Source organism: Ammospiza caudacuta, chromosome 7 (genome assembly GCF_027887145.1).
Source record: "Ammospiza caudacuta isolate bAmmCau1 chromosome 7, bAmmCau1.pri, whole genome shotgun sequence".
NCBI lineage: Eukaryota > Metazoa > Chordata > Aves > Passeriformes > Passerellidae > Ammospiza > Ammospiza caudacuta.
The window spans coordinates 34722143-34866321 of record NC_080599.1 but is presented as its reverse complement, the minus strand read 5'-3'; the positions used below and the strand labels follow the sequence as shown (position 1 = coordinate 34866321).

At 37.9% G+C, this 144179-nt stretch overlaps 1 protein-coding gene and 1 long non-coding RNA gene across 2 annotated transcripts; one reads left to right on the top strand and one right to left on the bottom strand.

Moving 5' to 3' along the window:
- Window positions 1–68365: 68365 nt before the first annotated feature.
- Window positions 68366–132846, bottom strand: TTLL7 (tubulin tyrosine ligase like 7). Its single transcript, XM_058808281.1, has 23 exons — window positions 132727–132846; window positions 131849–131972; window positions 113634–113809; window positions 113346–113480; window positions 112321–112442; window positions 111550–111617; window positions 107414–107572; window positions 105678–105894; window positions 103107–103271; window positions 102134–102292; window positions 97317–97411; window positions 96511–96658; window positions 96353–96426; window positions 93312–93447; window positions 92418–92504; window positions 87895–88090; window positions 86902–87182; window positions 83845–83979; window positions 82053–82133; window positions 78164–78324; window positions 73869–74042; window positions 73461–73500; window positions 68366–70644 (listed from the first exon to the last, which is right to left on the bottom strand). Exons 3-23 carry the CDS (start codon window positions 113656–113658, stop codon window positions 70588–70590), a joined length of 2715 nt encoding a protein of 904 aa, XP_058664264.1. The 5' UTR covers window positions 113659–113809; window positions 131849–131972; window positions 132727–132846; the 3' UTR covers window positions 68366–70587.
- Window positions 132847–133648: 802 nt separating this feature from the next.
- Window positions 133649–143781, top strand: LOC131560314 (uncharacterized). The gene is made up of 4 exons (XR_009274950.1): window positions 133649–133724; window positions 139765–139906; window positions 141971–142204; window positions 142884–143781. It is a non-coding gene; the product is annotated as an uncharacterized LOC131560314 (long non-coding RNA).
- Window positions 143782–144179: the final 398 nt, after the last annotated feature.

The window sequence follows — 144179 nt, the reverse complement described above, 5'->3', positions numbered from 1 at the left end:
ATATATGACTGGAAATAACCCTGCCCAAAGAGACACCAGGAGCCAAGCAGACTCTGATACTGCCCACGACTGACATAACTTTAACTGCAGCAGCTTTCTGGAACAATGCTCGAATTTATGCTGCTACAGATATACATCTGTATATCTGAAAATATATATACTTTCTGCTATCAGAAAATATTATGCAAAAAGTTCAAGAGTTTTTTTAAAATATATTGTTTTACATGTTAGATAACATCTGAGAAGCTGTGTTTTGTGCAGCCATTAAAGAAAGTAATTTGACTGGTGTACAAATACACAAGACTTGATTAGCAACCTCTACACAAAATCCCCTTCTTATTCCTTGAGCTGTAATTGCTTTTTTTCAAAAACACATCATTTTCTCAGAGTAACATCCTATTCTCCTCCTGTATTTTCTATTTACAAGTATTCACCATGTTGAGCTTCAAGTCATAAGGCAAAAAAGTTTAGTTTGCTTCTCACTCTATTCTTACAAAACTCATAGCACATTTTTCCAATTATGCACAACATTTTATTGAAATTCAAAAGAATTCATTTGGACCCACAATTCTGTATCTACAACATACAGGGGTTCAAAAATCAAACCAAAAAAATCCACAAGAAACACGCAGGAATTTTTGAGCCAATCTGAATAATTAATCTGTTTGAGGAAAGGTAAATATATATGTATCAGAAACCCCATCCTGATAACTTAAAATGAAAATTATTCTCTTATTTGGCTTTCTTCAAACCAGTGTAAAACTGCTCAGACACTTTAGGCTCCAGTTCTCTGGCAAAAATACCTATTTTGCCCACATGTACCATGCTAGCATTAGTCACCAAAACTCCCAAGTTGTGCAGTCTCTGGTGGAAAGGCTTGTGAGCAGCACACCATAACTGACAGTAAGCTCATGTCCTGATTCACAAAAGTCACTGTGCAAGGGCAGAAACTTTTTGACCAGCTTCCTTCATTAATTTGAGCACAGCTTTACACTGCGCCTCACGTTCGGGCCACAGTTATACCCTTAGCCAAATGACAGATGCAGACTCTAGCTTCCCTGACAGAATTTGCTTTCAAAAAGACTGACTGACAAGTCCCTATTTGTTCTTTTTCTGGGGAAAAAAAATAGTATTTTCATATATATACCTGAGGGTCATGCTCTTGGTATTTTCAGAGCTCTAAAAGCTCCAGAGACACACGGAAGAGAGAGCTGATGTCTTACTGTTGATCACAAACTCCATCACAAGGAGAAAGAAGATTGAGACCTTGATGTAGGCTGTCAAGATTTATACCAAGGGGGGCTGTCTTCAAAAGAAGGATAAATAAAAGCCAAATAACAGGCTCTTCAGACAGAGCTTTAAAATCAGGGTGCATGGGCTGACGAGCCCCATCAATAGTATTTCTGCAACACAACCTGCCAAGAAAACTAGGGAGGCTCTGAAAAATGAGTGAGCAGGGAATGGGAGAGTTTATTTATCCATATGGTAACAACATCCAGACAGCTCCCAGTAACATGCAAGATTCAGTAATGTACTTGAGAGGAAATAATTTTAGAATATATTGTCTCCAAATTCTTATGATTCATACTAGCTTATACAATCCTCCAGGCCAAATACCACAGTCCCTCCTCAGCTCTTATTCAAGGAAAATCTGCTCAAAATCAATAGGAGTTTGCTTATATAAGGAAAAAAAGTGAAAACTAAGGATAAAATAAGGCTATGATTCATGGTACACATGAAAATTATTTTGGTTGTTCAAACATGCAGAGTATAAATCATAATAAAAAGATGCTGTACCACTGATGACCTAGTCTTCAAAATCTATACACAGTTAGTAATAGAACTGAACACAAACTTCAGCACACAAGAAAAGCCAAAGTCTATCACCTGGCTGACAGTTTTCACTTCTGAATGTCGTGGTCTGTTCAGAAAATGTCAGCCCCCTACATTGCACCAGCTTTCTTGTTCACACAATTATGTATGAGTATTTTGAGAAAAGACTACATGCTATTGGGATGGGAAACATTCTACTTTACTTATGGTGCCTCTATGTAAAAATAACAGTCTTATAATTTCTTTTATTTTACCTTCTAATAATACAATCTGGGATTTATTTGGGAAGATTTGAGTGCTTTAGAATAACTTATCTCTCACAAAAACCATTACCATGACAAATATTTAGCTATTATGTAGGTCATGTTTAATTCATTTTACTAGAGTAAAAATGTTATTAGTAGAGACGCTTATGAAAATAAGTAGGTTTTATTATTTAAAATTATATAGTGAAATTTTACGAACAAACATGAAATGGACAAAGACATTTTGCAAGATATGTGAATCAAAAGGGAAATTATTATTTATTCCTTTTTTTTTTTTTAAGGAGGCAGCAAGCTCCCTTCATTATTAAAGATGTTGATGCAACCTTTAGGGTTTGCCATTTATTCATCTTTGTTGTGAAGAGCGAGCCAATGGTCCCAAAGATTTCAGCCAGTCCTACACTCATCTTATTAAATTTTCTGATTTTTTATTCAACTTATGACCCTTACTGTTACCAAGTTCCTCTTTTAGACTATGAAATGCATGCATACATGCATTATACAACAAAGCAAAGCTGCCTAAATTTTAGTATTATGTGTACAATTTCTTTTCCTCCTCAGTTATACCCTTTTATTTTGTATTCTTGTTCTTCACTCCATCATCATTTTCTGCTCAGACACACCATGGCAAACCCCTCCCGACCCAACCACTTTCATGCTTTTAATTTGCTTATGCTCTCAGTTTCTCCTACCAGGTCTTTCTTTCAATCTGTTTCATGATACTTAAGGCTCTCCTTCCCCCTCTCTTCTCCCATCTTATTTCCTCTCTGCTTTTTTATTCCTAATAGTCTTTACATCTCCATCACTTGCATTCAACATGACACATTTAGGAATTTACCTCTTCTCTCCTCCTTATCTTTCTGTCAAAGTACCTGTTCTCTCCCCTGCTGTAAAAAGTCTCCAGGATGTTTTGTGAAGCCAAAGCATGATTTCCCATCAGCTTCTTTGCTGACACATTAGCACATTGCTCCCTGTGCTGTGCAGCACAACAGGCGGTGTGTGCATGGTGGGTGTGTATTGCACAGATTGCAAGGATGGGGAGTGTTATCAATGTGTGTGTGTCTATGTGCATGCTCATATATGTGGGCTCATGTGTAAGTGCCAGCTGCCAGCTATACTCCTAGACCCTATGAATGACAGCAACCAGAACTTGACCATTATTAAATTCCACTTCCAAGTCATGCTTTAAAAACATTTTGCCTTAAGCAAATTAAAACAGATGCAGAAGCCTAGTATGAAATAGGAAATGCTTCCACCTCATTACCTTTGAATCTTTTAGAGAGTCTGAACCAAACTAGAACACGTGGACAGCACAAGTGACAGCACGATTACATTTTTAAGTGTAAAAAACAAAAATAGAATTGCTGATTCTCACAATATGATATCCAAAGGAGCAAGGGAGCTGCTGTTGGACTGCCAAGGGTAGACAGAGAAGTAGCTCTCTGCAGATATGGGGCAGGCAAGAGCACAGGGAACAGGAATCCATGGGAATGATGCAGACTCTGGATAAGAAGAGAAAATGGAAAAAGAGGTCCAGCTGAGGCAAGGACAAGCATGTGAACATTGAAATCACCTGAACCTGAGTAAATGCCTAAACTGAAGAGCCCTATGGGTAGATGTTCTCTTCAGATAAACAAAATGTGTTTTACTTATTTAACTCTTTCCTGGAACCAGAAACTGAGATATGAGCACACATGTAGAATTTAACTGGATATTTCTAATACACACACTTGACAAAATGCTTGTTTCCTGAAGTTAACCGTAATGAAATGGGAATCTTGCATGTCATTTTATAGATTCCTGAAGCTCCTTTAGAAATTTCAAGCAACACTCAAAGTACCTCATTTCTACAAAATTACTGACATACCTTTTAAGGCAATCTTTCTATGTAATTTCTTCACAGTGAAGCACCAGGACTGAGGACACTGCTGCTAACCTCTGTCCTCCAAATTTTGCTGTTGCCTCTATTTCCTTGTACACCTGCTGTTTTTCAGCACAGACTGGTAACCCAAAGGTCATGCTAATCTGCATTTATCCAGCCAGCTGCATTGCATCTGACTGACCAATAAGGGAGGAACCTGATACTCCATCTCTTAAGGAAGTACCTGGATGGTTCTCTGCATGTATAAGAGGCAGCACTTCCCATTCATTAAAACCAAAAGCATGCAGAAAAATCCTTAAAAAGAAAATCATATCTAAACCCAGTAGTACACTGTTAAATACCTGCCATGTCTCATGCTGAATTGTCATCCCTTTGCTCTCCAAGAAGTTGACAAGGCAAGTTCATCTCCTAAACCAACTTGATTTGAAAAGAAATAAAACATTCACCTTTTGAGCCCTCCAATATTTAGAGGCCAAAGGTCTATAGCAGGCAAACAGATTAAAAGAACAAGAACAGTTTTACAATTAAGATACACTCAAGTGTGCTGATTTTAATCTAATGCCCCAAATACAGAAAAATTGTTTTAACTCTCACCTCTTCTTTAGAAACACACTTCTCTCTTTTCTGTCTCCTCTCTCTCAAGGAACAAAAAGAAGTAATGACACTCCCTGATGACACTTTTCAAGATGGGTAAGTGTGATAACAAGAATTAAATACACGACATTGGCAGAATAGTGCCAGCAACAGGAATAATTTCACAATCATCTCACATTTGTCTACCCATCGGTTCTACAATTTGGAACTTCAAGCTAAGCTTTCTATATTGAAATAGCAGGTCTTTGTTTCAAAAAGAAAAAAGTACATACATATAAAAGCAAATCAAACCTCTCTTTCACAAGATATATATACATATAATGGCAGGTTTTTCATTACTATAGCTATGTGCTGATTATATTCAATTTAGTCCTGTCACCCTCCTTCAGTTTGAGAGTCATATAATTGTTATTACATTTTCATCAATACCTCATTTACTTTGAAAATAATACAGTCTCTGTCCACCTCTAGATAGGAAATTATTTTTTGTTTCTTATCCACCTTTGCTGCAATAATGAAGTACCTCCAGAATTATTGTTAGATATGTTTCTTTTTTGAAATGCCATCCTTACAAAGAGCACCCTGACAACAAGAGACAAAAAAAAAGAATAACTTTCCAGAAGTCACATTTCTCAGTCAGCAGAAGCTTATAATTTGAACAGTTCCATCAGTCAGATGGACATAGAAGTGATTGTGTATTTCATAAGGTTTTAGAACTACTGTCAGCCAGCAGTTATGTGTCACATCCATGCAAGAAAACTACTGGAAATATAAATTTTCCTTCTGTCTTCTGTAATATATTTACTAACTCTGTTGAGCAGCATATGATGAAGAGACTTGTGACTAAGAGAATACTAACACATTCAGTATGTGGAAAATCAGGCAGAAAATCGTACTTTTGTCATTTTCAGAAGTAAGGGGACATCTAACTTCACCTGCCAATTTTGCCTGTTTTGTCAGAGGTGAACAGAACGGTTCAGGACACTCAAATGGGCTTCCTTGCTTCTTCAAGCCATCAGCAACATGTCACAGTTCAAGCAAAGGACGTGGTGCAAGGAGCGCACACCGCAGGAGCTGCAATCACGCAGTCATGTCCCTGCCATGGCCACGAGAAACTCTGGTGGCTCAAGGCCAGACAGCTGTTCGCTCTAAAAGATGAAAACATCACATCAACTACTCCCACGTACTGTGTGAAATGAGTCTTGTCATCTTGATGCATTTGTCCACTGTGTGCATTTTGCAAGCTACTGCTACCAAGAGATGAGTGGCTATAAACACTCTACAAAATGCAGGAGTCAATATAAATAGTGGTAATGGTTAGCTCGAGATGAGAGTTGTTACTATTTTGGTGGAGATCTTGGCCCTTTTTGAAAATTCTCTTGCACACTCTGTGCCTCTGCAAGGGTTTGCTCTTCTAAGCACTAAGTAAACAGCAGAATTTCTGGAGACAGCAATAGAAATCTCTGCTTTACATGATCAAATGTCTACATCATTTCTACCTGGCCAGGACTTTGACCATAGTGCATTAACCCATGACTGGTCTCTAGGATGACCAGTGTCTTCCCCCTTCACACACATTACTTATTTAGACTACACTGAGTAAATTGCAGGATGTACACTGTAATATACAATCACATCAAAATTAATATTTTAAAAGACCTATTTTTTTCTAGAAATAATTAATGGAACTAGTACAACAGAAGAACTTTGCCTATAAAATACTTCAAGTGGTGAAGATCCCTTGTGATTTGCTTATCAGAGGATTGATAGCTGAATGGTGAAACTTCCTTTATTTCATACTTAGGAAGTATCAAAAAATTTATTTTCCCCTGAAATCAATGTCTGGATTTCCTGCAGGAAAAAAAATATTGTGTGTGCCCAATGCAGTTATTTATAGTTGCCTGCAGAGAACTAAATGTTGACTTTTTTATTAATGGAAGTGAAGGAAGGGTTTTTTCTTCATCTTGTTCTTACCTAAATTATTGCCATTAACCTTGCAGATAACAAGGCTTCCATCTTCTTCTCAAATGACAGAAATGAAATAAACTCAAGCCACTTCAGCACTGCTTTGAAACTCCTCCTTCTGATGTGTCATCAAAGCTGTCCTGAACAGGCTTTAAAATGAGATGGTTAACTGAGCTGCAGTTCTGCCACACTCCCTTCTCCCACCTGTTGGATCCCATGACCTAGAAGTGAAGAAGCCACCTGCATCCCTCCTGCCACTCAAACTGCTCCATGTGATTACTGCAGCTGTATTCAGGATGATACAGAGGGATGCAGAAACACAAAATGTATTACTGAGACAAGAGCAATACTAAGTAAAATCGCAAAAAGAGAGCCCTGTAAGTGGGGGGAAGCCAAGTGCCACCTGGACAGCCAGAACTACCTTCCCCTATGCACTCTACTGTAACTGACCTGGCACAGCTACAGTCTTGACCCGGTAGTGTTTCATTTTATTGAACTATCACTGTTCCTAAATTCAGCCAGAATGATCCCAGATCTGTAATTTTTCTTCCACTCAAAAGCATACTGCTGTTTTGGAAAACATCCCAGTCTCCAAGAAGATTATGAGTAATATCATTCCATTAATACTGTTCCTAAGGAGTAATTTCATCACTATGTAAGTCTATAAAAGGGTTCTTACAAGGAGGGCAATAGAGTTGAACTAAAGCTGTGCAAAATGTACAAAGAGCCACATGAAACTATATAAAACTCACCAGGTCTAAGGAGTGCACTAATAATTTGAACCAGCAGGGCTTTGCTCTAAATTTTATTGAGCCAGAAAACCTTTCATTAAAATCAGAAATGTAATTTTGGTCACTATCTGGAATTGTACACATTTCTGGAAGCTAATTATTTCTCTTTCCTCCCCTTCTCCCCCTTGCAGGATGAATGCTGTGACTGTTACACAAAGCCACAGGTATAAGTTTCACGGCTAGACTTCTGGAAGGCTAATTGGCTCCATGTGACCAACATGAAACCTGCTACAGCTAAGCAGAGAGCCTCTCTGTGCCTGACTTACACAATTCTGAATTCCAAAAAGTAAGAATTCTGAAAGAAACTCTTTAGAACACTAGCTGGCTGAGTTGCTGCCTCCTGCTGCGACTGGCCCGAAGAGGAGCTCCCCACTGCCGCTCCTGGTGAGCGCATGACTCCTGTGGCCCCTGCTTCCGAGGGAAAGCTCTCGGCTTTGGTCCCTCTGGCAAAGACATTGTGGTGTTACAAATCTCTGCTAGCTTCCACATAAAGTTTCACTACCTATTTGTGTACCCAGGGAGAAGGAAGTGAATTCGTGTTAACTCCTTACCTGGGCTTTCTTAAAAACAAGCTAGTAGACTAGAGATTGAAATTTGAAACATAAAGTAATCCATAGATGGCTGAGCCACTGCTGCATTCATGTCTCAAGTCTACAGTAAATCCAAGGCAGTGAGTTAGGAAATGCTGGTTTGTTTGTTAAGTCTTTTGCTAATAATTCTATCTAAAAGTGTTTAAGTATAACATATACTCTCCACTTTCTTGATCACTCATGCAGTAGGAGCAGCTTAACACCCAAAAACATTTACAGGTATGCAAGTTCCAGATCCACACATTCTGATGGAAAAAAAAATTGGATACAAAAGGTATTTGGGGGGAACTAGAGCTTCATTAATCTTTAATTACTGAGCTTCATCAGTCTTTAATATATATAAATCTGTTTTCTATAGCACTTACATGACCAGAGGTAGAAAATAACAGCAGTAGCAAAAGCAACTTCTTCTATATAAAAAAAATTAATGAAAGTGGAAATTTCTCCTTAGGAAGGGAAGAATTTACACAGAAGCAGTAACCCAACCAGATAAAGTGTGAAAGTCAGGGGGTGAGCTTGGCATATTCTCAACACTGTAATTCTTATTTAAATTGTCACAGCTGAAATTGCAAGACTTGTTCTGTTATGTATGTTGAACTAAATATTTTTATAATAATTGAGTTTTTTAGACAAAACAGGATCAAAGATTTGAAAATACTAGAATTTATTTTAGTGATTAAAAAATAAGATATCATTGAATTTGATTAGGGCAATCAGAGCAAAAATATGCAAGACCTGAAAGAAAAGACACATTAAAATTTAGTAAGAACTGGACAACCTTAATAACTCAAGTAGCAAGAGAGAGGTGAAATTGGATAGTAAGATGTTATTGAACTAAAAGCAGGGAAAATAATAATTAAAAATGACCATAACCAAGAGATGACCCTTGGTTAAATTAAACAAGCCTGCTGTGCTGCAAAGCTGTGGTGTGATGTACTTTCAAAATTCATGTATCAGAGTAAGGTTTGCTTAAAAAAATTAGGAAGTTTGTTGGCAAATACAAATAATGACCTTTATCGATCACAGCCTAACAGTAGATACATAGCATTCTGTCTTGCCTCCTGAATATTTGGAAGTAGCTGACATCAGAATTTACTTTGTTTATCTTAAGGGTAGAACAGTCAGCATCTCTTTAAAAGCACAAAACTGTACTAGTAAACAGTTTGTGATCAAAAAACCCCCAACCATACTGTACTGTGAAAATGACCCTGAGATCCACCAATGAGGAATACATAATTATGGAGAGTAATTAAATTCTCATTTTTGTTAGCATTTGGAAGTGACTTTTTCCCCACAGATATCAAAAACACTGAACTAACTTAATTTTTGGTCATTGTCAGTGTTTCTTTTTTTTTCTTTTTTAATGAAGTCTTCCTTTAACCTGAACAACTGCTCATGGTCACCTTTTGAAATTGGGTGTTGTTCCTTTGTTTACCAAACACCCCCTGAGACATCAAAAAAGCAATGTTGAGAACCAGGCCCAAACAGCCTATGGGCTAATCATCATTATTTCTACCCCTTCACCATCCAGAAGCAGATTTTTGCTGTAAATCACTGAAAACTAAACTCCACAATGTCTTCTTTTCTTCTACCCACATTTTCATTTCAAGCATCAGCTCACAAAAACATTTTGCAGGGGGGAAAAAAAAACAACTTTTCCCAGAGCTTTTTTTTTCCAGTTGATTGCTACTTCTTGGCACCAATTATAAGCAACTGCTTCACAGCTGAACCAAAGCAGCACAGTCAGCAAAATCACAGCCTCTCCATTCACAAGCAATCAGAGAGACTCGATGCAAAGGAGCAAAGGTGAGACAGACACCAGCCTAATAGGCCAAGGAGGAATATGGCCCTTGCTCTGCTCAGTCCAGGCAGCCTGGCTGGTCAGAATGTAAATCTCTGGTAAACAATTTCACTGCCTGTCTGATAAAGAACTGCAAACTCAGGAGGAAGCACAAAACTGCTGGGACAATGGGGAATACAGATCCTGCCACTAAAGCCAGTGTTAAAAATAAAAGCATATAATGAACCCACTGCCCAGCTGGAGTGAGGCATCTCTGGTCATTGGTCAATAGTGACAGAGGTAACAGAAAACAAAGACCATATTCAGTGCTTCTTCTTAATGACAGGAGACATCAAAGAGCTGTCTGTACAAGCAACCTTGTGGGAATTCACAGTCTGCCTCAGTATCATGCTTCACACCTTGATTCCTGGCTCTAGTTCTTGATCCTGCTTCCCACATGCTGAACCATGGTTCTTTATGCTGCCCTCCCTGTGCTACAGCTTGTCCCTGGCTGGCCTGCTTGGCCAAATCCAGCTCTGCCCACTGGCACTGCCTTGCTGCCTGGAGTCTTTGGCAGTCTGTCTCAGACCGAAACTAATCTTTCAACCCTGAAATGGCCCATTATTTAATTACTGTGGGTGCTCAGTCATGACTCCACAATTGATTTTTGAGTCTGTCATCAGCCTGGTCTATCTCAGAAGCACAGCCATCTCATCCAGATGAGGCAGGGTGTGGTTCTTCAGAATTTCTTTGAACTCCACTAGAAGTCAGTACAACAGCACAGGGGTCTCTGCATCTCTACTCTTAGCCAGTTTTAGCAGAGAAGTCAGCTTGATTAGATTTAACTCGGTCTTCTGGAGAGCGCTCGGTCATGTGTGATCATGTTTTACTAATAAGTACCACAGAAGGTGAACAAAGAAGCATGATAAAAACAGACATGCATAACCCTGAAAGCAGCTCTGATCACTTTGGTACCACATCCTCCAAGCTGTTGGCAAGTGCTGTGGCTTTAGCAGTAATTTTGGATACAATTGGGTGACTTTTTGCATTGATCACTACAGAATACCTGGTTTTACCATTAATTTCCCCGGCTGATCTAGCAATAGTATCAGTGGATACTGAAGTAGATTCCATTAACCTAGCTCTCTGTATTCATAATGAAGTCCCATATGATCTGTCTTAGCAGAGAGAGAAAAACAGTAATCAACACACCAAGACAGAGCACAAGCATGAAAAATCTGCCTAGAGCAGCAGGCTAGTACAGGGAACAGTCAGAAGCTCAAGTGAGAAACCTTCATTGCTCCCACAGAAGCACAGGTCTCCTCCAAGATGGCTCTGCAACAGTGGGGCACAGGCTTGCTGAAAATAGGCTATGACTCTTTGAGGAAGGGATGGTTATCAGCCCTCAGCCCCAATGCTGCCCCACAGAGCTGCTAGGCTAAAGGGGAGAAGGAGCTGACAGAGCAGAATAAAAAAACATGGCCAGATCTGGGGTGTATACTGACTTCTGGGGAAGGATCTGCACACCATACAACCAAGAAACTTTGAAACCATTTGTAGAAAAACAATAATCAGGGAACAGAATGGGTTTTATCAACAAGAAATCACTTCACTGTTGGCCAATTCAAACTACAGTACCACTAGCCTGTCTTTGCGTGACCCAGGACCACAAGATCCTTTCTGGCATTAGGGCCAGCCTGCTCTGCAATCCTTCATCTCTTGGTTAATAATGTTACTTTGTGGGTGCATATACAGGTCAGAAGTCCAATAGCAGATACAAGTTTTTGTGTTACTCACTTTCTGCTTACACACTGACCCTGCTGAATTTCCTTGCTTGCTCTGCTACATCCAGTACTAGCTGTGAACTGCTGCAAACTGTAGAACTCCTCCAATACACACACACAAGAAACCCCTTCTTCATTTCCCCATTTTACACTCGAGCAGATATAAAAGCCACTTGCACTGCTCCCCAGCTTGTATGTACATAATTTTCTTACACTCCTGCCCCAAAGTTAAGCAGGAAACTTACCTAAAGCCTATCAAAGGTTTTGTCCGCAGACCAGATCCATAAACAGAAGTTAAGGGATGATGAGTAGAGAAAAGCAGAACTGAAGCACTATCACAGTAGAGACTGAGAATACTCTGAGAATCACACTTGCTTGCAAGGGCAGCCATTGTAGAGGACACATTGCCTTCAACCCTCTGAAAGGCAGCTGCATTCAATTATTGTAATATTTTTTGTCCTACAGCTCATTGTAAGAATTGGATTTGGAAATCTTTTTAACATTAATATCATTTGACAAAGAAAATTCCCATTAATGCAGAAGTCATAAGCCCTACTGAAAGTGATGCTCTCTTTTACGGGTCCTCTTTTTCCAAAAACATGCAAAACTACATAAGAACCAAACTAACAAACAGTATTTCATCTCTTTTCTTTCACTTTCAATAATTCATAGCCTTAATATTTACTCTATTACCTGTGCAGTGTAAATATTAATGACATGCCACTACAAACTTTAAGTACTTTCTGACTAGATCAACAACAGAGAACTCTTGCCCTTGGCCTAAAGAAAAAAAGACGGTCACTGTGATTAATAACAAAAGTGACAAAACCTTGTAACTGCAGTCAAGAAACATATTATTCCAGAGAAACAATTCATTACTTCCTAAATGCATTTCAAAAAGGTTTGAGATGTGCTTTAAAAAACATCAGAAAACCCACCCTGAAATTACTGTATTGCATGGAAGCTTTTGCAATCTTTTGTCTGCATTGCAATGTTCCATAAGCTCTGTGTCTCATATTTAACAGGTTTTCCATTTTGCGTGTTTAATGTTACAATGCTCTAGTAAAAGTGAAGGTTAAGTCCCAGTTTCCCTGAATGATTAATTTCAACATACTGTTAGAGGAAAGAAAATTTAATTCTTACTTAAGGAGGTAGAATGGAATGCACTGTGCCACCAGATTACTCACCTATACAAAAATAAATTAAGCAGGGTTCTTTCCCCCAGTCTTCCCTGAATGCAAAGCAACACTCATTTATGATTTCATAGAATTAATCTACTCAAAACTTAGAAACTTCTGATTACACAAATCTGTTAACACATTGAAAAGGTTCTTGCCTTTTCCTAATGTTACTATTACTAATAAAGCTTTTTCTGAACCTGCTTTAATGCACAAAAGTTATTCAGTGCTGTTCAGCCACTTGATGAGCCAAGGTTGACATTCCCACTGTGCTGACACAAAAATAGATAATGAAAGTAGGAATCTGCAACTCAGTGTTCTTTAGAGTCATAAGAATCTGGTGAGAGAATGCCACTGTGTATAGGCAAAGACAATCTGGACTCCTGGATTCTAAACTAATACTTATTCTACTGAGTACAGAGAGAGCTCCTCCCCTCTCCCCCCATACCCACCACACAATTTTCTCAGGTTACTTCAGGAACAAAATGGGCACTTACCTTTTTTTCAGCCCATTCCCTTGGGAAGCTATAAATCTGGAACTGCATTTTGGACATCTCGACAACTATTGACACTATTAACTGAGGGCTGCCTGAGATGGGCAGAATCCTATCATCTCTCTAAATTACAGCCACCAGGAAGAACTCAAAAACCAAATCAGATATTTAGTTGCAGATGAGTGACGTGTAGTGTTTTGGCAACCTTCACCAGCCTTTGTTCTTCAATTCTGTTCAGCTTTTCTCTCCTATGTTTGGCATGCTGACAAAGTCCAAAATGTGAGGGCTACAATAAGCCTAGTTTAGCATGCAAATACAAAGATCAAAAGCAGCCCTCCTTTTTATGAGCGCACACGCACTATCTTAGTCAACAACCATATACATCCCACTTCTGGTTTTGCCCCTGGGAATATGAGATCTGAATTAGATTCAGAGGACACGAGAGAGAAAATTTGTGCTATGTCATTTCCACCCATTCCAGCAGAGTTATCCACAAGTGGTGGCATAAGCAGTAAATTATACACCAAGAAATTTTGAAGAACCACAGTCAATCAACATGAGATTCCAGTGTTTGCTTGTTTCTTTACTTTGGCCTTTATTTAAATACTACTCTGGGTATAAAACAATTTTCGTGGATTGCTCAGTCATATGCAGGCAGGAATATCTGGACCCACATCAGGTAGAGAAAGACTTGCTCTCCAAACATAGACAGGGGAGCTCACTTTGAGCAGAGAGAAGGAGCTAATCAGTACCATCCTCTAATGTCATTTAGCACACAGATTTAAAACCTAGCAATTCAGATGTGAACAAGAGGAACTACTGTACCACAAGGACAAGACTTTTCTCTTTACTTCCCTATAATTTATAAACCATCCATAACTATGGCCCCCTTCTGGTTCAGAGAACCCATCAGTAGCTCTCCCCTGACATCCATCAAATCTACCCAGAGTTATGTTCAGGATCAGTGTTTGACAGCTTTTCTAATAACATCAGCTCAACTTTGATCCTTTTTTTTCACAAGGACTTCTTTCCTTGCTTTATGCAAACATTGTCTCTGTATTGCTAATGTGACTGATTTTCCTCTCTTTAACAAAGAGGAAATAGAATAGAATATTTCCACTTAAAGAGACCTACAGTGATAATCTCATCCCAGTGCCTGATCAATTCAAGGCTAACCAAAAATTAAAGTATGGTAGTAAGGGCATTGTTCAATTGTCTCTTAAGCACTGACAGGCTTAGGCCATCCATCACCTCTCTAGGAAGCCTGTTCCAGAGTTTGTCTACTCTCTTAGTAAAGCAAAGCTTCCCAATGTCCCATCTAAATCTTTCCTTGTGCAGCTCTGAACCTTTCCCACACATCCTATCACTGGACAGCAGGGACAAGAGATCCACTATGAGGAGAAGATCATCCATTGGAACAAATGAAGAAAAACATTAAAAAATGCAAGATATACAGTAATCAACCATGGAGAATAACATGATGTTTAGGTGTTTGGGTCACATTTCTGTCCTCCTTCCCTGCCAAATGAAATTGAGGGAATAGAGCAGAGCTCCCCAGCTGAACATCTTCACAGGTCCTGAGTCAGAGCTCATATTTAAAGAGGATGATACACAAAATAATTTCTACAGAAAAGCTGGAGACTTAGTGACTTATCAACCTTAATCTTATCATAAAGCAGGATGGATTGTTCAGTATCTTCTACAACCAGACCCAAGAAAAAGAGGCCCTAGCCTAGTTTACCATTTAGTGAATATCTGAATGAGTAAATAAGAAGATCAGATCATTAGGGGAGGAAGAAGGACAGTTTCTATTGAACCACCCAAGGCTATTTAATTATTTATAATCTCCTTGATTACTAGTGAGAGGGGTCAAATCACTTTTGTAACACATGATTTTTTTATACCATTTTTCAGCTGGCAAGGTAAATGATTATGGCTTTTTCCCTCTAGCTCCAGATGGGCTATAGTTGTTAATGTCTGCTATGTTAATAGAGTATGCAATATTAAGGAATATAAGATATTTATAACAAGTTATAACAGAGCTATGACCCAAACAAATCAGATATAAAATTTTAATGAATTGGTCCCTCAGTCTATTAATTTAGTTGTAGGGTAGAAAGCTAGCAAACATATTTTCTCTCTCAGGAACTACAATTGGAGAAAAACATTAGCCAGGGTCAAACTCTGTTGCACACTACTAAAAGAGAAGAGTATGTCTGAAAGTGAAATAGAGTTTAATTTCAGGAAGATTTCTTAGTAACATCACTAATTAGAAACAAAAAGTAGAACTACTTTTTCCACAAGTTATTTCTTTATGTCACACAATGTTGACAAATCTATAAAAACCAAGAATTTAAAAATCTAGAAAAGATCCTTGATGAATTTGCTATGATTTTAATGGAGTAATATATGCACAACGTCAGCGTTTTCAGTTTCTTCTGGAAACCAAAGAATATCCTTTTGCACATGTGTATACATGCATATATACACACTTACTGGGTTACTGGTCCCAAGGAATATTGGGATACATTCTTCATTAATACCTCCAGACTTGAAAAACTGCTTAGAAATTATACCATATTTTTTCTAGAAAAAATGCATTCACTTCTGTAGAATTTTTCTACAGCATTTTTATAAAGGCCTTCTAGAAAACACCTAAAGAAATTAATACATTAAAAATGCATTAAAAATACATTATATGAATCATATTGTAAACCCTAGCTTATTTTCAGAATCAATCATTTAAGGGAATTTTCTTTGAGGATTTTTTTAAGAGCTGACTTGCTATCTTATGTCCAGGAATATGTAATAGTTACACAAAAATTCAGTTACCTAACAAATATCAGTCCAACTGTGTGGCTTGCAGTTATGTAAATCTCCAATCCAGATGCTTCATGTTGCTCCTTTCTCTCCATCTCCTTCACTTTAATATTCAAATTTCTCATTTCATCTTTACCTGACTCAATTACCCTTCAGGATAATCTGCCCATACTTATCTATATACCCACTTAATTAATAGCACTGCCATTGCATTATGACTCTCAGAAATGTTACATTGGAAAGTGTTGGAGGTTATTTAATTACACAGCATTAACCATTCATTCCCATGATAATTATATTCCTGTGCACCCCCATGTCCACATAAATAAACATAGAAAATTTAATTCTCTCTTTTCACTGGCCCTTGATCCCAAACATCAGCTGCAGAGCTGAAATCAAACTGACCCTGATCCCTCCAGTTCAGTTCAGCCACTGCACAGTGTAAGGACGGCATCAGCCCAGGTCTGAGAGGCTCACCTGCAGCACCCTGCTGCTCCTGCCACCACAAAGGCCCCAGGAACAGCTCCCATGGCTGCTGGGGCACAGTGTGGCCAGCACCCACCTCTGAGGCCTCACACAGCCTCTGCAGCTGTACAAAGTAAAATCTGTGTGAGCAAAAGCTTACCCAGACAGTTGTGCCTCAGTTTGCTTTATAGTTCTCAGTGCTTTTTCACAGAAACTATGTGGCAGAATGTCACATCCAGACCAAAATGGCTTTCACCTTTTCTTCATGATATTCTAGAAACACACCACATTATACTTTATAGCCTAATATATTTGTTGCCCTTTGTGATTCTTGGCCATCTACAGGATTTTAATTTTTTTTATGTTTCAATTGCCAAATAAACCATTAAAAGCTCCAATAAAAATGAATATTAATGTACTAATAATGCATACTCCTCTACACTACAGAATAACTTACTTTCACTATAGGGTGCAATAAAAACAACATCTTGGCATTTTATAGTCACATTCTTTCAATTATTTTAATACCATTAATTAAGTTTTAAGTTTACAAGTTAAGTGTTGTTTACTTTGCTGCTTGCCAACATGCAAATACAATATCAAATCTGAGAGTCAAGCTAGGTCATCTTCTGCCTCATGAACAGCCAACAGAAGCTGAATCGCTCAGCTCTTTGCTAAATGTGATCTCTGGAAATTCACAGAGCATTTCCCACTTGGGAACACTATGCTAGAGATTTCTGTTTGGAGAACACTAAAAAGGCAGGGGGAAACTCCTAACATCTACTTTTTTACTTGGTCAAAAATGTATTAAATAGATGCCACACTTTACAAGATTTGGAGGTCTCATGACTGCTTTCTGTGAAATAATTGCTTATTGACATCTCTGTGCTCTGTCTCCCATTTACCTTCAAGTAGTTCCCCAAGAACACAAAGGATCAATCCCCAGTGTAATCAAGTTAAAATTTTCTGAGAAATTCTTGGAAGCAATCTCTCAGTCACTCAACATGGAGAATGATTTTTGGGGTGGAGGGTAGATCTATCCTAATTTTACCTTGTAATGACAATTTATTAATTTTTTCCACCTTAACATTTGGAAAAATATGAGAACAAGGGAGATTTCCAGCAAACTGTCAGTCAAGCTTATTGTCTGCACCACCTGTAGCCACTACCTTGGTGATGGTTTAATTCAGGATGCCAGGATCCAGACCACTGTGAAGAGATTAAAAGGGAAGAGAGAACCAGAAACTAAGGAACATGGCAGGGGTCTGGCTCATGTTTCAAAAACTGCTACATAATAAAAAGGCCTCTTTGAGGAGCTTCTGGCAGCAGCCACAACGCAGAAGCACAGCATGACCAGCAAGGAGAACACAGGACTAGGCTCAGAGCACCACACTTAACTCAGCTGCTTCCACACAAAGAGGGAGCAGAAAGCCAAAAGTCACCCTTAAAATACTCAGGAGGAGTGATGAAAATATGTTCCTCATGACAAAACCAGAGCACCTTGGCTCACACTGGGGCTAAATTGATAACATTACACACTCCCTGTTACATGTAGGAAATCTTAAAGTATCTTGTAAAATCAATTTCTCTCTAAAAAATACCATAGAATTCAAAACACTGCCTATATTTCACAAACAGTTTACTGCAAACACAAATGTTTTTTATCAGATTACACAGTTTACATTCTTTACCACTCTGAGGCAAGACATTTAGCAAGGAAAAAATTAATTTTGTGAACAATGAAACAAAAACAGCAACCAGTTGCGTTAAAAATCTCATTAAAAATTTTATACTGTGATGAAGTAGTAGAAAGGGAAAACATCTGGATGACAATTAAATTTATCCACTGCTTTCTATCCATTAATCTCAGGGCCTTTGAAATCTACTATAAAATTCACCCCTGGACATTAAGTATTATAACAGCCATTTTACTGAGAGGTAAACTGGAATACAGAGATATTTTTTCTGTCTCAAGTCTCTTCTCTTTTAGGAAAAAAAAAAAAAAAAGGAAAAAATGATGTCAAGAAAAAAAAAGCAGAATGAAATCAACAGTTTCTATTCTCTTAGGTATCCCACCACACTCTCCATCAGGTCTCCCTCAGCTTTATCTGAATGAAACAAAAAGGTATTTGAAGTTGTCCTCCCCAGCTACAAAATGATACATGCAGAGTTACTCCTGCCATCCCTCGTTCTCTTCCCAGTCACACAAGTACTAGAGCTGCCACCACTAAGTATAAAGGCTGCATGATCTGTACTGGTTCCAACAACCAGAAAATCTTCCCACTGAGAAGATCCTTAAAAATTACAATGATCTTTTGTCTTTTCTCTTTTTGTAAGTACTACCAAAGACAGCCAGTGTACCTTCAGATCTGCAGCCACCTCTGTGTGACAGCATACACAAATACTGCTCATATGTAAAAGCAGCTACCCAGCACAAAGCTAAGCCACAATATAAGCTCTACATAAAAAAAGAAATAATTTTTTGTTGTTTTTGTTATGTTAGTAAAAGACTGAAGAATTTCAGGACTGTTCCTAATGCCTGAAGACTTAGTTATCAGGGAACACAAACAACAAAGGGCAAGGAATTCTGTTTATACAAAATTTTCAACGTAGGCACACAAAGATTTCAAACCTCTTTTTGATAACATGCATTACATAGCTAACAACTAAATGAAAACTAATAAAACGCTCCCACGTTAGGCATGAAAACCTAGAAAAGCACATCTTCACTCTTACAACCATTTAATAGACCAAACACTAGTCACTGCTTCAGCAAGTGGAAAAAAAGAAATCAATGCACATGTACTAATCAGAAGCTGGGAGCCACAGTGGCTGCCCAGGAATGCCAAATGCCACAGCTGACACTGCCTTTCCTCCACCATCCCAACCCTGGGATAACCCTGATCACTCAGTAAACTTCCCCTCTCTGGGACTGCTGGGGGATGGAATACAGAGATAGAAATAAAATACTCTTTTCTCTTTTTCCCCACTCAGCACTGCCACTCACATCATCATTACCTGCTAGACTTAGGTTTAATCCTAATTGTGAGCAAACAAAGAGTCATAATCGGAAAAAGCAATTTTAGCATATTAATGCCTATTAGCTCAACAGAGTCCATTCTCTTTTCTCAAAAAAAAAAAAAAAGTAACAAAAAACCCAAAAACAACCAACAAACAAGCCTAAAGACTATGGGATTTCTTAACAGCCCTTTTTTTCACACTTTACAGGAAAGGAGTACAATGCTACAGAATATTTCATTTTTAAAAGTTATTTTGTGGAAAAATGGTAAAGAAATTCTACATTTAATCAGCAGGAGAAAGGATTTAGAAGCTGTATGGCACCTGTTGCAAATAACCATCATTTGCAGAAATTCAACAGATTTTTTTATTTTACTTTGATAAAGTAATGCAAACCTTTCTGATCAGTACACTGTTGAATTTTGGATTAAAGCATTACAGCAAGAACTTTTAGTTCCGACACAGAGAAGATGGTGAGGCTCATTTTTAATTTTCCATGTATCAGAAAGCACAGTAAATGCTGCTGGATAGAAATTCAGGCTGGAAGCAAGTCACAGAAGCACGGCCTTGCTTTAGTACAGCCCAGTACAGTGCATGTATACAGTGTGGCTCTGTATTTTGAGATCATCATTAAGTTTTATGAGCATGACAAGTCGGCTAAAAAGCTGATTTTTTTTTTCTTTAAGAGCAGACACACATTTTCCTCCTGAGCAGGTTGCTTTGCTCATTTTTCATACAGCATTTCAGCCCATCATGAGGGTACTGTATGATTAAATACAAAGTGATAGATCTCATTTCTCTTGTTTACAGTGACGATGCCACTTTTTAAAAAACAGTTGACTTGCACTTTACATCACTCTTTCATTAGCTCATCTTGCTCCTCCACGTTACCCTAGCCATTCATCACCCGGAATTGCATGCAGAAATAGTCCTAAAGTCATCTGATTTTCTATCTTCTCATACATTCCCAGCTTCCATCACAAAACACTTGAGGTTCTTCTTTTAACTATTAAGGGAGCAGAAGGGAACAGAAGACATGGGCTCAATTCTGGTTCTAACTAAATCTTTCCCTCTTCTTACCATGTAAGGGAATCCTCAAATATTTTAAGGTACTTGTAAACAAGTGGCTTGTATATGTATATTAGAAAATTAACCAGAAGTTAAAAATTATCTGAAGCGATAGATACTGTACTTCCATCTGAAACCCATTTCTGTGGCCTGTGTTAGCCCTGAAAAGGGTGAGCTCCATGCTCTGACCCTTGCTGGCCTCTGGAGCCTTCCAAAGCTCTCAGAGGGGCAGCTGCCAGCAGAGTCAGACTGGAGAGCCCAGCTTCACCTCTCAGGCAGCCACAGCCAGGCCATCACCTTCCCCATCAAACACAACGAACCCTCCTGAAGGCCCTACCCATCTTCATAAACATTGCTGAATGAAAGCTGCTTCCAACCAGCTGAGCTCTCTCAAAGCAGGTCAGCAAATGATCCAAGTGCCCACTGATGCCTCACTCCTCCCTTGCAGATGAGCTACTTGGCCCCTACCCTGTCAACCCACGTGATTTCATGTTTCTACAGAGCTGGTTTTAGTTTTGAGATGCCCAGCCTCTTCCTCTTAAAGTCTGTCTTTACTAAAGGGGGTTTTTAATGTATTTTTTGCTAGGTGTTATAAAGGTAAAGTATTTCAGGCAGCACCATGACTAACATTAAGAAAACAGTGAGCATATACACCATGGATTCCAGTCTGGCTAGCTTGCAAGAGACAGAACATGTTTCCAAAAATCTGCAATGTCTAACAGAAATAAAAATATCTTTTCAACCAGTGTTAATAAATTATGCTTATTTCCTCTGTCAGCAAGTTGCATTTTCTCCTTTTAAACTTTTATAATATTCAAAAGGATATCTAAAATATCTCTATTATCTCTATTATAATATCTCATTTATTCTAACTCAAGTTAGAATAAATGATGGGCCAAGGAAAATAATGACTATAGGCAATATGGTGACTTGAAGTTCATCACAATGATGACTGCCTAAATGCAATATTTTCAAATTCAAGTGTTCTGCAACTGTTGCATATTTTTCACACTTTCAACAGCATACATTTTTAATGTGTTTAGCTGTTCTGTAGGAATCAGAAAAATATAATTGAAGGTTATGGGATAAGTTAATTTGCATCACAGCAACTACAGATTTCAATAGATTTTGCATTGTCAGGCTTTTTCCAACAACACTACTTTAAATTTTTGATAACATTAATAAAAATAAAACCACACACGTAGGAGGGAATAAAGGATGAACCAGACTATCTCTTGCTGAGCTCATATAGCCTCTACAGATGCACTTACCAATGACACAATGATCTTAATGATGCCTACATTTGCTGAATTCTATTTCTCTTCCAAACATATAAACATTGAGATAAAAATTTATTAAATGTGTGTCTTGATTTTTCAGAGAGAAACAACAGTTACATTAATATTGACCATATTTAGAGGAAAAAACCCACCACAAAGTTATTTTTATTTGTTGCTCTTAAGGAAACTTGGAGCCAAGATCAAAGGGCACTTTGATTTGTTTGAAAGTTGTAAATGATCCATTTCCAGATTTTATAAAGTTAGTGTGCAATCTGTGAGTACTTGTGCCATAATGGAGAAGGAAGGCACTTCAGCTTCACATGTCAATGCTGTAAACATGTAAATCTGGAAAATATTTTCCAAGCAGGCAGCCATGTGTAAAATTTGCAGAACCTGTCATGAAAGAACTGCAGCTGCAGAAGTGCAAACTTCTCACTGCATCTTGAAGAATCCAGATGGGGGGATGTGAGAGATTTTTTGTTCCACCATGGAGGGTTCCAGCTGGATTGAGTTGTTGGTGCCATCAATTTTTAGAGCAACACTTCACCAAATAATGAAACACTGATTATCCAATCACAAACAACAGAACAGAGGAATCTCTTTAAAAATAAAATAGAAAAAAAATCTGAAGCTAATTACACCAGTATGTGAAAAACTGTGGGCTAATTTATGACCGTTTTGCAACATATCCAGATGTCACTGTGCTGAGACCACCAAAGTTATATTACACGAAACCAAAACCAAAAAAAAAAGTAAGGAAAAATACCAGTTCAGAATTAAACAGCAATCCAGACATGCTATTGAAAAGCAAAAGGTACAAACCTGAGATTTAAACTATATGGATATACTACATATTCATATTGTGTATGAGGACACATACAAACATGTGTGTATGAGGTTATATACAATATATACACCACATCCCACTCAGCCACAAAATGACATTCACTTTACAGTCCTTCTGTGGCATCTTAGGTGAAATAAAACTTTGAGCACCTTTTCACCCAAGTGCTTTCACCACTGCAGAGAAATGGGAGAGTAACGCCATGCTCCTCCCTTCCCAACAACGAAGCCTCCGCCACCCCCAGCATGTTTGACAGGACAACACCACCAGCTGCTGTAATTAGACACAAAGGACAATTCTAGGAAGAGTGGAGAGGAGTGGTAAGCACACCCCACCCATTTTACTGCACACTAACTGCTTGTCTTTTCCAGCTCATCTTCTTTGAAGATGCCAGGAAATAGAGACCGATAGGCAGCAAAAGTCATTGTTGTTGTTTATATGCTTATCATTGTACCACACTACTCAGCAAAGCCCAGTGCACTAGGAAAAGTTATGAATTAAGAGTTAATTTTCAGCTGAGAAAAGCTATCACAGCCACAATGTTGTTTTACATAAGAGAGAACGTTGTTGAAAATACACCAAGGAGTCTTAAATAAAAATCACTATTAAACCACACAGCTAAAAAGATACAATTGTCAAAGCTAAATCCATGACCTCCCTACAATGATTCAGAAAAGGTTTGGTCTTTTGATTTAAGTGCATCCCTTGACGCTGAAGCCAATTGTGGGAGATCATCTGTGCCAACCATCTTTTAAAATCTCCAAAGAACTCTGTGGTATTTGCTTTCTATTTATAGATATATTAAAAACTTCTTAGGATATATTTTAAAATTACATGTATAAACTACCAGATGGTACAGAAAACAATGACAATTTGATGAATATAGAAATCAATGCAACTATTTCTAACACCAGCAGTATGTAATATTTGTGATATGCAATATTCTGGTATAATAACATACACTATTTCAAAATGAAATCTGCACTTAAATGCCAATATCCTCTCCTTCTGGCTTCTCACTTTATGACACTAACATAGGATCTCATTCACCAAGCCAATTGAAATTTTAATAAAAGAAAGCTGGAGTTTCTAATAAACTCCCGCAGCGAGCAGATAATACTAAACATCTTTAGCAGCATGCTGGTTTTTATTATTATTTTAGCTGTATATTAATATGCTAGTATTTGTAAACTCTCTAGTGTCACCAGATTTATTTCAAAAGGCTTCTCCACATTATTCTTTTGTGAGAAGTGTGCGTGACAATGAAATAATTTCAGTGGGTCTTTACCATACAGATGTATAAACCGAAGAAGAAAATACATCTTACCTTAAAAAGGACACTTCCAATATTACTTATTTGCCATTTGGGAAGATGGTACATGGAATTTTCTTGTTAAGGGTAAAAATTTTAACAGGAAGCCTGTCAGAGCTCACTGTGTGAAGATTTATTACCAATTTTGATACAGATAAATACACATGCTTTGTCCTGCCTCAGTGCTGCATGCACAGCCAGGTGAAATGTGCACAGGATGCGGAGTCCAAGCACAGCCAGGACCCACAACTGGCTGCCCGGGGCACAGCCAGGACCCACAATTGCTCCCAGCCAGCAGCAGGCCAGCTAGTTTAAAGAACAATTGATTTAAGCATTTTTTCAGACCTCATCAGCTTTACTTGCAGCCCTACAAAAACTTGCACCAGAGAAGCAGTGGAAGGCATCACAGCCAAGACCCGGGTTTTTGCTTTCTATCCTGGCAACAAAGAGCCTTTTCCTATGGGATCCAGGCTACTGGTGTGCTCAGGCTCCTTTCCTGTCCCCCAGGCTTCCAGGAGTTTAGTGCCACTGGCATTAGTGGTTGCAAGAGACCCACTAAAGCCTTTGAAATAGATCCCAAAATGGCTCTTTGTGCTCAGAAAACATAGGGTTAGACATCTAAGAATCAAATTCTCTCCTCTTTTGAGCACAAAAGTCTGTCTACAGTGCCTAATTCAAGCAGGTTGCCTCAAGTATTTGTGTGGCAAATCAATTAGCAGCATGTTTAACAACATATATATAAAACCTTGTACTAATTTTCATAGATATTAAATTTAGCTTTCAGATGCTGAAAACACGCATATGCAACTTTCTTATCTCATTTCAGGATAATAGCTGTAATTTTCAATGACAAAAAAAAATTAGTTATTTGATTCCTAAACAGCCTGTACACTACCATTAATTCATTATCTCTTTCATTTTATTAGTTATGTTATCAAACTCTACAGTGCACAAACACTAATTTGAACAGTAACCTACCTTTAAAATGCCAAAGTTTGTATTAATTTTGGCAACTTTAAAAAAAATGCATTCATTGGCTTGCAAATGAAATGTATTCATATGAAAAAATTCCTCCCATACGCTGAAGCAGCTCATCATTAACATTCAAGGAACGTGAACACAGGCTTCATAGAAAACCATTAAAATATAAGGCAGCTTTCAGCCTATTTTAAGAATTTCAGAGAAATTTTGCATTCTCTTTCCCATGATGCCATGGTGATGTCAGGCTGCATTTCAAATAAAATGACAATGAAATCATTTCATTTCCATGCAATGTGCAAAAAAAAAAAAAGTCAATTTTTCTCTTGGCAAACTGAAGTCTGAAGTAATTAAGCACTGCTGTGTGGGTGGCAGCTTCTTCTCTGAAGTCAGCCTGAGATAATTACCATGTTAAAGTCAAAACATCATGTGCTGTGCTGATAGATAGATGGATGGAGAGATTGGGCATTTATTAAATGATCCATTTTGTTATGCTCCCTGGGAAATGTGCCATTGATGCCAATTAAAAATATATATTCCAAGTATTTCTAAGTAATGAAACTTATATTCAGTAAATTAAATTTCTTATTTACTGATCATGAAGTACTTAAAGACATAAAAAAATCTGGACAGATAAAATCTAGGACGAGAATTACATACTTTATGAAGTTTACAAGCTCCTTATTGCCCGATTGCCAGTCACAAAATGTGTTCTATAACACCACTTTTAACTAAGATACTAAGCTATTTCCCTTTCAACATAAAATCCCTAAATAAGGTGGTAATACAACAGATAAGAATCATCAAGACTTCTAAATTCACATATATTCTATTGTATAAAAAAGGTCTCTTCCAATGTTAATAACAAACTTTCTCAGCATAAATTTATAATTAAATGTCTTCAAGTCACCATTTTTGGTGTCAGAAAAGTAAATGGACCAAAACTGAGGCATACCAGCAATGATTAATAGGTGCTATTTGTTGAGAAGCCTCACAGTGAGGCTTAGCACGATAAAATCACCAAAAGAATTCCATATGTAGTAAGTTTTACACACGTATTACCAACACTGTCTTTAGTGCCTACTCCCATCACTCCAGCAGTGAAATGTTTCCACTATCAGGATGTGAAGGAAATGCTTCCTCTAGCTTGTAAAGGGAGCAGTTTTATGCAATGGGTTTGGATTTCATTTGCAGTGACTCCAGAGCACATCCACCTGCACCAGTACCAGGTTAGGTGCTACTAGAAGACATTTGGGTCATGCTTTAATAACCAAGGGCCAAAGGCAAGGGTTTGCTATCAGAAGCATTACAAAAAGAGATGACTTTCCATTCTACCTACTCTGCAGGTTATGTTTGATCTCATTTAAATGCCTTGAATAAGATTTACTCTTCACTGTTGCTATGATAAAGGTCACAAAACTGAGACTGTATCTTTTCAAAATTAAGGATAGGAATTTCTGAGACTCTGAAGAAGGTTTTTTTTTATATTCACCAAACATAAATGAATGTAATAAGAAAAAACATGTGCACTGATAATAAAATGCTAATTAGTTTTCTCAGCAAGAAATAAAAACAGTCAATATTTTATCTCTAATATTAGATTTAGGTCTTGCTCTGAAGCACCTTGCTCAAGGTACTCAGATTCCAGAGAGGCCAGCATTTGAGTAAGCCCAGTATTTGTGTTACTGTTGACAGAAAACTCTGACAGACAATCTTAAGACCTTTCTGTTTAACAGATTTAAGCTAAAATCCCAGGCTGAGTGAAGCTTTAAAATTATCCTGAGAAAAGTTTAAGAATCTGTAAGGGCTCAGCCTCACAGCACCTATAATCCAAATATATGATTTGCAACAGCAGAATTTATTCAGAGTTTGCATAGTATTTTCAACAGACAATTTTCAATACCAGCATAATTCAATTTTTAATATGTTTATAAAACATGTAGCTTCCATCATACTAACATGCACATATCTTTCCTAGCTCTTAGGAGATATTAAGCACAATGGCACAGAGCTATGAGAATTAAAAGTTAAAAAAAGGAGGAAAACGGTTCTGCAAAACAGTATAAGGGGGGAACACACCCAGCCTCAGACTTATCAAAGTTCCTCTCATTCTCCATAAACACAGCAGTCTTGACAACAGGCCTCTGGAAAATAATCCTGTAGCATGCTATAAATGCAAGCACAGACACTATCCAGTTCTTTTCAAAGGAAAAGATGCTACCTCATCTCCAATAAAGCTTGAGCCCTGGTTTCACAACCCCCCTACCTGCCTCCCAGCTGGGGCTATGCAGGGATGGGAGACCAGGGAGTGCTCAGACACCTCCACAGCTCAGGAGTGCAGAACGGCCCAAGGAGAAGCCAGGTTTGCAAAGCCCTCCGGGAGCAGTGTATGGTGAAGACAGAGATCTGGACAGTTCTAAATCAGAGAACTGCTTGCTCTCTTGAACGGGCTCATTTTCTTTTTCTTTATTTTTTTCAATAAGCACAGCTATTCATCAGTTACTTGAAGTGCTATATTCTTATATGATTTTAGAACAAATGTGATATGTATTTGCTAAATCATCACCATAACTGATATGAGGACTTTATAGTGCCTGCACAAGTATTCATTCCTACAGCATTCTGCCACTGAAACATCTTTTTTTAAATGCAGAAATATTTTCAATTTGTAGAGAAGGACACCAAGGCTCAAAGAAATAGGATAATTTGTCAACTGTCGCAGAAGAAAAGTCAGTACATGAAGCAGGCAGGCAGCAGAAGTGTCCTAAATACCAACATCCATGACCTCTTCCAACCTCAGGTCAGGGTTCCTTCCCTCATTTATCCACCTGACACCCCTCAACAGTCACACCAGATAAGTGAGCATCTCAGCAGATCCACGGATCTCTTTGTGAGCGTTGCAGAGCACACAGACATGTAACTTCCTCAGCTGCCACAGACACAATTTTACTTTACTCTGTCTTACAGCGCACCACCTCTTTGTAAAGGACTACTTCACAAAGCAGAGAATTCTCCAAAAACCCAGGGATTGATTTCAACCATGAGTGCAAATTCAGGACAAGCAACAGGTTACCAGGTACTAACTTGCCTCTAGCACATAATTAACCATTTCAATGTTGAACAAGAGATGAGAAAAGTGAGACAACAGATGTTGCATGTTTGGGCTGAAGACTGATGAAATTTTCCCGCAACCTAAAGCGGAAGACCAAGAGCACAGCACGCATGGCAAGAAAAATCGAGAGCTTCAAGTGAATGTACTTTTACAATAACCAGCATTGTACATTAGTAGTTCTATTTATAATAACAACACTACAGGTGCTCAGGAGAGTGTTACTTTGTTATGTTACTTGCAATTATGTTTTGTTGGAACCCATAAATCTGTCAAAACAAAGCAAGCAATTAGGAATTTCCACATGAACAGGCAAGGCTGCTCCTTCCCACACAAATGGTGCAAGTAAACACCTTAACCCATGTGCCTGGTGGGGATTAGGCACCAAAACCTCCTCCTGCCTACTGCTGCCAAGTTTTGTGCCGCTCCATGTGTAACACTTTTATGCCAATTATCAAATGAATGGATTTGCAGTTACAAATAATCTGCATATTAACTAGGAACTTCAGTACAGACTAAGCGATAAAAGTACCAAAAAATTAAAAAAAAAAATGAGGGAGGAACATATGCTTATTACATAAAATCTAAGGGCAAGAGGTAGCTGGGAGGAAAATGTCTCGAGGGGAATCTGAGGTACAGTCAGAGGTCTGTCACCATCACCATCCCTCTCATGAACCAAGTCCCTGTTTGTCCTCTGTGCCAGGTTCTGCTCCCCTTGCAACTTTGAGGGCAGCAGCAAGAGGAGGAGCTGCAAGAAGTGGCCATATGGCTCCCAGCACATCAAGCATCAGTGAGCTCCTCACGGCAAGCTGCAGGGATGGCAAAGAGGCCAGCTCATGGGTTCTCTGCCACAGAGACAAATTGCAATTTTCTGGCAGTCCAGCTGCGGGAACAGAAAACTGATTATTTTGCTATTGGTAAAAAATAATACATACAAAAATGTGTGCAAATTTTAAAAACCTGGCAGTCTGGAAGCAGGGAAGGTAAGGGGTTTGAAAGCAGTAAGAGGCCAGTTACAGAGACATAAACAGAAAAATGTTGGTTTACATCCATTTTCCAGGTATTTTTGAAAATTTCAGTTATCAGATAGAAATACACAGCCAGGTAGAATGGGTAGTTTCATTCAGTTTTAGAAAGGTCCATATCAGTTCAAACAGTCAAATTTTCATTTTAAAACATTTTAATAGTTAAAAAACTGGACTCTATACAATTGTATTTCTTACAATTAGCAGTTATAAATCTCAATTAAAAAAGCATTTCATTTTGATGACTATAATTTAGCTTTTCCCTTGCCATAAATAAGGAAAGTGCTCAGAAATGTTTAGAAGTACTGTGTCTTTTGTATAGTACAAGGCACAATATTTGTATTCTTGAAGACAGAGTGACATCTAAAGGGATTCTGAAATACTCGAATCCTGCACACAGAATCCAAACTGACAAAGTCAAGGGCATGTCATATTTTTAAAAACTGATGAGTTTTCAGGTTTGCTGTGGTTGATTGTCCCAAGTAACCATGAAAAGAGGATCAAATTCCAATTTTAATGACATGCCTCAGGGTGCCCTCAGGACAACTGCCATTTTTATCTTAGATTCTGCAGGTCCTCAGTGAACAAAAGAGGGAAATCAGCTTTGAATGGATTCCTTGCTCTGTTGTCAAAAGTAATCCAACTGTTCTAAATATCTACATCCTAAAATACTTTCTTACAGCAGTTCTTACTAACCTGAAGTATTAAGAAAGCAGAATATGTAGATGGCATTTTTAGCTGCAAATTCTCCAAGCAGATTCCATGCTCCCTAACCAATAGTTATTATAACTAGAGTCTTTCATAACTGGAACCTCTGTCCAATAAACTCACAAAGAAAAATCAAAATACAGAATGTATGTCTAGTTTTGGGAGCCAGGGTGGTATTTTCATGCATACAAATACTTCTACCATATGTTAGAAATATTTCTTAAATTATATCTTTCTGTATGTATTCCTGAACATAAAAACCAATTTAGGATTTAAAAAATCAACATCAGTTTATAATATCAAAGACAAAAGTGCAGCAGAAATGTACAGCCTGCATGTGGAAATGATGAGTTAGGTACCTTTACAATGGGCCTTTATTTCATTCTCCCACTAAGCATCTTCCTGAACTCAATAACAGGGGAAAAAAAAAATCCTACATTAAAAACATATTTTCTCCTCTTGAGCTGAAATCATAGTAAACTCTTGTGAATTTCTTTCTAGGAACTTGCCCCAATGAACTACTTAAATATGGCTCAGCAGCAAAGCACTAGCAAGCTGACTTAACTCTTTCTAGCTAAAAAGAATTTACCTCAGTTTTGAAGACATGCACTTACTAAAGGAAAAAAAAAACCATGAGTATTTCATCAGCAAAAACAAAGTGGTCATAGCAAACTTACATTTAGATAACAACACAGAAAACAGCTGTGAAAACCTATTCAGAAGAATTTATGTATCAATTGTAGGCAAGTGGGTTCTTCTGCCTTAATCATACAATCACATAATTGATTTAGTTTTCTGGTTTGTTGTTTGATTTTTTTAAAATAAACTCAGTTATGCTAAACTTTACCACAACTACAGTATTCCCTTTTCAAGTCAGAAGTAGCTGGCAAGGCTAATGTAAAACAAAAAGTGGGACCTGAGGCTCTCCGACAATAAATGATGACAGATCCTTTCACCAAGTCTTAATCAAGGAGATTAAAGCAACATGTAACTCTAGATGCATGTTAATAAAACAAGTGGTGAAAAATAATAAATTGAACATACACAAAGATACATATCTCTGTGCTTCAATTAGTCTTTGTGAACACTGTCTTTTTTCCTTCCTCCCCCAGCACTTCCAAACATATTGTAACTGACTTAGTTTTTTGATGATTTTCAAAAGAAGACTTCACATAAAGAGGCACATAGGAGTTTTTCTTTAAAATAATTATTCAACCCAGTACCATTTTTTTGGTAATATATTTAAAATGGCCTGTGGTTTGTGCTGGTTTTGGGCCCCATTCAGATCCTGACCAACTTTACAAGGTGATGCAGGTTTTCAGCCACCTGCTACAGTACTGGTAAGAATTCCCAGACAGACAGACATGGCTGTAAAGCCTTGAAGAGAGAACAGAATTAGAATGGTCTTTATCAGACCGTGGATCAGTGTCTATAGCTGCAAAGAAATTCATTTGCACTATATCTACAATGCAGTTTGAACTTTTCCTTCGTTTGGCAAAGAACATCAAGTCTGATTTAACAATTCTCTTTGTGGCTTAGCTTTTCTGTCTACAGCTTCGTATATTTACAAAGGATAGATACATGAAAAATTCTGATAAAGTATTAAAAAACCTGTCCCTATACATGCTTGTAGAGAATTGAAGAAAACTGCATTAATAGAAAGAATAAGTTATAAAAATCTTTCTGCACATTAAAGTCATGACAATGTCAGCTGCTAGCATTTTATAAGTCATGGTCATTTATTTCAATAAGGAAAAATACAAATCTCATTCTGCATTAAGAAAGCAGCGTTTAGCTTTCTAAGTGATATTGTGAAAGTCAGAGTTGGTATCCACAAAGTTGAATGAGAAATGTTATGAACTGCTTACAAGTAGCACACACTGCACAATTCACCTGCTGTCAATACTGACATGACATTTCGTTCCTGACGTATTCCAAGTTAATAATATTCACAAGCAAAGCAAATGTTCTGTTTGTGTGGCAGCAGCAAACTGGAGTCTTGACAGAGAACTGGACTGCACTGGAGAGGTCCTCTCCAGACCACCTCCTCTGAACACCGCAGTGGGGAACAAGAAGCAAGCAAGGAACAGAAAGCAGAGCAACCCAGATCTGCTCCAGCTCAGTGGCAGGGAAGGGGGTTCCTGGCTCCCCTGTAGGTCACACAGCCTCTTCTTGAGCCCACAAAAAGTAACACAGGACTCATCTGATGGAGGAAAAGAAGCAGCCGTGTGGGCAATGCAAAATGCACTGACATTGCATTGCATATACACATTGAGAATATTTTTTTCCAACATTAGTTTGGAAGATTTATATGTTAACCTTTTTTTTCTTTGATTGTTCTTTCTCTATTAACATTTAAAGGAAATAAATTGCTATGGAGTAGATCAACTGGTGTTCCTGTTTTGATTTTTATGAGGATGTCTGCAGAAAAGTATCCACCCCTAATTCCTTGAAATTACTGAATTTTGAAATGTAAAAAAAAGTAGCTGCAGGGTTTTGTTTTTAATCAAACATTCTTTAACCAGATGTGGGGTTTGTTCATTTGATATATTATATATGCATATATTTAGCAATTCTTTGGTAAAGGGTAAAGAGTCTAAAAAAATAATGTATTCAGTTCACAGTAGAATGAGTCCCAGACACAAAATCTCCAATATTCAGCTATTTCTGCTACAGCTTATGCACATATCAGTTTCAGAAGAAGAAAAAGAATGAGTTCAAATAACAAAACAATTGATCAGGGAACAAAGGAACATAGAAAACAAGACAACAGCAAAAATTAAGTAAATATACCTGAGAACATCTCTTGTGTGCATGAAAGCAGAAACAAACTTCATTTTTTTGTGAATGTCCGGTTTTCTCCTCTGAGCACTCTGCTGCCACAATATCCCCCCTTCCCCAATTTTTCTACATAAATATTCACATTATAAATTACCTAGAGCCAGGAAGAACTACTCAGTTCCTCCCAGCTACACATCTCTGAGTCTGGAGAGAGAGTGGGCAACAAGGACAGGCATGCAAAATCATTATACTTAGAAATATTTGAGGAAATAGACAGAAATAGACACTCTTGCTCAATCTCCCTCTACTTCTGCTCGGTATGTGCTGTGTTCCTGGAGCATAAAGAGAGAACAGCAGAGACAGAGGGTACCCACACATTCAACCCATGCTCCAAACAGCCACAGCATTTATTGCCTCAGCACACTCCTGCCCTGTCCTTCTGGAGGGCCACCCTTTCACTCAGAGCCCGGAGCAAGACACAGGTAAGGACAATGTCCAGCTACTGTCAGAGCCACAGACCCTCTTCCTAAATATCCAAGATATTTTTACCTATCTTGGTGCATAATTAAATAAACAGATCTATCAGGAAGGGCTGTGAGAAAGCCATAACAGACCACCATACCACAAATGATAAATGACGGTTATCTTGGAAGGTCTCCAAGCCAGAGACATCCCAGTTAGACAGAGAACCTATCTAACATAGAGGAGGAAGGTGCCACACTTCCCCCAGTTCTGTGTGAAGCTCATTTCAGTTCAGATCCCACATCAAACACAAGAAATAATGTAAATTTAAAATCAAGCTACATTCCAAAAATTAATTTAACAATAATGGGTTAAAATGGTATATTAGAAAAATCCAAATTTACCACAATCACTTGCTTAGAGCTATCTTAAATTTGAAGTACAAGATAGATGTTTCTAACTTCTCAACTAAATAAAAAAAGTAGTGATTAAGTAATGACAGTAATTTACATAGGGCTATTTTTTTCCAGAATTTCATGCAGCTCTTTTTATAGTAGGCTCAGTAACTCTGATGTTTACAGATCAAGAGAAAAGTTAACCAAAAACAGCTATTCAAATATTCCTAACCCTAAAGCTTGTTTTAAATTACACATATATTTCAAATCACATGCTCATTCATTGAAAACTGAGATCTCAACATGTTACTCTGACATTTCAGGCAATCCAAGAAAAAGAAATGAACACAGCTCTTTAGGAACACCTTGAGTATAGGAAATACACTAGAAAGGACCTCCTAGATTATTTAGTGATTGCTCTAACACCTTACAGATACATGCACATACCAACGATGGCACATGATGGGAAGGACCTTTTCCTTTCCAGTTTAATTGAAGGCTGCTCTGAGCTTTGTGGTTTTGGGAACCCCAACCTTAATCCCAGGCAGTAAAAGCAGCCTTGGGCTAAGGCTGGTGGAAAGGAGAAAGCTGTGGAGGCAGCCACATTGTGGCAGTTCTGTGTTCCCCTCAGCATGCCTTTCACAGCTGCAGTGTGCTTGGGGCTCTGGGCTTTGTGGTTTTCAGAACCCTAACCCCAGGCTCCCTCCTCACCTTTCTTCTTGGCACCTGCCTCATCCCCATGCACCTTTTCCTGTCTCAACTAGGGCTAGGGTTTTGCTTAGGGTTAGGATTACAGCATTTTCTAATTCAGAATTTTATAATATTTTATGTAGGCAATAAAGCATTGTTCTCTCCAGTTCATGAACATGGAAACTGAAAAATATAAGTCAGCTTACTCAGTTTCACACAAGCAGATGTAAAGACGGAAGAAGCAGGCCCCAGTTCTCTTGATCACAAAATCTCCCATTTTCATTTAATGATCTTGACTCCCAGATGCAGAGAGATATTCTACTGCTTTAGGCCAAATCCAGAATTTCATAACTAAGCAGAATGTGGATCAAAATGTATAAGAAATTGCTTCCTCAGTAAAAATCTTATTTAAAATATAAAATGCAAAAACATTATTTTAAACGTCACACAGTTTGGAAAAATCCTTTGTTTAGCAAAGGAGAGGGGTTTTCCTTCCTGCCTCACCCTCTACAATCTCAGTATATACATTCAAGATGAGGTACTAATTTGGGTACTTGAAATTTTATAAATTATGGAAGATGCAAGAAGCCGGCAGCATGGGAAATCTGGGGGCGTGAAGCAGAAATCAATGGGCACTTCCAACATTTGTGCAACTAGAAACATCTTCAAGAATGGCACAGTGGGCTGGGCAGGTGAGCCCTAACATGGAAATACATGGGAGGAAAAAAGCTGCAGGACAGTTTCCAAGGCACATTTCATGGGAAACCCTGTACTTGCAGAAGGTGTCAGTACTGTTACATTCAAGAGACATTAAGGCAAGAGTGAGCACCAAGGAGAGCAGAAGGCAGAACATGATGCACAGCACAGCACTTGTTCAGCGCTGCCACCAGCAGACCTGCAAGGACTGGAGACATACTGCTGTGATTTCATTTGGCCCACTTAAAGATTTGGAGCAAACAAATACAGCTTTATTTAATGTTCTAAACTGCTCTCTGTGTATGAGGAGATTGGACAGCCATGCCAGTTAGTGTTCAATCTGCAGACTATGTTTATGTGAGCTTACATCTTTTTAATGCAGCACAGTCATACTAACAGCAGTTTGCAGCTTCCCCAGGAAACCATTGGAAATGGGACCTGTGCCCAACTGTTTTTATCCCAGTTAAGTAAATAAATGAAATATGCTAATTAGCACCCTATTAGTTCACAGCAGGGAGTAATCCAGGGTACCTTTATTGGAAATTATTCTGTCATTCAGGAGGCTGCTCTCTAAGAGAATGCAAACTGGCCCAATTTCCTCTTTTTAAAAATGGTGGATGTCATCCAAATAATGGAAACGCCACTATGCACAATATGTAGGACACAGTGGTGTTGCATGAAACCTGCTTGGAGTCTCCCAAGAGTCTGGCCTGGAGATATGCTGGCAAATCCCCCACTAGAGATGCTGTCTGCATTTAGATTGAGGGGTTGTTTTGTCAAGCACACTTTTAAGCACATAGCTTATTTTCCTCCCTACAACTGGCGTTTCATTGCTCCAGAATACATTCTGAACTTATTACAAATCCATATTAATGTTGACTGTTTTTTGGTCTTATTTGCCAGAAATACTGAGGCTGGGACGCACCAGAAGTACATTTCCACAGAACAGGAAAATCTGACATTTAAAAAGTCATAAATTCCAAAATCAGTATTTTCATACTGCAAGAAAAAAAATGTTGGTTTTCATAATTTAGATAAAATATATTGTTTAAGTGGACGTAACTATAGATATATTACCTCTTTGCTAACAAAGTAGAGTTACCAGCCTGGTTAGTGCAGATCTTTAAATCAGCCTGGCAACAAGATGACATTGAAAGTAATGCAGGTACTGATAAAAAAAAGCTTAATAAAAAAGTAGCATGTTTTCCAATCCAGTCTTTCAGAAATACCCATTTTCAAAGAGCTTTGGGGCTTTTGGGGATTAGACACTGTGACACATCTGTCAGGCTGCCAGTAAGCATGTCAAAATCTCCATCATGGTTTGAGTTATGCAATGAAGCTTACTTATGTTATAGAGATACCAGTAGCACACCTTTCTTTTGTTATCAAATTTATATAAAAAGTTACAGGGATTACCTTGGATTTTCTGCCTGCCATTTAAACCAGAGAGGAACTTCAGTTTTTTTTCTGCTGAGCAGAAAGGCAGTTTTGAATGAGTTCCCTGTAAAACTTGTAGGTCATCCTTCTGAAAAGGGCTACATTCAAGCATTATTATATTGCTTAGATTTAAGGCTCAAAATAAATATTTTTGTATTAAAAAGGTCACAATTTATGGCAAGCAATTTTGGTTTTATTTAAGCAGTTGGATCTTTCAATTGGCATAGGATCCAGTTTTGTTTTGTATGAATTATAGTCTTAATTCATTAATAAAGTTGTGTTGCTCATGTTCACTATAGATCCTGCCACAGTTATTTAATCCTGATATCCATTTCCAGCATAACTGCAGCATTTATATACATCAGTGCTAGCCACTGGAACCAGTATTTCAAATTTCAAAGGGTCCATTTTAAAGTTGGGAAATTCAGATTAAGAAAAGGAAAGCAACAAGACCTTGAGCAGCACACCACAGTCCTCTAGCATTTCAAATCTATGCTAAATACTCCTTCAAAAGGGAATTTTTCTAGCATAAAAAGAGGACCATAGTACCATACAAGTGGCTAAGATAATAAGGGTCTCCTGCCTTCAGTTTAGCAGTGCCAGTTGGGTCACCCAGGTCTTGCTGATGCTGCCAAGAAGGACAGTTTTACTCTGCATGCTTGGGATCCCTGACAGAATGTGGCTCCAATTCTCAGGGATCCTCTTCTTTAATATCTAATAATATTGTGTGTTGTGTATCTAGGACTGTTCACAAACATGCCCAGTCGGTGTGGTCAAAATAAATTTATTTTATTTTTCCTTTACAACTGAGATGCTAAGGCCTTCACTGAAAACTAAAGAGGTAACATCAGTGGCTCGCAGCATGATGTGACTGGACTTAAAGGACTATTTACAGATCTGTAGAGAATTTATAAGACATAGATCTTTCTTTTGGGAACAACCCTTTTTATCATTAGAATACATGCCTTCCCTCATGCAGAATAAGACCCTGTGATTTCTCAATACAGAACAAAAGCTCAGAGCCCCTGCAACATGACACAGAAGAGGGTGGTATTTAGGCAAAAGGAGCAGTAAAGATAACTGCTGCCCTGACACAGAACCTGGTGATGCAAAACCCACCTGTGGAGTACCCTGTAAATACCCTCACTCCACATCTGAACTCTGAGCAGATCCCAGCCCATCTGTTCCTTCACTACTGGCAAATGTTCACCAAGGAAGGACTAAAAGGCTACATGTGTCTCACCAGTAGTTGGTATCATTGACTCAGCATCAGAGAATACCAGAACATCCCCAAAGCCAGGAGGACTGAAACACTGCACGGCTGGCAAGGAGACACCACGGTCAGTTTAGCATTTATCTGCTCCAGTAACTGTGGAACAGGTAGTTGAGTACATCTGTGACATACATTTATTTAACCTGGTGAAAAGTCATGTGGAGACGAGAATGAGCTCTGAATGCTTTTACACATTTACAGTTGCTGGGAAAAACATTTGCCTTTAAATCCATATGTTCAATATATCCATCTCACTTTGAGTCCAGCCTTCTGAAAGGAAAATTCACAGTCTGGCATTGGGGATGAAAAAAAACTGAGAGAAAAATCCCTATTGACACATTAAATCAGACATGTTTGCAGGGCCGCCAGAGACAGCAATTACTCTGCTGCAGCTTCTGTGGACAGATTACAGCAGAAAACACTGACTGCTACCAGGTAATTCTACCTGTTAATTACTTGGGAAGACTCAGGTACTAAACTGACCTGAATGTTTTCACGGGTCCTGGGACCCATTAAAGGAAAGAACTTTCAAAAGCCACATAGTAATGCTGACAGGAACTCTGGAGCTGTTGAAATTCCATCAAAAATATTCTTACAGAATAATGATTAGAGTTTCAGTCAGCCCCAATCTGTGCAGACATTCACATTTCTCAGCAGTTATAACAAAAAGAAGTGCATTAATGGGGTGGTGATTTTTTTTCCCCATATATTTTTTTTAAATTATTCCTTTTTTTTTTTCTTCCAATTCTGACTAAAAAGTGCCCGCAGCCCCTGATGTGTGTGCAACACACAGAGCCCCAAGCACAAACCAACCCAGCACAGAGGTGGCTTTGCTCCTGCATGATGGCCTGGCTTGCCTGGCACTGGCAGGACGGGTGGGCCCTGTGAGGGGGTGTCCCCAGTGGCACAGTGAGCTCTGGCACCACTCTGAGCCTCCAGGACGTGGGCAGCACACAGGGCAGGAGCTGGAGCTCCAGCACTGCTCAAAAGGGAATGCTGGGGGGAATAAAACAGATTGTCACATCCCTACAGTTAACTCCCCACAGAGGTGATGACTTGCAATTTTTTCTGCCATGCTGAAACACTACCTACAAAGGTCAGAACTGGGAACCCAAGTTGCAAACAGCTTTCTCCTGTAGCAATAACCTCCCTAACCCTCCTACCAAGAATGCTCTGGTCAGAACATCATCTTTCTTTGACAACTATTCGCCAAAAGAACTGTTAACCATTGAATGTCCAAAAAGAACCCCAGACCAAGGTGCAAGCATCTTTCTATCTTAGGAAAGGTCCTGCATGCAATTACCAAGGCAGAAAAACACACACAGAAAGCATAAAGAAGCTTTGTGTAAATAAATCTGCATCTACCACCACTTTGCAGCAAGCACATGCACCCCATGGAGGTCTGGGTTGTCCAGTGTCAGGCAATAAATCAGGCTGAGGTATCCTCAGGCCAGGCGCACACAGCAAATATTAGAGACACACTGTTAAGTTCACATTTCTAAGCAGCATTTCTTTCAGTGCCTACTACCATACAAAGGTAAGTGGAAAATTTTGTCAGAGCTCCAATACACAGGCAAAGCCCAGATAATCCAGGACCCAGAAAATCGGCATTTCACATCTAAAAATTCAAATCTTCTATGACAAAGACAACCTGCCATTTGCCATTCTGTAAGAATTTGGGTATAATTAAATACTGCTAGAGATGCAAGGAAAGATGTGTTATTTCCTGTGAGGAAAAAAGGGTGACTTAAGAGGTTTTTAATATTATAGTTATTGCTTTTCAGAAAGTCTCCTCAGGAAACATCAGAAAATCCCTTCTCTCCAAATAGACAAGCCTAAAATTACAGATTCATTAAATCAGTGTGTGGGTAAGAAGTTTCTTCATATAGTATCACTATGTTTAAAACAGAAAAAACACAACCTCCTTTCATCTGGTGAGGCTGAGCAATCTGTAACAAAAAGAGAATATATAAACAAAGCACACTGCTCCCTGGCACAGTCTTTGCTGTCAAAACTTGCTCCTGCCCAGGGTCCATTTCCCAGTCCTACCTGCATTTAAACTACCACCATCCCAAACTGTTATTTTGGGGTTGCATTAAACACATCAGGATGTACCTATTTAGTCAGCAGTGATGCCACCAGCATTTTAGGTTGACACCAAAAACATCTGATGAAGGCTCTGCTACAGAATTTAATCCACTAAGCAGCTGCCTAACGTGAAAATATTTTCTATACAGTGTGTCTTACTATTCACTTTACTATATCCAACAAAGAGTCCATTAATCTTTTTTTGAGATTATAGCATACATGAAATTATTAAGAATGGTGCAGCAAGAACATTAAATAAACAAGTTGAGAACTCTGAGATATATATATATATATATATATGGGTGTGTGTGTCTGTGTGTGTGTATATATATATAGTTTAAGCCAAGCTGGTTGTCATATAGTGAGTGTAACAAAACAGAATATGTACGGAGTAAACACTTCCATAAATACTTTGAACTGCACTAATCTGCCTATTCCATCAGACTAATCTAATTTATCTGAGCCAGTAAACCAACAAAAAATGTGAGCTGCTCACATTTTCCCACAAATAATATCCCTTCCCATTGTCTGTGACCATCAAAACTCTAGGCTGCATTTAACTAGATTTTGGTAAACATCACCATTAGGAATGATTTTTTTCTCCCCCAGACTTTGCTTCTCTTCTGTAAAATGAGCAGCAATTATCAACATGTGAGTTCTCCAGGTAGAAAGGGAACCAGGTGTCCAAACCAGGGCTCAGTGGAAGCTGATAATTATGTATGCTAGAGATTCTCTGGTTTAGTGGATCTCGCTACCTCCAGAGCCAACACACAACTCCTGAAAACAAGGCACAGAGGCAGCAGCTGCCCTCTGGCTCTGTACTTCTGTGGAGATGCAAACCACTTGATGACAGCTTTGCTAAAGCTGGATTTTTAGATTCTTGCTTATGACTATACCTTGCTTCAACAAGGTGCTCAGATCTGATGCTGTTTTCAACAGGACAACAGTCTCACCAGAAACAAAGATCACAGGGCCTTGAAGTTAAAGCTGCGCTCGAGGCCTTGCTCGGTGGCTGCTTCTCCTTCCCGACAGTGCTCTGCATGCCAGAGCAGCTCCTGCAGGGGGGCAGAGGGAGCTGCACAGGGGCTCCTGCAGGGGGGCACAGGAGGAGCTGCACAGGGGCTCCTGCAGGGGGGCAGAGGGAGCTGCACAGGGGCTCCTGCAGGGGGGCAGAGGGAGCTGCACAGGGGCTCCTGCAGGGGGGCACAGGAGGAGCTGCACAGGGGCTCCTGCAGGGGGGCACAGGAGGAGCTGCACATGCAGTGAGTTGCACACTGCAGATACGCTGAGGAAACAGAAGGATTCTCCTGATGCATCTGTGAGTACAGGACAGGCAGATTTGTTTCCTTAAAAGTTGTGCCAAGTTTCAGCAGTGATCTGTAAGAAAATAATTTTGTTTCTACACTCTGTTGGTGATATATAATCAGCAGATAATACTTGCACAACATTTCACCAACTCATGGAATATTGCAAACATTAATATCCATAGAGCACAATGAGCAGGGGACTGAGAAGACTTACTAATGCTACTTCAAGACCACCCCCAGTGGCTCATTAGCAGTTGACTTTACAGTTATACATGCAATCTTCCACACGGGCCACCTCCTAGGGAAAACAGATGGTGAGAAAGAGCCTACTTTCCCCTTACCACCATCCCTGCAAAGGAGTAACTTCTCTATTTTGACAGGTAGTTTCCCACAATTAACATTTAACTTCACAAAAAGAAAAAAGTATTGGCGTGTCTTGGACAAATAAACAGCTACACCCAGGAGAAACGAACACATTCAAAACAAAAGGGATTTTCTCTATTTGAAAAATTATATATCTATTTTTGGCCTTTTTTTTTTTTTGGTCCTTTCAGGAAGTTTGCAATCATTAGCAGCATATTTGGTCAGCGCTTCAGTTGGATGGTAACATGTTTCTGTAGAAAAACAAATGAAATGATGACAAATCAAATTATCTTTTAACTCTCTCGTTGGTTTATGTATTTCTTGGCATTACCAATTTTGTTCTCACAGATGTCCAGGAATGCAAAAGAAGTAAAATGCGTAGCTAGTTCCAGCAGCACAATTCTGCCTCTGACACAGCTCAAATAAAACTGTGTCATATATAAATATTTTACTGAGTCCATGGATAACTTCTGTTCCACATCATGGCACTGGTCCTAATGTCAGGGAGGACAAGTAAGGCTCGTGGTCCTCCTTTCACTATGCAATAATATTTATCTGTGAGGTAAAAACCACATCTGAATCACTGAGCCTTACTTTCACCTGACACATAAATTTAGATAAAGGCACAAAGACAAAGCTTCCTTCTTCAACCCTGACACAAAATATCCCAAAAAGACATTAAAAGGACAGATCATCTTTTTCAGAAAGACAGAAATGTTTTACACAAGTCTAACATGTCTCATAATTGTTTCTGTGCTTGCGCCGTAACTTATTTAAAGGTATTTTTTAAAAGACAAAGATTTGGATATTTTATTTACAAAAGCTATTTCAGCTTTCAGCAATTAACTGCTGATGCTTTGAATGGAAGGATGCAAGAGGACCATCACAGGTCTGACTCTCTAGAAACCCTCTGCCTCTAGCAGCAAAAGCACATACACTAATGAACTGGAGAGCTCTTCAATAACAGCTGATTTATATAAACTACAACGGTTTCTACTGAGCTAAATGTATTTATAACACATTGCAAGATATAAATATGCAGCAGGAGGGGACCCCATGCTTTGCATGTCTTTTGATCAGACACTGTGTTTATTGTCACTCATTTTAAAATCAGATGCCAAAGTAGAAGGGACTTCAATCACAGTAACCCTATCTCATGGTGGTTTCAGAGAGCACCCTCCAGCAAAATGCCTAATTAGCAGCATTTTCTGAAGATTTGGGGCACCCAACTTGAGACAATCTGTGTCTGATTTCCAGAGATGCTGAACATTCATAGCTCATGTTGGATCAGAAACAGCACAAGGTAGCTTGCCTGAAGGGCAGAGATGCTTCACAAGACCAGACATTACAAGACACAGGATGGGTGGTCACTTCAGTCTGAGCACACACCCAGAAGCAACAGCAAACATCACATGTTGCCTGATTCCATCAGCATAAAATTAAGCTTCTTTTTTAACAGACAAGCAAAATTAAAAAGCTCTGGTTTGTATTTGAATTGCTGTTTTGAAGACTGTGACATCTGTTGTCGAGTTAAGCGTAAGCAGCATCTCATATACAGACTCACTTATCTTCCTGTGTAGCCTCTACATTTTAAGTTGTTCTTAATTTCTTTTTTTCTGTTCTTAATTTCATCTTTGACTCACATTTTGTATAGAACTGTGATTTTGCAACTATAAGGTACATCCAGGAACTACTTGAACGTATTCCTTGCAGCAAGAATGAAACTCAAGAAATTTAGGTACACTTACCAGATGCCTCAATAATAATGCTAGAATTAAAGGGATAGAGGAAAAGAATCTCCTTTGGCTCCAGAATTAAGAATATATGTTTCTCTAGCTTTTTTCTTTTTTTTTTAAGGAAGATAACAAGGAAGATATAAAGACAGCTACAATTGACCAATGGACTACAGAACAAAACCAGTCACATGTCATCTACTCAGAGCATCACACAACACACATGATATTTATTCCACCAAAATTTCAAAATTTAGAAAAGTCAGACAAGAAAGTTCTTGGTTTAGAGAGTGGGCAACTTCTTCCTGGTGAGAGAATAATATTTGGGTTTGGAAAATCTAATGAATGGTATGTTTGCTTTCTAGCTTCTTTTACAGCTGCTGGTTACGTATCTGATATGACTGTCATTGATAGGAAGATAGTGCACTGATTTTTATTAAGGGCAACAAGCATCTAAAGGCTGACCTAAACAAAATGTCATGTTTGCAAAGCTTTGAATTTAACTGCTTTCAATTACTGAAACACATTTTTACTTTTTGCCTACAAGGTGATGTGGGCACAATGATAAAATAGACTAACTGATGGGGCTGCAGACACCAAACCTTCAGTTGGTGGTCTCCAACTGAGAACTATTTGAACTGTTTCAGATATGTGCTCTAGGGAAAGTGAAACAAGCTTCAAAATTCAGATAAATGTTTCTAAAGCTATTGCTTATCTAGCAGAGTTATTGCTTTACAGACAAACATTTTCAATCTATGGAAGGATGTGGACACTGAAATACCAAAAGGGATAGCTCTCAATTCCCTTGGGCATAAACTAGTCCAGTTGAAAATTTCGCACATGGAAAATTTTACCTCATTGTGATTAACAGGTTTCATTGCTACAGCAAGTAACTGGCAGTGTGTTTATCTGCTCCACAAATTATTAATATCCTGTGTGCCCACTGCAATATGCTGTTACCAGGTAAGCCCTTTTACTCCCTCTAGAAGGGGCTCAGGAAGGATAAGCAGCATTGCCTTCTCCAATAAATAAATTTGAAAAAATAAGCTGCCAGCACACAGAGGTGTTAATCTCTTCCACTCGAGAATTATGAAGAGGAAAGTAATATGGTCTGTAAATTGTGCAGGCAGCCCAGGAAGCTTGGTTCAGTGTCACTCCATGGGAGAGGAGGGTCAAGATGAGGGGGATGACTTGTTCATGGAACTCACAGTCTAAAGGCATTTGGCATTTCATTCCCCATATTAAACAGATACTTTATAAACATGCCTGCCCAACCACAATGGATTTTCTCATGAGTTGCTAACTATTTGTTATAGGTTCAGTCTTGCTTAGAGAGCAAGAGAATAGAGAGGGCACCCATTCCAAAGGGCTGCCTTAGCACAGTCACAGAGATGTTCAAGTAAAACAATCAGGGTCACAGAGAAAAAAAAGGATCTGCAGTCAGCAATCTCAAACAGATAAAAACAAATGTGATCCCTACAGAAATGTACAGCAGTCTGAGAGATACCCTACAAATGTGCCTCCCTACTTATGGCTGCATCCTTCTTCAGAATAATTCCTCAGAAGGACTTAAACTTGACATGTTACTGCCTTGAAAAATGTTTCCCTGTACTGTCACCCTACTAAAAAGAGAACTATCCTCTTGCTCCACAATTTCAGAGGAGCAATGTCTGACCTAGGGCAGAATCTTCAGGTTTAGAGTCAGTAGAAGTGCAGACTGTCAAATTCTGCTGCAACAGTTCTGTTCTGGGGTAGTGCCAGGCTTTGCCTTGAAAACTGAACCACAGAAGTACCTGGGGTCCACTAGAGAGGAAGCCCAAACAATGGGATGAACGTGACAATTGCTGTTTGGTCTCAAAGACTAGACACAGATCAATTCTATTTGGAGGGAGCAAAATACTTCCTATGTTACTACTACAATTTGTAAAATGAGCGCTTAGATTTCACATTAACAACTATGTTCTGAAAGAAATCAAAGAATGTACAGTATCACCCTCCATACTGCACATATCCAGAAATTGTGAAGAGGGGGGGAAAATCCAGTCTGCATCGCTAGGAAAGTTTATAAAAAATTAAAAAATATTTAATAATTTACAGAGGCAGACCACTGACCTTAAAATTTTATGTTAAAAAATTAAGAACCTCAAAAAAAAAACTATTCAAAAATACAGATTACACTTAACATAGATTATTTTTCCCAAAAATTATTAAATCTGAGTGAATTTAATAAAAAATTAAAAATTATATATTAACACAATTACATGCATAAGTAAGTTTGATCAGATCTGAGAACTTCAGAGCACAGCTATGCAGCATCAGGCTGAGGCAGTGAGTGAGTGTGGCACCTATGGAAAAAGCCTCTCTGAGGCACTAACAATTCTCATCCATGCTCAGCTGCTGACTGGCACAATACTGAGGACATTTGCAGCAAATATTTATTGTGAAAATATTGGCAAAATATTTATTGTGAAACTCATCTGAATTTAGATTCCATTGCAAATCAGACAACAATCCCTTTCTCTATCATAGCTCATGTATGAAAAATTATCTCTAAACATCAGATTCCTTCCTTCCATCTTATTACACCTAATCTATTCATCACGCAGGCCATAGTAAAACAATATTGGAACAATGATTTAAGAAACACAGCTATGATCTGAAATCTGGTATAAAAAAGGATGTGCTTATTAAGTGTCACTAACATGGCATTCAATGGAATAAGTGTTAACATCCTACCTGAACAAAATTCTAAACCAACCCAATTAAGAATGACAAATATATCCTTCACATCTCATTAAAACTATTATACAGATTTATTGGTACAGAATACCAGTAATTTGGTCAGTTGCCCAGCAATTAATCCCTAGGGATACACTCTGTAAAGCAGTTCATGATTCACTGTGAAGAAATAAGTACACACTGCAAAGATAACAATCCCTTCACTTGAAAGGAACTTTTTTTGGATTTCAGTTAAAAAAAAAAAAGAGAGAGAAAGAAAACAGTATTAACTTGCATGCATGAGAAGTGTAATCTTTGACTGCCAGGTGCTGAAATATCTTGCTCAATTTGCCTTGACTTAGGAAGTGCTCTCTGATCTCAAAATTGTTGATGCTATAAAAAAAGACCATTGTCTTAAAAGAGCAAAGCAGACAGTACTATAAAAATAATGAGCTGGGAAGACTCTAAAGCCTTTTACATAATAGAACCTCTCACTGCACTGAGGAAGATTCCCTCAAGGCCCAGTGTAGCTCTTTACTTTTATTTTGGTTTAAACAGGCAAACACCATAGCATCAACTAAAAAGGCCACTTATTTACTAAGCATTCAAAGTCTACAGCAGTTAAGAGGATTAATTGTCTTCATGCATATGAAATTTAAACATAGGAGATTAAAGACAAACCTACCTGGTCACACACAACTAACTTCAATTAACCTATCTACAACCCCTAAGCGTTTTTGTTAATAAGCACAGACCACTGGTCCCAATTCAGTTGCTGATCCTGTGACAAGTTTTCTCCCTGTGAACTGAGAGAGGAGCACTATCAGAACACAGCTTCAGAAGGAAAAAGAATAAAACCAAAACTCTTGGAATAAACTGTAAAGCAGCAGCTGCAAGAATAGGACAGCTGGACCCCAGTGAAAAACATACATGGAGATCTCCCAAGCCACCTTCCAAAATTACTGGCATTTAAGCATCCAAACACTAGAAGCAACTTTAACATAATTTGAAATTTGAAAACAACTCTTACTGCAATTGTGGCACAGGAAATGTCACAATCTATAGCTGCTCCACTCATTTCAATGACATTACAGGGCTGAAGTGATTTATATCTATCACATTAAACATCTCCTAATGGCAACTACAGCCATTTTATTCTTACATAATTAAATTAATAACAGTCAAACTTCAGCTCTGCCTGGGCACAAAGCTGTGTTCTTTCTGACCTTCACCATAGAAGAGGTTGCCAACAAAGAGCTGCAGCCGTACTAAGCCTTGAATAGTACACACTTGTCAATCTTGGTTTTCAGTATTAGAATCAAGTCCAGTTCTTCTTAGTGATGCCTTTTTCACAACAAAATACTATCTTGAAATCTTCCTGTACTAATTGCAACCATTGCAATAGACCAATGGCTGAGAATGTGGGGGAGAGAGGAAGCCTTAAAGACTCTTGTTAAAGACTGTCAGTGTTGTAACCACGGGGTTTATTTACCCAGAATGTACAGGACTTGTCCATAAAAAAGTCAAGAAATTTCATTTAATCATATGAACAAGCTATTTTTTATCCTGTAAGGGCAATTGAACACTGGAACACATTGCCCAGACAAATTGCAGTGTTTCCATCCTCGAGGATGTTCAAACCCCAGCTGGACACAGCTACGAGCAGCCTGTTCAGCTGACCCTGTTCTGAGCAGGAGGGTTGCACTTCAGGATCCACTCTACCCCAATTGCTCTCTGATTCTGCAGCAACTGTTCTAATAGTGGTACCCACTGCTTCAGTCCTGCAGCATAACAGCAGCAACAAACCCCCTCTCCACAGAGTCAGAAACCTCTGTAACTCACCCATGGTATGGATGTTTCCCTGCTACCTATCTTCTGATACTTCTGATTTCAAACCACAACACCACTTCCAGCAGCACCCCCCAAAATGTCATATTACAAGTCCCACATTCCAGATAAGATGTCATGGATTTTTCAGGGTTTTTAACAGTGGTACCACTGACACCTGTCACATCATGTGCCTTTCCAGTGAACAGAGCAAAGTACATGGAAATTTGGTGACAAAGAGTCACATAGCAAAACTGAGCCTAGGATCTCTACATTTTCTGATTAATAGTTCATTAAAATGGGTCTTGAGATAATATCAGTTTTAACCACCACTTTCATTTGCAAAAGTGTCTATTCAAACAAATAATTTTCCTGCTAGCCCTTTGTAGGTAATCACCTCAGCCAACTGCAAAGGACTGTGACTTTTACTCCTCCCTCTGAAGTGCCAGCAGAATTATTGTCTAATTTTGCTAATTTCCAACCCATTACACCTGCACGAGCCCATGTGCTCTTCATAGAGGCAGCAATATCAGAATTTGGCCTGATCTGCTGTGATGGCACATAAAGAGCACCCCACAGAAACTGGGCAGAATCGCCAGTTCAGAAGGAAATACCTGGCTGACACAGCTCCCCTCCCCTGAAGCCAGGCCTTTCCTGCTGCACACCCTTCCTACTAACTCTCCACATAACTCTAGAGACCTGAAGGAATCCATAGTTCTAGATTAGGAATGCTACTTTTTTTTCATCCAGTTAGGGTAACACACTCTCTTCTAAATAAACTGTAATTAGAGCAGTTCTAGATAGGTGCTCTACTGTCCAGTATCAAGTGTATCACTTTGGCCACAGGAACAATTAGTTCACTAGTATAAAAGGATAGAGTTTCAGTGTAAGAAATTTTATGTGTTCTCTCCTGCCACATTTCATGGCCAGACAGCTGACTTCATGATTTCTGGGCATCCAAATTTTGGACATAAAAAGATAACAGTGAATCTGATTGGTGACAGATGGACCATGGCACATTTCAACAGTTTCTCAGTGACTGGAACCTTTCTCTTAATAAATAAATGCAGTAAACCTGTGAAAGTTCTTTAAATAGAAATTGTTAAATATCCAGTGAAATACAGACTTGAGGCAGAGACAAACCCTATGTACCTCTTGCCTGTAATTTCCTTAAATATTTAGGCAGGACCAGTGAGTTTCTTGCCCCATTTTTAAAGGAACAGAATGATATATCATGTGAAATAATTTTCAAGTCATCTAGTTAGATTCCCTGGTTTATGTTTCCTTCTTGAAGGCTCCTTCACTAAAGAACTGTATATGACAACATCTGGAAGTGCTGTAACATGATTCCAAAATCAGGGAACAGGTTTATTTTTTAAATTTTTTTTTTTTAAAGTAGGGCTTTAACAATGTAGCAAACACTTCACAAAAAAACCCACCACTCATTTACACTAATTCTCTCTTATTTGCAAGCAGAATGCATTTAGTGTAAATATCACTAGCAGGCTCAAAAAATCAGGAACCAGAACCTTAAAAAAAATTTTTTTTAATCGTCATGATTTTTTTTTTTTTTTTTGCAAAATGGAAACTCAGCCATAGAAGTAAGAACTTATGCGGTTCATAAATTATATCAAAATATATATATCAAAATTAAGAGGGCAGAATATTAGAAATTATTGTGTGGTAGCTACACAGGAAAATAAAATGCAATTATTCATTTAATAATATCTTTCCCTATAAATGATGTATTTTAGACAGAAACAGTCTGACCTTGTACACAGTCACAAAACTCAGGCCAGTTGCAAAAGCTGGGCGTTCATCAAGCAAAACCAGCTCGTTTTGAATAAAGATCCAAACAGAAACAGCAGATTAAACTAGAACTAAATTATGTGGACATCTGACACCCCAGTGCCCCTCTGCAGCTGCCCTTGCAAAGCCATTTTTCCCTTGGCTGCAGTGCCTGCATGGACCCCACCAGCACAAGGCAGCACCAAACACCTCCTGAATCTTCCCCTGCCGTGCCACAGGCGGGTGGTGCTCTCTGAATTACAGGGGGAGAGGAGAGGAGCACAGAAATAAAGGGCTTGATACTCATCAACTGGCACAGCTAATCCCGGGCTGTGCAGCTCCAGGCACACGGCCCTCAGTGCAACACCAACACCTCCAAAAGCTCATCTCTGCTTAACTGGGGGGAGGAAAACACCAACAAATCTGAAATACATCATAAGCTTCAGCATTCAAACCATCAAGGTGAAGCATGAATTAAAATTCCACTTGATCAAAATATTGCTAAGTAGGAGGTGTTTCTTTCTTGTTGAAACTCCTCTTCTTGATATAAGTAAAATTTATAATGAAAAAAGACATCTCATCTACAGTTCAGTAGCTAGAATATTATCCTGAGATACCAGAGACCTAAATTTTTATTTGTCCGGCAAGGTAAAAAACAAAAGTAAATTTTAAATAACAATAAAAGAAAAAAAATTCTCATTATGCAAGTATTCTGGTCATATCTCAGCACACCATAGTTCCTCTGCTTTTGGTTTCAGCTGCTTTGTGCACGAGCACCATTCAGCTGCTGCCCGCTCAAAAAGTGCCTCTGCAATTCAACTTTGCTGATCTTGTTGCAGAGCTCTGGTTTCAAACAAACAATTGCCTATGAGGTATCAATAACAGGTTGAGGTAGCAAGGGCAAGATTTTAAAAGGGCAAGATTTTAAAACAGTCATTGCCACTTAAAAGGAAGATCAAATGCCTAACAGCTTACATAGCTGTTAAGTATATGTGAGATTCTGAGCCAAAATTATCAGTCAAAAACCACAAAGAAAGTGTGAGCCTCCAAAAATCAAAGCATTTTAATCACAACCTGTTATTTTAGCATATTCCATACACGAGCAGAAGTCATGTCTGTTACTCTAGCACGACAAAATTGAGCAGACCCCTCACGTTGTTATCTAGGACTGAAGTCTACAGTGTACCTTAACTGGTTAACTGATAGAGTGTTCCCAGCAACTGAAAAAGTATTAGCCTTGGAGACACATCCACCAGGTCAAACTGATCAAAAGAGCTGCCTAAGAACAGACAGCAGTGGTTTTATAAGAGCTCTCCAGGCTGGCTCTCTACTCCCCAGTATCATCTAGTTTTTTTCAGAGGGATTAAGACAGTACCAAAAGGACAAGAATTACAGAATAAACAACCATTTCTCGAATGAAGTGGTTCCATGAAAAGGTAAATCCTTGCTCCTGAAAACCCTTCCTATTCAACAGACAGTAAAATTAACATCCAATCAACCAACAGATGTTTCCCTTCCTTCAGTTGGCCAGAAAGGAAAAAACCACAATTTCTCTTCTTTCATATTCCCCATTCTTTACAGACCTGAACAGTGAAACCAAGCAAGTTGCTGTCAGATTTGCCTAGACATTTATGCTGTATCACTGATCTCCCAAAGAGTGCCTGCCAACATTGAGACAAGGGTCTGAAATCCACAATCCAATCTCATGAGTACAGGAGAAACACACATGCTGTACCATGCTGTAGATTAAAGTGCTCGTTTGAATAATCAAGATTTCATCCATATACACACAGCAATGAACAACAAACAAAAAAAATCACAGAGAAGTGATAATTTGACAATGGTCAATTCTCTGCAAGAAAAGCAGAGGAGACCTGACCCCACAAAAAGGGATGAGCAATGCCAGGGGACCATCTTTAGGCAGCACTGTAATCTACATTAAAAAAAGCTCTTGTCCATAATGCAACATATAGCACTTAAATAATAAGGACATCTTTTTTTAACCTTGTATTTCACATTTGCTAGACTGGCAGAACCACTTAAACCTAGAAGTCTTTGTATATAATCTTCATTTCTTGTCTGTCTTCTGTTTTTATCTTACATGCTGTGTATACAGCTGGTATATGAAGAACCTTAGCATGAAAACTAAAAATCACTTAGAAATCCTCACAGTAGAAAGAAATGACTGCATTATAGAATTAATCTCTTGAAAAACTTTATTTTTTTTTAACCTGCAAAAAATGTAGAAGCTGGCCATGTGTCAATATTATTCAAGGTTAGCTGCTGAATTCATTGAAAAGACAGACAGGTTTGTGTCATCAAACATGATTTCTCAGTCCCAGAGTGTCATTTCACCAATCATTGATAACCTCATCAGGTGAGGTAAGTCAGTTCACATTTCAAAGATAAAGCCCTAAATAATTGCCTTAGCAAAAGTAATGAGGATTATGAAAACCAGAAAACTCCAATTTTATCAAAACAAATATGAAAAATATTTTTGAAATAAATTCTAGGTGTTCTTACATATTCTAAAGCATCATTTTTTACCTATGCATTTAAGACCACATTGCAATTTTGCAGATGTTAAAATCCCAAACAAGTCAGCTTTTCTTTCTAAATATTTGCTTCCTTCAAGCTTCAGTACAAGCTGAAATCCAACACCCATGTAATAGTGCACGATACGATTTTTTTTTTTTTAAATTATGTAGTACACAAATTTATGGCAAATGGTGCATTAGGCACAGGTATTCTAATGTTTATTACCAAGCCCCAGTTATCTAAAATTCCTGGTGGCTGAAATAAGGTTGCATGCTGCTGTACCTAACTATCAGGGGAACTTATTTAACATGATTAACTGAAACCCTGATCCTCTGAATTCATATTACCTCTGACATTTGGATTATTAAAGCTATAACTGGTCTGAAAAAGAAAAGGCTAAAATGAGCTAAGAGGCAAAGACTTTTCTAATGACTTTGTTATTTTTAAAAGAATGCCAGGTGATTACCCAGGCAAGAGGAAGGCAGAGTGCCCCAGCTGGAGTGGCCTGCGGTGCACTCGGACAGGACGCTGGAAGGCACAGCCCAAGACACGAGGTACAAGAGTTACAGTAATGTGATTACACGGCTGCACAGTTCAGGAATCTGAAAATCCTGATGGTTCAGTTGCAATTCTGCTGGTCATTTTGTGTGTGTAATTATTAGTGATTTACTTCTTGACTCAATCTCAGAGAAGCACAAAAAAAAAAATCCAGGTGTAAATGTAGGTTTTAAATGGTATTTTCATGTGGCATTAATTGTTTTAATGGTGTTTTTAATTCTGCTAAGATTTTTTTTTTCTTGACTTCAAGTTATCACATACTGTGCTTTAGCAAAATGAAGCGATCAAGTGTGGAATGGGCACTGAAGGCAAAGACTCAATAAAAGAGCAGCATGCTTTTCAATCTGGCCTTTTAAAACATCCACTATCAGAGGGCTTTGGAGGTTTAAGGGATTAGATACCATGACACATCTGTCAGATTATTATGTAAGAAAACCCTCCTGCTGTTTTCTGTGGGGAGAATATCTGCTGTGGAATATGTTTTAAAAAATTAAAAACAAAAAGACACAAAAAAGGCAATATTTGCTTCATAGTTGTTTTTTTTTAATGGAAAAAAAAAAAGATAACTTATTTTTCCTGGCCTAAAACCAAATTATATTTAGCACTCTGACTGCAGGCTTCTATCTGAATATGGATTAGCAGAATGCACATGCTTTTACTGTTCACCACAGAGATTATGCAAAGATATCAGGATTTGTAGGTTGGCCTAACTTAGCAATAATTTACAGAGCCAGGAATCACTGACAGCATGCAAAGAATTGCAATGAAATGGGAAATTATAATTCATGTTACATTCCAGTTACATGCTTAAAAGCTCTTTAAATGACTGCTAAACTTAGGAAGCTTTTCTAAAACAAAAGCCAAAATAATTTTATGAAAAATACTCAATATCATCCCACCAGTCACACGCTTTGTTTGGGTAACACAGTTACAATTTTGTCGGTGCTGTGGCAGCAGTGTCCACATCCTGCTGCTGAGGGCACTGCAGAGCAACAACCGATCTCCAAATTCACATCACACATGGCTGGAAAGCTGCAGCTTCATTAAAATTATTATGAGGAGCAGAAGTCTGAAACCATCATCCACCACCAGTTGGATACTACAGATTTAAACAATTATTGTAAGTTCTGTATTGGTCCATTCTGATCTTCAAGTTCTGCAATTGCCATGCCCCTGCTGAGTTCTTTTAGACATCTCGCCCTTACAGCAGGGGACCAGATGATGCAGGGCTGTTTAGGTGGTAAGAGCTACAGTGCTGTGCTACACAAACAAGTCACAGAGGCAAACACAGCAAGAGCTGAATTGGATGTTTCTCCTGTTCCAATAAATTTTCTCTACCTTTGCCAGGAATTCCATTACCAACTGCACAAAGCATTTTAAATTCTGCTTTGCATAGGCATGAACAGAAAATAGTTGTCAATAGATAGAAGCTAGAAAGAGGCAAACTCAAAATAATCAAAAACACAGAGTACCACTACAGATTATGATCAGGGAAACAGAAAGGGCTGTTTGTTGGTTTGGGTTTTTTTAATAGACACGTGCATATATATAGATAAATAAAGTTTCTCCCAAACTTGACCTTCACAGAAGGACAGTGTGACCCTGAAAAGTTATGCCTGCTCAAGGATCAATCCTAACTGGTTTTTTTATACTGACATTATCACAATTTGGAGTTACAGGGTTCCAGTCTCCAGCACTAACCCATTACTCTCAAAGGGTGCAGGCCAAAGCAAGCAACTCCTGTGCAACTGCCCAGAGAGTAACAGGGCACTTCCTGAGCACAGGAACCTCCCAGCACTGACACACTCATTTGCTCCACATTTCAAAAACATCATCCCACTTACAGTGGGGCCCTTGTTTCTTCCTCTTTTCCTCACCTCTGTGAGTTGGAATGTCTAGGAGGGGTGTTCTTGCCCACACAAACTCATTTCACCAAAATTTCCCTGAATTTATACTCTACAACTGGCAGTCCCATGTTTTCACTCTTGGCATTTCTGTAAACCAGAGCAGAAGGCTTACAAGGACCAAAGAGCAGAGCAACAAGAGCCATGAAAATACACGTCATTTTAAATAAGAATGGTTCAGTCACAACATGACAGATTATTTTGATGAATATATAACTTGCTAGTAAAGGATAAGCACCTTTTGTTCACAGAAATTGTACAAACTTAGTCTGGAAACATTGGGTCATGTTTGGTCTCTGTTTGTATCACTGGCATTCATACTGAAGTCAGTTTAATTTACACTAATTTAACACAGTTAAATACTTAAAATACCATTCATGGCTGATGATGTACATATATAGCTACTATAGTGAGTTCAAAAAACAGTCAGTTCACTAACAACATTCTTCACAAAAAATTTCTAGGAAACTATGTGCCAAAATGTGGATTCAGCAATGCATGAGGGTCTCTCGTTTAGATGTCTCTTGTGCAAATGCTCTTCCCTCAGCTGGGTTCCCTAGCCTGACTTTACCAACCTTGATAAATCTCATTAATCAGGAAAGAGGGAATACTCTTTCCTCATATTGTAAGTCAGAATTAGGAAAGTGAGTTCAGTCTATAAAACCAAGTAATACATGAGGTCGCACAGCAGCGTTCCTAAATTCAGCTTTTTAAACTATGCCAACACTTCTCATTTGGACAGAATCACTGTACCCCGACTCTGTAGAAAACTAGCCAAAATTTTGTTGCAAGACCCCATACCTTTGCAACAGCAGTTTCAAAAATGCTCTGTTTCAATCTGAGATGTGAAACATCCAGAGTTCTAAGGCTTGAAAGCTTCAGCAGCCCCAGAATTACTAATCTATGCTTCTTTCAAATGATTATTTAGTCTGAAAATATTTGGAAAAAGGATGATGCCTTGGCTCATAGTCAGAAAAATAGTCTTTATTGAACACTAGTCTTCCAGAAATCTGGATTTAATTATTTTAAGCAAAATTCATGTGTACATGCATGCAGATCTGTAGAGATATATACATTTTGTCTTATTTACATGCAGTCCTTACATTTAGACTTTGGGCAGCTTATGCAGACATCCTTTCTAGTGGGAAAAACATGTTCAATCCAATGTTTATAAGCTGCTGGCAAAGAGATGTGAGCCTGGCTCTTGAGGGGCAGAGTCTGCCTGGCACATACAGGGTCACTCTCTGTGCACAGAGGTCTCAGATGAAGAGTTACTCATTCCAGCAGACACACCACAACAAACAAACACGGGCTCAAAGCCTCCGGCACAGCCAAACCTTGCTGCATCTCTGCTCAGCTCTCCAGAGCCCAATGTACTCTCACTCCCACACCGAGCATCTATCAGGGCTTTCCTTTTGTTCTTCATAGGGAACTTCCACAGAATACTCAAGTCTGAAATTAACTATTTATTTATTTTTAAACAAAAGTAAATAGGGGCACATACATTCAAAAATCCAGGCTATAGTAGACTACAATTTCCTTTCCAGTGACACCCATACCTAGCACTTCCTGGCTCCAGCAAGACTTTCATGCAAGGTTTCTACTAAAAACACCACCATTTGCTTTGCCTCTGGCCACATTTAAATTCAAACACTCCTATTTTATATACATCTCATATTTCATTTCTATTACTATGCATCATCCCCATTCCTAATGGCCATGATGGGATGATGGCTTGTTAGAGCAATTTTTCAGGATTTTCTTTTCCTCTTTTCCTGTACTTGGACTCTCTCCACCCTGCCACAAGCCCAAAGATGTTGTTCAGCTGACTTTTTTCTGGACCCTCTTAAGTGGATCCTAGTAAAGCCATTTTGACAACAGCATCTGTTGAAGAGTCTTTGCGGAGCTCAGGACGTGCTGTTGAGTCGTGGATGGCCACTGGCACAAGCAGCACTTTCAACTCTGGCCCCATCCCTGCCTGAGGACCCCAGGTTACAGAACACCCTCCCAAACATGGGTCTACTCTGTGCAGCCACCATCTATAGAACAAGTGTCTGGGACATTGGAAGTGACTAGAAAGTTTACAGATCTTAGTTTCTAGTGGCTTAGCCGGAATATAGCTGAAACTAACTTGGATCTCTTTTAACTCAACCCTGAACTAAAAGGGAAAAAGAAGTCAAATGACTCTCTCTCTCCTGCACACAAGAAAGAAGGAGGAGAAAACTTTCCTTTTCAGCCTGGTACAGGATAGATTTGTTGCTCATGTATCCCTTTCCCACTGCAGTAAGATCTCCCCTTGTTTCAGCCTACAAAGATCACCAGATCTAGCACAGCTCTAAACAAGGTCACACCCCGACACCTTGGTGCCAGCCAAGGGTCACAGGGTGCACAAATATATAGACAATGTAAACAACCAACTCGATATAACCAACCCCCAAATCCAAGTTATGAGAAATGACACAGGGAGGTTTTGGACACTCCAGGTAAGTGTTTCCAAAAACAACCTTGTGCATTACAACGTCCTTGTTCTTTTATTTTGAGGATCATTTCTCTTTATTTTTGCTTTAAAAAATTCACAGCTGCCAACTAAAGATGGACATCATAGTAGGAAAGGGACTTCAAGGAACTTCCAAATGCTTACCTAAAGTATTTCTGAGGGAATTTATTAGCTTTGGGGCTAGAAGGATTATTTAGCAAGATGAATCTGAATATTAAATAAAGTAGTCTACATACTCAGGATGGTGACAAATATTAATGCAAAATAATAGACCTCATTTCTAGGCCTAAAAGTGCTTTTTTTCCAAGTCAATCAAACACATAGCTGATCCCATGCCAAAGCATTTAATAAAATTAAAAATGTTAAGCACATTTTAAAGCCTTTAGCCAAAAAAAATTCATGAATACAAATTGTGTTGTTGAAAAAAGTTTCTAGAAGGAAAGAAAAGCAGCAATGTTTCAGTAAATGTCTAAGCATGTATCCTAAATGCAGTCATAATGAATGAGGAAACATATTGTACATAAACATTTGATAGATGAAAAATATGATCCACAAAACATACATCATCGATAACTATAAACCTAAATAATAATTGCACCACATTCAGAGGCAGGTAAAACAGAGGACAAGATGTTCCTGCCTACAGTGTAAAATGGCCCCTTGCCTGCAGCACATACAGTGTGCCTATGTTGCTCTCTTTTGGTCAATGTGCAGTATTGACACAAATTTCTCTGTGCAACAATTCCAGCCTTAAAAATACTTAGCCAACTCTGATTCCAAAACCAGTCTTACAAATGACCTTCAGCTTCTGATCTTAATCCTATTAAAATGCTGGTTATTTTTTCATCGTTATGGCATCTCAGAAAAGGCTAATGATGTAACAAGTTAGCTGCTCTTGTCCTTGCCTCTTCACCAGGCTTACATGCTACAAGCTACTTTAACAAAGTGGCTCAAATACTTTATAATACTTTATCTACATCCACAAAAATATTAATCAAAAATATGTATTTTGAAAGGGAAGAATAGTTTTGGAAAAAATATTATGATCAATTGTTTTGGTTTTTTAACATGGCAATGGCAGCTGTACTTTACTACACTGGAGGTTAAGGAAGGAGAAGCAAAGGCCAGCAAACAGTAAAGCATTCACTGAAAAATTCAGTGTAAATACAGTTGTTTATGTGTAGTGGCAGAATAAACAGGATATGAACATTAAAGCAAATGGATTTGTTCACTTCATGCTTGTTCAGAGACCCCCATCACAGTTCACAGAGCAGAGACCTAGCACAGCATCAAAACACTTCCTATACTCTCCTGCATCTCGCCCTCCCCATCCTCCTGGATTAAACTCTTCCTTAGCCACACCTTCTCACCAGTGATATCTTTAGATCCTTGTTTTCCTCATCTTTTGTCCTATTTTGTCTCCTCTGTGTTCACCTGTTTGCTTGTACATATGTTGCACTATAAAAATGTTTAATAGTAATCCCTGTCCATTCCACCTGGGCTGCACAGAACTGCAGTAATAATGTTTATAACCAATTCTGTGTGGTAGTTATACAGAGCCCAGTAACCTTCAGGCTATTTCTCATTCAGGACAAATAATCTAAATTAAAGAGATTAATCCTTAGGGTACACATGGACTTAAGGTACTAAAGGAGGGCAAATACTTTATTCCATTTATTTTTGTGAAAAAGTCTAATCATCAAAGGACAGTCTTCTTAATTTAAGTACCTAAAATGAAGCTTTCAAACCTATATGCATAAAAATAAGCAAAAATCATTCTTCATTAACATGAGAGAAAACTTATTGGTTCTCCTGGATTTTAGTGGCACAAAATGAAGTGCTCAGCATCTTTAAATCCTCTTTCTTTTACTGAGCTGTATTAACTGTGGTGACATATAATTTTAGCCACCACAGTTTGGAAGCTTTGTCCTTCTTCTGTGAACAACAAATAAACAAATACAGAGATTTTGCATAAGTATAAAAAAAACAGCTCCTCAAGGACTTTGTGATATTTAGAAAAATCTTATCTTTTAACATATTTCAAAAAGCTACTCATCCCACTTGATCCAGATGCACTCACCTAATCTGTAAATCAAAGAAATCACACATGGAAGTGTGAGAGTTAAATCAATGAAAGTTTCTGAACCTCTTTAATACTTCCCTAAAAACCTGTGAAGAAGCCTGTGTAGTTAAATTGCTGCGTCCATACAGAGAACACAGTAATAGCAGCAGAACTGTTGTGACCATGCCTTTTGATTAGTATTCCCACTACAGCTGCTGCCCCAGGAGTAACTAGAAGTTATACCTAATGCAGATACCATAATGAGTGAATTTTTAAACTAATTATTACATATAAATAGTAGAGAGAAGAATTAATGGAGCCATACTTCAGTCAAATGATTCCACCAAAGTCATGAATGGTAAGAAGAGAAACTGAATAATTCATAAACAGCAACACACCTCTGGAGAAGAAACTGTAGTAGCTCTGTTTTAACTAATGACCCAAACATGTATGTTTGCAACATACAACAGAATCAAGACAATGGTGTAATTCAAGGGACAGGATACCAGATAAGCTGTAATAATAGAAACTGGTCTCAAGAGGAACAGAATGACTGTAAAATCATAGAATCATCGAGGCTGGAAAAGACGTCTATGATGAAGTCCAAGCACTGCCAAATCCACCCCTAAACCATATTTCTAAGGGCCGCATGTACATTTTTTCAATACTTCCAGGGATGATGATTCCACCACTTTCCTAGGCAGCCTGTCATAATGCTGTTCAACCCTTTCAGTGAAGGAATCTTAAGTAATATCCATTTTAAATGTCCCCTGGAGCAATTTGAGGCTGTCTCCTCTTGTCACCTGGGAGAAGAGACTGACCTACTGCTCTCTCCAATTATTGTCCGTTCAGGTAATTAGAGAGTGCACTAAGTTCCCTCCTGAGCCTCTTTTTCTCCAGGCAAGGCAGACCCAAAACAATAGATGTGAAGAGTTGAGAGAACCCTGAGAGACTATCTGCTACAGCCCTTCTCAGTCCTCTCCATCCTACTCAACCCTAGCACCAGACTGCTGCCACTTCATAGTACCTCAGGGCAAAACCAAGGAGGAGACATCTGGGCTCAGCACAACAAACCTTGTGGGTGTTTGATATCTACACTCCCTGGTCACATGTTTTCCCAGGGTGCCCTCGCAATTTGTTGTACAGCCATAATTCTTTATTTTTCATTTGAACACTGCTTGCCAGCACCTCGGTGCAATCACTTGAAGCTAGGCAGAAGACAGTGCTGTTCAAAAGGAAAAGTGCATGAATTCCCACAATCTAACACAGAACAAATATTTTTTGCTTTCTGCTTCCCTCAGAGAGTGACTTGTCACTTGTGAGCTAAATTCCAAAACAAGGAAGAACATTTTAAAACCACACTGCGATGTGTAAGGACTCATTTTCAAACACCTGACACAAGTTTAAGTCTAATGCTTGCTAACATGGGCAGAGGCTCAGTGATGTCTGCTCATCCTGCCCTGAGTTTGTCAAATCCCTCACTCCACTGAATGCCACCCACTGCTGTATCTCTCTGGAAACCAGCCCCAACAAACTGCAAGGTGATTTTTTGCACAACTCCATCAACTGTCTCTTGATCCCCACCCCATACAGCTCACCACCCTGCATGCCTTCCTTTTCTGCCATCCTGCAAGCCAGCTGTAGAGAGCAGAAGGGAAGCTGTCCCAGCCCGGAGACCAAGGGGAAGGGAAAAGAAAGGCTCTGTGCACTCTTCAGGCTGGAGTCTCTGCAGCTGGTGGGATGCAGCCTGTTACACCGTCACCCTTCACAGTTAATTCACTGTTGCTGATTTAATAACTCCTTAATTGGAATTATTTCAGTTACAGTTGAGCCCAAACATGAACAGAAGGCAGAAATCTGCTGGTTACAGTCCCTTGACACAGCTGATATATCCAAGAGCAACTTTCTACCACTGAGGCTTTATTAAGGGTCACAAATATTATTTTGCCTTTTAATTTACAGTTTAAAGAATAAATGCAAAGTTAAACACCAAATCCCAATAAGCCATAGTAAGTGGAGAAAAATATCCTGAAATACTGAGCTTTAAAAGTTCAATTAAAAATAGAAATAGTCAATCAGTGTTTTTGCAATTATTCTTACTTTGATCTTTAAAATCTCCAAGTTGATTTGTATCCTATTGCTACAGAAATCAAATCATTTTTACAGCTGATAAACACTCAAGTTTACTAGTTAATTAAATCCTTTTTATATTTTCTCCCTCTCTTTCAATTTTAATGGAGCAAAAGTTTAAGCTTTTAATAGCAAAATGGAGCAGCATTTTATCATTCTTTTAGTTGATGTTCTTAATTGCAATTGCTGGCTTAAACTAGAGAACTCCTTTGGGGGCAGCTCAAGAAGGGTTTTTCTCCCTTAACTAGAGAAGTAATTAGAAAATACTTGGCTTTTCTATACCTCTGATAATCTACCTTTTTCTTTTACAAACAACTGCAAGGTTCCCATATCACTATGATGACATGAACTAGGTTTGTAAATTAATTCCCAGATTACATGTGACATACTTAGTTCATACAAGTCACACTTGAGTGATATTTCAGACTCCTGAACAGCACTAATATTTTACGCTGCATTATAAGATACTAAGAATGCAAATTTTCACACAACAAAAATATATGAAAAAAATATATGAACGGCAAACTGCTTTTAAAAAGGAGAAAACTTAAGGAAAGCAGCTTTAATTTGCATTTTTGTAGGTATGTCTGACATCTCATTGCACAAATGCTGCTGGCCCTCATATTCCACCTGATAAAATCACAAAAGACCATAAGTTTAAAAAACCAAAATAAACACCAAACCACTTGACATTGATTTGTAGAAAACTACTGCTATCTTAAGAATTGCTTCTCAGCTACATAGGGGTAGGGTTATCTGCATTATTTGATGAAACAGTGTTAGCAGGGGTAGGGTTATCTGCATTATTTGATGAAACAGTGTTAGCAGGAACTAAATCTTCCAGAAGAAAATTCTCCCAGAAACAGTAACTACCAGTACAAAAAGGCCAGGGTAATTATTACTAGACTGCTCTCCCACTTGGCCTTGGGAACAAGAAAACATTAATTTGGGAAAAAATCTCTCCCAAAAACTTTGAAGAAAATTAAAATAATAATACATTAGAAAAATCATCACTGGTAGTGCTAAAGTAATTCCTTTACTGCCATTGCACCAGAAAACCTCAGTCCTCTGTTCTGATGGGCTTGCAGCTGGAACTGGATTATTTCACCCGTGTTTTGAAGAAGCGAAACCTGCAGGTTGAGAGAGCCCTCCCTGCTCAGAGAGGATCATTGGTATTTTACAAGTTTTCTCATGCAGACTTACAAAGCTAAAATACAAAGAGAGGAATGTTAGAGGGATGGGAGGGAAGGACACAGGCCCTGCTCTCAGCACCCTCGCTGCTGGAGGCGCTGGTTCCAGTGGCACAGGTGACACTGCTGACACCTGCAGAGGACAGAGGCAGAGCACAGCACTGGCAGTGGGGGAGCACAGCTGCAGAGCCACGTGGCTCCACTGCTGTCAGACTGCCACATCAAGTTCCTGAACCTGAAATAATCTCAACACTCAGTAGCTCAAGACCAACATGACCAAAACGTGAAATCCTTTCTCCGCACGGAATAGCAAACCTTGATATTGAATTTTATGGGCGTACAGACACTAGAAAGGAGCATTGCTGGACTACAGTTACTAGACAGAGGACTGGTAAGTGTGCAATGAAAGGAAAGTTGCTTCTGAAAAACATGACATTTTATTTTAAAATAATAAAATGCAATAGCACTAACGGGAAAGTACAATTTAGTATTGATTAAATAATTAAAGTGTTATACTTCCTGCTGAGGGTCTGCAAGCTAAGCTGTAACTCAGGTGAGGTACAAATTCCTAAATAACAAAAATGCTGACATGACAGTATGCATATTAGAGCTACTGGATGTTATTGTTGATACAAAAAAATATATTCATATACACAACTGCCCTCCTAGAATTGTAAAACAAGTTATATGGCTGCTAACTCACAGAAATGTGTATACCAACTTTATTTACTTGATTGACTATAATAACCAGTAAAGCTATCCTCACCATGTTGTTACAGCCTGCACAGGAGAAAAAAATTACTGTGAAATAGATGTAATCACTGTGAAAGCTTGACTGAGAGCCAAGCCTCTTCACAACATAGGTGTTTTTCAAGTAAGAGTAGACATCCAACTACTTCAGTATTCTAATCCTAAGTAGGGTTTTTATTATCATTAATAATACCTGAATTGGGGCACTTGAAGGAAAATATACAACAGGCAGAGGTGTTGCAGAGTATACTAATTGGATACCACTTGGGCAACTGAAACACATTTCCTGTAAAAGAGGTGTATTCAAACACAGATAAGCACATATACTTGGATAGTTTGAACACTGTTTCACATCAGATGATGATTCATATTTCTATTAAAGCTTTTTCCTCAAACCCAAATTTGTTAGCATTGGAAGCTATAAGATATACAAAACTTACTCTTTCCTCCATTTGAGTGAGCTGGGGGAAGGAAGGAAGGAAGGAAGGAAGGAAGGAAGGAAGGAAGGAAGGAAGGAAGGAAGGAAGGAAGGAAGGAAGGAAGGAAGGAAGGAAGGAAGGAAGGAAGGAAGGAAGGAAGGAAGGAAGGAAGGAAGGAAGGAAGGAAGGAAGGAAGGAAGGAAGGAAGGAAGGAAGGAAGGAAGGAAGGAAGGAAGGAAGGAAGGAAGGAAGGAAGGAAGGAAGGAAGGAAAAACTGCAAAGTTTAGGAAGAAGAGTCTGAGTTAGCAACAAGTTCCTCTACCACAGCAAACAGCCACCCTACTCTGACAGCTGCAACAACCCATGCAAGAGGTACCAACAGATTGGAGGGCAACTACACAACTACTGCACTTACCCTGCTTTTCAAAATATTCCCTTGCTACCTGTGTTCCCATTATTCACCACTTGTGAGCATACTGTCATACTCAGCAGCACACCTGTGGAGCAAAGCATTTGCCTTCTCAGTTGGTCAAAAGGCACATCACAGCTGAAGGGAGTTAGGGGTTCCTCTGTTCCAAAACAAAAGCAGAGGCCATGGTGACAGGAGAGGAACATGCAGGCTGAATTGTAGTCAAGTTTAGTGAGGATAACCCAACCACACAGCTTTAGGCAGTCGTTCTGATTAATATGGAAAACAATCTCAGAGGTTTCAGTCCAAACTGAATTCCAGTTTGGAAAGATGCTGTCAGGTCCATTTTACCAATACTTGCAGAAGTTATTTTAAGTGCCAGAAGAACATATTTTTCACCACGCCTGTAAGATTTCTCAGCTGCTTCTGACTGCATAATGCAGACCAGAGCAAACATCAAAACAACCAACAGTGTGACTGAAGTTAAATTGCCCCACAGCACACTTGTCTACTACTGTGCCATTTTGGTGCAGCTACTTTGTTCAGCCTCTGAATCAGAATAAAAGACATCAGATGGCTTAAATCCCACACAATTGTGAAAAAGCACATCACACCCATAGAGACCACAAACCCAGCACAGGGAGGGAAGAGGCCTGACTCAGCAGAACACCTGCAATCACCTAATGGGGCTGGATGGGAAAGGACAGGTGGGATGGAATAAAGTCCAACTCTCACAACACTTAGGTATCTCTGAAATTGCCAGCTATTTACCAACATGGTCAGTTTCAAAAATGTGTCTCGACTGCACAGTGTCCCAGTTCATTAGTTAACAGAAAGAGTCCAGATTTCTGCACAGGACTATTTGTACTACTTCTCATTGCCTATGTTTAGTTGTTTGACAAGTTTAATGTCTTTGTAAGGGACATTGTAAATCAGTTATTTTACCAAACAAACACTAGAACTAATGAAACCTGTACCTGTGGCATCCGAGTCCCTGGACAAGCAACATCAGAGCTGTAGGGGCAACTTTAGCTATGAGCAAAATCATTTAGCAGAGAGGTGCTTGCACACAAGGGCTGCTCAGGGCACAGGTGCATTCTCCTAGAAACACATTTTGACTTTTCATATTTGTCTATTCTTGTGCCAGATGCACCTTTGCTGAGTCCACTTGCGTCACTCAGAGCTGTATTTCTCTTTGCAAAGTAAATTAATCCCATCCCTCTTGTGCAAAGACAACCAGAGTGATAGTCTGATACCTGGGTCAGATCAAGAAATCTGAGCACTGCATAGAAGTTTGAAATAAAAGTATTAAATGACTTTTTTTTAGTCTTGAAATTGAAAGCTTCTATGTAGAAAATAAGGTCCTCTATGTCCTTCTGATAAGCTTCCAAAAAAGATAGTGGATTGTGGGGAATTTTTTAAGAAACAACTGACTGTGCATTAATGATATAGGTCAGTCAGATGACACTGCACCACTTAGTTAAAAACAATATATAGCATTAAGTGAAACCATCTGTTCTGCCATGGCAGAATTATTTGCCATAACAGCAAATAATTTCCACAAAGGTGGGCACAAGGAAAACTTTTAATATGAAACCACTTCCAGGATAATGTTTTTTTCTCACCATATCCCCTTACATTTTATACTCTTTTTGGGCTCCAATGCACCTGATGGCTGCCCCCCTTCAGCCTTGAAAGGCAGCGCTTTGCCCGTGCTCCACATCCCTCCCGTGGTGCTGCGTGGCAGGAGCGGGGAGCAGTGAGGGCACGGAGGAGGATAGGGGTCACTTCCCTGCACAACGCTGCTGATCAGCCCTGACAGGGGATGGCACAGAGGGGACCGACTGCTGCGCAGCCACCTGAGCCTGCACGGCACGCTGGGCACCCGTGTCAGACACGCCTGCAGCCAGGCAGGGGCTGCACTTCACTCACTGGTGCTAAAAGCAGGCTGACCCACGCAGTGGGGACTTGGGCCATACACAGTAGCCTTCACTGCACTATTTTATAGCATAAGCTGTAGCATCTGTGTTGAAAGGAGGGCAGCGCTCAGTTCAGTATAAACAGATTTCCTTTCTGCAGAAATGTTGCCTTTTGTTTTAAAGAAATGAGGATATGTTAAAAACATCAATAACGCACCTGCCTTGATTCCCCACAAGCAGAGTCTTCTGTTCCATATATGTAAAAGGTAAAATTACCCCCATTTCCTTAAGAGTCCTAAAGTGCTACAGGTATTTACACACTAACAAAGACTCCTCTATGTTAACAAGAGATTTCAATAATGTAGGGAACTGCACAGAGGTGGCTGGCAGAGAACAAAGAACACAGATGCAGAATAACAATCTAACACATGGGAATTTTACCACATACAGAAAAAATTACGAATGTTTTTAGCAAATGCTGAAGTGGAAGATTTGCCAGTAAGAATGCCATTTAACAGCAAATTATTTCCTCCTGAAAATGGATTCCCGTTGCAACAGCTTCAAGTTAACTGTTTAACAATGCATGCAAAGCTAACTTGCACATACTCATATTTGCTAACACCTAAATTAGATGCTATAACTGTCAATGCAATTCAGTCTTTTCACAGAATCAATTAGATTTGAGAAGACCTCCGAGATCAAGTCCAGCCTGTGACCAAACACTACTATGTCACCTAGAGCATGGTACCAAGTGCAATGCCCAGCCTTTTCTTAAACACCTCCTAGGGTGGTGACTGACTCTCCACCGCCTCACTGGGCAGTCCATTGCAATGTCTAATCATTTCTCTGAAGAAATTCCCATAAATGTCCAACCTGAACTGCCCCTGGCACAGCTTGAGACTATGTCCTCTTGTCCTGTCACCTGTTCCTTGGGAGGAACTGACCCTACCTGGTTACACCCTCCTTACAGGGAGCTGCAGAGAGATAATGCCACTCCTGAGCCACCCCCTTCTCCAGGCTAAACAGCCCCAGCTCCTTCAGCTGCTCCTCATAGGACTTACCCTCCAGAGCCTCCACTGGACACCCTGCAGCACCTCCCTGTCCTTCCAGCACTGAGTGGTCCAGCATGCACGCAGCACTCGAGGCACCTCGCCAGTGCCAAGGACTGGGGGACAATCACTGTCCTAGTCCTGCTGGCCACGCTGCTTCTCACATAAGCCAGGATGCCATGGGCCTGCTTGGCCTGTGCTGGCTCGTACCCAGCAGCTGTTGACCAGCAGCCCCAGTCCCTTTCTGCCAGGCCATTTCCAGCCACTCTGCGCCAAGGCTGTGGCACTGCAGAGCTTTGCTGTGACCCAAGGGCAGGACTCAGCGTTTCTCTTTGTTGAGCCTCATACTCTTGGTCTTTGCTGATCAATCCAGCCTATCCAGATCCCTCTGGCACATTTTTAATATTTTCACTTGAATATGACAGGGAAAGTCATAACCATAAACTTAAGGTTTTATATATAAAAGTGAATTTGTTCTAGAGCTCCTAGACCAGATAAGAAACCTTTTAGATGGAATTTTAAACACTGAGTAATTTGTTTACTTTTCAGTACAGAGAATCAGCACTTAGTTACTAATTTTTCTAAAATGAGTATGAGTCTTTCGAGGCAGGACAACAAGCCAAGGCCAACGTCTACAAATAAGTGTCCTTATGCTGTACATCAAGTAACATTTCCTCCAACATTCAAGCAATGCGTCCAAAAAGGTAATTTCCTTGCTCTGGTGCTCAAATAACGCGCGAAATCTTTGTAATTTTTAATAACCGGCATTTCCGATCCCGTCTCTACGCTGGGGCAGTAGGAGCGCCAGGCGCGGTTCCCACAGCACCCGCACCGAGTGAGCGCTGCTGCCGCCCAGCCCTGCCCGGGGCCGCTCCTCGCCGGCCTCCCCTGCCCGCTCCCGGCCAATTGACTGTAAAAACCGTGTAACTCTAATAACAGCGGGGAATAATAAAAATAAAATTTAAAAAAGGCGATATTTGTGACTAACCGCCAGCGGGGCTTCCGGAGGTGCCGTTATTGATAACCGAGGAGCTCAGCTCTCCCTGCTCCTCTGCCAGGGCCGGGCGGGCCGGGGCTGCGGCCTCCGGCGCCGAGAGCTGGGCACGCACCGGACGCGTTCCAGGTGCTGTGATACACCGCACAGAACCATTAAATACCTCATTCCAGTCGTGTCGGAACCGGGTAAAGATCACCGCTGGTGACATCTCTGTGTTCCCTTGCTTGGCATCACACGGCACCTGGAAACAGAGCCGGGATCTCGCTGCGCTAGCGCGGACATTGCGGGGCTGCCCTCAGGGCCGCGCTCCATGAGCTCGCTGCTGCTCCCTGAGCAGAGCCCGGGTGCCAGGACGAGGGGCAGGCAGACCTGCTGGTCAAAAGGCTGCAGGAGCTTACGGCCACTAATTAAGACTTATTGGAACCACTGGTGTGATCACAAAGCAAATTGCGGCTGTTTTGCAGAGGAAAGGGGTAACTGCTTCCACCTAGGGCACTCGCTGGAGCTGGGCTACAGGTGCAGCCCGTAATTCACCCGCAGAGCACACGCGCTGGTTCTGAGGAGCTGCAGCCAAGTGTAGCATAATGTTTATTGAAGGTATTGATTCACACATTATATTAGGAACACATGACCACTTTAGGAAAGGTTATCAGAAATACAAATATATTAAGTCATGTCAGACGTAAACCACCATCTGGTCCACTTTTGTACATGCTAAATGAATTTTTTTTCCTAGATTTGTCCATAGGTATGGTTAGTAGCCCTCTTTCTTTTGGCAGAGTATTCTGTACAGACTGACCTGGCCCAGCACTGGCATTCGAAAATAGAAATCATATAGTGAAGTTTAGGAATAAAAAGACATGTGAACCTCCTGTCCTAAAGCTCTGTTAGAGTCTGGCAAGCTAAGCTGGAAGCTGATCTTATGGCCAAAAGTAGAATGCAATGGAAGCCTCCTCCAAGAAGAGAAAATTTACAGCTTTTATTAGATGTTACAGATAACCAGAGTATGCATTAATAGTCACTGTATGGATCAAAAGAGATATACAATTAATGTGAACATACTATATTACTGAACTAGTATTACCACAAAAATTAAAAAGTCTTTACCAGACCAAAAGACTGATTTGACCTGGTAATTGCAAGAGGGTATTTTTATTTGTTTACAAATATTCTTGTTATATATTCTGCAATTCTAGAGCTGAGGCACTACAGCACAGGCATCAAAAATCTCAACCAAATTTCCAGTTTTTATATATCCTATGACTAAAACTTCTTAAAAAATAATTTCCATACAACTTCAATCTGAAATCTCTTAAGTCTCTTAAATTTTGTCTTAAATTGTTGGATATCAAAAAACACTAACATATTTGCTCCTGAGGATAATTAGCTCCCAAATTATTTTTAAAGTATACCTAAAATACATTGATAATTTACAAACACGTTTCAGGGTTAAATGATTCATAAGTACACGAGTCTTTGGTAAATAATAACTACTCTGTTCTTCACTCAAATAAAAAACTTAATTATTTTTAAATCTAGAGTAACTGATTTCTTTAATAATTATTTCTCTAATGAATAAGGCTCACATGGCACAATGCTGAGTGGGATAAATGGCTGTATGTATCAAAACCCAAATGATGTTTTCAGGCTACAAATCCTGTAAATACTAGGTTCCTGCTCTGGCTTATTTTGGTTTTGTGCTATTCAGCCAGTCTCAGAAATCTAGACCTGAATGAGAGCTTTCTAGTGAATTAGATTTCCAACATTTAAAGGTGTCAGCAATCTAGAAAATACTGTCCATTGCAAAGATACATTCTACAGTAGGTACTGGATTGCATGCTAAAAACTACAACAAACCAATTAGTTTAAGTTTTAAATAATACATTACAGCTGCAGTATTTCCTAAAAATGTCTGCTTTACTACTTAGGCAGTGTAACAGAAAAACTATGCACTATGCATGCGTGTGGAGCTGAGGATGACTGCTTGCTCCCAAAGGAAACCTAAAGGCACAGGATACAGGTAATGTGAATGAAAACCTGGAAACAAACATTGGCTTCCATTTTATTACAAGAATCCAATTAGGAAGTGAATGCCTAAACTGATATTTTACTGTTTGTGTACTAGATGCCTTCACTTTGGCTAAAGGATACTATATCATGTCCTTTAAGAAAAATAGCAGTATTAAATAGATCTTGTCATTTCAGAGGAGAAATAAAAATATATCTGCTTTAGGTTTGGCTTACAGAGTTTTGGGGTTTATTTTAAACATATCCAAGAACAGGTTATTTTTGATAACATATCCATGATCAGATTATTTTTGATAACTGTTACAGATTTACTGTTCTGCAAGAGTTTTCTAATTATCTGCTTTGTTAAAGGACATTTGAGACAATAAATAATAATACAGTTTACAATAAATAATTTTCAAGTCAAAGTATTGTACTTACAAAATAATGTAATACTGTATAGAATCTTCCAGAACGATTCCATTTTATATATTCTGCAGCAAAAATAACATTTCTAGTAGGAAGGAGTTACTTATAAACCTAGCAAGATCTACACATTCACATGTGTGTGTAAACAACTTAACAAGGTTTATTATGTTCCCAGAAAAGCTATGCTTTTACAGTAGGTTTTCAGCTAAATTTTATTATAATATGATGGTAAGAAATATATAACAGTGCTTATGTTTAGCTCCATCACAAGTTTAAAAAAAAAAAAAAGAAATTGCTGTTATTTACAACAGCAATTTCCTTTTACTTCACAAGTGGCTGTATCTGTGTGTGAACAAAAGGTTAGGGCGAGGCGATCCAGATGGACTGCAGCTAAGTTTGGATGAGGATGGTTTCAGGATGAACAGTGAAGGTCTTGGCAATAAACACCTAGAAAGGATATGAAAAATACAGCAAAGTTTACAGACAAAGCAACATTCAAGAGCAAAAGAAGTAGTTGTTAATGTGCCAGACTTTATGATTGGTGTGTGCAGGAAACTCAGTACAGTAAATGCTGTTTACGAAACACAGAGGGCAATAGGCACAAACTAACTCAGAAAAGGAATCTAAACTCTGTTGTATGAGGGTCAAACATCTTTCCAGTTTTATGTTTCCAGCCATTAAATAAATAAACAATGGAATCCTGTGTAAACATCAGAATCTTGCTTAATTTAAACTGGGCAAAAAACCATCTTATAAAAAGTTGGATCATAAAAAAAAAAAAAAAAAAGATTAAACACCAAGATTTCCATGTCTAATGTTCTAAGAATAGACATGTTATCACTACTGTAGTAAAGGAAGAAATGATCCTACAACATAGTAATTCAATTCACATCAGTGACTATTTGCCTTTTAAATTCAGGCAACTGTATAGCTTGTATTTAATCTAAAAATACAAACAGCAGTTTATTGTATGCCTAATATTAATTCTTAAATATTTTCATGCTCTAATTAACTAAAAGTTAATTGTAGAAGTCAATAAAGTGTGCAAAAATAACATCAATACTAAATCAGAATTTCACAATGAATTATGTCAGTGTTAGGATGGATTAACACAACACATTGTATAAATTATTGCTTAAAAATTGTTGTGCAATTCTAGTGAATCATATTGATTAATGACAAATAAGTTAAAAGACTGGTCAGACTGATTCCATGGATAGAAACAGCAGCACTGTGTCAAGAGGAACAATCTATATGAGAAAGTGTACATATGTGCTTTGTTAGAGCTTGAGAAAAACCTTACCACCAACATGTTTTTTAAAGAATTTATTTTTTAAAGAAAAAATAAAGTCTGATTTGGAATGGGTTTTTGGTGAGCTTGACACTTCACTGTGTCACCAGACCTAGTCCTACCTTTGCCTGATGATACAGTAAAAAACTCCAGTACTTCCCAGAGAATATGCCATGTAATAGATAAGGTCATTTAGCAAGCTGTAAGGACTTAGTTGTAGATTTTTTTTTTTTTTTTGTAACACAGGTTAATTTATGACTTTTTACACAGTTTGATTTTAGCTAATTTTTTTAAGAGACTTTGGTATGGTTTCTGAGCAATCCTGTTGTTTCATTTACTTAGTGGGTTTCCAGTTAAGAGATAGAATTGAAAAGAAATTTGAGAAGTTATTAAAGAATTCTGTGGCAGTTTTCATTATCTTTTTATCTGTCCCTGTACAAATAAATTTTCCCAGCTAAAGAGCTATCTATTTGTAAACTGTGAGAGCTTTAGTTTCACAAACATTTGTTTCTTAAACACAAACAAAATAAAAAATTTGTTTGTGCTCAGAAAAAAACAAAGTTCTTCAAATTAGATTTTATAAAGTCTTGAAAAAATTGAATTTTCATACATTTATTTCATTATACTGAAATATTTTCTTTCACCACACAATTTTATGGAGAGTCAGGAAAACTATTATTAGTAGTGGAGATTCATTAAAAACAGAAACCTATGTGAAAAGTGAATTGGTATTGTGGTTCTCCCACTTGTAGAAAAGTAGTTCATTACAATTGTGGACTGTTACAGACAAGAGAATTTATTTCCATGTGTGTCTTTCATTTCACAAATTCAGAATATCATGGTTAACTGTCATACTGCTATATTCATGTCTAGATGAAACATTTAACTGTAACTTTAATCAGAGTTGTCTTGACACTCCATTACTGATATTTAGGATATAGAGGGCTTAGATTCCTCCAGCCTATGAAGTTTATGAATAGCTTCCATTCAGCAGCCAAAGAAATACAGAAACTGGAGACGAGAAAGTTCTCTTGGACCATCCCTTTCATTGCATTCCAAAGGCAAGCCTGTTAATTGAGTACATTACAGTAATCTGATCTGTTTGAATAACTTGTGGTTGGTCATGATGTAAAATTTTCTGCAGCATTAACTATAAAGGCAATAAAAACTTTGAGATTTTCTAGTCTTAGCTAATCCAAATGACTTTACCATACTCTGCTATTACTCAGGAGCTGTTAATATTGAATATGATTGCTTTGTGGCTAACATACTTCTGCTTTTGCTGTGATCAAACAAATTTAGTTTCTGGTTGGCTTTAAATTATGTTAGAGTGTCTTAAGATCCACATGTCAATAATGCATGGGTCCAGTGTATCAAATAACTAATCTGAGCTATAACAAGTAAGCAATTAAGTAATAAAATAAGTTTAATAGATAATATATCAAAAATTTGTTTTTCACATAATGCTTAAATCACAAAGCCCTTCTATGAAACAATATTTGCAAGATATTTTATATAAACAAAGCATTTGGGATTTTTATATACACAATAATTAAAATGGGATAGAATTTGGATTCTAAGTAATTTAAAACTGACATTTAATTCTCTGTCTGTGACTGTTTAATTGCAAATTATTGACTGCCATAGTTGGAGCATTCTCAGTAATCCCTACACTGATAATATTATAACCTCTATTGTATCCAGTTGGGGAACTAAACCAGCCAATGGAGAATCAAGTAAGTGCCAAATAATTATTTTACTATATGATGCTGTTTTGCAAGGTTTGAAAATATATTTATGCTCCATAAAATGGAATAATAAAACTTTTGGTCTATAGTTTTTGGAAACCAACTTTGCAAAACTGTGCAACACAGTAAATCAGATGGCACTTACCTGACCCTTGGCTGGAGCTGTGCCCCTATGGCAGCCCACTGCGAATGTGAAGCCAGAAGTATCTGACATGTTAGGATACCTCTAGGAATGCAAATCTGGAAACACTGACTTTGAGGGATCTGAGAAGGGGAAGAAAGGAGATTTTCAGTTCACTTTCTGGAAAGCCTTTGCTGCAGCTAATTAGGCAGTAGGCAGTCAAGAGTTTAATAAGTGTACAAGATGTACACAAGTTCACAGAAGTTTCATAAGACATACAAGATGTGTATGTCAAGTTTTCTTTTGGTAGCACTTCATGACTGAGGCAGTGATATTGGAATGACCAAAAGTCAGGATCAAGGGATATGCTGGGGAGTTTGGTGGGCTTTTTTCTTAAATACAGAGGAAACCAGACTTAAGGAAAAATTTAGTGGTAGCAACATGGAATAAAACCTGTTCCAGTACTATTCTTTATACGTATAACTTAGAAGGGAAATATTCAAATTTATACCTTGTATCATCCCAGTGGTGGCTCATCCCAGTTGGGGATCCTCTTGCATCTGATGAGTGTTTGTAAACTACCAGCAGGCAGTGTTTACAAAGCTGAACTATTCGCTGGCAGCACTGGAGCTGCTCCGGAGTCAGCGCCTCTGAGCCTTTACTAAATGTGGTTTCCCAAGAGCTCCTATTATGGAAAAAGAAACAAATTCATGGTCTCTGTCACAAATTGCAATCTAAGAGCTTTATTGCTTTATATCAGATTTAACAACTGAGGAACAAGAGAAAAAGCACAACCTTGCAGGAAAGGTACAGGAAAGGTTTATACTATTTAACACAAATACTGGCAGATGCTGAATCCAAAACACAAAGTAAGAAATTAATCTTTATATGGGAAATATCCACTGCCATTTTTCATTTGGTTTGTTCCCTGAAGTGATTACAGAGCCATTACTTCGGTTTAGCACATAAAGAGTTATGGTCACAAAATTGTATATTTGTCTTACAACAGGAATAACACAAAACACTTACTATTTTTAACAGGCTACCACCTGTTAAAAGGAATTAAAGGAACTAATAAAAGTAATAAATTATTTCTAAATGTCCACACAGCATAATAATACTTTTCTTTAAGTACATGATACTAAGAAATAAGTATGAAATTAATTTACAGGAGATTAGTATGTGTTCTGCTTCCTTATCCAAAAAATCATATGAAGAGAGTCTTTCAGTTTAGTCATTCGAATACTGCTTATTATTTCCTCTGGCCACATGGGTTGGTGATCTACACTTAAGTGCAACTTGCAGAGTACATCTATAGAAAAATTCCTTTTGTTTTCTTAAGAAGCCATTTTTCTTTGACGGAAAAAAAGCCACCAAGGCCTACGACATCCATATAAACCAGGTGTGTTTCAGCACAGAAGACTACAATAAATAGTTCTTTGCATACATCTCTGCATTCTTGTTTGTGCAAAGTTCTGACCATATTATACATAATTCAATCTGTTTTAAAAGGCAACGTGGTGATTGTGAAGACTTTTTTGGACAGAATTATTATCCACTAGCACAGACGGTTTGTAAGCTTGAGCTTTTTTGTTTGTATATGAAAGAAGCACTTCACAGAGTGAGTAAAATTTGCTGCATCTGCTTCAACATAGCATCCAGGCCGATTTAGCCTTGCCGACAGAGAGCAGCAGTAGATTTCACAATGCCCATGTAGAAAGTTCATCCTTCAAACAACATCACAGAACCAGCAAGCTCACTCCTGCCTATTAAAATTTTTTTTAACTGAGCTGCATTTCACTGTGAGGGTGGTGAGACACTGGCACAGTTTGCCCAGGGAGGCTGTGCATGCCCCAGCCCTGACAGTGTTCAAAGCCAGGTTGGAAAAGGCCTTGAGCTACCTGGTCTAGTGGAAGGTGTCCCTGTCCATGGCTGGATCTATAAGGTCCATTCCAACCCCTTAATATTTTATGAATCAATGATTCTATGATTAGGATGGAATTAAAACCATTTATGACTAAAAGATGAGCTGTATGGATAGCTAACTGATTTGTCAGCCTGGCTCCTCTGTCTAGATGGTATGTTCCAGCTGAAAACATTCAGTCCTACTGAATTTTCATTGCAAACATAAATTTCAATGATGCAAGCATTTGTCTTTAATTATTATTCATACAATTGTTTAAGTATTGTTTGTATACATCAAAACTTTAATTTCACAAACTGAATCATCATAGAATCATTTAGGTTGGAAATGAGCTCTTAAGATCATTGAGTAATACTACTACTTTTCTTTAATATATTTTTCTCAACTGTTTTCTGTCTGGGAACTGTCCATATGTATTTTTATATAGAAATTAATCTATTGTCTTCAGTCTTTCCTCATGAAGTCATGTCGGTAGAAAGTAGCAAGATGACAGTCCAAGTATTACATTCCTTCAATAGATTCACATTGCTACACATAATTATATTATAATTCACTCCATTCACTCAGAAATCCTGTAGAAGAAACTTTCCTGATAAATTCCTTAGGTTCTGGACTTTGTGATAACTTTTCTACAGTTAAGTGGCATTTTTTCAGTGACAAATAATATATGGCCTGCTGCAACTGTGACTGACTATGAACTAATACTAGATAGTTACCCTCATAACAAAAGCTGAGATTTGGAAAAATACACATGAATTTTAATGAACTTTCATATAAATGTGCCTGTGCAACTTCCTCCATGTGTTAGACAGATTCAGTTTATTCTCCATTATACTGCAATCAACAGGGATCAGAATTCTGTTTGCTAAATTTAATTGGTTATGCTGTAACTTTATCTTCCATACATTAGTAAGAAATCACATACTCCTCACCAGATACAAAAAAAAGAGTATTATACTGGATTGTGCAATGTGGTCAATCATGTGTTATTATTTTTATAATCATCTGAAGTCAGCTAGTTCTTCTAGTTTTTTTCTATTAGTTTTAGTTGTTTATTATACAGTAAAACAAATGAACCTTTATAAAACCCTTTACATCACCTTTTTTTCACAGAGATTTTCTTTGTTCTTTCTTTTCATTAAAATAGCACATACCTAGCAGAGATCTAACCAGCAAGAGGAAACCATAAGGCCATTAGCTCCATTCTTCTCCCCAGACATATATCTTATGAATAGTGAACACGCTACACTCCTTAATGGATTTTCATATAGTAATGTTGTTTCTGAATCAGCACATTAATTCCTCTTTCCCAACATGTTTCTCCAAATTCTACACACACCCTATGTTTATTCCAATCTGTTTATTCCATTTCTTTAAAATGGCACAATGAACTCTTGGGGAAGAGTGATGAAAAGTTGACCTCTCTGCTACAGAGGTACTGCCATGAGTTCTCAGTTGTGTGTTATGGGGCTAGAAGGATGGTTATAACTGAATAAACAACATACTGGCAAGGTGCAAACAGCCTTTTTGTTTTCTTCCATGAATTCTGTATTATCTGTAACAAGTGTTTTACATGCATAGTGATAGTTATACATACTGGATATTTATATATTCTACAGTATTTTTAGAATCTTTTATATAACAACTCCTCTTACAAGGAACTGAATCTTTTTCAAATAATAACTCCACTTATAATATTTTATGACAACAAAAGAATTGAGCTTGTACTCAAGACTTTACGCGCCTCTGCTAGCATGAAGGAAAGAAAAAATTGTAAAGAATCCTAACAGCTTGCACAACAACAAGCCTTCAGTAATGTGATGATGATAAAAGACCTGTTGATCTTTTGGGTCCCTCAGATCCCTCTTCTTCTTGTGATCCATTTTCTTGGGAAACAATTAACAAGGATAATGTGCAAGTTCTCCACATATGATAAATGACTATATGTGAACAACATATTGACTTGATTCCTTTGTCCATACAATATCCAGCAGCATATTAATTGTTGTAGTTCATTTTCAATACATCTCTTAGAACAACTTATGCAAGCTAACAAATGCCACCCCTCCATTCTTTATACATTTATATACTAACAGAGAAAATGTTATTTTTTGTGTGCAATATATTTCATATTTAAAATTTTGTATTCTTATTTTATGAATAAATTGGTGTGTGGGAACAATTGGTTAATACCCTTGATATGATCCCCCAATCTATATTTCTACCAATGCCTTTGATTTCAGGAAGGTAGATTCTGAAGTATAAGTTATTGAACTTGTTTACTTGTCCAGATCTTTTCTTCCCTGTAAAAAACTTGTATTTGCTACCCAAACCAAAAAGACCTGCTTACACGGACATTCAATATTCTGCATATACTTAACTTTCTACCACTATGGGAAACAGTGAATATAATCAAGCACAGAAGTTTGAACTGTTTATTAGTAAATCACAGAAGTGACATTGCATCTGGCATGAGATGTCAGCTGCACTTGTGACTGAACTATCCTTATGATCTGGAGTACAAATAGATACTGTGATTTCTGTTGATGGCAAGTCCATGTTTGACACAGTGGTCTGGCTTTAAAATCATGCACCATTCTGATTGCTCCAGAAAAAGAGTTGACTTAAGGCTAAAATATTTTGAATATTAGATTTTTTTCCTTAGATTTTTAAATTTGTAAATACATTACTAAAGGTTTGATTCCATTTCTGAAAAGGTTGGCCTTGATTGCTAGATTTAATTCTACTATATATCTTAAGGTGCTTTTAAAACAAGTTCAGTGTATGACATCATTCTTGTGAGTGAAAATGAGCAATAAAATATGTCAGCATTGATTGTAATTGTGAAGTTATGAAGAAGAAGAAAAGAAAAATCGGCTTACCCTGAATTACAGAAACAGTTCCATAGACCTTGGCCGTGGCTCCAAAGTAAGCGATTAAACAGCCGGTTAAATAGACGGTAGAGATGGAGATTCTCAATGTCCGGAGCTTTCCAGACGTGCTGTAGAACTGCACGGACACTTGTCCTGACTATATCCAAAACCTAGGAAAGAGCATTCCAAGTAAATCAAAGACATTTTTCAAAACCAAAACACAGCTGATGGCTGATGCCCAGCATGCATACAGACAGCTATCCCTCTACATTCCTACATTCATTTCTGTGCAGTCATCAGCTAACTTTTTTATTATTATATGTTCTTTCTGTTAGTAACATTTTGCAAAGCCAAATCAAAGTATTTTAATTTTATTACTGAAAAGTTTATTTCTGTTTTTTCAGTCTGTTCAATAATACTAGCTCGTTTAAATGACAGAAAGGGTAAAAAGAAACAAATTCTAGTCTTTAATTGTGTCAATTAAAGACTGGAAGCAACTTAATTAACCCAAGCACTGTATGTCTTCTTTTCCCACTCCCTTGTAAAATCTATTTTATAAAGAACTAAAATGTCCTGGAAAACTACAAACTGCCTTTGATTTAATGCCTGTTTAAGTTCAATGTTACCCTATATCAAACCATATTAGTGTACCTGGCAAGAGACAGTGGTGAAATCAGTAAGAAAATAATCAGCAAGGTATTTAAAATAGAAACATTTATCAGCACACCATGGATTTATTACATATGGACTACATTTAAATGCAAGAGCTTAAAGGCTGAGCTGCATTCAGTATAGTGCTAGACAGCTGCACATCCAACTTACCAGAGTCCTGGATACACCTTTGCACATCCCACTGAACTGGGACATGGAAGGAAGGTGGGATTTATCGTGCCTGCTTTTAAATATCTGGACATTCTCTTCACCAAGCCCTCTATGTTCCCTTCATAATCCCTGGAGAGATTCAAGACTCCAGAGTGTCTTGGATTCTGTCTATTTAGATACTATCAATATATCTGGGAATATTTTTGTGACCAAAGTAGTATTTAGACCACATATTGACACTCTGAACAGTGTAAAATCTGTCCTATAAAAAAGCCTACAGTGCATGTAAACTATCAACAGAAAAGCCAGTTAAATCCATGAAATTTCCTTCAAAGGAAACACCCTCTCTGCCTTTTTTGCATAACAGCATCTTCCAAAAAAACAATCACCCTCAAGTGGGTAGTAAACAGATGGGGGTATTTGCTAATTTGGTGTAAGATTTTATAAATTAGAAGGTACAATGCTTTCCCTGGAAACTTTCAGATATGTAAGACAAACTGATTCATGTAGTGAATCATGGTTCTCAAAAGGTGAAAGAGATTTAGTAGAACAGTAAATTATGGAAGAATGCTGTGGAATTGCAATTTTTAGATTCTACATAAAAAATTGTTATTTATAAATTGTCTGACAATGAAGGAAATAAAGCTTAAATGTACAAAATGCTTGCAATAGCACAAGGAAGCTGTTTAGTATGCCCAATGGGCAGAAAATCTATAGATACCTAATAATGACAGCCTTGATGAAATATGTTTTTTTTCCATGTTATTTAAACTCTTTTTGAAGACCTGAGATTAGTCTGCATGCACAGGTCTTGCAGTAATTCCATGTACATAATAGCCCAAAGTAAATACAATACCGTCCTCTCTGCTGGGAGTCGTTATGAATGCAGGTATCTAATGCACTAAAACCCACTCCCATGGCCTAGTCCTCCCAAAGAGTGAGATAGAAGGAGTAAGATATTAAAACCTAAGGGCACTGATCTTTTTTTGTGATAGCAGGAGCTAAACCCAGGTTTTGGACTGTGCCGTGACTGCGGGACAGGCTCAGACTTTCAGACACTTCCTTAGCAGCATCTGCCTTCATGCTTCCCAAGCCCTTTTCCTTGTGTCTCACCTGTCCAAGGCATTCCCACACACACGGCTGCTGTCTGTGGTCAAACACACATCTGAAACAACTCAGTCCCTAAAGCACATAAGAATCAGCCCTGCATTTCTTTGCAGTTTTACACTGACAAATAATATCTCCTTGAGTGAAAAAGAACAATACCACCCTGTATTGGCTCTCTCACTAGTCCAAAAGACATAAGCTAAAAACAACGATGCCACTGTAGAGCTTTTCCTTTTACTGTAGTACCTGGAGTTGAAGAAAACTAAGAACTGAACATCTTAGAGCAAGCCACAGACTGCCAAGTACTCTGGAAAAAAAAATCTTTCTCCTGTTTTTACTGTGCTGATATTGCCAATATGCCAGTGCAGGAAATGTGCTGGTTAATTGTCCTTTATGTGCAAACATGGCAAAAAATCATCCATTTCAGAAAAGAGACAAGGCATTGCACAAGGGCTGGAACTTCATGAAACCTATATCTTCATTTTTCTAAATTAATTTCCCTAGCTTGCCTTCATTTTTCTCTTTAATTTACATCATTTACTTTAACAAAACAAATTATCTAGGTATAACAGAACAAGATGTTATGAAAGGGCATATTCAAAACCCTCTGGTAACCATCAAAACACTTTTAAAGAAATTATGTAAAGTGATGCAACATGAAGCAGTCATAACTCCTCCCATACCAAAATCTCTTTTTATTGAAAGTCTTAGAGGTTAATTTTTTTTAGCATGAATTGCTTTAATTGGTTTATTCTCAACTTACTTCTGAATGCCTCCAATACCTATGCTGTAATGCCAGAACATTACACTAAGAATATAAGTTTAAGTTTAATTTTTCTATATCATGTGGAATAATTGTTAAGCAAATACAGCTGTCATGTAGGAACATTGTGCAATCTAGTACATTGCCCAGGTATTTTCTTCTTGTGTGTTAGAATTTCGCAGTAAGTAAGAGTGAAGGGGACTGAGATTCTGTTTTGTATTTCACAAAGTTGCAAAAGGTACCTTTGAGACAGATTTCTTACTTGCATAAATATTCTCCACCTCGCTCATTTCTCCTTCACCCACCTCATTGGAATATAAAACATACTTCTTTCAAATCAACAAAAGACATTTGGCAGTCCTCAGCTGCAATGTCATTGTCAAAGTTAATCCGTTTTTATAAACTACCCTTCTAAGAATAACTATCTGATTGCTTGAAGGGATTGAGGTTAAAAGCAGTTTTTAAAAAAGGCAAATCATTTCCAGTGCAAGCAAAGATGAAGGGCTCACTAGTGCTTCAGGAATTATAAGTCTCCTAAAGTTGTAAATGATGTCCTCACAAGAAGAGCAAAAAGTCCACATTTCTGATTGTGCAGTTTTTGCAGGTAACAACCTGGCACATCAATCTCTGTCATCCTGACTTTGTACATGTGCCCTTGGTTTAACATGACTGCCAGTCAAATAAAGGGCGGAACCACCCTCTATGGGAGGCTTTCTGAAATAACGCTTAAAGGAGAAAATTCTTTGCTTGGTAGGTCCATTTTTTATTCAGCACGATCTCTTCTAATACTGTGGGTCAAATACTCCAACAACCAAGTGAGTATCACTACCTCTAATGGAGTTTTAATATGCCTGGTCTGAAACTGCTGACTGGTGTAGCCCTTATCAATCAAATCTGCCAAGTGAATACCTTTCTAAGAACATTAGCTAGAACTTAGGTATGTAAGCACTAATCATTCATTCGTTTGCCTTTTTTTTAGAAGACTAATTTTTTGAGAAATTGATTTTTAAATTATAATCCAGAACAATCATGCTTCTCTAAATATGGAGCATAATGTCTTTTAATTGAATTAATGCACATCTATGTTAGTACCAATAGTCTACATTTTAGCATCTCAAGTCCCTCCCAGCTACTGCTAAACACCAGTAGAAGCACTGCTATGCATCTACTTTAGATGACCTCCTGAAAATTAAATATGTCACTTACTTTTCGTTGCTTTGCTGAATCCAGTTTTACCAACCAATAGGATGAGACTTTTGTTTTATGATACTTCCAATTATCCATAATCTGTGGTCATTGTAAAACACAAGATAAAAAATACACATGAAAACAACTGAAAGCTGGTCTTTCAATCACGATCACTCCTAACCCTTAAAAATGTGAGCATCTTAAAGACTGCTGTGAGAAATTTTCTCTAAAACAAATAGCAAAATTATTGCTATTTGTTATTTGCAAAATTATGTGGGGCAACATTTGCAAAGATCTGTGTGATGCTTCAGTTAATACCACCCTCTTTTCTACCTGATTCTGACAATCATACACTACAAAGCAGTTAGAAAGTTGTCTTGACTGACTCAGCCCAGATTTTTTGAGAGTAGTAAGCTCAAGAATGCATAACTGCTGATCTATTTAAATAGTGAGGGGTTTTGCTGCAAATGGGACATTGGACATACCTGGAAATCATATATGATAAATAATCATATATGAACTGCAACACTCTCCTCTCACAAAATATAAGTGCTACCAAAATAGCTCAAGCTGCAAACATACATGTTTGTTCTTGTTTTATTCTTGTTTTATTATTTTATCTTCCTACTCTACTCCAGACCTTCAACAAGTTCTGTCTCGCCAGCACTCGTTTTCCTCCGTGATGAACTCTTTCCCATCAGGAATTGGTTATGGCCAGATGAATTTTACAAGAGCTGTGCCCCAAGAAGGCGTGGGGCTCCCCAGGCTGGCGCTGTGCGAGGAAGCAGCGCCAGATGAGCGCTCGCAGCCGGCTCACGCAGAACCGCGCACTGGGGCATCGGGGACAGCGTCTCACGGAGGGTTCCAGCCCTGCTGCTGGGAACCCAGCCTGCTGGTGGTGAGCACTGTCTTCCACCAGCACCAAATCAACCATCACTACAGAAGAATTCCTTCCCACTCCAGTGTAGCTGCAGAGATTGCTAGAAACATAATCAGCATTCTGGAAGCTCACAGAGCTCAGGTCCTTTCTGGCCAGATAACAAATCAGATTAATTTTAACAGATCAAGGACGGTGCTCACTACATCAGAGCACAGGTTAGTTTGAATCCTTTCAATTTTCCTTTTAAAATGACAAGAGAACATCCATCTTTATTTTTTTCTTTTCCATCCTGTTAGCTTCTTCGCATTAAATATTTACAAAGTATTTAGACACCGTGCCATTTCTGTTTATATATCAAGTATTGGGATTTAATTGACCTTTATTTTGGCGTTGTTTCACATGTCTTCGATACTAAACTACAAGGCTCAGGACAACATTAGATGTGAGAAAGGTGAATTTGGTAGACTACAAGAGCCAAAAAAGCACATGAGACTGGTGTTCTTTATGACCCCCTAACCTCCATTCTGCCTGCAGCATACAGTTCTGAGTTCTCTAGTATGCCTGCTTGAGAGCAAGTTAAACAGGTCAGGGTCTGTTTTAACAATATCAGATGAAATATGAATTGCAACATTCTTCTTGGCTCACTTAAAAGTTTGAACTCTCTCTACAATGAAAAACTGAATTTTCCTAACCCTCCTGATTATTTCTCACATATTTTATAAGGACACAGGAATGTTTTCAGTGCTGTGCTTTTAAGGTCAGAAAGGATGCAAAGCTCCAAGCTTTCAAATTCTTTTGAGTTATCCTGAGTTCTGGAAGTTTTAAGGCCATAGGAGCTAATGAATCATAGATTGAGCTTTTTACTTTCCTTCATTTCAGTAGCCTAAACAATGTCTAGTCTGTTCTTCTTTCTTATTTATAGATACTTACATCTTCTATAATTAATTCAGATTCTTCATTTGTTTTTCCTGGGAACCTTACTTTCAAGTCATTGATACGGAGAAGAGTCTCCTTTGTCAAAGCAACTTCTTGCTCTTTTGTTTTCTGTTGCAGCAAAGACTCACTCTAAAAGCCAACACAAAGCAGAGGAAAACATTTTAAGCGTGCCATTAAATCACATTACAAAGATGTTTGCTTGACCAAAAAAAATTCTAGAGTGACATAAAATATATTAATAAAGTGCATAGACATATTATCTAATACAGAACTAATATATATCACATACATTAATGCATCACCATTACTGAGAGTTGTCAAGAAATCCAAGAAAAACAGTTAAAATGTTCGTTTGTTTGAAACAGAATAAACAAACATATATTCCATATTTATGGTGCCACAATTTAAAGTATACATTTGAAATTGAGATAACAGACTTTGAATTTAAAATCAACATAATAAAAAATATTAGTCATAAATAGCATCCTTTCAGTGCATCACTTCAACAATTTAACATAAACAGGCAATATATCACAGGGCCAACATTTCAGGGAGCATTAAAAAGACCACTTTTCTCCTGCTTTAGTCAGTAAGGGGTCTGACAGGGCCTCCAGTTGTCCAGAGTTTTGTTTAAAGTATCAATGGTTTTTACACCAACGCTGAACTGAACCTCTGCAGGGTTGGCAGAACACCATCTTTGGAGGGTTTGGGGGTCTACTTAAAAACATGACACACTAGTTAGAAGTGTTTCCAATCCTCTTTCTGTACTTTCACATACTTTTGCTTTTTCTCATTTGCAAGACCAAGTCAATCTAATTTTAACATTTTTCAAGAGTGAAATTCAAAATTTTTAGGCACTTCTAATCTTTGTATTCTGTAACAACTACAATACTTAAGGATATCTTTAATTAAGTGAGTGATAAATATTTTCAAGCACAAAAAAATACTCTGGTATTTGATACATGTTAATATGGCTGAAATAATAAGATAGCAAATAATTTGAAATCCACTTAAGCTTCTAACTCCTATAAGAATATGTCTGTAATTCCCAACTGTAAATGATTTATTTTAAATTTTGTTTCCCTGCAATTAGAACATTTGGATCTCAGCAGACTCCAAAAAATGGCAGTGTACTGCTCTTTTCTTGCCCAAAGAACAGATAAACTAACACTTTATCATGCACAAATGATTTCTTCTTAGTAAGTCACAGATTATCAATTTTAATGTTATTCTAGCAGTAATATATAATATATTATTCTTAGTTGCAAAAATATTTATGAACAGAGTTCCATTCAGAATACAGTGCTAAATTATAAGTAATTCTTATCCATTCTGTAAGTAATTTTATTCACATCATTTTTAGGAAGCATGACCTAAGCTCTATCACCCAAAGTAATTGTTCTAGACATCAAGATCAAGATCATTTCTGTGGTGGAGCTTTCTCAATGAAAAAGAGAGTATGCTTTCTAACTAATGTTAATTTAAGCGAGTAGGCCATTTTTAACATCAGATGGTAAAAGACTGCTTTTAATCTTTCAGTAATTTGTATTTGATATAAAGTTAATGTGAATAGAAAAATCCATATTAGCACTGTCTCATTAAACTCTCAGGGTACACGGTGATGATAAAAGGGTACTTTTTAAACTTGAGATAGCTAATGCAATAAAAAATACCTTTAACACATTGTTGTGAAGACACAATCTTAATGTCTTTCCAATTCTATTAGCTGACTTTAAAGATGGAAAACCATGTTAAGGAGTATTTCACAAGATGTCAGCACACAATTTTAAAAGCACCCTTTTTCATCATTTATACAAAGCCTCACAGGCAAAACAGACAATGAGCGTTCTACCAGATAAAAATGATGATTAGAGATAGTAAATACTATGAAGCAAGTTAATTAGCATTACAAAAGGATTGCTCACAATCAAAGCTCACCACAATACAGAGAGGCAGCAAATACGGGTTAAAAGTGCCAATTTGTTTTGCCCCATCTCCTCACAAATTATTTGGGTGATGAAATATATAGGTCAGGCATCAAAGCGTGAATGGAAATGCTCTGGCACCAGCAGGCAGTGCAATCCTGAGTGAGGCTGGGGATTGATCCCTGCAAACGCTGCCTAGGGATAAGTGAATATGGGCTCCATCACCCCAACACAAAAGAAAAAATGCCTGGCTGTGAAGGAGATACCAAAGAGGATGGCAATCTGCCAGCAAAATGAAAAAATATACATGGTCCAGAAGTACATTGTGAAAAGTACAACAAACCACACAAATTCTAAACAATTAAAAGTGTTTTATCTAATCTGTTAATTATTTGGGCCAGTTGCTTGTCTGTCTCAAGGAGAGGGTGCAAATGCAAGACAGTTTATCTTCTTTTTTAAAAAAGAGAATGGCTTCTGAGTCAGCTACTGCAGTGGCAAATCCCGAAGACCACAAGCACTGTATAAATTTTCAGCTGTTCACTTTGGAAGTAGAGCTCTACTGCAGAGGTATAGCATATGCAAAAGAGGTCTAATAGGTTGAAAATTAATCTCACCATCTTCTACAATGGATAGCCATACAAAACCTTCCTAATGTTTTATTCTGGCACAATGTATTTACCCTTGGACTATACACTGGGTTTTAAATCTGGATGTATTTTTGTTACTGTAAGGATTTTGAAGGTAGGTACAGCCTTACTTCAGAACCAGGAGCCCCCAGACAAATCACAGAAAATTTTTAAGAGAAGTAATGATCCTTTCTATCTTCAAAAGGCTGTTTAGGAGTGAAGGTTTCCCATTCAGAAAGTGAGGGTTTCCCATTCTCTTAAGAAACCTATTTCTACAAAATGTAACATTTGTATTGCTGCACCACAAACACTGAGACATCACAGCTGGCACTCATCCCATTTCACACACAGGTCTAGAGATCTTGTATGCTCAAGTGTCTGTCAAAACAATCTTGACAACAGTACCTCAAATTTTCTGATGTTGCAAAAATTACTAGTGTATTTATTGAGTTTTAGAGAGAATGGAACACATTTTGAATGCAACCACTGTGTTAACTCACCCCTGAAGAGTTCATAGTTCCCGAGGTGGCTGTCTGAGAGAATCTGGCTGAAGATGGGCTACGACTCAAGGAGTGGGACCTGTTCACAGAGGCTGCTCGCTGCATTTGGAGAGCTGCTTTGGCTGAAAAGGGGCGCGGCTCCGCTCCCTGGGACTGCATAGTGAGGATCGATATGGAGCGAGGGCAGCTCACAGAACGCCGGATTGGACCTGTGGATGATGTGGGGGACGAATATGATGGAGACTTTACATTTTTATTTGAAGGTTTGCAGTTCATTCTACCTGCAGACAGATCAAATGAATGACATTATTATTTATTATTTTTTAACACCCATTTTTCAGTCTTTGTAACTAACAACACATATGATCAGTGTGTGCACAGATGATGTACTACGTGTGTTGACTAACAACTATCTATGTAGAAATCAATCATGTCAGATCCCCTAATAATACAGAATTTACATACTTATAGGTACATTTATTTCTTCCTCATATTCAGCTTTAACCAGACTCCAACCCACTATAACACACATGAGATTTATGAGAGAGGGCATGTGCTCTTTAGGTCAAAATGTATGTGACTTCTGTGTATGGTTTCCTAACCATAACGATATGGAAACAGGAGAGAAAATTTGCTCAATGGATCTCATATTTGAAGATTCAGTATCTCTCATTTGTTAAGGCATTATTAATTATTACAGCATTTTTTAATTCAGTTTTCAGCTAAATAAATGCTGCTATGAAAAATAAAATTTTAGAAGCACCATTATACATGTGCAACTACATTATAAAATTCTTTGAGACAATACATCACTAAAACAAAAAATAACATGGTATATATCTGTTAATTTAGAAAACATTTTAAAGAAACTAAAACAAGCAAACCAGAGTTAAACCCTGAGATACAATGTTGACACATTCTAAAAGACTGAGGAATTTAATATAATTCATCATCAATGCCAGACTTCCTTGGAAAAGTGATTATTTAACTTACCTGATCGTTCTAAAGATTTGTATTTATTTTCTTCAACATCATATGAAACTTTTTTCTCTGTTTTTTCATTGTGATCTTCCTTTTCAGTTTCTTCTCCCGACTCTGACACACTGCTGTCACTATCACAGCTACTGTCACTGCTGTGGTTCTTAGGTTTCCTTAAGGAATGCGCACTTTCTGGCATTGAACACAAGGGCTAAAAAAAAAAAAAAGAAAAAACCCCCAAGAAATTGAATTGAATCCCAAAGAAACTACCAGCTATCACACAAATCCCTGATTCAGGCCGGTTCAGGCAGTATTTGCACAGCTACAAACCCTTCCAAATTAGTTGGAAGTTTGTCCTAAATTTTAGAATAATTGCTTAAATATTTCATTAAATTCATTCCACTGTAATTCTAATCTTTGCCACATGAAGAGCAGCATAATATAGTAAGGAAGGGGGGAATTCTTTGAAGTATGAATTGCACTACCAGACATATTGCATTATGGTTTGAAATTATAAATCAATTTATTCAGAATACCATTTACAATCAGTTCAGGTTCCTCACTGATATTTGCAATAACTGAAACTAGAGCGTAACAGTGATCAACATAAGTAGAAAAATACATCAGGGAACTGTCTGTTTTACTTTCAAAAAGAAAGTGATTAATCTACATCCCACAGAAAGCAGAAACCAAAGAATTTATAGCAAGCCATGCTGGGGGTTCTTGGTGCCTCATATGCACATGGGATTCAGTACCATTAGCTAATTTTAATCCTGTGCTATTACCAAGGATACTGCAAGACAAAACCAAAAAGGTGGAGAGAGAAACTGATCCAAGAACAGAAACTACAATTGAAAACTTTTCATCTTCCATCTACCATTAGTGAGACACAAAAAATGCAGTATCTTCCATTACATCTGTTCTCCTATGTAGGCTTATGTGGTCACCTTTTTTTCCTACACAATTTCTTTCTAGTTACTCTCAGCTATAAGAAGCTATGCTGATAGCCTCATCTACAGAATGGATTCCAGATTAAAAAAAATTTAAAATCATAATTTCTGGACATACTTTGAGTCAAAGTGAAAAAGAACTCCCAGGAAGAATTTAAATTTTTCAGACATCGTAGCATAACTTAATGCACCTATATTTATTATGAGAGTAACAGGAAAAAGCCCCAAAACCTCCTGTTCCTGCAAGATACACTTTATAACTAAATAGATGCTACCTAAACTTCTATTCCAGACAAGGAAGGGAAGGGATTTCTGTCACTAATAGCACGTTTATGCCATCCCAAGCTGCTAGACCAGATAAGGAGAAGTTAGAGAAGAATATTGCATATAGGAGGGCCCTAACAATTGTTGTTACACAAAGAATATATACAAGATTGATATGTATCTGTCTGCCAAAGGATAAAAGTAAGGTGCCTCAACACATAACACTTTATTAAAAATAGCTGTTCTTATCATGAAATGCTGTGTATGATGTAGACATATTGATCAGACATTCCTGAGGAGTTACACAAGGTATAACAAACATTTTCAATCATAGCTCACAGGGGCTTTAAGATAGATCTTATTCCACTTACCATATACATGTTCCTCACACATTCTACAGTAAACAATATCAATTAACAAAGAAAAATAAAAAGAAAGATCAAAGAAATTACAAAAAACAATAATAACAAATAATAGCTGAATCTGGAGATTCAATAACAAATAATAGCTGATCTCAGGAGACATCTGATTGCCTAGCACATCTTGCCTAGCTCATCACCTTGATCTTACCCTTATGCTAACCCAATTTTTCTGTGACAAAACTCATCTGATCTTATACCAAAATAATTAAAATTAATTTCTCATTTCCTGTACAACATCTGTTATTTTAGTTCCTTAGTCCATTGTCCTGCACACAGAGGTAACCCTGACAGTGTGCAGGTGTCAGGAGCCCTCTAGAGGCTGTAAATAAACTGGACGTTTCCAGAATGCCCTTCTCCATCTATGCAAAATTCAGTGATATTTTAAGTGCCGGAAAAAATGCCTTCATTCTGTGAACTTCTTGACTTCTTTTTTCCTACACTGAATTCCTAATCATGTTCAAATAAAAATAAGGCTGAAATTCCTAGCAAATACAGAATAATTGTAAGATGCAAAGCTTGTATTTATTTATACGTGCACTGCCCTCAACCTCTCCTATGCAGAGATATGTATGTGGGAATGTAAATGTTTATATGTTTCTATGTGTGGAGGAAACATGTTCTACTCATGTTCCTATGAGTAGGAACACACTTCTCTCTCCTAACTATTCCAGTTGTCCTTTTAGTTTTCTGAGTCCTGACTGATGGTTTTTTTCTAAGGAAGAGTACAACCCAAGGCAGAGCATCTGACCTAAGAGTACCTTCAGTCAGCAGGGCTGCCACTGAATTTAAGGGGAGACAGACTCCATGACCTTCTCAAAGAACCTTTCATGTTGGATTACATGACTTGAAAAGTACCAGTCCTGTGGTTGTTTTGTTGGGGTTTTTTTTTCCATTAGATCCTGTATGTGGAAATAGTTCTTTATTTGTAGGATTTTATCATTACAAGATGAGGTTTACAGCTGGATTATTCTCTTACCTGACAGATTGACAGGCAATAGTACTTTCTACTGCCTGCCTCACTCACCAAATTTCTGTATAGACATATATTTAGACATTACATATCTCATAGCAGGCTCTTTACAAAGAGGTGGCCAATTAAATGCATATGATTGGCTATATGCACCTTAACCCTCACAGGGAAGAGGTGATGCTCTTTGGGAAAAGATACCAGGACCATCTGCATGGTCATCTGTATTTGAAAGGGAGCTCACAGGACATTATACAACCAGGGAAATCTCTGCTTACATGGCTTCACCGTAGGCAAGGTTTAAATGATTGAGAAATGTATCAGGGCCACAAAAAAGATGCAGGAATAAGAATCCTGCATAGCATGAAGTGTGCACAGTGCAAGGAAAATAAACACTCTCCCTGGATAAGCTAGTTTCATTGTTTTCTGGCTGGATTTCATCAGTTTTAGGGGGGAAAAAATAAAATTTTGGTCATAAGCAATTTTTTCTTTCTCGCCTAAGTGCAAACAATATTGTACCAGTAAGGCAGCTATAAGCTACACCATCCATTTGCCTGCTATAAAAGAAGACCAAGTCTTACTCATAAGTTAATCAAAATTCATCTTACAACTAATTGAGAGAGGTTTCTCAATTTGGGCTTATGGGCTTAGTACCCTATTAATGTTTAATTAAAAGTTACCGTCTCCAGCCTGGGAAAGCCTTGTGAGCAAGGAGTGTAGAGGTAGAATAGAACAAGTCAGTGTGCACTCAGTCAACCAGATAGCTGCTCTCTAGGGTTGCTGGGAAAATACAGGGTTCTGGGAAAAGGGGAAAATGTGACTGAGATCTTGAACTTGAATAACTGATCCCATGTTAAAGAACAAAATTTCAAAGCAAAGCATCTCTGTAAGAATGTGGACTGAGAGTACTGCTAGGGTGGACTGAGGTTTTTTCTCTTGTTTAAATGAATCCACTGCTGTTAAAGCACGAGCTCACAAAATCCCCATATTTTAATGAGGTCCCTGCAAATCTATCTTAATACCAGATTGGGCATGTAGATCCTCTTTCCAGAATGAATGCCTGTAATAAGATGCAGCTCTTTGGATTCTTGCACATATTTACAGTACCTCTTCAAGCTCAGAACAATTGTCAGCATTCATTTTATACACATATCCACAGATTTGTACACTATGTCATGAGAATCATAAAACACTGTAAAAAAATTTACATGCATCCATAAACAAATCCATCAAAGCTCAGAACAGAGATGTAGGCTCTTCTAAGCAGACTTGACCTAAAATGTTTACAGGATATAAAAAACATACTTATTCTAGTCAAGCCCAAACTATTTATCTTTACTGGCTTAGAGATATGCAGTTTATTTAAGGCAAAGACTCACATGAACTATGCACACAAGCAGAAAGCATTAAGCTAAAAATAATATACATTCACATTAAAAGCAGATTTTGGATACAAAATGCGTTCCAAGATATACTGTACAACCCTATTAGCAAGGGAGCAAGCTCCAAATATATCAAAATTATAATTAATTCGTTGACTTTCCATACTTTTATCCCATGATCTCAAAATCCTGATTTTGGCACTAATTAATTAGAGATGAAAGCATTCTTTTGAGAGATCCACTATTGATATAAAAATCCTTTCACACACTGAAATCAATCTCTCGTGCAACAGTTGTTGCCATGCATGGCAATTCCTCCAAATGGTTTAGAGAAGGAAAGAAGGATTGCATATCCCCTTAAAAATTTAATGGGATTTAGTTGAACAAATGGTAGTCATACCTCTATTTATACTTCAAAAAAAAAATAAAAGAATAATGGCAGTCAGAGGAAGAAAACTTCCAGCTGGATCAGCTAACTAAATTCCCCACTTAAAATTCTCAGAAAACCTGTCTATAGAGTGAAATAAAAAATCAGTATCTAGAAGTCAAATACCTTAGGTCCTCGCTGCTTGGGGCATTTTCCCGTTAGCTTTTCATCATCTATTTCACACTGCTCCAGAAGATCCAAAATGTCCTCCTCCTAGAAATGGGAATTCCATTACTATTAATTCAAAGCAGGACATACCCTGTCCTTCAAAAATTCAAGCAGAAAGTGATAGAAATTTGAAATTACTCTGATTACTAATTCCTGAAATAGGAATATGAATTCCTCCACAGGAGGAAATAGAAATATTTCTTCTCATACATGATCTCTCCTTGCAAGGAACATGAAATTGAGGGTTAAAATCAAGTCTTAACATATATTTTTTTTAAAAAGTCTGAAGGATTGAACAAAGATTCCTGTAAAACTGCTGGATGATGACAACTACAAAGAGACAAAACTATTTCTCAGATTTCAAATTACATCATGTTAGCTTGTTATTAATAGAGCTGTTTTCCTACTGTCTCTGACTAAATCAGTAGGCAAATCAGGTGAAATTTTTGGGTGCCTTAAATCCTTTAAGTAGTGGAGCTGGTTTTAGGGTACCTCTTGTTCCAGTCCATACAAGTGGATGAATAGGCTGGGAACATTACTGGAGGAAGAAGGAGGCAATTATCAGCTCAAAAGCAGTTTCTGCCAACCTCTGGTTTGGCCAGGGGTAAGGCTGAGGATCAGGGATATGGTAAAGTAGCTTAAAGCCATCTAGCCTGTCTCCACCCTGGGTCCACTGCAGTTCATCCAGATTCAAGGATCTGGCCCCACAAGCTGCACAAAGAATAATAGTAAGATCATAGAACATTATCAAATGCTATTCAGCAGCCATCACACATGATTTTAGTGAAACTAATCCATGAGGTCATTAATTCAAAGTAACTCCTAAAGCCAGAACTCGGTGTATTTCAGTACCTTCATTCTTTTTAAGGGGTTATTCATTTCCCGCTGAAGCGAGGCTGCTCTTCCAGAAAGAAACGTCTGGAAAGCAGTGGCTAACAAACTCTCATACTTTTCAAGTAATGTCTTATCATCAGGAGGGTAAATTCGCCTGAAAAAGAAAAAAGAAAACAATTTAAGATAGAAGCTGAAGTATTCATCACACAATACACAGTCTCTTTTTTAACATGTATATATCCCATCTATAATAATTATATGATATCAAATTATACAACATATACTCTGACCATTGCTCTCTAAATCTACTTTTAATTCAGTGAACACATTCATGTTTAAACCAGCAATTAGCCAGTCAAAAGAAATACCATGTAGGTCATTCCAAAGGTACACCAAAACCCAGTTTTGCAGTGCTCAGAAATTTCAGTGGGTGTGAGTGATGCATACAGGTGTGAATGATTCATGAAATATTAACAAAATATTGTATGTCAAATTCAAAGCCACAAGATAATTTGTATTAGCAATAAAAGGACACAAAACAATTTGTATTAGCAATCAAAGGACACAAAACAGTGAAAATCTGAACAATAGCTTTGATCCCATGGGCTGGATATGAATTAAAGATTGAGTATGTAGTGCACTTGAATGCTAAGTCCTCCAAAAAATTAACAGGAAGAAACAGGTGCTATAACAAAGAAAGAAAAAAACCTGGTACATGGATATAAACAGTGACTGATTTTCCATTAGAGCAGCTATGCCATTACTCTCTAAAATCACAGGTAAGGAGATTATGACAATATCAGAAGCAGGACTTGGTGATTTATTCACGTTCATCAAGCAACAATGGGCTTTGAAGAAAACCACTTCAATCCATCTGTCATGAATACCCGAAACACAGCCGAAATAGGGCTAAGATGGAAGACTAATTTTTAATGTGTTGTAAGGAGTAACCCATAAGGTAATTTTGCCTGCACTGTGCAAGGCATGGACACCATTTATACAGTGCATGATATTTTGTGACTTCTTTGTATTTGTGAGTCTTTTCTGTACTTTTTACAAGTTTCTTTTTTTCTCTTGTTCTTCCTTTTAAGACATTTCCTCCCTGAAAAGCTATCTATCATGAGGATTTTGGTGCAATGGAAAAAAGGATGATTTGATACCATTAGTCTCAGGGCAGCTGTAGAACCAAATGAAGATGCTTCCAGTTTGCATTAAACACCTAAAGGAGATTTAGGTTCTAATTTCGTTTCAGTCAACACCTTTTAATGGTGCTGATTCTATGCAGAGAAAGTGCCATACAAGAATGCTTTAAAGAAAGGGTAGTATTCTTAATGTATTTAGAAATAGACTGCAGCTAAGGGCCATTTCAAAGCCATGTACTTTCTTTCCAACTCCTCGTGGTTTCACAAGAGCTCGAAAGTTGCAGCTCCTACTTCAGCTGCCCCAAGACTCCTGCTGGAGCCTGCTGTGCTTGCACAGACATGGACTAAGCCAATTGGTGAGCTGATATCCCCAGATTAAATCCAAACCTCCTGAGTTTGACTGAGGTTTCTCTGGATTTTTATTCAGAGTGCAATATTAAACCATTCAGCAATACTAGCATCCAAAATTTCCATGATTCTATGTCAATGCCTGACACAAGCTAGTCCTGCTCTACAGATGAATATCACATGGAGAAAATACTGCATAACTCTCAGATAAAATTCCTCTTCTTCTCTAGCCAAAATTACTTTCCTTCTCATGGTCTGCTGATCCTTCAGCCTTTTCTCAAAGACATGGTAATAAGAAAACACAAAGCTATTCTGCCTTTTTAAAAGTGCAGATTCCTCATGAAGTGACACTTTAGTTTTTCCTGAGAAAAAGAAAGTTTTGTGGTTTTTCTGATTTACATTAACCCAAAAGCTAAATAAAGAGAACACGTGTCTGATTTTCAGTCAAGAACTGAATAAGCAACTTAAAATGTGATCAGTTAATAAGCTAGACATTTAAGTTAGCAAAAAGAAAAATGTGTTAAAGCATCATAGTGCTTTCTTTTAGTAGCATGAAAATAACCACTTTGTCACTTCATTGTACATCTAGACACTTTTTATACTTACTAGTTCAGCTCTACACATCAAGATAATATGTAATTAAAAGTTACAAAAAAAGACTCTTTGTAAGCAAAATGTTAAGTCATCAAAAATGTGTATTTCACAGAAACATCTATCTGTTTAAATGAGAATTTTACTGGGAAATATAGAACATCTGCTCAAAAAAAGGCAGCAATGAAGAACAGCAATAAAGGTATTCTGAGTAGTTCACAATAAAATATGTGAACTCAGACCTCTCACATTCTGGATGAATGTTATAAAGAGTGGACAAATATTCCCATCATATATTGCTAGCCATACTCTGCTCCCTTTCACCAAATATTCCTACGCCATGCTTTCACTTCTCATAACAAGAAATAATAACAAAAACATCACAAAACAAAATTTTTGTTTTCCTGTAACTGACAATGTAAAGCTCTCTTTTGAACATCTTTTATGAAGGAATCTGAAGTTACTTACATTTCAGCCTGCCAAGATCCAAAATTCAAGTGCAAAAATAAAAGTAAAGTATTTCAAATGTCACTCTATTCAAAATGATGGAAGCACCCATAAAGTTTCTGAATTTTTGGCAAGCCTCAGAGATAAAATTCAAATATGATCTTTTTACAGGGGAATATCACACTGCACCCCCTGCCACCATGATAAGAATGATCATATGTGATTAGAGAACAGGTCCATAACAACAATCATGGACTGAATGTACACTGAATGTGAGCAATCATGTCTTTGAAGCAAATGTCTTGCACAAACAATAGGGTGACTGATGCCATATAAATTCCTAAGTGCATGGAAAAAATAGGAATCAAGAAAAGAACCATCTGAAAAAAGATACCTGATGTATATGTATATATTTTCTATAAATGCCTACACATTTTTGGCAGAAAATTATCATCTACCACAAATACTTGTTTCCACTGTTCCTGAAGAATATACTGAATATTTCCTACTAATACAGTCAAAAACATTCACCTGTAATTCCCCATGTGTCTATTTTCATGCTCCTCTTTGGAAATCTGTTTACGTACTTGTGCAAGTCTTTCCTTCTACAAATCAAGAAAGTAAGACAATTAAAACAATAGAGATTATAAACCATGAACAAGAAACAGCACATTTTTTCCCCTTCCTACCAGTTCTTGTTTTCTCCTTTCCAGTGTATGGCGCTGCTTCTCCCAGTCTGAGGAACCTGGCAGCAGTTTTTTCACTGACCCTTGACCATACAATCTTTTTTGAGCCTCAGCCTTCTGTTGGGCTAAATTCTTCCTTTTATCACTTGTCCTGAAGCACAGATGATAATAAGAAATGTCAATTCAATGCAGCCAAAATGAGATGAACTTTCATATCAAGTAAATAACCTGTATTTTCCAGTCAGTCATGTGTTTATCATATAAAATTAGAATTGAAACATTACGGGTTTTTTTAATATTAACATTCATGGCTACAAAATTTTAATATCTTAAGGGATGCTGTATTTACTCTGTGCTATAATGTAATGTACAAACATGGTTGTATCTATTTTCCTGAGTTGTAGATTTTTTTCAACATATCTCAGCTACAAAGTTTTCCTCTAGAGAGGTAGGCTTTTGACCGAATATGATTTTGTGATTTTGCTATCACTCAAGCAAATTTCCTTTATGGCCATCTACCTATGACTGCACATATATGCCAACTTCAAGATGTGTTTGAAAAATTTTTATAAAGAAGTACAAAGATTACTATTACCATTCATTTTTGCAAGCACATATGCATGAAGAAAAATTAAATTTAGGTTAATTTTTATGGCAAACTGATAGCAAGGGAAACATTTACATTTTAAAAATGTGAAGGTGGGAACAAAGGGTTTTCATTTCCTCTAAGTCCAATTCAAATTTAAAAAAAAAAAAAAAAATCAAAGCAACAGAAATAGAGCCAGACTGAAGAAAAGAGGACAAGGTACCGTATGTTGAGAAGCTTCAATGCATTTAGCAGAACACCTTTTTTTACAACATAGTCTATTTTTTGATCCGTTCCAAAGCTTGGGGCACGATTAATCTGAAAAAAAACGAGACACAGAAAACTCGGGGATGTTCAAGTTCATTGGGAACACACCTATTGTAACAGGCTTTGTAGAAATGGCTTTTTCAAATACAGCAGAGATTAAGAGAATGCATGTTGAGAAGTTCTTTTCCATTTGTATATTTTTTAAATAGAGTACTGAGTATGACAGACACTGGGAGCTGGGAAATGTACCCTTTCAGTCACCAGGTTATCCAGACATTTACAGTGAACACCATTCAAGTCCTGCCACTGTGAATCCAGTCTAATCTACTCTTGGTTGCCGCCACCAGAAAATTTACCACACAAAGTGGTGTTAAACACATCATAACAGATGATGTGCCATGCTATGGTGGTGAGGCACAGAAGGAGTCAAACTCTTTTCTAGTTCCCAATCTGAAAGGAACTTTAAATACGACTTCAAAACATAACAACTGTACAAGGACAGAAAGAGGCTCAAATCCAAGGTATTTTTAAGCATATTTAAATAACTTTTCAGATACACTTGACAGCAACACATAGAGATCTAAGCTATTAAATCAGTACAGAGTGTGAAAACATAACATAATTAACAGTCTCCACAACAAAAAGCTTATAAGCAAAGTACAAGATTAGAGATTAAAAACTGTACCATAAATATAGAGAAGCAAGGAAAATGCAGCTGGGAACCTCATAGTGAGACTAAATCATAAACATCCTATATAACCCTGACAAGTTTTGGACTCCCTGCAGAACCTCAGTTTTCAGGAAGATTTGAGGAGGAATAATGATTTATTCTAGGAACTCTTTCCAGGCTGGTATAAAAATGTATACTTGGGTAATGGGTGCTAATGACAAGCAGGATTCTCACTTTGATAGTGCATGAGCAGTGCTGGTTACAGAAGGCACAGATAAAAAAGAGCTTCAGAAGTGAAAAATAATGCCTTGTGCCCTACACAAATCAGGAGTGGGAGACAGTTTGCATGTCCAAAGTAGATGGCAAAAGCAGTTTATTTTGTTTTAGCACTCTAAATATATCAGAGCATTTTAGAGCCTCTACAGTTGTGGGACAGAACTATCGTGGCTGCTGTGCCACCCAGTGTCCTGTTGCTGAGTCCCAGCTGCCCCATCACTTATGCCCATAATTGACAGGTACCTTCAGCTTTGGGAGTCAGCCCCTTTGCTGCTTTTGCAGACAGACTGGCAAAGTGAGCAGTGAAATCTGATGTTGAAATAAAAATCTTGAAAATTCAGCAGAAATAATGAAAAGATTTATACATATTCTTTTTTGGAAGACTTTTATCCAAATATTTCATTGACCAACCTCTTTAGACTGACCTGTTCATCCACTATCATATCACAAAGATGATAAATAGGGTTGCTGATTAATCTGTATGACTGTGGCATTGTAATCTTGATAACATACTAGTGATATGCCACAATAGCTATTCACAATAACAGCTTACCAAACCATTGTCTGGCATCTGCCAGCTGGGAGATGGTTATTTGGAGTTCAGTGACCCGAGAACCAGGACGTGCACAACTAGGTTGTGTTAATATTACATCAGTAATTTTATCAGCAAGGCACATCTTGAAGATTGTTGTCAAAAACAGGATTGTATGAGGGACCCCAAAAGTACAAGCAAATGATGACTGCAAAGGTCTTGAAAATCTAGATACTGATGCCAGTGGCTAAATTGTGTTCACTACAGGAATGCAGTCTTATAAACTAGATAATTCAGGGTCTAGAGGTAACAAAGAAAGCACATGGCATGATTCCAGGAGATGTAAAAAACTTGTGGTAAAACTTGGAGACAATGTGGAATTGCTGGCCAGTAAATGAACCACTAGTAAGTAGATCATGGCAGCAAACAAAGAAAAATAACCCAAAGTGAAATTCAGAGCAAAGATGAAGAAAACTTCACCATCAAGAGTGTGTTCTTCCTGGTGAAGAACACAAGACACTGAAAACTTGGTATAACCATCTACCATCTCTTTTTGGAGAAGTAGACTTCTCCTACCACTGTGGTGGCCTTTGGACCTCCAGGGGTACAAACAGGGCAAGCATAACACAAGAGAAACAAGTAAATGCCAGCAAGTTTGTGTATGTGAACTTTAACTACTTCATTATTAGGAATTAGCAATAATTGATTGGTTTAAGATGTTCACATTCATTTCACCTGGACTGATAAAGTTTTGAACAGATTTTGCTAGCTCAGTGACAGTAAATAATAAATTTCTGAATGTGTATGTAAGGTTTCCTTTGCCTTGCCCACATAAATCACAAAGGAAGTTAGGTAGCCTACACTCGAGGAAGTTATTAAAATGCAAGTTATCTTTTTTTCCTATGATCATAACTGTGTGATCCTAGCTGAATATAATGAGGGTGAACAAGGCTGTAGTCCATCCAAGAACTTCAACTGCATGGTTTCCTTTTTCATAAAATAAACTAACATGGAAATTTTGGTCAAAAAGTAAAGCTGGATTTCCTGGGAATCGAAGGGAGGTCTAGGTCATTGTTGCTACTCAGAAAGGATGTAGGCTCCACAGACCCTTGCCAGAAACACTTGGTGCCACAAGATGGCAATCCTGCATTTCCCACAACTCTCGTTACGGTAGAAGGTTCCGGAAGTTCAGCAGCATCAAGGAGCAGGGGAGCTACAATGCATCAAGGCAATATAAACAAAAGTCAGCTCAGGAAAGCGGAGACATTATAAAAGTTGCACAATTTATTTCTTTTAATAGTTTGTTAAGCTATCTTTATAACAGAAAAGCTACATGAGGCATGGAAACATGAAACTAATCATCCTAATCCTATTTTGGCAATTTTCCCATATCACTGGGAACATTCAGGGCCTTGTGATTAGGACTCGTTTACCACTGTTAGAAAGAATGATTCACTCCCCTAAGGGGATTTTGGCAAGAGGGAAATGGTGGAAAGAGATAAGAGTGGAAATCTGTGGAAGTAGCACAAGTGTTTTAGAAAATAAGAATTATCTACACATGCGCATATATATATATATACACAGCAACTATATATACTATGTATAGTCTATGTATATACACTGCAGATTTGACCTTTACTACACTACACACAGCATACATACAGTGTCCATACATCTACACACTCTTGGAATTGCTGCAAAAAAGCATGAACAAGCAAGGTAAAAAACAGTAAATAAGTATGCAAAATTAGCAAGTTTCAAAATTTGAAATTTCTGTTAGTTTTGGTAAATGTCTGGCAAAACAAGCTGAAGGATACGTGTATTACCAAATGCAGAAAAGGAAATTCTTGGACTTTTGCTTTTAAAAAAAGTAATGACTAGGTACACAATTCCAAGTCATGAAGTATTCTCCAGCAACTCAAAATACCAGGAGCATTTACAACTTTACTCCCTCCTAAACAAGGAGTTTGGGATAATATGATTCTCCTCAGAGACACACATGCAGTTACTCAAATCCCCCAAAATCTCCATAGTTCATCAGGGCAGACAGAGAGGGGTCCTTCAGAACGGACTCCCAATGCTGGCTGACTCAACACCTCTCACAGGAATTGGTCTGTCAGCATTTGCTACAGGGCTGAATGAAATGTTACACACCCCCTTCAGTCTGCACTCAAATAACTACACACAGAGTTTTATGCAAGCTACAGGCAACCTACAGATGATAATCTGGAAGTGCAGTGCTAAATAAAAGGGGCAGCAAGCTTCACTGGACAAAAACAGAAGATGTTGATGTAGTACAGACTAAGTTCATGTCATGTGCTGCTGTTGGCGAGAACATCAAAGCCAATAAATATGCTATGTCTGCATGGCAACAGTGGAGGAATTTTATTTTTCTAATTTAAATTATAATGAATCCCTGAGAGAAATAAGCACAACAAAACAACTGTTGACAGTATTAATGGCCTGCAAATGAGGTTATAATTCAGTAAGTTAATTGTGTATATTTTGTTCATCAGTAGCTAAATCATATTCATGACTTGCTGTCAATCAGGGGTTTTGAATACATTTTGCTTTTTTTCCCCCAAGCTGCAGAGCCCCCCAACCAGTTAACAGAATGAAATAAGACAATCTGAAAAAAGACAAGTGAACGTCATCTGTATGTTATTAATAGAACAATATAAGAGAAACAACAGACAAAGTTCAAACATTTCTGGTTGAAAATGTGTGTGAGCACCACTCAATTTAGCTGTACCACTAACAAACATATCAGAGAATAAATGTTTCTTCCAATCCCATCATACCAATTGTCTGCAGAATTTCCAGTATATCAAATTCATTTTCTCTCTTTATGGCCATGCTTTTAAAAGCACAGGAGAGGAAAAGAACACATATCCACAAAAAGGAAAAGATTAAGGGCACACATTCACAAAAGTTACCAGAGCCATATTACATAGCCATACTCACAAAGGAAATCTATGTAGCACCTACTTGCCATAATCAAGGTCCTCTAGCTACAATAATAACTGCATTAATGTTACATTTCCCATTAAAACTTTCAAAAACATCTGAAATGCAACACCAGTCTAGGAAAACAATTATCTTTTTTTCAGTATCAAAAATCACTGCAAGGTGATACTGCACTTCTGTATGGACACTGCAAAAAAGCACCAATTATGTACCCAACAACAGTGCACAGATTTTCTTGGTGGGTTTTCTTACATAGATATGGATTCAGCTGGGGCTTAGTTAACTTTATGCCTAAAAATTTACTTTACATCTGTATAAAGAGGTTTACCTCTAGGAGCCATGGTTTTAGTTTTCTGTCCAGCAGAATATCAAATCCCAGGACTTCAAAGCAGACACTGTCACTGCCTGGAGCTTGCCCCGGCCTGCACATGCGATAGGCGTGCAGCACGTGCGGCTCCGCCACTATCAGAGTCTTCACCACCAGCTCCTGCAGGGATGCGGTTCAGAAAAATTCATCAGCACAGAAAACCCCAGCACATACTGAACTACAGTGTTTCCTGCTTTAATATCTCAAATTTCATTTACATACCTACTAGAAAAAAATTTAAAATACCAAATAAATAGTGTGTAGTAAAGAAACTATTCCTATGTAGTACCATATATAACTTTATATAGTTCTAGACTATTGATGCATTTTCCATGCTACATACAAACTTTGAGACTTGCAATAAGTTAAAGAATAAAAGCAAATTGGTAACATTGAATAGTATAGCCAATCTTCATCCATTTCATTTTGCAGTATAATTTTTGATAAGTGTTCTCAGAATCATACAAACAGCTATAAGCTCTAACAGTCTTAAGCCTATTCCTCATCTAAAGACACCTGTAACACCACTTCAGTGGTGCTTGACTAAGTACAAATATATATGCAACACTGACTACAATTTTGTAAATATTTACACATAAAATTCACTTTATACACTAAAACAAAGTCTCCAAGAGTTTAAATGGCATGATTCCTTTGTACCTTTAAATAGCATATTCCTTATGTGAATAACTGCTTGAAAGGACTTTTGATCCTCAGAAAAAAACGTTAACATTTAATTTGTAATCAGACTATGAATTTAGTATTTTAAAAAACATAGTAATAGTTTATAGTATGTCCTTTGTGACATCCATTGCTGAGAATTTGGGTTAATAAAGTTTCAAAAATCATTCTGAATTGCAGTAAAGCAGATGGCAGAAGCAATTAATTTTCTAAAAACACACAAAATAAAATAAAGTGCTTTAGTCTATCTTACTGAAATATCACTCCAGAATTTGGAGACATCAAGATTATTTGTTTCTAGAAACTCAGTAAACCATTTTATGGAGCGTTTGCTTCCTTTGTCTTCTGTTTCATCCCGTTCAAAGTGCTCATTATGTTTATTGACAGAGTAGTTAGTCAGATGCATATACAATTGACTCTAAAAAAAGGAAGAGAAGACATTTTAAAAACTTTAAAAACAATTATAAAATAGTCAATTCAAAATCATGTAAAGAAAAACTGACATTAAATCAATAAAGACATAATCAAACAGCTCGTATTTGGAAATACACTACGTGCAGATTTAGTGTTTCTGATTCTGGGAGATTGCATGACTGAATGCTCTGTAGCCTTCTTACAACAAAACCTGGGCTTCTACTTAAGCCAGTTGCAATGAACTGATCCACCAATCCACATCTGGTTAGATACTATATCTTACAGGTCTCTATATAAACAACTACCTAAAAAAGAGCAATTATCATAACTTAGAGAATTATTACATTCCACAAGAAGCAAACAATAAAGTCAGTATTTTGAAGTGCTACTTTTAAAGTGCTAAAAGACACTGACATCTGCTTCATAGACAATCCCACATTTCAGTTTTCACTGTAGCTTATTTATGAGAAGTGTTCTCATGATAGTGATACTTTAAAATATCTTTTGCATATAAACTCATCTGCCATGCTGATATCTGCCAAAATTGCTCATTTTTAACTGGCTGGTAGCCATATATCAGAGGGAGGTAAATTTCAAAACATACGTTACATAAATGACTGAGATCCTTCATGGAGCAAAATGTCAGCAGCAATAGACTCACGTTATCAGTTGAATTTAAAGAAAGCATTCCTTTTCCAAGCTCAGTTTATAAATCATGATCTGTACATTTACATTATCTCCCAGAGATTAATTCAGCTTTTCACTTACACTGTGGTGATGCCTGTCCTCATCACAGTGACAGTTCTCTGTCATGTTTGATTACATACATGAGAGTAGATGCTATTCTAAGGTGACCATAAGCCTTCTGTTCCAATTCATCGTTAATAGATAACACAAGCCTTCTGCTGCCATTTATCTTACTACACTTCCTTATCTTTAAAAAAATTAATGAAATTACCAAAACCAATCAATTTAATTGCAAATGAGTTAACAGTATATTGTAGTAGCACTAGAAGCAATGAATTTCTCCCATGGCTTCATTACTCCTTTAAGAATCATTCTGAAATCTATTGGTTTTAAGTCATCATTCCATGAAATTCAAATTATTTCAGACAAAAGTAATTATGTGTTAGACTTCAAAAAAAAAAAAAAGTGTTTGGGCATCTGAACTGATAGTCCAAAGTTATTTGGAACAATGTCACTGTGGAAATATGTCTTCCAAAGAACAAAGTCATTAGTGACAAGCACGTTATTTCACACAATAGACAACTTCCAGCATGAACAGTTCTGAGAACACAGAAACAACTGCCTGCTCTGTTTATCCTCTCAGAGCATATTTCAGTGCTGCTAATGCCGAGATTAGCAGCAATACACAAATTGTAAAAGCAAACTATTCCAAATATAGTACTGGAACACTTCCAAATATAGCATTTGTACTGGGCCTCAAATTGTACCTGCGTTTTTCAAAGGCACAGCAAGAGACAGTCAGAATTTTAAATTTCACATAGGCAAAAAGGCTCTATGGTGTTTTCTGTTACATAATTACATGGAAGCTGCTCTAAAAGCAATGGAGTACAGAGAGAGGTATAACAAACCTAACGTACTAATACCTTCCAATGCTGCAAATCTACTTCTTTCTTAGACATCTGCATTTTGGTCTGAGCAAAAAGAGAAGGGTTTACACCCCCAATAGGGCAACATGCCATACAGTAGAACAAGAGCAGAAAATTGTGCAAAATCTTTAGTACGACCCTTAGCGCATTTCTGGGTTTTCTCTGTGCTTACAGGCAGCTCTACTGAATCACCCTAAAGCTGCCAAGTACACACTCCTGTCCCTGCTGGAGCAGTCACTGACAAACAGCAGCAGCAGCAGGAGATTCCTCATGTTCAGGGACTGCAGTGAGCACTGGGCCCCTGCAGTGCTGGTTCTCTCCTTTCTGCCTCACTTCCCAACACAATGGCTGAAACCTGGCAGGACCCTCAGCAAAGGCTCCAAACTTCATGGATGCTGAGCATTGATCTAGCAGGAGATAAAGCTTGTTACCACCTGCCACCCCAGCCTCAGTCTCAGATGAATATAAAAGCAATGTGCCCATTCTTGCAGTGATTTGATTTTATTTTTTGGATTGTTATCTTTTGCTTTCCTCTAGAGTATATTTAAATTCTTTAGCATGCTACATGCAAAGTCATATAAAATTTTATATATAAGCAATAATTTGGCTGTACTTGTGATTTTGATAGAAAGCCATGTGTTAAGGGTCTTTGATATAATTTTTTTTCTTTTCAATGGCAATGTAGAAATTTACCCAGATGAAATCAAGTCCTAGTTTATTTAATTTTACCACCTGCAAACACTACACAGGTTAAAGTCTATACCATAAGCAATAAATTGGAATGAACTTCAACTTACCAAATTTGAGTCACTGGGGGGGTGATACTTTTCTGTGCCCATTCTCACCAGTCCATCATGATATAAAAATATTTTTAATGGATCACAGGAGGTCACGAGAATATACACACGTAAATCGAACTTGTAGCCTTCCATGAGAAATGGTTTGTCAAGATATTCCTGAACAATTAAGTGATCCTGAGCTTGTAACTTTTCTCCATTTCTTATTAAAGAGATCCTGGTAAAAACAAAAGTTATTTTAAAACTTGGACATTACTCTTTGAAATAGATTATCGTGGTCACCCAGCCAAGTAGGGAGGCTAAGGTCTACCTAGAGAAAGAGGTATCTTTGATATCTGATTTTTAGGGCAGAGAAAAAGTTCCATTCCCGTACAAGGCTTTTGGTTTCCTGTCCTTTATTGTGGTTCACTAGATGGAAAAAGGCAACGAGCCATTTCAAAGTAACTTTCTGCTTGCTTTGATTCAACAATTTGTAATAATGGGTTTGCTCTACACTTAGAAATTGTTTGGAAGAACGACCAGTCTCCAGCTTCAGTGATATTCCTCATGCAGCTCTAAAAATAGACTTCCAGTCTTTGTCACAACTTCTGCCTGAGGCACAGACTGCAAAGAACTTTCAGTGCTAACCATAGGTGATGAAGTTTGCAAAGCAGGACACTGATCTGTATGTCTGAGGATGGCACAGATTAAGCTCAGTATTTCTGTATTTCCAGTTCCCTCACACCAGAATGCAAAAAGGTTTACATATGAACTATGAACTTACAATCTCTAATAATATAGGCTTTTAAATAACTGTAAAAGCTAATATTTTCAGTATACAATTATTAACCTAAAATTCCCAGAACCTTAAGGCTACCTTAACCTTATTCCCTATTATTCATTATACATTTCAGAGTTTTGGTACTGAATAGTCCTAATAGAGTGAAGTACTTTGCAGAAATTTCTCTGAACTATGCCAGTACCTTTCCCTTTAGCTTATCTTAGCCCTTATCAAGAAGACTGAAAAATAAAGAAATTGAAAGTTCGGGAGCCTTACTTTTATAGTAATTTTGACATATGCTGAAAAACTAAGAGTTTTAGTATATAGTATAATTCATATTGATATTAAAAGCAATAAAAGCTAAAACCAAAATATCTAAAAAAAAAAAGAACTAAAAAGAACTAAAATTACAATTGCAATATTTATCTCATTGGATTTTTACTGTGTGGCCCTGTCACAAATAAAACTTCTTCAACTCAACTGCAGGTTGCAGTCTCTTCAGGGCTGTGCCCTGCTTCCAAGAGTGCACATCCAGCCACATCCCCAACAGCATCTCCTCTGTCTCTCCTAAACCTTGTGGCTGCTGCTCTCAAACACATTTCTGCATCTCTGACTGGCTGCAGTTTGGGAACACAATGGGGTGTCTGAGCTGGTTTTAAAGCTGTGAAAGATCCTGACCTCCCACACACATCCCTGCAGCCTCCAGCCACCAAAACCCTGCCATTTATGCCCAATACAATCTCACCCTATAAATCTAAGCACAGCAGAAAAAAAATCACAATAAAATAACTGTGTTCATAAAAATTATGAGTTTATTTAAGGCTTGTGAAGCCTTAAATACAATAAACCAATACACTGATTTTCACTCAACTCAAAATACAATCTTCTTATTAACACACAGCTTCTGTTAATGTTGTAAGTAGCACTGGATTTCACCTTTAACAGGAAAGAAGACTGAAGTTAACTCACAACTCACCCATGTCCCATTGCACCATTAGCTGGTTTGACTATGAAAGTTTTCTGTCTACGTTTCTTCTTCAATTCTTTTACATAGTTCTGAAACTGTGTGTACTCTGCAGGAAAGATCCACGTTCGAGGAATGAAACTGTACTCCTGAGGCTGACTCTTGATCATTCTGCACAAAAAGGGTAATTGAGTTAAAATCTTTTGACTACTTTGATGTTTCAATCCTCAAGATGAAAAAGCACTCATGACAATTTGACAAGGGAGCTTTTTCAGCAAAATTCTGTGATATGAAAGCAAACTTTTGCATTTCTTTAAGAATAGTTAGCATTCTATTACATATTCATATGAGTTTGAATGTGTTATATTCAAAAGCAGACTATCTTGAGCATTTTTGCTTATGTGCTTATTATGTTACTGGTATCCATCTCATTTCTTGGCATCCATCTCACTCCTGTTACAATTTTTGGCCATTTACTCAAATGACTTGATGCTATTCCTATTCTTAGAAATATTGAACTCCTTACAAACCTTTTTTTTGGGGGGGGGGGTGTTGGTGGTGATATTTGGGAACTATTTTAATCTTCATATTGGTAGATGTCTGGGGAGCTATGAGGATCAACAGACACAAAAAAGAGGAGATGGGATATTAAGCAATTGGAAGCAATTAAGGAGGAGTTTTTTGTTCCTTTTGAAAGAATTTTTAAAATAAGGAATTGTAGTAAATAGACTTTGACAAAGGCCAAGCAACTCATTCATTTCATATATAGGACAAATCACACAAGTTTGGATTAGTCTTTGGTCCCAGTATATTTGGATTAAGATTCCAAGAGCACCTAATTTAATCAAAAGAAAGCAAAAACATTCAAAGCAAGATCAAGCAGGAAGGGAGTAGGGTGAAGGGGTGGAGCAAAAGAACTAAAATTAAAATAGGGAATCAAACTCTGAATCTGGGGAAAGGATGCAGCAAGGTCCTGATCTCCCTGCTTTAATAGCTGTGGCAGCTGAGGTAGTGAGTGTATCTCATTCTATACCTCTGTGAAGAAAAATTCTATACCTCTGTGAAGAAAAATGGAAGAAGAAGAATGGTAAAGAATTGGGGTAGCAGAAGTGTCCATCACCCAGAGCTGTGTATGACAGGAAGATACATCCACTCCACCTGTCAGAATGGCTGAGGTACACACAGTTCCTTTAACACTGCTTAGGACCCAAGGTAAAGGAGCAATGGGAGAACTATGCACACTGGCATCATTGCTCCCAACAGGATAAATTTAGTCTTTGCTGAGTTACACACTGTTGTAGCTAGCTTGTTTCAGGTACTCAGAGTACCTGAAACTCCCTTCATACAGAACCTCATATGAAATTAGTTCAGGTAACTCACAAATACTCTGTAGCATAGAATGGACACATCTAAAATACAAATATGCACAGAACAACAGAAAGGAATTGGAAGTTTAAAAAGAAATTAGGTGATACAGGAAGTCTCCAACTTAGATTTATTCTTTTTTAAATACCACTATGGTGAAGTTTAATATTTTTTAATTAAATACAGATTTAGGTATATTTCTCCTTTTGTATTGAAAACTAATAGCATCAGCATAATAATGTGTAAAAAAGGAAATATCATTTCTATTTCTCATTTCTACTATGAGCTTATGTAATACTCTTGGGCAGATACTTTTTCTTTAAGTGGCTAAAATACTAATGCAGAAAACAGAGCTCTTTTTCATCCACATGCATGGGGCTAGGACTGTAGCCAAGCCCCACTGGTATAATGGATACACTGTCACCAAACTGTGTAGCCAACTACTCAACAAACACTCTGTACAAACCACAATGGCTACAGCACTACTGCATGAGGTTCTGTGCTTCTGCAGCTTCATTGTAACTATTGTTCTAAGAAAGCTAGTTCAATGAAAGCCACTAAATATTCAGGAAAACTTTTTGAAAACAGAAGTAGATATTTGAATTCCTGATTGATTCATATAGTTAAACTACTCTCCATCTGCTCTGTCTTTATGAATATTATTACTTTGCCAACTGAGTATCTTATCTATGCAGAAATTATCCTATTTTTAGGCAAAAAGCAATTTTAGTTTAAATTCCTCTCCAGATTATTTATCATATGCCTCCTGTTACATGCTAGAGACCTGTTGTTTAACTTACTCAAGGGTTTTAATATACACACTGCCTACTCTAGCTTCAAGCTATTCCTGACATATTGATATTATTTTTTGACTGAAAGTACATAAGTTCTATATGCCTTATCTTTTTAATGCATAACTGGGGGATTACAAACACTTAATATTATGAAGTGGAATACTTCAGCATTGTTTGTAGGTTCTGGGGCTCACTAAAACTTTCAAGAAAAGAATTCAGCTCTGTTCTTTCCCTGCAAAGCCCTATTCAGAAAGGGCTTAGGAACATCATTAAGTAGCCTGTGGAATCAGGGCCTATTCCATTACAATAGCCCTATTTTTCAGCACATGGGCTGTCCACTATCATGAGTAACCACTTTTTCACTGTGCTGCTCTACCCTTTAGCTTTTGCTGTCCTTATCAGGAGGTCTGAGAAATAAACAGCAAATTATTGTTCTTCTGAGTACTATTTTAGCTCACAAATGTGGTCAGACTGCTTTTGATCTCAGAGCGCTTTCTGTACAAAAGAATCAATGGTGTTGAACAAAACATAGCTCACTAAAGGCAAAACCTTCAGTCTAATAAAGAAGATTCCACTGACTTTTCTGACTTTTCACATATGAAACTTTAGTGGATATATATGGATGAGAATCATTCTTGGCCCATGATCAGTTCATGAACCTTTTAAATACAATCAACAAAGGTGTTGGAAAAGACAATATTGCATAGCTGAATCCATGCCCCTTCCCACTCATCCTGTGCACTTTCTCCCCCATTCACTGAATTAATTCTGTAACCACACTTATCCTTCACACAAGGAACTCTCATCTAAGAGACCCTTCACAACGCTCTCTTAAGATCTACTTGGCCCTACGATGGCATTTCTATTGTTTCTTTTTTCTTTTCTGTGTTCTTGTTATTATCCTTGAAAATGATGTTCATGCCTGCCTTTTTTTCTCAATTACATTCCTCTTTCCATCTGTTCCATTATTCTGTGTTCCTATACTTTCTTTGCTGAGTTGTCTTCTTTCATATTACACATTATGTATTACACTGCTCCCTTCCACCTTTCTGCATGTGAAAACCACATAGTTCTGTGACCCAGAGTGCCTGGATATTGCCTGAAAAAAGAACTCCTGAAGTGCATTACTCCTGAATAGTATTTCCCTCTCTAAGTAAGGTAGATTTGTTCTGTTAGAAGTTAAATTGTGTAAATCAGGTTCTGGGCCAAAAGATTAGCTCTATTAATAATTGCTCTACAAACTAATTTAGATTAGAATAAAATATTGACATATATTTACCCTCAAACCTTTCCTTACCTGGCTATCAGATCATTATTTAGTATTGTTTTCTTACAAGTTTTACTCACAGATTCTCAGCTAGGATAATTCCTGAGAACACAGTTAATCCACTAGAGTGAGGCTAATTTCTAATTAGACAAATGAGACTCACTGACTAATTTCTTATATAAACAGTAAGATGCTTCACATTTTTTAAATGTGATATACAGAAAAATATAACCATTAATTATTTTAAACAAGTACTATCACAGAATTGGTGAGGTTGGAAGGGATTTCAGTGGGTTCTCAGGTCCAGGGTCCCAGGTGAAGCAGGGCAATCCTACAGCACATTGCACAGCATAGTCCAGATGCACTATCCAGCCACATACAGTTCTTTTATTCTGTTCTACTATTATGGGATACATACGTGGGTGCATTATATATTAGGTTTATTGTACAATAATTCAAGACTCACCTACGTTTTGCAGTGTTTAGACAGAGAAGTGAACCCACATAACACTCCACTGAAATCAACTGGAGAAACAAAGTAGCCCACTCCAATGCTTCAGATCCAGGACCAAAGCTAAAGCTAATAAAGAACTTTGAAAATTATTCTTAGTCCTCTCCTAGTTTCTTAGTAAAAATAAACAAGCCTCCAAAGCAATAGTTCTGTATATTATTGCATTAAATATCACAGCTGGAAAACTTCTTAATATTAAAAGAAATATTACTTAGTCATGTTTCTTGCCAGAAAATCCTTTCTGCATATCTCTCCCATTCCTGGAAAATGGTTGATTCTCTAAGGAAGTAGGAAAAAAAAAAAAGGAAAATTAATTGAAACTTTTTAGTTTTTCTGGCATACCTAATTACAGTCATTTAAAACATTCAACTGCATGCTCAGGCAAACACAGGTACTGTTAAATCTAAATTATTTAAGATAATATCTTACACTACACTACCTATTCTTAACAATGCTGAAGATGCTGCAAGTTGTATTCTCTTCCATCCATATAAGTGCCCACTTTAATTTAATTTCATACATGAGACTATCATAGTTTTATTCACAAAGCTATCTAGAAACAGAGAATGCAAACACAAGATAATGGTAAAAAAACCAAAATATTGATTCACAGGACTGTGGAGAGAGAGAGCTCTGTTTCTTAACTTACTGCTTCAAAGCTTATGAGAAACTTATAAATGATGTTTAGTATCTTCTATAAATTGATCATTCACAACACTCAACTGGCAGAAAAAAGCATGAAAGAACAGCCCCAAATATTTATACACCAGATTCCAAGTGGTAAGAACAAATAACTCTGGAGAAGAGAATAGGATTTTAAGCTATGCAGTGGTACAGCCTTAATGCAGTCTGTTTGGTTGTGGTTTGTGTGGGGTTTTTTCCCCTCCACACAAACGGAACTGAGCAGTTATTGACAATTACTGCACATCTCAGAGTAAAGCAGTTTATGGAAACATGACAAAAATCTGAACTAGCACTGCACCTGATAGTTCTGCAGCTCAGCAATCTTCTCTTGCTGCACAGCACAATCACTCCAGATGAGATTTGCTGTTTCATCCTCATCACGCGTTTTCACAAATCCCATCTCTTGTATTACTATACGCACTGTGGAGAAATCACACTCTTAGGCACTATTTTGAATCTCTTAAGTAGATTCATTTTCAACATTTAAAAAATCAATGAAGATTTTAAATACTTCCAATATAGAACCCTTTGTCAGAGAACAATGTTAGCATGGCAAACTATTTATCTTGCAGTATTTCCATCAATCTATTGCAAACCTGCCATTACAATGTTTCAGCACCTTGAAGTGAGGCAGGAATCAGCACAACCTCTTATGGGAACTGCCAAGAGCTTCAAGGTATTCCCCAACCCTCCAGCACAAATCCTCTTGTACAGCAGTTAGACTTAATCTTGGTTATGCCATAAGTTAATTTTAAAACAGTGATGACTATAAGTGTCACTGCAGATAGGGACAAAAATACCTCCTTGAGGAAGGTACAGTGTTGCAAAAGCAAATGCATGCATTATTTTAATTTAAAAAAAAATCTGATTACATGCCATGCATAACTCTGATTATAGGAAAAAAATATTTTAGCACTAAACATGAAAATACAAAACCTTAACAGACTTTACTGAAATGCCTCTGTATAATAATTAGAGTATTTAACATTGAATTTACACTGCTAATCTTTCAAGGCTTTAATAAACTTCCAAACACATAGGTATTTAGAAGATTCTTCCACAGCCTTCTCGATTACTTAAGTTTTCACATTTCAAAGTAACAAGTGGGAATCAATATGAGTAACAAATGGGGATTAATAGATGCACAGTACCCAAAGCTATGAATTAAAAATTACAAGAAAACCCCAGGTTTCTTATAAAAGAAACTCCTTCAGAAATGTCTCACTGACAGCTTGATACAGAGTCCATTAATTCAGGCCATTAATCAGTAACTCTCTCACATCAAAGGCTATTAGGATGCAAACAAAATATGCAGCTTCCTACCAATTTCATATTTCGTGCCAGCAATATTGGCAGTGATAACTCCATTCTTCTTCTTCTTCTTTCTGACTTTTCTTTTAATTGTGCTCTGATAGGGTAGTTCTGAACTCAAAGTCAGAGGAGCAGTTCCACGGTTATCTTTGAAAAATAATGTTGTAACTATTAACATTTTTATATCTCAAATAACATATACAAATTAACTAAAAATACAAACAGTACTCCATCACAATTTATAGGTACAAGCATACTGAGGAATTCATAGGATATATTAAAAATCCAAGATTAGCATACCTCCCTCATTAGGAAAGGATGGCATTATAACCTAGGATAGTGCAGAAATGGAGTTCAAATTCTGTTCCAACTTCTCAGCAAAGGCTGAAACTGTCAAAGCCAAATTACTTAAAACTCCAGCCATGCCATTTCAGTCTCTGGTTGTAGAAAATATTAGTTCTGGAATGGACAGATACCTGTGTTAAAAAAATATAAGAGAGACTTTGTCATAGACAAGTCCTGAAAAGAAAAGAGTAAATAGCAGGAAACTAAATATGAAAACACTTTTAATTGCATGTATAAAGAATTGCTTATTTCAGAAGATTGATCAAGCTATTGTAAATATAAAACTTTATTCATTGCAGTTCAATTCTTTTCTTTCTGGAAAAATAATTTTGCGGTGATAATTTTCAAAATGAAATTATATTACCTCTTTTTCTGATTTTCATTTGGGTATGGGACATTTTGGACATGAAAATAGGTAACACCGAATTCGATCAATAATGCCACTTTCTATCTCCATAAAGCTCAATGAATTTAGTGGTTTATACTTTAAACCCATATTTTAAATAAAAAATTAAAATCAGACACACTGTGTGATAGGTTTTCAATACCAAGTGGGAAATAACTGAAATCACAGTAATAATCTGTTTCTTCTCTTTTACTTTTCAATGTTTTTTAAAGCAATTGTCCAGTAACCATGTGGTAACGTGGATGCAGTTTCATGACTACTTCATGACACAACAGATATGATTTGAAGACATTTTGGGTTGACAAGCATTTAAATTTTCAGTTTTTAAAGTGAACATTTATTTGCATAAAATGCTATTTTTTACATCTACACACAAAATTCCCTTTTCCTTTTTTCCCTCATGAATACAGCACTACATGAAAAATAACTCATATTAAGTTTTTTAGGTCCAGCTTAAGCACCATAAGAACAATGGGTTAAAATATTAGCAAAAAAACCTTGGGAATCCATCACTTCTAAACACACTGTTACATGACTTTGAACATGCAGAACTACTATACCAAAGTCTGTAAGGAAATAAATGCTGTCTTTGGCAGGCTGCCTCAAACAAATCTACGAGTTTTCAAAACATATTTAAGATGTTACTGATCTTTAAAAGCTTTCATTTCTTTTCTGCAGTTATATGTGTAGCTAAAGTTCCTCACACTAGCTTTAGATCAGTTTATATTGCTGCTTTTGGTGATTGCAAGACTTATTTAAAATAACTTATAGAGAGCACAAGGGATTTCTTCTACTATAAATAGCAGAAAATTACAGCAAAGTCAAATTCAGCCATGACTTAGGATGCAAAATATATGTGGTCCTAAGACTGGACAAGATGTGCATTAAGGAAATTACTAAAACATTGCTTACAAGTCCACGCCTTTTCTTTTTCTCTGTGTGTGTGCACACAACAGAGGAGAGAGAGATGTATTTTCTGGACAAGTCACCTATCTTTTAAGAAATTACAAAAGCAGATGTTTTGAGCTCCAAGATCTAACTTCCTTTCAAGACAGACATTTACCCTTAATAGCCCAATAATGCAAAAGCATAAAAAGAACAGATTATGATTCTTTTATGACTCTCACAAATATACCAGGAGTCAAATTCTGCTTTGTAACAAGACAAATATCTCCCTCATGTCCATTTAGTGCCCCTGAGTATTTATCCACAAAGAACAGGAGATGTTTAATACACAGATACAATGTCAGACAGCACAGCATGTAACTCCCAGCCATTTTGAAGTTTGAATGTTTTGGATGACATTATCTGAGAAGGTGGCCTGAAAGTCCTTGGGCCCACTGGCATACTAAAATTAGACACAGAGTTGGGAAAGCAAAGCATTTGTCCTCCTTAAAACCACAGTGAAGGAAAAGCAGTGCTGGGCACAGTGACTCACTGGCTATTGCATGTTATCTGTTTCTCAGGCTAAGAATACCACCAGAGTACAAGACATGTTCAGTTCCTGGGAATAATACTGAAGTACGTCTGTTAGCCAATTAAGGACTTCTATGAATGTACAAAAATGCATGGCAGTCATTTCTTTGCTGTACTGACTAAAAACTTGCAATAAATTTGGAAGAATGTTAAGAGGACTAACACTGCCTTGTGAGAAACGCCAGCCCTTTACTAACACAGCATGATTTACAAGCTATGATATGCTAATAAAAAGCAAGCAGCTCATACAACTTTCATTCATCTTAGTATCACAGAAAATTATCTGCCCAAAGTTACTGTAACACACTGTGTTCTGAAGGTGGACCATAAAATTCCAAACTGCACCACACTACTGAATTACTGCTTTTCTTTAGATAGACACTATTCTTTTCTTCTCAAAACAATACTCTTTAGGGTCAAGGTCTGTGACCACTCACGTTTTTTGTACACATAGATGAGTGGATGGCAAAGATTTATAGCTACCTTTGGAGTATTCCAAGAACAATTAGTAGTTCAGCCATATGGAAAACAAGGTAATGGGACTGTACTCTGTACTCAAACTTAGTTGAGGATTTTACTGTTCAAAAGCACAATTCCATACCAATAAATATTCGTATTCTGATTTAAGCTTGTATGTAATAATTAAAAATTATTTTACAACTCCTTGACTTCTCTTCAGTAGTCCATCTTCAACCAAGTATTTCACTGAATACCAAAGCACCAGCAGTTCTAAACCATTAGTTTTCCAAAATATTTTACATAGGATGCAGTCCTTCCCTTTGCTCCTTTCCAAAGGCCACATAAGGTACAGTGAAATGGGACAGTCTCAGCATTTTTTCCCACCGTGTCAAGTGACAGATCAAGAGTCATGACATGACATGTCAAGAGACATTGCATGTCATCTGGAGGGATATATTACTCAGAGCAGTGAATTGCTGCTGTGAATTGTAGGCTAAGCCATGGGAGCAGTAGACTTACCCCTGTTTAGACCTCCCTGCTTTGTGCATCCCCAGGGCAGTAGCATGAGATGCTCCAATTCTGCAGCAAGAAAACCTAGCACCACCCTGCTGAGGAAGCTGCAGCCTTCCCAGGTAAACTGCAACTGTTCCTCTAACTGCCCTTAGATAACCAACTCTCTAAGCAGAGGAATGGATCACTTGTGAGAGACAGGAGTACACCTCTCAGAGCAATACATGAAGGGCAGGTGCTGAGGGGAGGGAGCTGGAAGGAGGAGAATTCACTAGGACAGGCCCTGGCAGCCACAAGCTCCTACAGCTCTTTTTTAATTCTACACCACAGAAATCATCCCAAAGTTACTTCGTTCCCTGACTCAGGTTCTCCCCAGGTATCTTCTTCTAGCTCACATCCTCTTATTTGTTGTTATTGCCAAGCCCTACTCCCAGGTCAGAGCAGAGCTGAAGGAAAAGCAGCACAGACTGCTCTGCAGGCAGCCTTTGCCAGTCACAGGCCAAAGCTGATTGCAGGACTCACCCAGATCATGCACAGTAACAGCAGCAGCATTGTCAGGTAATGACTGCATCAAATTCTGAGTCAGTTCTCATACCTGTGACATGTTTTTGCTTATAAAATAAGCATAACCTATAACCCTCATTCAGCTACAATAATGCAGAGGCATATCTTGCACATAACCTACCTGAGAGAGCTGTTTTCAAGAGATTGCTTTTAATAACATAGGAAAAAGTATTCTATTTTCAAACTGGGACTTTTGGAGCAAGTCAGCTGTCAGAAATCTCTGAATTCACACTCAGGCAGAAAAGGATTGCAGTTCCTGCTGCATATGCCATTTCCCTCCTGAAATCCTGATACACATAAATTAGGGAAGTTGTATGCTCAACCATACAGATTCAAGGGTAGCTGAACAAAAATGGTTAACATATAAAGGGAGAAAGACTTGTGAAGAAGAAATGAAAGCATCTTCATCAGGTTAGCACACTCTTATATAAACAAGCACTTGGACTAAATGTGCTCCACAGAGAAAAAAAAGATGAGATGTTATCTTTACAGCTGCCTGGCAAAGGTGTGAGAGTGACAGTAGGAAAGATACATTTCTGTCCTAGAAAGGCACAGAAGACTAAAAGAAAAAGGGAAGAAAAAAAAAAAAAGAAAAAGAAAAAAGGATCTTTTTTCCTCCAGGGACAGGAGAGGCAGGATACTCTTGCTGGAGAGGGAAGTGTTGCACATGGACAGAGAACATAGCAGATGCTCAAGCTCAAGTCCATTTAAAGGAACAGTGCCATGGTAAAGAGCAGAGGACAGTGGAAAAAAGTGGTTTCATAGTTAATACAATGATTCTTTGACAAATTGTATATTGTGTATTGTATATTCTAGAAACTCAAAACTTAAAAATATTTCATGCTGTTACACAAATTAAGTGTATCATAATAAGTTAGTAAATTGCCCTGAAAAATACTCTTCTGGCCTAGATTATATGCAGGTATTTTTTAACAAATCCCTCTCTAATTTCCCTGGTTTTCCCCTCCAGATTGCTCACAAGTGACCTCTGCCTTTTATGAACCTTCACTTTATGTCTTGATGCAATTGGAAAGTTTTTAATCTCTAAATAGTAATTGTATGTCATTAGACCCCACCCCCTTTTTCCCCCCCAAACAGTAAGTATCACAGAAAATGGTTTGATAAATCAGATCAAAAAAGAGCAAGGAGAGTCAAATTCAAACTGAAAGTAAGGTAGTGCAATTTGAGAATCTATTCCAAACAAGACAGTGAGATTCTTCAACCTAGTTTGGATCACACCAGTAACTTTGAAATCACAACAGTGTGCCCTAAGAAAAAAAGAGACTAGATTGCATATGCACATTTAAAATTATTTAATCTGATATATTTAGTCTCTCAGAATGGTAGAATCACCTGCTACAAAATACTCTATGTTCCACACATCACTTAGTGTACTGTTTGCAATGAGAACTTCCTTCCTTCTAAGCAATTGTGATACTACTGGTGCCCAGTTTGAAAAGCTCCATGGGTTATACATGTGTTTAACTTTACATACATGAACAGAAAACAAGACTTCAGCTCTTAAGCCATGGTACATATGACAAGACCTCTCAAAGACAGCTAACATCCTACATACCTAGGTGAAAGGCTACAAAAATGGATTGTCAGGGTAATTTCCTGAATTCTTTGGGTACAGATAAGTACTCACTCATCAACAGTGAGCTGGAATATTTTAGAACAGATTTTCAAACTAGCAGACTGCTTTCCTCTGAGCCCATTAGTGCAATTTACTCAGTGCTGTCACAAGTGTCTGCAAATGCAGAGGAGCTGGAAGGAAACCCACAAAGCTTCTGACATAAGGAGCTTTCACAGTGAAATGGAGACACACTGGAGATACAGTTATAGGACTGGGCAGGTGACCACAGAGATGGAAGGTCAACATCACAGTGCTGCAATCCCCACTCTTCACTTAGCAGGAAAATCAAATTAACAAAAATTTCACAGAAACAGGTAAAAGAAAGATGTTAACATATGGTCTTCAGAGCATTGACCTAGAAAACATCTGAGCTCTGGGATTTTTCAATCTAATATTTAAATCAATTATCCCTAGATCTTAGAGTATGGAAGTCTGGACACACCATAGTGAGGGGTGTGCAATTTATTGCAGTTATGCAAACCTATAATCTACTGTTGATCTGGAATTAAGATATAAAATTCAGATTCAAAATGATATTAATAGAGAAAAATGCCTTTTTCAGGACTCTTCTCGGCAAGATAATAACAATTTTCAGTAATGGAACTGCAGAACTAAAAGTCTCCTACCTTTTCATGATTTTTAATATATGGCCTTATAAAATGTATGTTGAAGTGTTCCTGCCACAAACAAGAACAATTTGGTGGCAGGTTCTCTCTTACAGAGAAATTCTATATGCAAAAAGTAGTCTTCATTTTGAGGCTTGATATGTCAAAGTGACAAGCTTGTTTTTAAAAGGCTATCTGTCAGCTGGCTTAAAATTGCATGTAATTAGGGCTTGGTTCAAAATATTCTGAAGTCAAATGAAGTCTATTAATTTAAACATCCTTCATTCCCACCACCAAAGAGATATGACATTTATTAAGCAGCTCTTTCAGATCATACAGAGTTCTCAGGTGTTTGATTTGCTAAATGGACAGGTACAAGCTACAAAGGAATCCAAACAGCATGATTTACACTTTTTTTCAAATCATGCAGTCCTGTAAAACAACTGTCTGAACTAGTTTATCCAAATGGCCAGCATTTCCATTTCCCTAAGCCACCAAGGAAAATGACCAAGCCAAGCTACAGAGCATTGTTTTAAATGGCTGGAGTCCAGCCAGGAAAAGACCCTTCAGTGCCAGCTCCAAGGCTGCAACATGCAGTGGCACAGAGGCCCAGGAGCTTTGCAGCGTTAATTCACAGATTTTACTTTGGTCTTCTCCTGACTTAGCACTTCACAGCTTTGGATTGAATTTTTTTATTGTTTAATATCACAAAACATCTGTGAAATCATAAGTATAGAGTGCCTGATTCAGACAACAGGAAATTAATTGGAAGCTGTTAAAATGGTGGAAGTTTCACATCAAAGTTTCACAGGCATTAATCACTTCCTACTCACAAAATACAGAGACCACAACTGAGCATAGAAGCAATTTTTAAAATTTCAGTGTTGTCTTGAAGTAACATTGCTTCTTTTTTCATTCATCCATTTTCCAAAATGAAACTTCAAAACACTGGCCAAATTTGAATCAATGTCAAATCTTTCAAATCTGAAGATTGATTTTCTGTTTAAAAAATGACTTTCAAAGTGACTTTCATAGCAGAGCACACAATGTGACTATCTGTTAGCTCATTCTCACCCTTCAAAAGCCCTTTCTAATGTGATAACATATTTCAGACTGCTAGCAAATTGAGTACTATAGAGTTTCATAGTTATGGTTCGTATATTGAACAAGGACCATCAAAGAAAGTGAGACCAAATTAGAAAAGTACAGAAAGGTCAAGGTTTGAATCTTTTACTTGTTCAGTAAAACATTGAAAATATATTAATTGACATGGCAAGAGAAAAGAATCTACATGACTTAAAAATCAATAATGCAAAAATAAAATGCTGTGAACTTTAAATAAACATTATTTAGCATTCAAAATGGCAAGGAAAAATATTGACAAAATAGCTCAAACAAGCAAGTGTAACAATGTTTTTATACAGTAAAATCTAAGTTTCAGAAAATACATATCTCTGCCTTGCTGCTAAAAAAAATCAGCTTTCATGTTCTACTCTCTGCCAGCAAAAAGCTGAGACAATGCATAGAGCTTGTTCACCACTTCACTAAGTGTCAATAGCACCATAAATCTGACAGCAGAACATTTCACTAACTCTGGAATATAAAGTGTTCCTACCTCCTGATCACAGTAAGTTCTACTGAACACTGCTGAATGGAAGCCAATCTCTATTTATTATAGAACCATTTTATACAACCATTTTTAATATTTCATATATATATAATGGTTTTATATAAATATATTATATACAACCATTCCACCTTCATTTAAACCAGCATTGGTGTGCTTAGGCATTTCCAACACACCATTAGAGCCTCAGCCCCATCAGCTGTGCAAGCCACAGCTGAGTAACCAGATACCCACAGGAGGGCTGGAGCCCTGTCCCCTCAAATGAAGCATTCCCCTGAACCAAACAGCACAAGGATGTTGGTTTGCTTTGTGCTGAGGACCGAGGCCAGGAAGCCACACTCACTGAGGGACTCACACTCTCTGTGGTGAGAGAGCCATGGCCTTGAATGAATGAAACAGAGATGACAACATCCCATAATGATCCTGTGTCATAGTAATATTGAAGTGTGACATCAACATTGTGGGTTTGGTAGGGGAAAAGGTAAACGAGAGAGTTAAATGAGGAATTTGAGTTGTGCCACCTGTGGGAGCATCTCTGCTCTTCTTTTGACTTTGCAGTATGCCATCCATGCTCTTCATCACAGCACATCAACACACACCAACAGCTACCAGGCAGAGCTTCAAATTGTGTACACCACACACTAATCACTGCTGGAATTATACTACTCCTTTCTTTTTCTATCATTCACTTCTCAAAAGATTTATTTCTCTAGTAAGAGCTAGAGGCCTTAGGGATCTACAAGATAGAACAATTTAACATTTCACATATAGCAGCAGAGCTGTCTTAGCATAAAAAGCACTGATCCTTTAATGAAGCTGATATGTTTGCAGTGATTCATTATATTATAAATAGACCTTGGGGAGAGATTTGCTAAGGATCTTGGGGAAGAAAAAAAAAAGAGAAAAAGATATCTTTAGACCATTCCCCCTCACACATCATATTCTCCCCTCCCTTGCTTCAAGCTGGCAGCATTGACTTAGTGTGAAAACAACCTCAAGCTCAGGAACACAAGAACACAAATATGGTTAAATTCATTTCTACAGAGTTCTGTGTATCACAAGAGACACACTTCAGCCCTGTGCTGGTCTGCATAATTTCATCTCATATTTTACAAGCCTGCAATTCATAGATTCATTTCAGCATCACTAGACATGGGCTGCAATCCTCTCACACGGCCCACGACAACTCTGATTGAAGATTACATCATCCTAATTCACATGTTGCCACATAACATTGTTTTCTAGTTTAACAACAAGGGTGACACTCCCACAGCAGTCTGAAATTTAAATTGGCAGACATTAGCCTGTAGTTTCAGCATCAGATGTGCAAATGTTAAGACAATAATCAGGTCTTGAATAAATCACCAAAAAAAAGTTTCTTGCAATCAGAAGAAACATTTATTCAAAGCTTTCTGGACCATGAAAGTACAAAAAAGGTGATCTTATATGATCACCAAGTTCTTAATCACATTATCTTGACATTTTCAACTATGAAATCATTTGCTCAGCTCCACAGCAATACCTGTATGCTTGTATGAGTGTTGGTAGATCTCTAACATTTTATTGACTGTCATGTACTTCTACTCTGAAAAGAACAAGTGACAGTCAGAAATATTCACAGCTGGCCTACAATATCACTGAGGCTACTGCAGCCAACACTCAGTGCTAGTAAGAGATTGCAAACAGCTGATAAATGAACCAGAAACGCCAGCAGCTATAAAACATTTCACAAAAACATGCTTTCCTCCCCACAGTTTAGTACTTGGGGCTCAATGGGGTACCACTGATTTGAAAATATTTTTGCACATAAATAAACAGGAGAACATCAAGCAGTTTCAAAAGGATGAGAGCCCTCAGAAGCTTCTTTAAATGAATTGACCTGATTTATAGAAATTCCCTTAAAAGGCTGGATTGGCTCCAAACCCTTTGTGTCACACTATTTTATCCATTGTAGCGGATCTAAATAGAGTAACTATCCTCATTGGCAGTGAGATGAGACTCCATTATTCTCCTATAGGAATATTTTGTGCAAATACTGCTCACCTGTAGAGAAATACAGTAGGTAGTCACAAAGCCTAGAAAAATAATGTCTTAAATATTGATCCTGAATGTAATACTTTGAATATCTAAAATAAGAGAGAAAAGTGAAGTGTACCAGACTTTATAAACACTAGCTTAAAGTTTTACTTAAATCATGAGGATAGCCTACAAAAAAAGCAATTTCCTGTGATTTGCTTGAACTCATGGGATAAGGATAATGTATTTTCTGAATAAGTACAGCATTACTGAGGTAACCCTGTAGTATTCAGTAGTTTATTTATTGAGTAATCATGCACCACCTCTGAGCTGCAGAGCCCATACTGACAACAGCACCAGAGCTTTTTAATGTAGTTTAAAATAGTTCCAAAACCAGAGGAGAGAACTGCCCTAAGCACAACTATTGCCTCCATTGCTTTAATCACAGCAGAAGCCGTGTTTCAAGTTTGGAACAATATCACGGTTAGTCTTGTCCTCATCCATCTTGGTCAAGTCCAAAAAGCTACACTTAAAAGTAAGAGATTCTGGCATGTGTGTATTACTTTTTTTCTTCCCCTTTTTTTTTTAATTAAAAAAAAAAAAAGTTGGTTTAAGATTAAGAGCTAAGAGCTGCACTTGAAAAGTATTCTGAAATTAAAGTCCTCAACTAGAGGCTGGAGGAGTGAGATATTCTATTCATTTAGCAAGGCTCAATTTTATTTTCCATTGCTTTAATCTTATATTTCTTAAAGGTGCATTCATAATGAAAAAGAAATGCATAAACTTATATAGTCACATGCATGCTGGCTGCAAAGCTAACTGCTTTTCAAATATTCAAAAGAAACGAATAACTTAATTTCTTATTATGATATAGCAACATACATCACTGCCAGCCAAAACAAAACATGACTGGGAACTGAGCCACATACTTTTTTTTTTTTTTATCATATTATCCTAGGCAGAAAATTATGAAGTTTATTGTTTTGTACTTCTGACTCTCTCAGACATATCATGCCCTTCACACTATAGAAGAATTTATGTAGCCAGAGAGTAGCATACTTGCCTTATAACCACAGATAAGGAAAAAGGAAATGCACCAAACTGAGTCAAAGGTATTTTTAAATCTAAAGGTATAGAAATAGTACAACACACCTAATAACTAAAACAGTAAATCTTTCAGAAAAAGTTTCATGCAAAGTGTCAATACAGATGAGAATGGAGACGATCACAACTGACATCCAAATAGAAAAAAAAAGGATAATAAACTGGCATTCATTGTTGGCCATTGATGCAGAACTCTGAATATTACTTGACAAATATGACATTTCTTCCCAATTCTTTTAGCTCCTTTGATTGCTCAAAGGAAGAAAAAGCTTTCTTCAGGAAATTTCCTAGTCCCACCATTCTGAAGACACATAGAAAAATGACAAAATTTTTCTCAAGTCCATAATGTAAATGAGATCAAGCATACAGGATTTTCTCTGTAACCTAGTCAAGTAAATACAGATATTTCTATTGAGTTTTTTGGACTTTATATCATGATGTTTCAGTTCCAGGACAGACCTGCTGGTGACACAATTCAGAATTATAATTAAGACTCTGGTCTCATCCACATCAAAACTAGAGTCCACTTAAATCAAACTTTCATCATAGTAGAGATTACAACTCAAACTTACTGAGTTGCCTCCAAATTTCTCTCCTTCTTGTCAAAGAATACAAGCTTCAAGTATCACTTTCAGAATTGTTTGGCTGTCTAGAGGTAGGACTTCATATTCCACAGCTCATGCAGGATTCACATGTTTAGAAACCGGGATTCCTGTGCAGGTGATATACAGATACACTGCCACAGAAAATGCTTCATGCTGCTCTCCACAAGTACATTTTGTCCAACTAACAGCTCACAATTTACTGCATTCAGTAGATGCTCCTGAATCTAGTTCTCTGTTATAAGGAAAGATCAACTGCAAGCTCTCAAGGATGGATCAGAAAAAGCATAAAAAATATAGAAAAGGAACAAGAATCCTGGAAAAATAATTCATTGCAAATATATGTGGTGGACAGAATGCATGAGCGTTCAAACTGAAGGCAATGGATTTCAATTAACATAGTCTGCAGTAGAGTCATAGTGAAAAAAAACAACCACAAACAAAATGAACCTTTGCAGCAGCATGTGGCAGGGTGATATACCAAATTTTTCTGCATACAATTACTGATAGTGCAAAACGTTTATTTATCATGGATTTTGCTGACAAGATTACATACTGCAAAATACACAGTCATACCAAGACCTCCCACTGATATTGAAACAGATTTTAAATAATTCTGCAGTAGAAGTAGCAAAATGAAATCACTTACCGTTAGTATTGCATTGCTGGAACTATCTGAGGAGTCAGCTCTCCAGAAACAGGTTTTTCTATCAATAATTGACAGCAGATACAGTTTCAGGCAGTAATACACCAGGGAAAGACCGGCTGCAGCAGCAGCTCCTTCCCATTTAGCCTGTCTCTAGCACTTTTTAGATCTCTTTCTTAACCCTTTCTAGGTATTTTCTCCCTGTGTTTTGGGTGGCAAGACAAAGGCACGATATATGCTATAAGAAAAGAATGCATGATTTCCCACTTTACTTAGTGACAAGAGTTGTGGGAAGAAAGTCAGTAGGATTTAGTCATAACAATAAGCTAAAAAGAAGTACAATCTAAAAACAGAAAATGACTCAGTGACTGGAAAGAGATATAACAGGGATATAAGCTACTGTAACCAGGACAGTGGTTTCTCCAAACGTAGAATTAAGAGGTCAAGACCACAATAACACAAGGCACTGGTATAGAAGGCTAAAGAAGTTAATAATTTGCAATAAGAAAAAAGATTCTCATTGTCTTCCAGGCTTGGATCTATGAGATCTGAGCTTTGAAATCAAACCTACCTGGTTTCAGTGAAGCCAGCATTACAACCTTATAGATCAATTTTTAAACCAAATGGAATATTAAGTGTAGTAATGGAAAGAGAAAAGGTACATCCTTTACTGGAATAGCTGTTTCTGTAGTATTCTGAAACAATTCCTTCTCCTCAAATGAGGTTGTTTTCTTTTACAATGTCAATTTATACCAATAAGAAATTGTTTTCTGACATCACTTCAAAAGATGGCTTTTCTTTGTCATATTATTCTTTTACATTAAGAAAAGATTGCTCTGATTTGACAGATCAGTACACTTTAATGGACATGGGCCACAAAGGATATCTGACAATAAAAGGTTTGGAAAGTTCCTTTGTTCAAACAGATTACTCTTCCCTTACAGAATAAAATAAACAACAGCCACCAAAAAAGAACAACCATGGAAGAAAACTGAAGGTACCAAGTGCACTCCATTGTTTTGCATTAGTTTTATAGGAGTCAGGCCCATGGGACGTGCCAGACAAGACTGACTGCACCACTAGTGCCATACCTACCCTACAAGGATGTGATGCTTTAAGTTTTAGCTTTCATATTATCCAGATTCTGTGCTGCATTAGTATATAACTCTGAACTTCACATAAAGGGTTAGCAAGTTCTCACCGCTTAGTTAAATAAAACAATCCTTTTCCAGCCCAAAAATTATAAACAACAGCAAATTGAGAACAATCTGGGAGGATGAGACTTCATAACCTAAAGCTGTAATTGGACAATTAGCCCAAATATGTGAATGGACCAAAACTTATAAAAGTGTGAAAATGTGTCATCTGTTATCCCTCTTGAGTGTAGCCTTGGCCAGACTCTTGTACTGCCCAAGGTGTATCCTTGGAAGGCCTTTTTAATAAATACCTACTTTATTCCTTTGGCACCGTCTAGCCTCCACTCTAGGTAGCCTCTCAAGGCATCAGATGAAGTATCATGATAGAGTCTAGTGAGATGGGAAGGGATATATTCCCATAAAGTAGCCAAATGCCAGCCTTTGGAAATCAAATGCAGGTAGAATAGAGCTGGGGAGCAGAGTGTGCAAAGGCTACAGTGTATGTAAAAGACATTTCCCCTTACTTCCCACCCTCCTAATTTGCAAATGATAGGAACAGAAGCTCTCTCTGAACAGCAGAGAATGTCTCTTGCTTGCCCATTCTAGAGAAGGATGAAGGCCCCTACTTCAGTCATACTGGCCAGGTACACCTTCCAAAATTGAAGAAATTACTCAAGGACTTCGAAACTCTAGGAAATTATAGGAGAAAACTTAGTGCAGCCACCTGAGATGCAATTTCATGTGGAAGAATAGAACAGGGAGTGAAATCTGGACATCTCTCCTGAAGTCTCTTCCCACAGATGACTTTTCCCCATGGCTCCTCACACTGTCTTGGTTCCAGGTGTCATACATGCAGCTGTTGCAGAAACTCAGCTTCAACTGTACTATTAATCTGTTACCCTCAAACAACTGGAACTGTATTATGTAGGTATATCCTAGGACTGAGACTTTTTATTTATCAAGGAAACTAAATGGTGTGTTGACTATCTGTGTAAAACCTTCCCAAACACACATTCACAAGAATAGATCTTTTTTATTTTAATTTCTAATAAATTTTATTTCATTTTCCCATAAAATATCAAAGACTTGCTTCCTTATGTGCTTGCATTCCTGAGTGTTGCTTTTGGCAAAAAGGCCACAATGTCCTTTCATTTTCTCTTCATACCTAGAGGCAACAGAACAAAGTAATATATAGGCTTTTTTAATTGACTGCTCGGGGTCATTAACTGCATAATTTCTCAACTGGTGTCCAGACTTTCAAATCTAGCTCTGTATTGTTCCCTTACTTGTCTTCCATTTCTGCACTTGTGGATGCTGCTCTGGGTCAATATTTGTCACTGTCTAAGCTGAGTTGCCACCTAAGCACCACGCTGCCACTCGCTCCCTTCCCCACCACCTCAATCTCCCAGCATGGCTGAGAGAATCAGAATCAGAATAAGAAAAGTCATGGCTTGAGATAAAGACAGTTTTATGGGGAAAGCAAGAGCTGCATGCACAGGAAAAGCAAACCAGGAATTCATGAACCACTTCCCATGGGCAGGCAGGCACTGAACCATCCCCAGGAACCACGGCTGCATCACCAGTAACAGTTCTTTGGGAAGACAAAAGGCACCACTCCAAACATCCCTCCCTTGCTCCTTCTTCACCCCTCTTTATTTGCCAAGTATGACTGTCACATGCTCTGGGACACCCCTTTGGTGGGCTGGGATCTGCTGTCCCAGCTGTGTCCCCTCTCAGTTTCCCAAGCATCCCCAGTCTCCATGGCAGTGCAAGAAGCAGAAAAGGCCTTGGCTCAATGTCAGCCCTGCTCAGCAATAACAAAACATCTCTTATCAATACAATTTTCAGCACAAATGCAAAATGTAGCCCCAAACTATGTACTGTGAAGAAAATTAACATTTTCCCAGCCAAAACCACCACAATATCCTACAAGACTCCCAACTCTGTGCATGTGAAACAAGTTTGGCTTGAAACAGCACTGGTTCCTGTAACTCCATACTTTATTTTATTCACTGGGTAGCTCCTGTTCATCCTCAGAACATTATTTTCAGTAAATGCTCCCATTTCTTAAGTGGCACAAAATGTACCAAACTCATGTTCTCAGATCATTCTTGCTCATTTTTAGAAAAAAAAATCTTTTTATTCAAATTAATGCCTAATTGTTAATGCTCACTAGTAATTTATAGTCTTTCAAAGACTTCAAGTTGACATTAAAAGTTAGGATAATATTATATCCCTCTAAAAAGCCCCATGAAATAAAATGTAATTCAAAGGGTAGTTTTTTCTGGGTGAGTAAATTGCACACCTTTGAGATTTCTGTCGCCAATAATTCACATGAAGTGTTTTTGCATGTTTCTCTCACCTTCCACAAAACCAAGATAAGCTTGGAAGGATAAAACACTATTACAAATTCACAGAAATTTCATGTTCAATGAACACTAAACACTTGACAACCACCCACAAAAGCATAGAAAGCACAGTCTTCTATCACATAGCTCTATTTTATATTTTTCAAGAGAAGTTCATGCTGAGCAAGCACATAAACATGATTTCCCCAACAAATCAATATTCAGTCCACTTGTTTTTTGTGGTCATAACCAGTATCAAGATCTTTGCCCCTTCACCTGCAACAATTCAGTATTAAGCATCTGATTTCATTTTCTCATGCTATATTCCAGTGCTTCCACTGCACCCTATAGGGATATAACTGTGTTGGTTTTCAAGTGCTAAAAATAAAACAAACACATGTCAACCCAAGGACAAAGTTGAAAGCAAACATACTTTAATGTAACCAAAGAAGAATATATTTAGCATTTTGCTACTAAGCAAGGATGAAAATAAACATGTCAACACATTGCTGTGTCTAACTGTGAAACCCACACCCTACTCAACTCGTTCTGCAGCATTTATTATACATGAAAAGTGGATTTAGCCTTCATTTCTTTATTCTGAAGAGTGACTGTTAGTACTCTGTTACTACTCCTGGCCATAAAGGCTCCTGAACTGCAGTGTAAAGCACTTCCATCCTTTTAGGCAGTCAGTTTTTCTATCAATTAACAGTAATGTAGCCATCTAAGGTGCATTTGGACAGTGGTGCATATTAAACTTCAATCTGGAATCTTTCCAAAACCAAATACAAGCATAATGGGAAGTGGCATGACACTCACTCCACTCCAGAAAGTAAAAAGTGATCCCTAAATCAGAATGTTTGCTTCTGTCTTTCATTATTGTTAATTTGGGCTCTCTGTAAAACAGTACTGTTCCTCTGTCCCCAAAAATGAATGTTCATAAAAACCCCATGTGATCATACTTATTAATACTGCCTTTGAAACAATATGGATCTGTATTTTAACATTTTCAATTTTCTGAACTTGAACACTGGGAAAACAAATAGTACAATTGCATATAGTGGTCTTAATTTTGGAGATCCTGTATTCTGATTAAAACTGATATTGAAAGCAAGACCCATTATGTCTGCTTTACTTAACCTTTCAAAACACAAAGCCAAAAATTTATTCTAATACATTATAGGTTGTTCTTGGGCATATGGAATTCAATGTTGGTAAATGAGTATAAACTAATGAGGTAGAATTATGAAACCATATTGTACAGTTGTATGAACACTTCAGTGAGAAGGCAGGGAGGGAAACTGGGAAATGCTCCTAGCAAAAAGCTATTATTTAACCCCTACAGAACCTGTAGGTTCTTGCCTTCACTGCCATGAACAAGAGGATTCAGTAGACTGGGGCACTATAGAATCTCCTGGTGTCAAAGATTCTGGCTCCAAGGAGTTGCAACCCTGGAAAAGGAATATTTGCTCTAATGCCCACCAGGTTCCAAGGCTGACTCCTTCAGAATGTCACATTTTTTCTCACATATCCATACAATATCAAATTATTCTTTTACCCATCAGTATAGTAGACATCAACAAACTCCATTCTAAATTTAAAAACACATTAGTATTTTAAATATTAATGTTTAAAAGGTTCACTGTTCTGGTAAACTTTCCAGGAAGCTCATAATGTTTGCAAAAGGAGTAGTTGCAAAGTATCATTCTGGCAGGACTTTAGGTAAGCATTAATGGAGCTCTAAAGAGCTCCTCGTGCTTAATAAGGGCCATTTGACTTCCATCAGTAGGATTCAAATGGCCCCAATTAACTTCTAGGTATGTAGAAAATAAAAATTAATCGAGTGCTAAGTGTTCTGAAGTTCACAAGGGAAAAACAAAATCCAGCTAAAATGCTCCAGTATGAATGCTGTGGCACTTACAGTGAGATTCTAGCTTTGACAGTTTGTATGCACCTTTCCAAATAAAATGAACTCCCTCTTTCAAACAAATCCAAACTATTCCTTTCCCACTCAGATCATTGTAGAGTGACTGTGTCAAGTATGGTGATGGAAATACCTCGTCAAAAAGACTGGCAAGCGTTCATCTTTTTTGTCAGGGACTGATACAAGGCCTATCAAAAAAATTCTGTGTCATCATGGTTTAGGATTGCCCCAAAAGCCACAGCACTTCAAGGCAGTAATAACACTTGGAATTTTCTGAAGATTTGTGGAAACATATAGAAGTGAGAAATTAGCATTGTCAATTTCTACAAGATATCTTCACACTGGTAAATCGTAGCACAAAATTTAAAAAATATTAGTAACTCATAGAAAAAAATTATCTTGCAACATGCTGCCATGTGAATTTTTTAAGACAGGTGCTTTGCAAAAGTAGATGCAGGGTAGCTTAGAAGATGTTATCTATTTCTCTATTTCAGACATTAAGGTTTCATTTCAATTTCTTGTTACATAAGGATTTACAGACTTAGATTAATGTGTTCTCAATTAGTATAAGACATCTGCAAGTAGCTAGTAAATGCAAAAATACTCCTTAACACAACATTAAAATATAGGCAAGGAAAAAATGGGGGGAAAGGGGGAAAAAGCACAGAACCTTAGAAAATGTGGATGTACAAGAAATTTGCCATATGTATCCTACAGAGACTTTTAAAATGTATAATAAATATCCATGGATGGAGATTCAAAATCAAATCATACTTCAGTCATTTTTGGTGTTGACAATTCAGAGTGAGCACATTCAGCAGTCAGCATCAGTGTGCCACATTTCACCTTCAAAATTCTATTTATGGCCCTCATAACCAACATACAGCATTAGAAGCATCTCAGAGAAAAATCCTAACTATACAAAAAAATGCAAAATGGCTTTGTGTCTGACTGCTTCTTGGTCACTTCATCTCCCAGTTCTTCAGAACTGTCCACAACTAAATCTATGATGCCAATTTACCACTATCAGCTTTGGAATCAAAATTTTATTTTGATTGCAAACCGAAGCTTCATATTACTAAAATGACTGCTAGATTACTGGAATAATTACCTAATAACTGCTGACAGGCTTGATCTCCTGGCCTCTTCTAACACTCCAAAAGTGCTGGGTAGATGCCTTTGGAAATATGTGGAATGTATCCAAACCATCAGAAATCTAGAATAGGGGCGTTTTTCTAAAGAAAAAAAATAAAAAAAAAAATAAACCTGACAACTATTTTTCTATACTTTCTTGCATAATATGGTGAATACCTGCAGGTAAAAACATACTTTGTCATTATAAAAGAAGTCACATATTCTGTAATAAATACCTCATGTAGTTTTCTGAAGCTTTGTAACATTTTTCTCCAGAGAATCTTGCTTCAGAAGTAATAGCTCCATATGTCATCATAGACATTACATATACTCACCACACAGGAAAACCACGGCATAATAAATACCTGCTTCTCTGTTTTTGTTTGTTTGTTTGAACTATCATTAGTTCAAACAATAACATGTCTTATTTCTACAAAAACCCCCATTGCAGCACTTAAAACAGGGGTAAAAGCTTCTGCAAATGCCAAGTCACTGTATATTTTGAGATACTCTGCAGTATTTGGGGGACAACCAATTCCCACAGAGCAAAGTACTTCAAATCATTCCTGTGTGAAAAGAACCAGCAGGATTTCTCTGAATATTATTTAGATAGGTTAATTAATTAATTAATGAGAGATTTAGACAGAAAAGTATACTGAACTAGGGGTGGGTGGGATGTGTGTGTCTTGTTGGTTTAGAGGGAGCTTAAGAAGGAATAAAGTCTAATTTTGGTACTCAAACTGCAAATAAATAAGAAAGGCACAAAATCGATCAATACTGAGACCTTAAGTCAGTTTCACAGATTTCAGCAGTACGTTCAAATTCCAGCATCAATTGCTTTTCCGTTTTGCTTACAATTATGTGTGCTTTCAGCAGCAGAAATTCAAAAAGATCCCACAGATTACGGGCTTCCAGCTAAGCACAGAAAGCACAGGAAGATATTTGACTTGCATCTCCAGAGATTTAACTTGTTCTACATTTCAGACTCCACTGGGTACCACTGCCAAAAGACGATCCCGTTTTAACCTTAACTGCTTCTGAAGAGACCTGGCCGTACATGCGATACGACCCGCACAGACGATGGGCTTGGCATGCAAAAATTGGGGGGGAGGGGGGCGAGAAGAGAAAATGAATACCTTTAATCCTGGAATGCCTCCTGCTTCCCTATTCCTCACACTGCGACAACACGCGCAGTCATCCTCCCTCCCTGCGCGAGGGCTGCCCGCTGCACTGGGGAAACTTCCCGAGGGGCCGCTGTCCGCGCTCCCGCCGCACCTGCCCGCGGCCCCGGGCGGACAGCGCTGCCCCGTCTGCCCGGGGCACCGGGGGAGCGGCGGGGCTGCCGGCACTTCCCCGCGCTCCCGCCCCGCAGCATCGCCCCGAGCCGGCGGCAGGTCCCGCTCCGGCAGCCGCCGGCACCCCCGCACCCCCCGGCCGGACACGGCTTCCCCTCCCCGCCGGCGATGCTGAATCACGGCGGGCCGCCGCTCCGCCGCCTCCCTGAGCGCGGGGGTGGCAGCCTGTGCCCCGCCGCCGCAGGAGGAGGAGGCGAAGGAGGAGGTGTCGCGCCCCGCCGGCCCCTCACCCTGCCCTCACCTGCCGGGGCGCGGGCGGGCGGTCCTGCAGCGCTCCGGTGCTCGCGGGCGGCGCGTGCTGCGCCTCACGGGCGGCGCGATGCCGGGCGGGGCGATGCCGGGCGGGGCGAGCCCGGGCGGCAGCATCCGCGCCGGGCACGGGCAGGAGGAGGAGCGGGAGGTTACGGCGGCGCTCCGGGACAAACCATTCCCTGCGAGGGGGCACCGCCGGCGGCCGGGCGGCCGGGCGGGGCGGGGAGCGCGGGCCCTCCCACACAGGTACGTGCGAGGTTCGCCCCCGAGGGGCGTCGGGCGGCGGACGCGGAGCGGCGCGGCGGGCGCGGGCGGCGCTGCCGGTCCGCCGGTGCCCCCCCGCTCGCGATGGGAGCGGCCCGCGCTGTCTCGCTGCCCGAGGACGCGAGCGGACCCGGCGGCCACGCGGGCAGCGCCCGGGGCGGCCAGCGGCCGCCGGGAGGAGCGAGGCGGGCCGTGCCGGCCTCAAGGCTGGCTGCGGCCGTCTCCCTTCGGCCCCGCCGAGCCGCGGGACCCATGGCCGGCTCCGGCTGCCGGGAAGCGCCTTAGGAATCCTGCGGAGCGCTCCCCGGCCGCTGAGCCCGCGGATGCCCCGAGCGCGCCCCAGGGGCCGTGAGGCGCGGGGAGCGGAGCCTCCCCCCCACCCTCGGGGCGCGTGGGGCCGGGGCGGGTGGAGGCGCCTGCGGACCCGGAGCCGCCGGCGGTTCCCCGGCCACGGCCCGGCACCTGCCCCATCCACAGAGCCGTGCCTCCTGCCCGCGGCTCCGAACAGGTTTTTTTTCCTCTTCCCCTTTGGAACCGTTGCCAAATGTTTTGCTCCCGTGCGCACAATCGCTGTTTGCCACTCTGAAAGAGCCATTTCGGGCTTTTCCTGAAACTGCATCCTCGCATAAAGGCACGTGACCCAATCAGATAAATGCAATAAAGATTGAAAAAATAGAGAAACGCTTGCCAAACAAATTTTTTTAGGAATTTTTCAGAAGAATAAAAAGTTTGACAAAAAAAGAATACTTACAGAACAAATCATAAAACATCAACTGAAATTTAGTCAAGTATCTCAGTAGATTATGTAGTGTCCTCTGTATTTATCAAGGTTAGGAGCCCAGTTCATAAGCAGTGGAAGTCACCATGGCATTTTATTTTGTCTGCATTATGTTTGTCATGGAACTAACAGTAATCTTTTATCAACTTCTGGTTTATTAATTAATGATCTTACATTGTTCATCCTATTACATTCTTACATCACACATTCCTCACTACTACATACCTTTAAAATCAATTCCAGTCTAGTCTTTTCTGCACAATCTCTTGCCTAAATTAAGGTCTTCCTTATGTCTACAAATTAATGTCTACAACTACATCTTCAAGGCAGTTAGAAATAAATCTGTTCAGTAGGCTTAGCTTCAGGTTTTCTATTTTTTGGTCAGAAATAACTGAAAAAAAGTTGATAATGTTAAATGATAATGAAAATTTAATTGCAACTTGGTCAGCATTAAGTTTTTTTTTTTTACTCTCTTTCAACATCTTTTGAGGTAAGCTGATACTTTAATAGGAACAGATTGTGGGCTTCTTGCAAATGCTAAAATTATTGTTCAGGACAGAAAACCACATTAAAAATCCCTTAGGAAATCCTAGAGAGATATCAGACTGTTTTGTCGTGTGTGGTATTAATTTGTAGCTTGTAAAGTTGAAGAATTTGCTTTCTACAGACATGGTATTTTTCATCGGGTTGGATAACAAACTATGTTGTGATTTCTACTGATATGCTGAAATTATGATTTATTTGCCAGTAAAACCTCTGTTGGGCTTGTCAAAAAAAAAAAAGAAAAAAATCAGAGATATAATTTCTAGCCACAAGCATGTAATCTGATAGAAGGTCCCATGCTTGTTTGTGTGTTTGTAGGAGCAGGTCTGAATTTTAGTGATAGAAAATCCATGCTAAAGCAGCGGGACCTAAGCTTGTCCCCATGTAAACAGTCATCACTGTCAAGCTGTGCCAAAGCTGTGTTCCAGGATGCTCCTGAGGAAAGGTTTGATTCTCTTTCCGTTACTCATTTGGAATGCTGCCACTGGCTGCAGATGAAGCCATTTCCAAGGCTGCCATGCACTGCACGTTATCTCTGGGTCGGAGCTCGGGCTGCCGGCTTTGTTTTAGCAGTGTGTCCACATTCCACAGCCTCTCCACCCCAAGCCATGTGCACACCTCTGCTGAGCAATTGGAGCTTGGGAACAACAGCAAACCACAAGGGACTTTGTGGTGAGAGCATACCCAGCTGTTGCTTTATGATTCACAGGCAAACCTGAAGTTTGGGATAGAGTTGTGGCCTGCTTGGCTCCTGGGAGGATTTTAGGATAAGCCTCTCTTTCCAGGTGCAGCTAGTGCTTCCTCTTTTCAGAGGGCTGGTACCAATGGTGCTGTTCTCAGCTGGGAACACATCTTCCCAGCAAAGGCCAGAGCCTCACAGCAGAAGCACTTTTCTCCTCTGCATTCCTGGGAGGCAGGAGGCATTAATCTCTTCCTGAATGTGCTTTTAGTTGTTGTTTCCCAGAAGCAGATCAGATTTACTCTTTTTAATGCGATCTGCGTTCTGAATCACTCTGAGAGTAAATGGTACTCGCTACATCCATGTTGAAACGTTAGAGCTTACAAAATGTAGTAAGGAACCAAAGCCAGGCATTAAATACACAGATGCTTAATTAGGAGCATTAAATAGAGTTATATTTTTTATATTGAGCTAGTTTAAATATTGTATATTGATGCACTTGAGAACAGATGTGCCTAGATAATTATTGTAAATAGAAAGAGTAATAAAAAAATACCTTTTACATAGCATGAAGATTATCTTATGAATTTCATAAATGAACAAACAGGAAAGACAGAAAAACAGATCAAGAAGAAAGTGTTTTCTCAGAAATCTACATATTTCTAAGAATTTTCTTAGGTTTTTCCAATTTTTCCATACAGAAGTTCTGGATTCCTTCATGAATTTAATTGTTACAGTTGAAAAATGGTGAGGGCAATCAGATCAGTTCTATCTTCAAGAGAAAGAATTATTATTTACTTGAACACAATTCCTATTTCACCCTTCCTGTTACCACAAACATATTCCCTGAATAATTATGAGCACTGTACTGATGTATATAATCCATCTCCAAGTCAGTAAATACAGTGTCCTCAAATTACAAAGAGGATAATTAAATTCTCTAAAGAACACTGGTATTTGAACAAAGCCACAAAATAGACTTGGAAATGCAGACCTGTTTCTCCTGCTCACTCCACTGCCAGCTTACAGAGCTGCAGTAGAATTCACAGTCTGGTGTGGTCCAGAACACTTGAAGTTGCATTTTACCCCTGCTGTTGAAACAGGCTCTATCCTTGTGCAGCTGTTAGTACTCACAAATGCCAAAAAGATCTTCAAAATATGAAATGTGACAATCCTGAAGTTCAAAAGCTTTGAAACAGAATCAGCATATAGATTTGTAATAGGAATAATATCTATTTTTATTAGCTAATAGCTATATGTGTTTTCTTCTGTTTGCACAACACTCATCTTAGAATATATTTACTGAGTAGATGATTACACTTTTCTAAACAGGTGCATTTTCCCACTTGCTATAAAGCCATGTCCAAACATAATCTGTGCTGTCATAAACCATCCATTTCCTAGTGTCAGCCTAGAAAACATTACCAATGGAGAAGCAAGGTTCAGCTCAACTTCCATCCCTATACTTTATATTCCCTTGGGATTCTTGCTACAATACTTCTCAGGCCATACATAATTTTTGCTTCAAAAAGCAACACCCATTTCTTTTATAAGCCATCTGCTCAGCATGTTAGCAAAATCCATGCACCAGCTTCCCAGCAGCACCAACACCTGCTAACAGGGGATGGTGTTTCAGGCAGATATTGCCAGCCTGTCACAGCTTCTTATCTCCTCTCTCTCTAATCTTCAGAGCACTGTCTGGGATTATCTCCTGGAAATCAAATGCCCAGCAAGATGGCTTGTTACTTTTTTATGTATCAGCAAATACGCACTTGATTGAGTTCATTAGTGCTGTAAACATCTTTTATTATAGAGATCAATGTGAATTTACAAGCTGTAGCAGTATGATATTGACATAATGTAGCATTTCATGTACTATAACTTTTTATAGTCCTCAACACTCCAAACATGCTGTGGGTGAAACTCAGTACTGATGTAAGCAGATACCATAACACCAAGGCTATCCACAGACTACAGCCAATTATCCTCGAGCTTAATGAGGCTCCTTTGGTTCAGAAATGATTTTAAACAGCTTTAAGATAGGAACACTTCTATTTTTAGCCACACAAAATATCATTTTGGAGCATCTCTATCTGTTTAGTAATCAAAACTTGGAGGTTCTTTTTCAAATATCTTCAAGTTTCCATCTGCTGTTTGCCTCTGTTTAAGAAAGGAAGTCCCAGAATTTCAGCAGTTTGGAGAAACATTTCCTTTTGTTGAGCAGCCATAGAGAACAAAATTATTCTCCTGTATGAAGGCTGTAAGATGAAATGAAGCATAAATTGAAGGAAAATGGAAACGTATATCTGTTGGTCAACTAAGTTACCATGGTCATCCAGGAAATAAAACCAGTTTTTGTAAATATTCACAAACTGGGGCAAGTTCATATAATGTTACTAAATACTTCTGCTATTGCTGGCATGCAGGCCCAAGTAGAAAGAGGGGTGTGAGCTGCTCCTCCTTTGCAGTTGGACACAGTAATGAAATCATTATTTTAAGCAATATGGTCAAATATGAGGAAAGTGGGCATGAGACTTCCACCCCAGCAAAGTTGTGATTTTTCCATGCATGTCCTTTCACAGTGTAAAAGTTCTCAGTATCTGTTCAATCCATGCCTTACCAAATACAAGCGGAAATTTCTTTATATAGGTTTGTTGAAATAAGTCTGAAGTGATTGGCTCATTACTTTCATGTAACAGCTGACAAATATTTAACCCCTCTAGTTATCATTTTTAATGGCAAAACACATTGCAAATGGTAACTTTTTTACCATTATTTGAATTTCACTAGTACTTTTAATGCTTTCTAAAATGAAAATTTAAAAAAAATTTTTAAATCATGTAATCTAAAAAAGTCATATCAAAAAAGGTAAGTGGAGTTGTCACTTTTGTATAGTCAAAGTACTCTTTCTCATATTCTTCTTTCATTACGTATAAATATTTAAACAGTATATATTTATGTCACAACAGAAAGTAATATAGAAAACAAGAAAAAACCTGCTGCCAGAAAACATGTTTATTTTTTCCATATATCACAAATTAAAACAGACTATAAGAGCATGAAGCATTCAAAAAGAAACGTGCAAGAAGTGTCTGTTAAAAAATCTATGTCTGCTGATATAGGTAAGGCTACCCTGGATCTGTCTGTCCCCAAATGACCTCGCTTTTCCTCAAGGTCCCCAGCTTTCTGAAGACCACACGTCGTTCCACTGATGTTTACAGGGGTTGTCTAGGCAACCAGATAAAACAGAGATTTAAAGGGACCTGCCCTGTCTGTGCTGTGGGCTCCAAACTCACATCAAGGAAAGGAGCCCTGCCTGTAGAGGAACACAGCCTGGGGCAGGAGAATCCTCCAGATTTTAGGCAGTCCTTTCCTACAACTGCTTGCTGTAGCAAAGAAACAAGACTATTACAATTAGACTTACATAGACATGGTGAGTTTTGATTCAGATTATGGATTGTAATTTTTTTTACTATTATAGATAATATTAACATAATGTGCACTTCCTTATGATCTCATTGGATTTTTATGTCCAAGAAGTGACAGTGACAACATTATTGAATGACTATGATTAATTATTTCAATTATGGTAGAAAACAGAGACCCCATTCAAAATTAGTCCCCCATTGTGATGCAGCTGTACAAACATATATTAAAAGACTGTGTCTGGACCAGAAGTCTGCAAATTACTGCACTCAGAGTCATCAGGGAAAAGACATCAGCACACATGGAACACTCACAGGCAGGGATGAACCTGGACAGTGTGTGTATTGCCAAGATTGTAACAAAATCACAGTTTCTCCTAATTAAAGCAAACTTCTTCTCTCCAAATGAGATAGGCTACCATCTCCTATTATCTTTCTTAAAAGACTATGTTGCATATTTTCCTGTTGCATGAGGCAAGTTCTACAATTCTTCTATAATTATTTTATCTGTTTTCTCTTGCACATGTATGTGCTCCAGCTGTCCTGCCTTCATTTTCTTCTCTCTACCATTTTCAAACACTCTCTTCTGTCCTGCAGCCCAGCCTTTCTCTTCCCTCCTTCCTTGAAATCCCAGCTGCCATAGAAATCCTTCTCTCCAACACCACTGGAACTCTCAGAAGCCTTTTACTTCTAACTGTATAACCCTAAAATTTGTGGATGAAAAAGCCCTCTCTAACTGGTAAGTATTGATATTGATTGTGTTATTAATATTTGCATGTTAAAGGATTCATATACAAACCATTTAGCTCCCCCTTCAAACAGACAATAAATTGAAAAAAATATTCCTCCCTTGTCATCCAGAGTGAAAATGAACTTTAAACCTGGATTTAACATTTCTAAGAAATTATAGGAATCAGTTATTTACCCAAGGACCATTTCTAACATGTCTTTTGTGCCTATTCAATATACTATCCTGTGCTAACTTTGAGGAATGGATATGGCGAATTATACTCTTGTCTCTTGAGTAAATTGATGCAATGTTATTGCAGAAATGAAAAAGAGGATGCAATCCTTGAGATAGCTTATAAAGAGTAACAGGCACAAAACTAGAAAACACAGCCAGGCCCAGTGTTGCAGGTAACATCCTGTTGTCACTGATGGCAAAACTTCATTTGAGTATGAAGAAATCAAGATTTCATTTGAGACTTCAGAAGAATAGTTTCTCATCAGTAATGGCTTCTATGGCCTTTGCTCCTGCTTGTGTGTGCCCAGGGGATCAGAAATCTGGTTTGTCTTCTCAGTAATGATGAGGAAAGGCCCTGACTGATTTAAACATATCTTCATTTTTGTTCAACACTGTCAGTAAAAATTAAGATATAAGGTACCAAATATTTGGAGGAGGTGAGGGATGCAAAATACCACCAGACTGTGCTGCTGAATTCCATTGGTTTTGTGAACTCTTACAAAATAACAGTTCTGGTAGTAAATCTGCAGTACAGTGAAGGGAAAGACCAAGTAAATGGAATAGAATGGCAAACAAAACAAACAGAGGCCAAAAAGGATAGGAAAGAAGAACAAGTAGAGTGTGAAAATAGAGGCATATAAAATCTTTGGAGGATAGAAAAGAACATTTTTTGGGAGGAATGTAAATATAATTTATTTTAGCAGTATAACAAAAATTAAAACTAGGAGGGACAAAAAATATCTGATTAAATCAGACTAACTTTTACTGTGATAAAGTAGATGGAAGGGAAGATTTCTGAGGAGAAATATCAAAGGGAAGCTTTGATATCTAGCTACTTCAAGTGATGTACACATATAATACCATCATGTCTGAGTTAAAATGTTGCACCTGAGCATAAGAAATAAATGCAGATATTATCCCCAAGACATATTTCTATACATCCTCTGTTAGAGACCTTGATTGATTCCTTTTACCTGAAGTTATTTGAAAAGAAATACAGCATTGGAAATGAGAAATGCTTGAGGATAATTTTTATATGTCAATATTTATTGGCTAATATATTACTTGGGAATGCATCTACTCTTTGCAAAAAAGAATGGACTTCTTTCTTGTAAATGTGATGGTTAAAATCATAATACTTAATACCAATTTAAAAGCCCTGTCTGTCACATTCATGTGCAAAAACTGTACTGCACATGGTTACCATCTTTAAAAATGAATTTGAAAAATAAAAGCTTCACTGGAAGCATTACATTTATTTCAACTATTATTAGAAAGTTACCTCTATATTTCAGATGTGAAACTGAGTTTAGAGAAAATCTGTCTTGGGCTAAATGCAAATAGAAGTCAAAGTTCTCTGTTTCATGAGATTAAAACAATGCTTGAAAACACTCAACTTCTCTTTCTTGGTGAATCAGCCATACATCTATCAAATATACAGAACATCTACTGATATCAAAGTACAGTCTGACAATGGCTTCTCAGGCTCTGGAGATGAGGGGGAAAAAGGTTTTACATTGATATTTGCATTACAACCGCTTGAAATAACCACTTCTTCTTTGTGCTAATGAGAATTAATAAGTTCTTCTTGGCATGCACTGTAGATATTTCTCCTTTTAGCTTTGTGAGTCAAAGACAAACAAAAAGAAATCCAAAAATAGTAAATAAACTTTTAATCCAGTTTTGGCTGCTTTTTTTTTATATGGAAAGTGGCTAAATTTGACTCTTTTTTTCTTGCATGGATTTTTTTTCAATAGATTCACCTCTATGAATATGATATTATTATTGCTTTTGTTTATTATTTTTCCTAATGGCCTAAATATTCTTTTAACAATTTAGCTTCCTGGCTTGTTAGTGTAAGGAAAAGACACTGCAGGCACCTGACTGAAGAACATCTGCTGAAGCCCTCTGAGCTGGAATGACCACTCATTCATGGCACTAGCAATATAAGAAAATATTAAACAAATAAAAAGACACTGAGAAGAAATTAAAGCATTTAAAGGCTCAAACTCTGGAAATAGCAGAAACTACTGGAAAAGAAGGCAAGAACGCTTCAGTGTACATCTGGAAACAGTAAGTGTTATTTAAAAGCAAGTCTATCAGAAGGAGGTTTTCCTTCTGAAAATAGCAAGTGCTGATGCATTTGGCATATTTAACACTTCTCAGCAATCTAAGAAAAGACGGATATTCATGAAGCTGGTACAAAAAATGAGAAGTATTGCATTCGAAATAAAAATGAAGCATATTAAAGTTATATGCTTTGGTCCTGAATGTTTAGAAGTGTATTTTACTTTATAATATTAGGATGACAAGATTATAAGATTATATTTACTATATAAGAATGGGGCGCTAGAAGTGTATGATAAAGTGTGGCATTACCTTGCCATAGGGTAAGATCTATTGAAGATTTTTAGATTTAAAAAAAAAAAATGTAAAGCCTTTCCAACTTTAAAGAGCCACTGGTTTTCAACAGAAAGTGGAGCAAATAATACAGAAATAGACTCCTGGGAGAAGCAGGCTCCAACTGAGGCAATTTAGAATCTGCCAAGAAACTAGTACTTGAATATTCAAGTGTTGGACTGGACTGTACTTTGGAACCTTAGATATTACCAAGAGCTGAAAATACCATAAGACAGAGATATCAGAGGCAGAAAAACACCCTGAGCTGGAATTCCTGAGCAAGGAATAACAACACAAATAAAGCAGATGGAAGACTCTGAACATTAAGCAAAACCTTGTATTTGTCTTCCAGGTGCCAAGGGTCTGAAGCATGAAGAAACTGCATATTGCTACCTTGGGTGATTGTTTTCTGTAAAATAAAAACACTTGCAGCAAAAGGTTATGTGTGCAGAAGAAATAACAAACATAAGAGCAAATGGGACATATTACTCTCATTAGGCATATATGCACAGCTCCTAGTCTTTCTAGGAACTGTGCTGTAACTCTGAGATAAAAACAGCAAGTTGTAGAAATATAAAGGGGTAAAAATACAGGTTTATGAAAGTGATTTTTTTTCTATTTAAAATGTGCTTCTAGAAATTAAAAAAGAAAAAAACAGGAAAACCATCTTGGACAGTTTTCCTATTTTTAGATGGCACTGCTAAAGATATTGCAGCAGAAAAGCTTATTATGCTTTAAGAAAATTTCCAGCTAGACTTCTTTAACCAATACAGTAATATGTGACAGAGGGACACAATTTACAGGACATACATTTGAGCAGAATACAGTGAAGCCTAGATTTAGATGTGACACTACTAGTTCCTCATCATTCCTCACTTATTGGGTGCAGAGTATGTAGGAAAACTTGCTAAACTGTTTGAACTTTCTCAGCTAGAATTAAAATAACCTTCAGGTAACCTAGCATATTTCACTTCCAAAGTGAGTTAGGCTAAACTGAATTAAGGTCATTTTTAATTCTGAGGAAAAATAGACACTGAGGCATTTAATATAGCTTAGTCTACTTTAAATTAACAGTTGTAATTAACTTAGAGATCTCTGTAGAAAAGACCTAAAAAGATAAATTAAAAACACCACTGTTTTTGTTTTTTGTTTCTCAGTTCTGTAGAAGGTGATTCAGAGTCTTAATATACAGTAAAAACAAACAGTATAATATTGATCACCTCTCAATTATGGTAAACTTAAGTAATTAAGGATGTTATCCTGAAAGTGGGTTACTATATAGTTTTTTAAACAGCTTTGCATTTTTTAATAACTTTGACTACACAAGTAGTATTTCTATTCAAATCTGTGGGAGTAAACTAGAATCAAATATCAGACAAGTATACCATCAACTCTGACTTTGGTTTCATTCCTGCTATAGTTCATGTGCAGCAGTAAAAATATGTTGCTAAACTACTAAAAATACAAGAAAAAATGTGTTGGTTTTTTTTTTTTTTTGTTTACCTTCCCCTACTCTATATGTACATAATCAATTTATATGGAATAATCTGCAGAACAATTATAAGCAACTGAAAAAAAGTGCTGCTTTGCTGATAGCAAGAGACTACACCCACTGCCAAATGATCATAAGAGATAAAGGCCAAGAACT

Excerpts from the sequence above, each read along its gene's own strand:
- TTLL7 (XM_058808281.1), bottom strand. The coding sequence starts at position 113,658 with ATGCCATCCTTTCCTAATGAGGGAG. Across the intron at positions 96,427-96,510 it reads AAAGGAGAAAACAAGAACTG|AAGGAAAGACTTGCACAAGT; the intron begins GTAGGAAGGGGA and ends CTTGATTTGTAG. Across the intron at positions 74,043-78,163 it reads AACTGTTTCTGTAATTCAGG|GAGCTCTTGGGAAACCACAT; the intron begins GTAAGCCGATTT and ends TTTCCATAATAG.